Genomic DNA, 144,179 nt, shown 5'->3' on the forward strand with positions numbered 1-144,179 from the left:
GAGGGACGGAGAGGAGAATCAAAAAGAATGCAACTCCCACGGGCTGAGATAAGAACAGTTTAGTAACTAAGGTATAACACAAATCACTACTGCTACCACCAATAATAATAATGCTAAAGGAAATAACAAGGGAAGAGAATACAACACCTCAGCACCAGCCAACAGATAACTCACCCCATTTCCCCCAGCCGAGTACCGACTGATACCTTGTCCATCCCTGCAGTCCCAACCCTTCCGGGTAACTCTCCGTTACATCCTGGGCATGACGTGCTGTGGTATGGAATACCTCTTTGGCTAGTTTGGGTCAGGTGTCCTGTCTCTGCTTCCTCCCGGCCTCCCCTCCTCCCTGGCAGAGCATGAGGCTCAGAAAGTCCTTGGCCAGACCAAACATTTGAGCAGCAACTGAAAATATTGGCATTATCAGCACTGTTCCCAGGCCAAAAGATCAAAACACAGCACTGTACTAGCTCCTAAGAAGGAGAAAAATGACTGCTGCTGCTCAACCCAGGACAATTGCTCACCTTTTCTTTAAAAAAAAAAATCATTCCTATTCTGTAGAAGAGAACATGGCAAAGACTGCAGCAATGTGGAAGATCTGAAAAGACCGTCATGTGCTAAACAGTGAAAAAGGAAATAACCCTGACAATTCAGAGAAGAGAAACAAAGGTAGTAAGCTACTTTTTGACCCTGCCTCTAAAACTTCTGAATTCCTGCTCAAACCTGAAATTTAATCGAAGACTTTCTGAGGTATTTTGCTGGTTTGCATTCCTAGTGGGAAAAAACCTAAGTCACCAAAAATTATGCTCCTGTAAGGCCAAAGCCCATTCTCAGGAAACCAATGAGCTGTGGAAGGAAAGGGTGTATACATCCTTGTTCATTTTACATGATAAAAAGGTTACATGTCACTATCCTACATCTCATATTCTTGCCCTGCTTTTCCCTTGGTCCTTTACTTGAAGAATAAGTCAGAAATCTCTCCTGAACTCAAGAAACAAATCTAAAGAGCTAAATTTGCTGCTGATCAAGTTTGTGAATACAAAAGATTTTATTTAAAAAAAACCCCAAACCCCACAATGTATATTTCTGCAGTGAAAAACATTTTGTGGAAAATTCTCTATATCTCATAGAGCCATTACTTCACAGCTACATGGAAAAAAAATTGAACCTGTCAATGAAGAATGCTGTATTGTAGAGATTAGGCAAAATAAACTAAATATGTACTTACTGTCACTTTTGTTTTATGAGAACTTGAGTCTGAGTTTCAAAGAAGTAGAATATTCACTTTTTATAAGGTAAATAAAATGGAAGCTATGTTATATCTGAACAGTTTACATCAAGATAGTAAAAAAAATATCTGTGTGTTAGTTGGTACTTGAACTGTCTTGTCCTAATTGCTTCTGCTTTGGAATACTTTACCTTCATATTTGTAGCAACATTTCATCCTCCAGTACAGATCATTATAATATCAATCTTGAGTATGAACTGGAGATTTTTTAACTTCTGTTGACTACACATAGTAGGTCCTTATTAAAGCAGATTCATTCATTTGAAAATAAAGTTATGTTACATTTTAAAGGTGGATTAAAATCGTTATATTTCAAATAAGAAGAGGTTAAAAACAGTTAAAGGTAAGTAACTATAATCTCAGAGTTTTTGCCCTTCTTTTAAAAAGCCTTGTTATGCTTGAGCCCCAGGATATGACACAACTATGTCTAAGGATTTATTGCTTTTAAACAAGAATTGTGTCAAGGACCCCCACAAGTTCATGAACTCTTCAGTAGCTGATCGATTACTGTTACACAATAGGTTGATTCTTTGGATATTTCTGGGTTTGAGAGTTATGTAATGTTTATTGTAATGACTGATTCTCATTATTATATTAAGCAGAGGAAAATGTGGAAACTATTCTTTAAAAGGAATTCCATTTGTTGTATTATGCAGAGACACATTGCACAAGTGTTGATCATATGACTTAAATATTGAATAAAGCAAGCTTCTGCCATGCTCTTCATCTATGAAGGAATCCTGAGAACATACGGTCCTACCCCCTTTATAAGGAAGCCTAACTTCAGAACTAGAAAGATTTTATTTATCCTCTTCAACACAGTTTTCTTGAGAGGCCTTTCATATACTATACACAGTTAGCTTTATGTATGTGTATGTGCAGTTAGGCAAAATCTGTGAAAGTTTAAACTTTGAAAGCTTGGGTGGCTCTCCTGTATGCAAGTATTGTGTTCTAGACACTAATGGCAACAGAAAACTAAAAAACATTTTGGTCATAAATAGCACTGTAAATAATATAAAGATGCTCATTTAAATTTGTGGGCATATAAGTTAACACGTAATATTGGTGAAATCATTCTTATGAAGGGACCTGTTAGACCATATTCTTGTAGTAAATTTCCTAGTTTTTGTCATTGCACTTACATCTTATGCATTAAAAAAAGAAGAATCAACTTCATGTCTTTAATATCAAAATAATCCAAATTATTTATAAAATGTCTTCTAAAACATTGTTTCTTATTTAATATACAAAATAAGATGTTTTGGGTTTGATTTTTTTTTACATACAAAGAAATGTATTAGCAGTAATTGAACAGGCTGCCAGGAAGTCAACATATTTTCATGAATAAAACGTAGAAAAATTATGGAATTCTTTACAACGATACTACGTTTATGAACGATTTTCCTAAAAGGCTTGCGTATGTGAGAAAAAAACCAAACAAAAAACCATACTGGGAGTAGAGCATAAAGAATTACTTGCAAAATTATATTTGGTGTTATAAATTATTAGTTAAAGTGGAATTAACTTCTTGGGATGATCAGTACTGAGGTATTGCCTGACAACCCAATGACAACTTTGCATTTATGCTGTCTTCCTTATAGGTTGTCACACTATAATTCAAAAGTACTGAATATTTATATAAACTAGTTTGAAATAAATTAAGTCCTGGAGACTAGGAAAACAAAGACAGATTTTGTCTTTGTTAGGAAATTTAATGACAGAAGTTATAACTCACAGAAAAACAGTAATCTTTTTCAAGCATTCCTGTAATATGAAAGAGCACTTGAGCAATAGAAATTATAGATATTAAACCTAAAACATTGCTTAGGTTGTCATTCAGCTCATTCTGATGAAAAAGTAATTACTTATGGCAGATTAATGCCAAGAGTGGCCATAATTACAATCGGTTAGATTGAGTTTATTAGAAAAATACAAGCCATTTAAATTAACCCAAATGACCAGCATGTCAGTTCAAAAGAAACATGTGCTTTAATTTGTTAAACTGTAACCTTTGCTATATTAGAAAAATACTTTGACACAAACACTTTACAAATGTCAGCAGAAAATCCATACTCCATTTCTTCACATTGGTTTTGTGACACAGTGTTTGCTGATATTCGTCAAGGGATAAGTTACGATTGATTTCCTTCTACCCTTACTCTTTTCTGTTGTATTACAGGGAATTAAAGGGCAAAAATGACCTGGTTTTTATCCCAGACCATTCATATGGATATGTTACAGTAGGTAAACTTAACTGCTGCCTGGAACTTAAAGGTCAACAGAATTTCTCACAAAAACTTTGAATGGTAACAGAGAAGGCCAAAACATCCTAAGGCTGAGAAGCAAAAGTAATGCAGAAAGTGGAAAAGCTGCTGTGAAAGGCATTAGCTTCTGAGTCTTTTCTCTAGTTACTGCCTCTTTGTATTTACATACCAAAATGGGATTGCTGAAAACAGCTTCAGTTTAAGAATCAGTAATATTTCTTGCTTTAGGATAAAAATCTCTTTTTTTTTCCTAACTCTGTTTCTATCTGTCCCTTTCAAACATTTGTCAATGTAAAATGAGAGGTTTGTTCATCTCTTGAAAGAATATTGCCCTTTTGCTAATGCATTTTGAATTGGATGGGAAAGTGTGATAAAGATTGTGAAAGTAATGTTAAAGCTAGGCACGTAAGTTGCTTAATTTTCAAGCCTACAGAAGATATTTCAACCCAGACCCTCACAGACTTAACAAAACTTCAGTGATGGGATAAACCAATGGGTTTCCCACTCCTTGTATGGAATACATTTTCTATGTAGAAATATGTAGAAATAACAGCAAGAATATACAACAAGGGTAATACAGTTTGCAAGGAAGAGATCATCATAGACAGCACACTGGTTCCAGTGACTACCACATTGAATTCACCTGGTTTCATTTCAAAGAAATGTGATCCATTAACTTTCAATAACCATAGAGACAATAACAAAACATCTTAATAAAAGCCAGCATTCTGCACTTTGGCTTTTTGAATGTCATTATTCTCAATGCAAAATGACAAAGGCATTAAAAAAATGAGAAATCCTCACTGAAAGGAAAGAAAAATTTGTTTTGTTCCTTGCAGCAGAAAGTGATGTAATAAGTTCCAGGGCTCTTTTCAAGAGGGTAATGGGCTTTTGTAAAAAGTTTACTTTGGCTAAAAGACCAAGTAGCTTAAGTATTTATTTCCTAAGCTGTATATTACCATATTGCTTAATAGATGTCACTGATGTGGTACTTGAACCTTTTTGATTAAGCTCCTGTTGAACTTTAGATTGCAATAATCAACAGTCTGTACAATTAAAATTTTAGATTATTTAAGAAGTCTTCAGAAGCACAGACATTATAATATGAGATGATTATTGTCGTTCGTATAAAAGAGGCTGCTAAATCCAGTGGGAATGTTCATCAGCATACCGTAATCAGCAGCTACGGAGAATGCTTAATTACAGTTATTTAGGTGACATGTTGATGCAGTAGTAGTAGTGAAAGCAGAAAAGTTGCATGAATTAACACTTGTGGCCATGTGAGAGGATATTAAAAGGCATTAGTATCAATGCAGAATGTCTGATTATGTGGCTGTTTATACTAATTTGTTTTACTATTAAACTACACTGCTCAGTGTAAAAGACCATTGGGTTTACATTTTCTCTTATCTTTGATACTTATTTGAAAGGGAAATTATTACATCGTATGTGATTGTCCAGAATTAAATGTTCATAGTAGATTTAAATAGGCTTAATTAATAAGCTGTACAAAAGAAAATAAAATATATGTGTGGATAATTCCTGTAACTCTCAGATTAAATTTTACTGTAATTTTCCTGATTAGATTAGGTGTTAAAACTAGTCTGTAAGAAATTACAAATGCACATTTTTGTATATTCATTAATTTTAGTAAAAAACTTTGGTTTTTGTTGCTTCTTAATAGCTTCTGGAGCTGTGAACTCTAGAATTAAGAATTAGGCTCATTAGCCAGTAGTAAGTTATGCCTTGATTTAGGAAATTCTCATAACTTATTACATCCATAAATGAACAAATTTCTTTATGTTTCACTTTTCATGTAACCAAAATACATTTTTAGTATGATTATACAAATCCCTTATTATCAAATTTGAGCTCCATAAGAAACCGATGTTAAATATATTACAGTCTAAGAATTTTTGATTTGTACTTTCCACTATTCCATTTCACTATTTTAATCTTTGTATCTTTATAAATTATATCTTCAATTTTATAATAAACTGCGAATATAGTTCAAAAGAAACTGGCAACTAAATCTGAAATTTCCTGGCTGCCATAAATATTAGGGCTATTGATTCATCAGCGTGATTTTATGTGTGCATTATGTGGTATTTTGCAAGAATTCAAAGAATTTACTCTAGAATAAAGAAATTTGAAACACGGAGAATGTCATGACTCTCTCGTGCTTTCCTTTACATTAAGCAATGCAAATGAAAGCACAAGATATCTTACAAGATAACTTATAAGGTACTTACTGAAATCTTAATATTTTTTATGGGAGTTTTTTAAAGCAAATTTTTCAGTTTCATGCAAAGCAAGTTCTGTATTTCTATATTTGCTTATTCAGCTCATTCTCTAGGAAGATTTTTTTTCTCTCCCATCATATGATTAGCTATACAAAGGTCTTGATCTGTCATCTGCATGCAGACTACCTGAGCATCTGTAATGGAGAATGCAAAGTAAGTAACATTTTCTTAAAGGTACCAAGTATATGCAACATATTGTAGGAGAAAAAGGGAAAGCTGAAACCTCTCTCTGCCATTTTGAGTATCTGCCTACTCAGGGATTATAGTTAGAAAAAGTACCTAAGTAGATTAAGAATTTTAACTGTTCAGAACCTTTAACCCTGGTCCTTAAGTAGGCTTTTTTTTTTTGCCATTGAAATGTAAATACATGGTAGCTTACTGATTTTACATTGCAGTTCAAGTTCATAGTTGGCTTGTCTAAAATGAAAATAAAAATGTTTCTTTATGTAGCATTTATACTACATAAATGAAAGGTTGGGAAAGAGGGTGAGGGAAAGGTTTTTCTTTCCTTGCTCTATGTATTCATTCCTTATATGATCTCTGTTGAAGAAAGAACTAGTAAATAAAACTTCAGGACATGGATCGAACAATGAAGGAAGGGTTCATGCATGTAGCAATAAATGTGATTTCTCTGCTTGTTAAAAGTAAGAGAGAAAGCGGTTCTATAAATTACAGATTCACAGAATGATTGAGGTTGAAAAGTACCTCTGGGGATCATCTGTTCCAACCCCTTGCAGAAGCAGGGCCACCTAGAGCCAGTTTCCTGTGACCTTGTCCAGATGGCTTCTGAATAATCCCAAGGATGGGATTCCACAACTCCTCTGAGCGAGCTGTGCTAAGCCCTCAACCACCTTTACAAGTGTTTCCTGATGTTCAGAGGGACCCTCCTGTGTTTCAGTTTGTACCCTTTGCCTCTTGTCCTCTCAGTGGGCACCACTGAAAATAGGTTGATCCCGTCCTCTTTACAGCTTCCCTTCAGGGATTTATATATAAGAGATCCCCCCTGAGCCTCCTTTTCTCCAGGTGGAACAGTCACAGCTCTCTCTGATTCACTGAATTCTCTGCAGCATGTCTGTGTCTGTCTTGTACTGGGGAGCTCAGAACTTGGATACTCCAAGGTGTGGCCTCAACAGTGTGAGTAGACAGGAAGGATCACCTCCCTTGACCTAAACTCTTCTCCTGTTGAAAGCTCAGGACACCATTAGCCTTCTTTGCTGCAACAGCATATTTCTGGCTCAAGTCCAGTTTTGTGTCTACCAGGACCTCCAGCTCCTTTTTTGCCAAGCTGCTTTCAAGCTGGGTGGTCCCCAACATGCATTGGTGTATGAGGGTTTTCCTCCCACATACAGAACTTTGTACTTGCCTTGCAAATTTTATGAGGTTCCTTCCTGTCTGCCCATTCCTCCAGCCTTCTGAGATCCCTCTGAATGGCAATACAACCCTCTGGCATATAAGCCACTCCTTCCAGGTTTGTGTAATTTGTAAACTTGCCCTATCATCCCAATCATTAATGAAGATATTAAATAGGACTAAACCCTCTATCGACCCCTGGGATATGCCACTTGTTACTCTCTTCCAACTAGACTTTTTACCACTGGTAACCACCCATTTTACTATTTTGTAATCCCTTCTTGTCACATCACCTCATGCTCTTAGCTCAGGGACCATATCTGTCACTCCCTCACAAAGCTGCTGGTTACTCTCTTTGTCCTTCACCATTCTTAGTTTAAATCTCTCCTGATGATGTCACATCCTGTTGGCAAGAAAGCTTTTCCCCTCTTTGTGAGGAGGATCCCATCTCATCACCTGAGTTCTCATGCCCCTGACTACCAGTCCCAGGGCTCTGTACTTTTGATATTGTCCAAGGTTTCTATGGAAGTATCATTTGTGTCCACATGGAATAAGAGCATAGGGTAATAGTCAAAGGCTTCAGCAGTTCCTCTACAACATCCTAGATCCTGGCCCCAGTCAGGCAAGAAACCTCTCTAGATATTTGGTTGTGATTCTTTCCTGAGCATGTCTGACTCCTCTTCAACTTTGAGAGCAGTGAATCTTTTTAATGAACCCTAAATAGAGAGATCAAGTATAGTTCAGAATTTTGTGGATAAATAAGTAAACTAAAAGTAAATAAAAGTGGATACAAATATCCCTACAGTGTCTCGAAAATTGCCTTTTTGCCGTGTTATTCTGTTTTCCCTGTGAATTATGACTTTTTAGCAATCTGTAGTGATACAGGGAACATAATAAGCTTTTAAGACCAAACATCCTAATCTTTGGGCCCCCTCTATGGAATTTCTGACTGTGACATCCCTGCTACTTAAGGGTCAGACAACAAAAGCAGTGTGCTGAGGAGGATCTGCCTAAATGTGTGTATAAGGATATAAAAGGACGAGGAAAGTGTTGGAAATTTCTCTTCATGTAGTACCTTTTTTTGAACATAGTACATTTATGTCCCCAAGTAGGCTGAGAATTGAGCTTACTGTCATGAAAAGTGAACATTTGTCCATTTTTACACTTGGGATGAAGGTTTCAAATCACAACCCTCATTTCCTCAGAAGGAAGTGCAGCAGGAGGGCCAGGAGACCTCCTTGGATGGATAAGGAGCTGCTGAGGAAAATTCAAATGAACAAAGAGGCTTATAAAAAGTGGAAGCAAGGACAGGTGGCCTGGGAAGAGTACAGGGATGTTGTCCGGGAAGCTAGGGACCAGGTTAGGAAAGCTAAGGCCCAGTTAGAATTAAACTTGGCTAGGGATGTTAAGGATAACAGGAAGGGATTCTACAGGTACGTAACAAATAAAAAACAGACTAGGGACAACGTAGGCCCCTTCAAGAAGCTCTCGGGAGAACAATCTACACAGGATTTGGAGAAGGCTGAGGTTCTGAATTACTTCTTTGCCTTGGTCTTCACTGGCAAAGGTTCTGATCACACCACCCAAGTCTTGGAAGGCAGAAACAGGGACTGTGAGAATGAAGCCAGCATGGCTTCACTAAGGGGAAATCCTGCCTGACCAATTTGGTGGCTTTCTATGATGGGGCTACAGAACTGATGGACAGGGGTAAAGCAGCTGCCGTCATCTACCTGAACTTGTGCAAAGCGTTTGACACTGTCCCACACGACATCCTTCTCTCTAAATTGGAGAGATATCAATTTGATAGATGGACCACTTGGTGGATAAAGAACTGGCTGGATGGCCACACACAAAGAGTTGTGGTCAATGGCTCAGTGTCCAGCTGGAGACCAGTAACGAGTGGTGTCCCTCAGGGATCGGTGTTGGGACAGGTCTTGTTTAACATCTTTGTCACTGATATGGACAGTGGGATTGAGTGCGCCCTCAGCAAGTTTGCTGATGACACCAAGCTGTGTGGTTCGGTTGATATGCTGGAGGGAAGGAATGCCATTTAGAGGGACCTCAAAAAGCTTGTGAGGTGAGCTGATGCCAACCTCATGAAGTTTAACCATGCCAAGTGCAAGGTCCTACATCTGCGTCGGAGCAATCAGCTCCAGGTTGGGTAGAGAAGAGATTCAGAGCAGCCTGTGGAGAAGGACTTGGGGGTGCTTGTCGATGAGAAAATGAACATGAGCCGGCTTCAGTGTGCGCTCACAGCCCAGAAAGCCAACTGTATCCTGGGCTGCATCAAAAGGAGTGTGATCAGCAGGTCGAAGGAGGTGATCCTGCCCCTCTACTCTGCTCTCGTGAGACCTCACCTGGAGTATTGTGTGCAGTTCTGGTGTCCTCAACTTGAAAAGGGACATGACAGTGTTGGAACAAGTCCAGAGGAGGGCCACGAGAATGATCAGGGGACTGGAGCACCTCCCATATGAAGACAGGCTGAGGAAGTTGGGGCTGTTCAGCCTGGAGAAGAGAAGGCTGGGTGGAGACCTCATAGCAGCCTTCTAGTATCTCAAGCAGAGCTATAGGGATGCTGGGGATGGACTATTCATTAGGGACTGTAGTGATTGGACAAGGGGTAATGGGTTAAAACTTAAACAGGGGAAGTTTAGATTACATATAAGGAAGAAGTTCTTTACTGTATGGGTGATGAGGCACTGGAATGGGTTGCCCAGGGAGGTTGTGAATGCTCTATCCCTGGCAGTGTTCAAGGCCAGGTTGGATGAAGCCTTGGGTGAGATGGTTTAGTGTGAGGTGTTCCTGCCCATGGCAGGGGGGTTGAAACTAAATGATCTTAAGGTCCTTTCCAACCATAACTGTTCTATGATTCTATGATTTCTACTACCTGGTTATGGAACACCCTTCTGGGAGAAGGTATCAATAGAAAGGGAGTCTGTGTTCCAGTTCTTGATTCACTTTTTACCTTTTTTTTCCTTGTTCCTTTTTTTTTTTTTTTTTTTTTTAATTTTTCTAACCAGTGACTATCTCAGCTCACAGATACTGCAAGGAAGGTGAAGCAGAGCCTTCCAGCACTGCAATGGATACAAGGGAACACAAGTTCTGTTCATGAATTTTAGAAGATGTGCATTACATCGGTGGAGACATATGGTGGAAAAACGCCCAATTTTTGATGGGAGTTTTAGAGCTGGTACAGGAGTCTGCCTCTCTAGACCAGTGTGCATCCAAAAGACTTCCAGTCAGACTGAGAAAAACCTGGCAAGTTCCACTAAAGTTAGACAACACTATAGACCTTTCAAATGACATTCTCAGATGGAAGCATTTAAATCTCAATGCTGGGTTCAATTAGATTTTAAAAGCCTTATGCAATTAAAACACAAAGTAGATCACAGAGGTACGGAAAACCCAACTATGCTATGGTTAAGAGTTTAATTCGGGAAGTTGTGTCATTCACCTAGGTTTTAATTGACTTGCAGCTATTTCTTTTACTGTAGCTGATGGTGTAGCCTACATTGGTAAATGTAGGTCCTTTCAGGAGTAATTGATTTCATAATAATATTCTAACTCCTTTATTTCCCCCCCACACACATGCTTTTATTCCGTAGTAGGGATAAAATAGGTTGTTTATTTTTATTCTAAATTATTAAAAAAATATAATTCCATAAATACAGGGCCAATGGAGACCATGAGAGCACTTAGGCTGAATGACATTCTTATTGACATCCAGAGAAAGTACGAAAACTTAAAATAATGGCAGCCCATCACTTCTCTTAGCAGTCTTTCACAATAGTTAACTGGAAATTCTACATTGTACTTTCTGTCTCCACTATGGCTGAATGTTTCCCTGGAGTCTTCTGAACCTTTTTTCTAGAAGCTTCTAAATGACCTTGCTGTATAGTACATTTGTACAGATTTTCTTTCAGTAAATAATAGATAATTTATTTATAATATTAAATTGAGTCTCTGAGAGTTTTCATCACCAATTTTATCCTCTTTCTCTACTGGCATTATTTGGGTCTGAAAATGTAAAAAAGCTGAAATGAACACTGCAGACTAAGTAAGAGACAGTGATCTCTCAGGCACATTTGTTAAGCATCAGCTGTATGAAACATAGTTAAAATATAATGGACTCCATATGCTACACAATCATAATGTATCTACTTTCAAAGCAGAAGACAATCACATGGAGGAAGAGTTCTATTTAAATGTCTTCATTTTTAATTTGTAGAATGACTTTGCTATGTATAATCACCTTTTTGAAGGATGTTAGACATGGTTGCTTATTCTGCCATTATTGACTCAATTGTTCAGAGTGGTTTGTATATCAAATCCATTTTATATCTGTGCTGATCAAATACCTGATCATAACTACAAGTTAATACTTGATTATGATTTCTGATAAGCCAATGTCCATAGTGTGTTAGATTCACATTTTTCAGTACTGAGGCCGGATATTTAAACTCTGTATTAAGGCAGAAATATTCCCCTGAATTCTTCAAAATTAGGTCATCTTTTTAGATTTGTATTTGTGGTTAGGTTCAGATATATTGCTTCTTCTCCAAAGCCATAAATAATGGCTGTTGCCAAAACATATAAATTGTTGCCACAAATCCCGTTAGATATTGTATAGGGTAATCAAATGTTCTGAGACTGCATGTTGTTCATAATTTCCTAGAGCCTAGAGGTTCCTTTGTATATACACACTCTTCAGACATACGACTGGTTTGTAGGTTTATTCTATTTTCATTCTGCTTTACAGATATGGTCAGGATGATTCAGTGATTGCAATGATGTTTGTTGCATTACCATGTCTCTTGGGTTTTTTCATTATATTTTCCAGCCCAAGGGAGACTTTTTATATGCCTGTCAAACATGAGGCAAAATTTGATGCTCATCTTATTACTCTGAAGGGAGGGGTTTTAAGAGAGAACTAACAAACAAAATACCACAAATCCTGAGCTCCTTCTGAGCTTTGGCTGAACCTACAGTCACTAGCACATTTCCACCCCCAAGCTCTTTGACTAGCTCTCTAAGGATATCATTAAAAGTACTGTATAGTGTGTATAGAAAAGTGAAGAAGTATAAGATGTAGTCTGCAATAGTATGTATGTCTTACTTATATAACAAACCAAGTCCAATTACTGTGATGTGACATGTGTTTGGGAGAAAGCACCTGAAGTTACACAAAGAATAAAACTAATTTAGAAGGCCAGTGTTTTAAGAGTAGATGGAAAGTAGATGTCAACATTTTCTAACAGTTTTCTGTACAGTGAAGGCTATTAAAAGTTTTCAGAAAACTCTGACTGTTTTCATCAAGATATATTCTGTAGAAAGTAATGACAAAGTCATGGCACTAGTTAATGGAACAGAGTGATTGCTGATGGCAAGGCAACAAGTGTTGGTACCACAGAGGAACTGGTCCTCTGATGCAAATGTCAAAAGCACTGATGTTAGATAGTAGTAGTTTTAGTTCTTTTAGATAAAATATAGCTTTGTATCCAAACTGAAACAATCCAAATTTTTTTCAAGTTATTTTCAAGGCCAGGTTGGACGAAGCTTTGGATGAGATGGTTTAGTGTGAGGTGTCCCTGCCCATGGCAGGGGGGTTGGAACTAGATGATCTTGAGGTCCTTTCCAACCCTAATTATTCTATGATTCTAAAGTTACAGAAAGACATTCTGTTACCATAGATTAGCTCTAGTTGTAGACATTTTGGGGAAACATGCTGGCCCTGCTGAAATCAATGGTTCAACTCCCCCTTTAAATTACCAGTTCACCAGGCAATGTTTTTTAATGAAGAAAAAAACCCTTCTGTTTGAATTAGAGGCTTGAAAAAATTGCTTGTGCTTACCTTTGTATAGCTATACCATGATCAAATGTTGAATAATACAGATTATGCATTTTGGAAAAAAAAACCCAACAGGTCAGTTGTTTATAAATGCATATCAACGTTACCTGGGAGTTAAGTATTGGTATCATTAAATATTGGTAACATTTTCTAACACTTGTGAATAGTATTTTCTTCAGAACAGTGTTAAGATCAACAGTCTCTTAGATAAAAATTTAATTTGTAACAGTACTTGATGAATATGTTGATTTGCATGCCTAACTTGTCAAATAGTGTGATATTAATGCAGTATTGCTTTAGGCTCCTAGAATGTAAATATCTTAACGTAAATTAGTTGTTTAGGCTGTCCCTGAAATCAGCACAGAAAGATTGAACTCATTTTATGACAAGTATCTAAAAGAAAGATAAGTGGTATTCTCTGGAGAAGGCTCTCTGCCTATGTTAGACCAAACACCTAAAGACAAACTGACCAGAGTTAGTGCAGTTTCATTAAAGTCACCTAATAAATCCTGTCTCTGGCTGCATAACTGTATAGGGCTTGAGCAGCAGTGTGTTGGTAGCAATTGGAGAGAGAAGGGAAAATATGGGAAAGAGATCTGTAGACACCAAGGTCACTGCAGAAGGAGGATGGAGGCAGCCCAGGTGCTGAGCAGAGATTCCTGGGCAGCCTGTGTTACAGACCATAGTGAGGCAGGCTGTCCACCTGCAGCCCCTGGATGTCCACAGTGGAGCAGATATCCACCTTCAGCCCATGGAGATCCATAGTGGAGCAGATATCCACCCAAAGACCATGGAGGACCCCATACCAGAGCAGGGGATGCCTGAAGGAGGTTGTGACCCCATGGGGAGCCCACAGTGGGGCAGGGTCCAGGCAGGACCTGTGGCCTCATGGAGAGAGGAGCCCACACTTGAGCAGGCTTGCTGCAGACTCGTGACCCTATGGAGGACCCATGATGGAGCAGTCTGTTCCTGAAAGACTACACCCTACTGAAGGGACCCACGCTGGAGCCGTTCATGAAGAACTGCAGCCTGTGTGAAGGACTCATGTTGCAGAAGTTTATGGAGGACTGTCCTGTGGGAGGGACCCCACGCTGGAGCAGTAGTAGAGTGTGAGGGGTCCTCCCCTGAGGAGGAAGGAGCAGCAGAGACAATGTGCGATAAATTGACAGTGACCCTCGTTCCCCGTATCATTACATCACTGGAGGGAGTAAAATTAGAGAACTCAGGAGTTAAATTGAGCTCTGGAGAAAGGGAGAGGTGGGGGGAAATGTTTTTACAATTTTGTTTTATTTCTCATTATCCTACCCTGATTTGATTGGTTATAAAATAAATTATTTTTCCACAAGTTGAGCCTGTTTTGCCTGTGGCAGTAGTTGGTAAATGATCTCTCTCTGTCCTTATTTTGACCCACAAACCTTCTGTTATATTTTCTCTCCCCTGTCCTGCTAAGGAGTGGAGCGATAGAGCATGTTTAGTGGGCACCTGGCAGCTAGCCAGGGCAAACCCACGTTTTCCTTCCATTAAAAATAGACAGTTTCCATGCTGTCACATGGAACTGTCAAGTGTGCATCTTTATTTCAATGTTGAGCATGAAATGTGCTCATATGTTGGAACATATGATTTTAGAAATCAGTGTTACCAGAGTGATCTTTTTGTGACAAGCTATTAATCTCTGACTTTCTCCAAATGCAGAGACATATTTCCAGCACACAATTGTTACTCTTAGTTCAAAATCTCACTCAGACAAAAAATAGGACATTGACAGTCATTTAACAGATTTTGCCTAATTCCACAAGCAAAGTTACAGGGCTGGAAAAGACCTTAAGATCATTAAGTTCCAACCCCCTGCCACGGGCAGGGGCACCTCACACTAAACCATCTCACCCAAGGCTTCATTCAACCCTGCCTTGAACACTGCCAGGAACGGAGCATTCACAGCTTCCCTGGGCAACCCATTCCAGTGCCTCATCACCCATACAGTAAAGAACTTCTTCCTTATATGCAATCTAAACTTCCCCTGTTTAAGTTTTAACCCATTACCCCTTGTCCAATCACTACAGTCCCTAATGAATAGTCCATCCCCAGCATCCCTATAGCTCTGCTTGAGATACTAGAAGGCTGCTATGAGGTCTCCACCCAGCCTTCTCTTCTCCAGGCTGAACAGCCCCAACTTTCTCAGCCTGCTTCATATGGGAGGTGCTCCAGTCCCCTGATCATCCTCGTGGCCCTCCTCTGGACTTGTTCCAACACTTCCATGTCCTTCTTGAGGACACCAGAACCACACACAATAGTCCAGGTGAGGTCTCATGAGATTGGAGTAGAGGGGCAGGATCACCTCCCTCGACCTGCTTTTCACTGTCCTTTTGATGCATCCCAGGATACGGCTGGTTTTCTGGGCTGCGAGCGCACACCGCAGCCAGCTCATGTTCATTTTCTCATCGACCAGCACCCCCAAGTCCTTCTCCACAGGCTGCTCTGAATCTCTTCTCTGCCCAGCCTGTAGCTGCCTGGGATTGCTCTGACCCACATGTAGGACCTTGCACTTGTCATGGCTAAACTTCATAAGGCTGGCATCAGTCCACCTCGCAAGCACATCAAGTGTGGCGTTTCACGACACGGACTCAAGTTGATGAGGAGACTCAAATCCAACTTTATTACAACCAAGCCTTTTTTGTCACCCTGTTTGCTATTTTCCCAACATGCACAAGCCTGCCACATTCAATCTCATTGGCCCTTGTGAAAACCTCCAGGTAAATAGTCCAGTTGCAATGCTGCAGACCCTCTCACAACCCCCACATCCTCTGGCCTTCAACTGAGATTCCTGCAACAACTACATCTTGGCCTACCCCCCCAAGGCTTGTTTTTTGACCTTTCCTGTCTTTCAACACCCCAACTCATCACCCCAGGGCTTGTCAAGCACCAAGGCCTCAGAGCTCATTCCCAAACTGTTTTTCATGCACATCTCCCCCTTCTTTGTTTTGTATATCCACTATTAACACCTGCTTAAGGGCTTGATTAATAAGAAACTGTATAAACTAATAAAAACTAACAAAATAAACACTTTTAATACATTTTTTCACTCATTCTCCTAGCCTACCAAATAAACAGCTAAACAACAGTTAATATTCTGCACTAACAATTGGTTTCAAACTACATAATGAAAATACAGATACATATTCATTTTTATAGATCTTAACAAATGAATTTCTTGTGGCTGTAAAAAGCTACTGGTTGTTATATCACCCATCCATCCCCCGTGTCCACAGGATTCAAGGCTGTCATTGCTCGGCCTGCTAAGAAAATCACAGCCATCATCCAGTTATCCAACAGCAGTCTGAAAGAACTCATAGGTGTGGCAACCGACAGGCTCAAGGCGTCTCTTCCTGTCGCATTGGCTAATGTTATCCAGATGTTCTCTTCTGGCTGGGAGGGAAGCTATGGTAGGGCCAGTCCTCTTGCAATGAATAGACAGAAGACAAAGCCGGATGAACTCATCGTTCAGGGACCCAACGAGGTCCTTTATCTGTGAAGACACTAGCATACCCTCGTCCCCAGGTTACATAGATCATCTCTACAATGGCTGATTCCCTCAGAGACTGGATGTCTTTCTCTAGAGTAGTCCACTTGGCCGAACAACTTAAAACATTGTCCTTGAATGAAAACCTTTCTTTTACAGCTGCCAAGAGCTGCTTCCAAAGGCTGAGAGACTGTTTCTCTTTTGCTATTGGTTTGTCAACTCCCCCTTCCCTAACAAGTAATCCCAGCTGCTTAGCTTCCCTATCTTCTAGTTTGTGACCATCGGCCCAATTGTACCAGCACCGGAGCAACCTACTGATGATGTGCTTCCCAGGCATTCTAGAAGTCATCATGGACTGGCCAGAGGGCAAAGTTTTTGGAATGTCACCAGAGGAGGAGGTGATGCATGCTGAAGAGGCCTCACCATATAATAAACTGTCAGAAAGCGAAAAGCAGTATGCCTTGTTTACTGATGGGTCCTGTTGTATTGTGGGAAAGCATCGGAGATGGAAGGCAGCTGTATGGAGTCCTTGACAACAAGTTGCAGAAACTGCTGAAAGAGAGGGTGAATTGAGCCAGTTTGCTGAGGTGAAAGCCATCCAGCTGGCCCTGGACATTGCTGAATGAGAAAAGTTGCCAGTACTTTATATTGACTCATGGATGGTGGCAAATGCCTTGTAGGGGTGGTTGCCTCAAAGGAAGTAGAGCAACTGGCAATGCAGAGGTAAACTCATCTGGGCTGCTGAACTATGGCAGGATACCACTGTCTGGGTGCAGAACCTGGTGGTGAAGTTATGTCATGTAGATGCTCATGTACCCAAGAGTCGGGCCACTGAGGAACACCAGAACAACCAACAAGTGGATAAAGCTGCTAAGATTGAAGTGGCTCAGATGGACTTAGATTGGCAACATAAGGGTGAATTATTTTTGTCCTGGTGAGCCCATGACACTTCAGGCCATCAGGGCAGAGATGCAACATACAGATGGGATCGTGACCAAGGGGTGGATTTAACAATGGACACTGTTGCTCAGGTTATTCATTAGTGTGAAACATGTGCTGCAATTAAGCAAGCCAAACAGTTAAACCATCTTTGGTATGAAGGACGATGGCTGAAATATGGGGAGGCCTGGCAGATTGATTATATCACACTCCCACCACCTTGCCAATGCAAGCACCATGTGTTTGCCATGGTGGAAGCAACCACCGGACGCCTGGAAACATGCACTGTGCCCCATGCCACTGCCTGGAACACTATCCTGGGCCTTGAGAAACAGATTTTGTGGCAACACGGCACCCCAGAGAGAATTCAGTCAGACAATGGGACTCATTTCTGGAACAACCTTGTAGACACTTGGGCCAAAGAGCATGGCATTGAGTGGGTATATCACATCCCCTACCATGCACCAGCCTCTGGGAAAATTGAATGGTTCAACGGGCTGTTAGAAACCATACTGAGAGAAATGGGTGGTGGGACTTTCAAGCATTGGGATACACATTTACCAAAAGCCACCTGCTTGGTCAACACCAGAGGATCTGCCAACAGGGCTGGCCCAGCCCAGTCAGAACTTTTGCATACTGTAGAAGGGGATAAAGTTCCTGTGGTGCACATAAAGAACTGCTGGGGAAGACAGTCTGGGTTATTTCTGCTTCAGGTAAAGGCAAACCCACTCGTGAGATTGCTTTTGCTCAGGGACCCAGATATATTTGGTGGGTAATGCAGCAAGATGGGGAAGTCCGATGTATACCTCAAGGGGATTTAATTTTAGGGGAAAATAGCCAACGAACCCAATTGTATGCTGTTGCGTGCTATGTAGCACTTTCATAGCCCACCAAGTAGATTTCTTCAGGTCACCAGAGACTGTCTCTGACTTCCCTTCGACCATCATCCCAACAAAGAATGAACTTTGATGAAACCAGACGAGTTCCATGGTGTTATCAGCAGGCAACGGTCCAGCACTGCACACAGCCTCTCCTGCTCTGAAAGACTGTTACAAGAGATGGAGCCAGACATCATGGACGGGATGGACTCAGAAACATCATAGGGATTGGTCCATGCACTACGGAACGATCTCTCTCTCTCTTTGTGTGCGTGTGGATGTGTATATATATATGAGATAAGAGTGATGGCATACTGGGATCTGAGCATGACGTGAATGATAGGGAATAAGGGGTGGATACTGTCCTGGGTTCAGCAGTAGCAGTCATTTTTCTCCTTCTTAGTAGCTGATACAGCGCTGCGGTTTCAACTTTCAGCCTGGGAACAGAGCTGATAACACCGATGTTTTTAGTTGCTGCTCAGTAATGTTTACACTGACCAAGGACTTTCTGAGTGTCATGCTCTGCCAGGGAGGAGGGGAAGCTGGGAGGAAGCAGAGACAGGACACCTGACCCAAACTAGCCAAAGAGGTATTCCATACCACAGCACATCATGCCCAGTGTATAAACTGGGGGCAGTTACCCGGAAGGGTGAGATCACTGCTTGGGTCAGGCTGGGTATTGGTCTGTGGGTGGTGAGTGGTTGTATTCTCTTCCCTTGTTATTTCCCTTATCATTATTATTACTGGTGGTAGAAGCAGTGGTTTGTGTTATACCTTAGTTACTGGACTGTTCTTATCTCAACCCGTGGGAGTTACATTCTTTTGATTCTCCTCCCCATCCCTCTGGGAGCAGGGGGAGGAAAGGGGAGGGAGTGAGCGAGTGGCTGCATGGTTCTGAGTTGCCGGTTGGGCTTAAACCACGACAAAAGGGAATGGGCCTTCCCATTCATGAGTTTCAAGATTACATACTTTAACATGAGCTTTCCCCTCTTCAGAATAATTAGAACCCCTGAAATGCAGCTGTATAGGAGGTCCATCCTCCATCCAGTGATTTAAAAAATTCAAAACATAACAAACTTTCACTATACATTCTTGGGGGGTTAACCCTGAACTCCCCCTTTTTTGTTTTATATATCTACTATCAATACCTGCTTTATAACACTACCATCACATCAGAATCTTTCTATTTTTTTCTTTAGCATTTCCTAGCAGCTGCTGCAAATTTGCACGCTCTAGCATCTCTTTTACAAGTGACAATTCCATACAATGCAAGGTGTAGTTTCTTAACAACTGGCTAGTAAATACAGGTGGTTTTATACACAAAATCACAGCCTCTAATAATAGCTATTTTACAAGCACACATATTCAAGTTGTTACTTTTCAGCTGCCCCCACGTGATGTTTTGCAATTATTAATTTTTCTCTTCCTCTGTCTCATTTTGCTCAGGGCATTCATGATCAGCTCCTGTAGCTGAGGCATCAGGTTCTTCCACTTGTCTGTCCAGCTCACTGTAAGGCTTGACAAACTTTGCAGGCAGCTGCCATGGACATGTAGGCAGGAGGACACAAACATAGCACCCTCCCCCAGGTTATCAGTTCTTGAGAAGAAGACAGGTTAAAGCATTTCTTTAAAGCAGAGGCATTCTGATGAAAAAGCAATGTGAAGCAGCTGCAGAAGTAAACAACACAGTGTGAACAATCAAGGAGTTTGTTGTGTCATTACCCACAGTTAAAGGGCCAGGTGGGTTGGAAACATAGGAGATGGGCTAGCTCTTTCCTTTTTTACATCTGCCTCGCCTCAGGTTTTTTTCTTTCTTCTTCTGCCACCCTGATGCTGCTTAGGTGGCGGCTGATAAAGTTTGTGGTCACACTACCCCTCTCGCTTTTTCAGTTAGCAGTTCTTGTTTCAACCGATCTATCATCCTCCAAGTCCTGAATTCACCCCCAGGTTACTTTAAACACACTAAGCAGGGCTCCTCCCATGAGCCCAGCATGTTGCAGGGACTCTTTAGGCTTTGTTTGTGGTGTCTTTACAAACTGCCCCAATATTCCAATAGATAGAGAGGGCATTTTTTTTTTTCCTTCACTCCACGGCTCCCATGTCCATCCTGGCCATTCCACCGGTGGAGCACTGGGAGCCGAATCAGAGGGCAGCTTCTTCTGAACATGGTTATCAAACAACTAAAGGGGCCTCACTACCTTTTCATGCCCCCTGTTAAAAACTTTAAAGCAAACCTGACAACAAAAAATACACAGAACACTGTCTGCCCTCAACACACACATGCACACACGCACAAGGGATCCCACATGCATACTCCACACAATTACAATATTTGAAACACAAAATCCAGACACATGAGTATCACAGAAAGACTGTATCAAATGAGTTGTATATGGGGCCCCAAGTCCATGGTCCGTCACTGTTTGCCTGATATCTTTGATAAGAGCATACGAGATGCCCTCCCACCACGGATCTTGATCCGGCAAATAGCACCACTGGGAAACCACACAGTACATCTGCATCCCCAGCCCACCTTGCTTCTCCCTTTACAGCTGCCCATTTGTTATAAGGATCTGTGGGATATAAATCAGGCTCGTTTTCTGGATCCATAGGCCCCAGGTTAAAAGGACCATCCAGGTCAGCATCAGAATTATCAGGTGGCAGAAGTGCAGGAGCAGCAACAACAGACTGATTTTTTGATCCCACGGCAGAGTTTGGCAAAGGGGGTGGTGGTAAGGGAGCCGAAGGTGCCACTTCTGCCTCCTGTGCTTATGAGCTGAAATGAACTTCTAAAGTTTCAGAGATAGTTTGCCCAGGGCTCAACAAAGTAGCAGCAACTTTCTCATTTTTTGTAGCACCGTCCCACAAATTAAAACCAATTTTGTCCCAAATCTCTGGGGTATAAAAGTAGTAGTATTAATATATGGATCGACTTTTGATGCCCAGAGAAGGATATGTTTCAAGTCTCCCTCATCAACCTTTTTCCCATACTGCATAAGAATTATAGCAAAAACTTCTAGAACATTTCTTTGCTCTTTTGTTAAGGCAGTCCCCAAAGTTCTCAGCTGCTTACCCCCCTCCTGTGAGACGCAACCCACGTGGTTTGAATTCGCTTCCTTTCAACGTACACCCCTGCTTCCCTTCAGCATGTAGTTCGTCTGAGCCACGCCACCGGATTGATGACTAGCCGCTTTTCGAGCCCTGCACTGGGCACCATTTGTGGTGTTTCACGACATGGACTGAAGTTGAGGAGACTCAAAGTCCAACTTTATTACAACCAAGCCTTTTTTATCCCCCTGTTTGGTACTTTTCCAACCTGCACAAGCATGTCACGTTCAATCTCATTGGCCCCTGTCAAAACCTCCAGGTGAATAATCCAATCACAATGCTGCAGACCCTCTCACAACCCCCACATCCTCTGGCCTTCAACTGAGATTCCTGCCACAACTACATGCTGGCTTATCCCCCCAGGGCTTGTTTTTCGACCTCTCCTGTCCTTCAATGCCCCAACTCATCGCCCCAGGGGTGGTCAAGCACCAAAGCCTCAGAGCTCATTCCCAAACTGTTTTTCATGCAAATCTTACCACCTTCACTCCCCACAGTCAAGGTCCCTCTGGATGTCATGCCTTTCCTCCAGTGTATCAACCGAAACACACAGCTTGGTGTCATCAGCAAACTTGCTGAGGGCGCACTCAAATCCCACTGTCCATGTCACCGACACAAATGTTGAACAAGACCGGTCCCAACACCAGTTCCTGAGGGACACCACTCATTACTGGTTTCCAGCAGGACATTGAGCCATTGACTACAATTCTTTGCATGTGGCCATCCATCCAGTTCTTTATCCACCAGGTGGTCCATCTATCAAATTGCTGTCTCCAATTTAGACAGGATGTCGTGTGGGACAGTGTTGAACGCTTTGCACAAGTCCAGGTAGATGACATCAACTGCTCTACCCCTGTCCATCAGTTCCAAAGCCCCATCATAGAAGGCCACCAAATTTGTCAGGCAGGATTTCCCCTTAGTGAAGCCATGCTGGCTGTCACCAACCACTTTGTTGTTTTTCATGTGCTTTAGTATGCCTTCCAGGAAAATCTGTTCCAAGATTTTGCCAGGCACAGAGGTGAGACTGAATGCTCTGCAATTCCCCGGGTCTTCCATTTTCCCCTTCTTGAAAATGGGGGTTATATTTCCCTTTTCCCAGTCATCAGGAACTTCACCTGACTGCCATGATTTTTTAAATATGATGGCCAGTGGCTTAGCAACTTTATTCGTCAGTGCCTTCAGGACCCACAGATGGATTTCATCAGGTCCCATGGACTTATGCATGTTCAGGTTCTTAAGATGGTCTCGAAACAGATTCTCTCCTGCAGTGGGCCTAATTTCTTCATTCTCACAGTCCCTGCTTCTGCCTTCCAAGACTTGAGTGGTGTGGTCAGAGCTTTTGCCAGTGAAGACTGAGGCAAAGAAGTCATTAAGAACCTCAGCGTTCTTGAAATCCTGTGTAGCCAGCTCTCCCAAGAGCTTCCGGAGAGGGCCCACTTTGTCCCTAGTCTGTCTTTTATTTGCAATGTAGCTATAGAATGCCTCCCTGTTATCTTTCACATCCCTAGCCATGTTTAATTCTAACTGGTAATAATACTTAAAGGGGGCTTATAAGAAAGATGAGAACAGACTTTTTATTAGACCCTGCAGTGATAGGACAAGGGGTAGCAGTTTCAAATTTAAAGAGGGTGAATTCAGTCTAGATACTAAAAAGAAATTTTATGATGAGGATGGAACAGGTTGCCTAGAGTGATTGTAGATGCCTCATTCATGTAAACAGTCAAAGTCAGGTTGGACAGCTCTTTAGCAACCTGATCTAGTTGAAGATGTCCCTGCTCACTGCAGGGCGGTTGGACTAGGTGACCTTTGAAAATCCTTTCCAGCCTAAACCATTCTAAGATTTTATGATTCATTCCATGATTAATGAGCTTTAGCCGTTTTCATATTTAATTCAATCTTTAAATCTGGGAAATTCTAGGGAAAGACTTGTATTTGTACTGTAACTAGATACTATTACCAAAAGCTCAACCTGTCTATCTTGGTTGAGCTGAATAAATAGCAAAAGCTGAATATGTAGTATTTTAGCTGGCTAACAGCTTAGCCTAGGCAAGATGAATCACCTTTGGAGGGTTACCTCTCTCTTGATAACAGAAACAGCTGGCTTAGAAGATGCTTGACTTTTAGCTCAATTCGAAATCTCTATGCATTGCCTGAAATGAGCCCTATTGTCCACAGAGCAGGGCTAGAATGTCATCCACAGATGACAAGAATGGGCAACAAAAAAGATGGTGGAGCATTTCCAATACAAGACATTCAAAACTTACAGTCTAATAGTTTAGAACTATGTATGTTGTATAAGTATATAGTGTATAGTATACTGAATAATGGCTCTTTTTGAAATTATTTACCTACTAAGTAAAACAAAATACGCTTAATTGCTAGTTCTGAGAACAAGTGAGTCTGAAATTTTGCCTAAGATTTTTGAAGAAAGAAGAGAAAGGCTTTCATGCCTTTGTCCAAAATTTTTTTCTCAGTCTCATGAGTTACTGCAAGACACATATTTTTCATAATATTCAGGTATAATTGCATTCCAAAGCACAGATTGTACTTAAGTACTCTTAAACTAGATTTGCAGTTAAACCAAGCAGTCAGAATAAGTTCAATTCTTCTGGTCCCCGTGAAGCAGAGCCTTTAACATAAGTTGAAGTGTCTTCTGGAGCAAATGCTTGATTATGGGATTATCCCTTTTCTGTGGTTTAGGATGGACTTGTTTAAATTTTAAATATATTGCATTTTGCCCAACGACAGAGAATTATGGCACATATCATTTGCAGCCCCTGCAAACACTCATATTTCATTCTTGTAAATGGTAGTTATTTCATACATAAAGAATTAAACAAGAAATTCAGATGAACTACAGAGTAAAATTTGAGCCTGTATAGCAACTATGAAATTTTACAGACTAACATCAGCACTATAAAGCACATATTTAACTCCAAACACAATTAATTTAAAACACAACTGAATTGCATGGTCAAAACTCAATTGAAATACTGTTTGATTTTAAATTTTAAGAAGAAATTGATATACTTATATACATAATGTTTTACAGCAAGATGACCATGTATTACCACTAATGTCCACTTGCTACTTTTACAACGGTAATTTCAGTAATATATGTTCTTTAAAATTGCAAGAAAAGAAACTGTAAACATTAAATTATAATTCTCCACAGATTTCAATACTGTGTAGTTGAATGGAAAGTTAAGACTTAAAGAATGGCTAAGATTTTTGGTAGCTTAAAAACAAAGTACTATATTCACTTACACTTTAAGATAATGTTTGCAAGTCTTGCACTATTTTAAGGGAAATGTTTCTCTAATTAGCTGATAAGTTCTATAATATAGCACTAACTTGAGAAAGATAATTTAAGGTCTGCATTTTCATTTAAATAACCAATTATATCCAATTCAGAAGATTTATTTAACTGTGGAAGTTTTTAAATTATGTTTAAAATAATATTTAAGAACAAGATTATTCTTTCTTTGCCATGGGAGAAAAGTTGTGATGGTGAATTAAGAGTGGTGTTTATTTTGATGTCTATAAATAGGGACATTTTTCTGATTTCATACTGCTTTTCCATTAAGGGTGAGCTCAGTAATTCTTAACCTTCAGTTACATCATGGTGAATGGCAGCAGTAATGGAGCAGAAACATAGCAGAATGTGGCATACTTAAGTCCATTAGTTAAAATTTTAATGGTACAAATGCGTAAACAGTTTTAAGCATACAAAATATTTATTAAAAAAAATATAAATATTTAAAACAATGTAAGCTGTAAATTGTCAGTTATGTCTTTCTTCTGTTACTGTACATCTTAGAAGATGAGAATAGAAATGATATGTGTAGGATTGCCCTGTTTTATTCATATCATATCAATCATATACCATATCACATTACATCATATCATACCATATCATCATATAATATCATATTGATAAAATAAGGTCACTAAATTTTGCCTGGATAGTAAAAAGACAATTCAAATCTGATATATACCACAAATCCTGGCCAAAGGATTATTTTAGGCCAATTAAATATATAGCAGATGTCCACTTAGGCAATGCATCTGGGATATGCAAAATCCATCATGCAAGTAAAGAACCTCCATGCAGCATGTGGCCTCTAAGCATCATTTGTATACACTATTTGCATACACCATTTGCACACATACTTCACACAGGGAAATCCTATGAAAAGCTATACCAAGCAGCTCCCAGCATCATTTAGGTGGTGCTACAACTCAGCAACTACTGAAAACTCTGTTTATTACTTACAATCACAATAAAGATGACTCATCCTAACTCAGACATTGTAAAAAGGGTCCAAATTAGCCTAATTTACCCAGTGGTACTTCTAGTTTAGCATCTTTCTTGCTGTCTGTGACTGGCCAAAGGGCTCAGCAGTCATGGAGGTGATACCAGTGTGCAGATCTTCAGTGCCATTTGCAATGACACATGGTTTTGACACAAGGAGGCACAAAAGCACAAAATGTAATCAGTTCTAAGTAAAGTTTGATGGCTTTGTAATGGAAAATAACTGCGGTGCTCAAAGGTAGTTGACATAATTTCGGGTCCTTAGGACCTTAGTACAAAAGGTGTAAGAAAAGCAGAATAGAAAAACAGGACCTGGGGATGGGGAATATCTGGGACTAGCAGATGTCCAGGACAGGCACAGTTAAACTAACTGATAAGTAAAGGACAGGATGATTACCATGTTTGTGGTGTTAATAAACCCATTAAACTGGTGTAAACATCTACTGGGGAGTATCTCAGACTAGCTGATATTCAGAATGGGAGCAGTTAAACTAACCGATAAGTAGAAGATTGCTATGTCTGTAATGTTAATTAAGCTGGTTATGAAGATTGTTGGAAAAAGTAAACGACCCTTAAAGACCACCATCACATTTTTGTATGCATGCAGGAAACTTTCTGCAAAATGATGCAATATGCCCAGTGACCATATAAAGATGGCCTTGCATAGCAACATGGAGACACACGTTAGGAGGAGCTATCCCACATGTCTCCCGGCGCCGCAATAAAGAATGCTTGCTTGTCAACTTTAAACTGTTGGCGAGTTTGTTCCTGGAGTTTTCTCTGAATCGGTTTCCTTATAGATCACTGTCGCGGTTTAAACCCAACCACAAAAGCTCGTTCACTCACCCTCCCCCCCCCCCCCCGACCCTCCCCGCTCCCGGAGGGATGGGGAGGAGAATTGAGAGAATGTAACTCCCACGGGTTGAAATAAGAACAGCCCAGTAACTAAGGTATAACACAAATCACTACTGCTACCACCAATAATAATAATGATAAGGGAAATAACAAGGGAAGAGAATACGATACCACCGCCAAACGAGTTCGACACCCCCCCCCCCCCCGAAGAGAGACTGTGCCCTTCCGAGTAACTCCCAGTTACCCCCTGGGCATGCCGTGCTGTGGTATGGAATACCTCTTTGGCTAGCTTGGGTTAGGTGTGCTGGCTCTGCTTCCTCCCGGCCTCCCCTGGTCCCCGGCAGAGCATGAGACTCACAAAGTCCTTGGCCAGAATAAACATTACTTGACAGCAATTAAAAACAATCGGTGTTATCAGCTCTCTGCCCAGGCTGGAAGTCAAAACACAGAGCTTGCACCAGGTACTAAGAAGGAGCAAACCGGCTACTGGTAAACCCAGGACAATCTCTTTTCTAATTTGCCTCTTAACTTCCATTTCTTTTCCCCAATTTTCAGTAAATTTTTAATGACTCTTTATAGTGAACAGTTTTGAACTCCATTTTAATGTTTCTGCTTATATTGGAAACATAAAAGGAAAGAAATGCTCTCAATTCACCACTTTGTGCTACTGTATTTGACACAGGAACAGATTAGTATGGCTTCAGTATAAAACCTGTACAAAACTGAAAAATCCTACTGAAAATAGGAACTGAGATATTCAGGATCTCAGGATTATATTTTAGACAGCAAAAAGTATCTGGTGCTTGAAAAGTATATGAAATAAATTCAGAAATTATGGGGTAACTGATTTTCATTTTAGGTCTCTTACTTTCTAAGTGGCTCAAATCTGAAACAGGAGGTTAACTCTTATGTTTATTACTTACTGATTTTAGAGAAAGTGAGTCTTCTTGAGAAATCTTAAGTTAGCATTTTCGTTGACTGTTGTGATAGTCAGTAGAAATTCACTGGGGGCTTGTGGAAACTAAAAATGAAATGAGTCTTTAAATCATGGTGAAAGTGTTTTAAGAAAATGTGAATAATTTAATGAAAATTACATGTTTACAGATCCAGTTCCTGTTTATAGCCTGGACTTTAAATTTAGCGGTACACGTTTATAACCCAGGAAACTACTACAAATATTCATCTTCTATCAATTATCCATTTAGTAGAAGCATTGGGAGTTTATTTTGTTGGGTTTTTTTCAGGCAGAATGTTTTTTTTATTTAATTAATTTATTTATTATTTTAACATTATTTATTTAATTTAATATTATTTAATTAGTTGCGATGGTCAAAAGCCGCTTTTTGTGTGTCTCAAAACAACTAAAAAGCTAGGAGGAGCTGAGGGAGGCTGAGCTCCTTTTTGCGGTGAGCAACGCGTTACCGCTTGCACAAATCGGGGCCGGGGGCAGAACAGGGTTTGAGCTCTGTGAAGGTGGGGGATGTTTTCCTGTATTGTCTGCCCCTGAGGCCACAAAGACCAAATGCCCAGGCAACAAGGTGCTCATAAACCGCTGCAAACATTGAGGCACCCGTCAGGTTACAACATGAACTGGGTCTGGGGGCTTATCTGATAGTCCTGAAAATAAGTCTCACCTATGGGAGGGGGTCCAAAACAACCCAACCCTATAAAAAGGTAGCTGGCCAGCAACTGTGTAGTGTGTGTTTCTCTGTTTTAGACTCCAGTAGGATTAGTTACTAGAAGGACTGCATCTGAATGGACTAAAACTGAAAGAATTTCCACTTGCTGCCCGACAAGACATTGCTGGATCCACAAGGTGTTTTCTTTCATTCTTTATTTTCTCTCTGCTTCGGAGCTCTTATAAGAACCGGACAAAATGTTGCTCTTCCTAGCACAGTTTTAAGGAAGTTTACAATAAAATTAATTATTACTTCAGTTTTCAACCTGTGGAGGGCCTGTGGTTTCTCTTGTTGAACCACAGTGTGGTAAAAGATCAGCTCTCCCAGAGCCGCCAGGCGGGGCAGTACAATTACTTATCAGCATTATTCACTGGGTCAGTAGAAGCATGGCGAGCTTTATATGGTGCATTTAAATATGAATGCAAAGCTAAATGCAGAGCTTTTTGTGGCTAATGCAGTGATGCAATCCAAAACTTATTTTTGGCATTACAACTAAAAATGTTGGTTTCACAACCTTTGTACTTTCATAATACTAAAGCTTGTGAGATAGCAAATTTCTAAATATCTTAGAATTAGATCTGAAGCATGGCTGAGAGCTACTAGCCTGCAGAAAAACTGCATTAGAAAGAAATGTATTTTTGTTCATTCAATTTTTTCATGTAAGGTTACTGTCTTTAAATAAACACAACAAAGGATTTCACACAAAAATACTGATTAAAATATGTCAGTACAGTTATTAAGCTGAAAATGCAAAAATATTTTGCATCTCCAAGATGTAATCCCATTTTCATTTCTTATTAAATGAATGGCACAATATTAAGCTTCACTTCCCAATGAGAGATGCTAAAATGACTTTATTGTCAGTGGGGCATAGGAAATGCTGCTTAACGCTGAACTGACATAAAAGGAAATTTCTGGATCAGTTACATTGTCTTTATAGAATTTAACAAATCAGAAGTAAAAGCTTAAGGTTCAGGGTGGTTTAGTTTTAGTCCTTCAGAAAAGGAATACAAAAATATTTATTACCAAAACAAAAGTTCTTGTGAGAACTAACTGTCCTTACAAAAAACACTTGGACCATTAAATCTGTATTCTGACACAGATTCAGGATTTTAATGCCTCCTTAACAGGCTTCTTAAACAGCAGTTGGCCTATTTTGTGTCCCTTACTTGGGTACTGGGGAAGGAATTGGGCCCATTGACTTTAATGGGACTTCTCTCATTTTATTGTCCAGTCAAACCTATAGCCGCGGAATATTCTCCAGCTGCTCTGTTTTGCCTTTAAGATAGCCAGCGGTTAATACACTTTCTTCCTACACCTGTTTTTTTTTTTTTTTTTTTTTTTCTTTTTAAATATCGGAGGCACTTTGAAGGAAATTACAAAGATAAATCAGTGGAAATGCCGTAGCATAATATTGCCAACTTAATGTGGAGGTTTATACACCATTTGACAGGATTTATTGCTTATAAAATTTTGCATCTGAGCAGATATGCATTTCCTCCACTGAGCTGAGATTCTGCTGTCAGCTGCTGTGAATTTGTACCAAGAATGCAATAAAAGTAATGCAAACTTCTGTTTACTTGTGTGGCTATATGATCTTTAAAGTGTAAAAAATTTGAAAGGGTGTTAATGCATCAAAGTGTTTATGCTAGAGGAGATGGCAGAAAGGAGTAAGGAGTAGGAGGCGTATGGTAACTCAGATGAAAACATTTCATGCTAGGAGACATTCCTCTTCTATGGTGTGTTGAATAATTTGGTGTGGGTGTTTTCCTTTGTTTATATGATATCCTAAGAGTGACACAGTTCCTGTGAGGAAATGACCATTTTAAAGAATTTTACAATCTTGCCTGAAACATGTATCTAGCTAAAAAATAGGCAAAGGTAGCCCCAAATGGTGACAGCTTAATTTTTAATGTAGTGTTTATTTTATTAATATTTTAGATAACTCAGTAAAGGTGAGGAGCTGCCACTTGCATGTGTATAGCTATGTATTTTTAACTAACTTATAGTTTCTGTAGGACTTGACTTCAGCTGATGAAAAAACCTTTAAAAACGTAGTGGAATTGTTTTCTGCCTATCTCAAAGTTGTGTGTGTGGGTTTGGGAAAAATGGTGAACTAACAGGATTACAGTTTAAATCTGGCTCAGGTTAAAAGACTTGAGTGTAATGACATGTGGCACACAGCAGCCGCAACCTCAGAGCCTGTTTCTTAAGAGCAGAATTTGCAAAATTAATTTCAGTTTGCAGCAAAGTGTGATTGACTGCTGACAGTACAGTTAAGTGCTGGGATACCCGGACCAATCAATAGGGTATGTGGAAGAGCAGAGCATTTCTGAAATGCTGTCTGCTTCAGGGACTGTACTCCCCAGAGCTGGAAGGCAGAGTTCCGGGTTTTTGCACATTCATCTGATAAATAGCACTCTTGACAAGTGGTGTTCTTGCTCCCTGGGATGTTGATGAAGTTTGTATTTGTTACTTGCTAGATGAAAGAACAAAACCAAACTAAGAACAATTCTGAGAGCAGCCACTCAAGACCGCATCTTTCCCATTGGACAAGCTGAACTGCAAACATCTGCTCTCTTTTGGCCTGTGTGGCTTTTGCACTTCTTGCCCACAGTAGCACAGCTAGCTACAAAAAGGCAGTCGATTCCCATAGCTGTTATTAGCACAATCTGTTGTGATGCACCATCTTCAATCCTAACCTTTTGTCCTTTGTGTAGGGAGTCCCAAAATGGGTCTTCTGGAGCATGTTTCTAAAACCCAAGCCATCAGAAGTAACAGTGTAAGTAAGCTTTGAGTTCTGCAAATCCTGAGCAAAGTGGCTCATTTCATTAGAGATTGGTAGAGGACAGATTTTGAGGAGACAGATACACAGTAATTAGCTTAGCAAACGCCATGCAAAATAAAGTCCTTGTTCAGATGTTTTGAAAAAACACCATTCAAACTATTCAAAACACTATTGTCTCAGACATCCGTGGGTGTTAGTTTTCTTTTCCTCTTGTGTCTCCTTTTCTTTTTCTTTGTTGGTTGTCCAGACTTCAACAGCTCATGTTTGAGTGAGACTCTGAAAGCTCCTTGTGGTGGCGTCTACAGTAAATCCAGGTCCTCCAGCTAACCAGAAAATGACTTGTTACGTCATTTGCCGTTGGTTAAGACATAGGCAAGAATTTTTCACTCCGAAGTGGTTGCAAGGATTTATTTCAGGAAAATTCAGATGTACTACATTTAAACTGGTGATTTTGAAATAAAAGTTTTTCTATCATTTGCCATGTTATGCCACACTCCAAAGGGTCCCCACAAAAGATGTCAACAGGTGTCTCTTACTTAGAGCATAAAAGGGAGACATAATAGAAGCTGCAAAATATTTTCATCTCTATAATAATTCCTTCGCTTAAAACAATGTTAAAATAAACCTCACTGTGTGACAAGTCTAGTGATATCTCCCCCAACAGCAGACCAGTTATTGATTGACGTGTTATATATTAGCTAAAAATAACGGTCTTCACATTTTTCCTCCTACAGAATAGCTGTTAATCTTAGCTGCGATCCAACCTAGGCGCCTGTCATAGAAATATTTCAGAATTATTTAAAAAATTGGGAAACAATCTTCTATTCTGTTGCTAGTAGTAGCAGAATGTCACCTTTTCCCAGTTAACTGCAGAAATACATATTTTTCTCATACAGACAAGTTTGGGTTTTAAATGAAAAGAGGTTACATCCAGAATAAGGCAGAAGCAAGGATGTATTATATTTAGTTGGTAAGCAAACCCATGTAACTTTCAACTTGTATTATGTAAGCACCAGTGTGCTAAAGATACAATAATAACTAATATTTTATTTGCTCTTTGCCTGCGTCAGAATGAAAACTTCAGTTTCAAATTTTATTTAAAATTACAGTGTCCAGGGAGGTAACTTTGTTTATCTGAAACTGTACAGTGTTCATATTTCTTTAGTCTGTCTCTGCTTAGAGTCTGAATCCCTGGTGAGTAGCTTTCTGGTTCAGTAGTGAATATACTGTGAATGCATGGAATAACTTCAGGACACCGCTGATATTTTGTTGATAAGATTTGCATTAAAATATGTTTACAGTCAGCCGGTCTTGCAAATATATATTATGATAGAACATTTGTCAATTTCAGACACATGCCTTTATCATACATAAAATTTAGAAACATTCACCAAGAGCTGTTATCCAAAAAGATGGAGAGAAAGAAGGTAAAACATAAAATTTCACTTCCCTGTTGTGTCAAGATAAGGAATTAAAAGTACAGTAATAAATCTTTGTTTTATTCATCTACATTGATTTCTTTGCAAATGTAGACCATTAACATGCTCTTTCTAGATTCTCCTGGTCATATATCTAGGCGTTTTCTCCCCATGTTTCTATTCCACTTTATTCTGAGCAACTAGCTGCAAAATGTCTTTTGGGGTTTTTTTTTGTTTCTAATCCCTTAAGAGTCAATTGTCTTGTTTTCCAGATTAGGCAAAATGCACCAAAATCTATGGTTCACCATTCTTATTTATAAATTCTGGGCTGTCACTTAGTTTTAAAGAGGGCATACATAATCATGGACAAACTAGCTTGTACAAAGGCAATCATATGGTAGTTTGAGCTTGGATCAAGTCCTGAAGTGATATGGATACATTTCTGAGCTGAGGTGAAGGTCCAAGAGAAATGACTAGCTAGCTCAGGTGAAGAGCCAAATAAAGGAACTCCATATTTTTACCTTTCATCTGCATGTTACATTGACTTTTAGGATCAGGTCAGCCTTGGTTTGGAGATCTCTTCACAGCATGCTGAGATACAGTCTACATGTTGCACAGTGTTACTCCTGCACAGCTGCTTTCCTCAGCATTAGCACTGTCTCTCTCCTAGTAAATGGAGCATTTCTGGGACCACTGGCTGGCGCCGAGGACAGCTGCAGCAGAACTGTTTGCACTGGTATGAAAGAACCCTTGACTTACAGAACAGGGCTGGCTCAGGCAAGTTTCCACTTGGGAACTGGTCCTGACCTAAGCTAACTGCTGAACTATATTCATGAGTTGTATTTGTTGCAGCCTAAAAGCATGCGAGGGACAATTCTAATAAGCTACTAATATAGAGAGCTGAGCTCCTCTGCTCAGAAATGTTTCCTCTCCAAACTATATTTGTACCCCTGTAGCACAGGCTGCACTCCAGCCTAGATTTTTAACCTCAGCCTTCTGCTGCTTTTCAGCTCCTTGCTAGGGGGGAAAAGTGTTTTTTCTTTTTTCTTTCTCCTTTGATTTCAAGACAAGGCATCATACAAAGCTTCAACCAACCCTTTGAGCCTTTCTCCTCTGCCACTCCCTAAATCCCCTGCACCAACAAGATCTTTCTTTCCTGAATATATGTATTGTAGTTTTATGCTAATAACCACAATATCATTGCCTATTTTCAGTGTAAAGAACTTGATGGTCCTGTAGTCCTCCTTTTCTGTGTCTCAAATATACTCCAGGGACTTTTAATTGCTAATTTGCTTGGGTTTTTGGGAGTGGGGTAGGGTGGTGTTGTTATTTATTTTATTTTAACATAAAAGTTTCTGCTTATTAAAAATATAAATGCTATGCCTACAATTTGCAAAAGCTTTGCTAATCATGAAAGGGTCTAAGAAAGCTCAAAAGCAATTATATCTTGTAATTATAAGGAAAATATTCCCAACTACTTCTTAGTGAATCACAACATTTACCAGCTTGGAGCCTGCAGCTATATGGATGAGATTAGTTGCTAATTGGAGGGAGGAAAAAAAGAATGAATACAAAATGAATGTTATGTTTTAAAATTGTGTGGGCTTGTATCTCATTTACAATATGAAAGTCTCTTTTGTTTGGTTTGCTGTCTTTTTCCTTCTCTAGAAAGGAGAAAGGGAGCTGAAATGTGCTGTTATAATAAAATATTTGCAAATCTCTTGAAAAGAAATGGGGAAGGTAGGCTAAGGCCTGGCTGCTGCTTGCAAGGAGTCTGGCATAATAATTCTTCTTTACATATTCTATGTCCTTGCCACTGTTGTAAAAGCAAGGCATCACAGAGACTAGGGCATATCAGAAGGAGGAGGCCTAACAACGTTGAGTGGGTCTTCAATCTTCCACCAGTACAAAGCCCCTTGAAATTCTTTCCTCAGCTATAAAAACTGCTCTCGGGCATCTCCAAAGGTCACATTTATGAAACAGATGGATATTTTCAGGGGTGTGAGTATATCCCTTAGCTCTTAATACAGTTCCAGATCTTGATCCCAACCAAAATTCTCTTACATGCGGTATCAATACAGAAAGCCTATGTAGCTTGTACAGGTTGCAGCTGGTATAGTCAGAGTTGTGCAGTAACCAGAAAACTCAGTTCAAATGCAGAAGGTGATTGAGTCAGGATAGCACCTACCAGTCCAATGTAAAATGGTGTACTTCTCAGGTTAATACCTCCAATGCAGAACCATGCAACTGATAGCTTCCATTCTGGTACTAGTGAAATCTTTACTGAATCAAGGGTGCTGGGGCGGGTGGTGGGTGTTTCTGTACTGATTTTTATTGATCTGCATAGGTGCACTTAAAAGTGTAATTGAACTTCTATGCTGTCTGGCATATGAAAAAATTGTGGGATACAGAATTAAAGCTTTCGTAGAAGGATCTGTCTCTTGTTGCTAATTTGTTTCTTTGTACCATTTTGCAACATAAATTTATTTAACAGACTGTGTGTTTAGATGTTGATAGCTTGAGGTTTGATTTATCAGCCTTTCTTCCTTACAGCAAAAGTAATGCCTAATTAACATTCAGCTGCCATTCTACAAAGTTGATTGAGATGGTGGATGATATTTTAGCTGATTGTCATGCAGTGGAAATGACAGAAATAGCAACTATCTGGTCTTAACTGGAATTTGGAAGTGGGGTTTCTTCCAAGGCTGGCAAATCTTACCTATAACATGCCTAAAGAGAAGTGCAGTAACATATTTCACAGGAGGTAAGATTACGCTCCAGGAGAGGAGCTAAAAAACAGGTGGTCTTGGCAATTGCTGCATTTTAAATTTAAGCCTATGTAGATCTCAGACTGAACTAACAATTTCTTTACAAATAGAAGTAATTTCTCAAATGAATTTACGGAAGTACAAGCCATTTTCTCACCAGAGCTGATAAAGTAACATAAATATAGATGTGTACTACTTTTTCTAATGGATTTGGTGATTGAGTTCTATGATTAAAACACTACCTGAGCATCCAGAATTTCTTTGTGTGCAGCTAGGGAGTACATATGTAAGAGCAATGAAGAATACTTCTTAATGAATAACATCTATGTTGAAAAGTATTTGTGTGCCAAGCTATGAGATTTTAATGTGTTTCAGAATTATGGGGGAGTTTTTTGGCTTTTTGGCTTTTTGGTTGTTTTTTTTTTTTTTTTAACCCTACAGCTTGGCGATATATGTGGCTGTTCCATGCTCTGCAGGCTGTTTGGAAGTGTGCTTGTTAAAGTGAGTCTGCCCTATTTAGTCCAATGCTTTTAGTTTATCTTTGCTTCTTGTTATCCTTGATTATTTCAGTACAGTTTGCACTGTAACAAAACTGCATGAATTTTTACTATGAAAGATTTCTCCAGAAACCTAATTCTGAGTCCTCCAAGCTACATTAGCAAGTATTTTATATACCCTTTGGTCCCAAACCCCTTGATTTTCCCAAATCTCCCCTTGTACCGTTTTGACAGAATACTGTCTCTTCTAAAGTGTGTATGTGGAGTTGTAAACAGCTCAAACGTGAAGAAAACTTGTTCAGAGCAGACATTTCAGTTGCCCACTTATTTGGTGATATGTCTAGTTGAGTAATTTTCAGATAGCCTGTGTCTTTGTATAGTAGAATGAGGTTGATAGTAGATATGCTGGAAATAGTCTACTTTAAAAAGCACCAGAAACACAGCTGAACTTATTTGGCTTCTTTGTCGCATAGATAGAGTCTTCCAAGTGTCTGAAGGACAAATATTTTTCTGCTCTAACAAGTTCCAGGATATAGAATCATAGAATCATAGAATAGTTAGGGTTGGAAAGGACCTCAAGATCATCTAGTTCCAATCCCCCTGCCATGGACAGGGACACCTCTCACTAAACCATGCCACCCAAGGCTTCATCCAAACTGGCCTTAAACACCACCAGGGATGGAGCACTCACAACCTCCCTGGGCAACTTACTCCAGTGCTTCACCACCCTAACAGGAAAGAATTTCCTCCTTATATCTAATCTAAACTTCCCCTGTTTAAGTTTGAACCCATTGCCCCTTGACCTGTCACTACAGTCCCTGACGAAGAGTCCCTCCCCAGCATCCCTATAGGCTCCCTTCAGGTAGTAGAAGGCTGCTATGAGGTCTCCACGCAGCCTTCTCTTCTCTATCTAAGTATGTAGAAAGTTTTGTATCATTATTTACATCATCACCCTGACTGCTAAATCCTGTGTGAAATCTGCCTATCCTTAGGCAAAGGAAGATCATTGGTTTCAGGAAATGACAAAGTTTTGAGAGAAGGAAGAAGCGATATAGGCATCTCATTTCAGAAGTATTCTTGGAATAAGATTTGTTGATCACAGCTGCTTTCTTCAGTACTGATACTAAATTATAATAAAGGAATCAAGAAAAAACTGATTTATCAGAATTGGAATATTGACATTGTAGTTTTCTAGTAAATAATAATTTAATCTATAATCTATATAATATAAATCTATATATCATAATAATCTATATATCATAAAGCTTTAAAAATCAGTCATGATTTTGATTAACAAAATGTTCAGCCAGATCTTGTTTTCTGGTAGATAGTTGTCTCTTTCAATGTATTTTGTTCTTCTTTTGTTCTTGCTCAGTAGAAATCTAGACGGCTACTTTTCAGTACACTCTACAGGACATCAGCAGAGCTACTCTTAGAATCATTCTGTATTGTCCAGATTCTTTTGGTAGATTTCAAATTAATCGACACTGTATGGTGATCATTTTAGTGCTCCTTGTATCACTGTAGCTTAGATCCTATTGCATTGTTCTAGACGTGATCTAAGAGACAGGGCCATGAAGCATCATTCTTAAGTATTGCCTATGTTAAGGTCATGTAAGTGTTCTCTTTTGTCAGATCCTGGAAGATGTATGCATATGCATTTTGACAAAGTGTATTAAGAAATGTCACCAGTGTTAGCTTGTTAGCCATGGTATTTTAAATTTCTGTCCAAAATGAAAATGACAAATCAAGACTTTCTCTAAATCAGGATACACCAGCTAGATTGATTTGTGTCTGTACTTCTCTCAGTGGGAATTCTGGAGGGATGGGGGTGAAATTAATGCAGGGCATGTGGTATTTAAAAGCAGCATAGTTACTCTATTACTACATCAACTAACAGTGAAATCTATGAATTATTTGCAGCTTTTATGAATAGCCACTTGAAATATCTCTTGAGGTTTCTACCATAAGGCTGCCTCTTACTCTTATTTAGCTACTAGAGACAACAATTAAGCTTGATAAAGCAGAAAAAATGAATGTCACATTTGGTATACTTCTGGTTGACTGCATTGATTTTTGGCTTCTGAATAGATTCAATTACGTGGTGTAATTCAAGCTTGTCGTGATTGTAATTTTGTTGGATCTCCTTCTCTAATAACTTTGCCATTTTCTAATTTCCCATGGGAGGTCAAGGGTTATTCTAAGAGCTAAATTTTAAAAATAGCTGGGAATTAGATTTGTCAAAAACACTTGGTAAAAAAGTTTATTAAATGTTCTTACAGTTGTCAGAAATCCGAAAGTATTTTTCAGAATATCTGAAATAGCAGGTCAGCACCTTCGGTGCTGGAGGGTGTTGTCGCTTTAAACACCAATCTCATTATTTTACAGAAATCTGGGTTTGTAATTAATTACCTTCAAGGTCTTATTCTCTTGATGTGCAGATCTGGCTTCATGTGTATTCTGATGACATTCAAGAGTCTTCCTTTATGACCATTTTCCACCTGTATCTTACATTCCAAATTACTCCAGGTACTGTGTATGAAAGATGAAACAAGAAGTGAAATGCAATTTATTTATCTTAAGGTACTTCCACTAAATTCACATGACTCAAGTCATGTTATCTCTGATAGAGAAACACCAACATGATTCCAAGTTCTAATGAGTAATTTCTTGGGTCCCAGAGAAGCCAATAGATTTCTTATTCACCAGCTTCACAGTTCGAATCATAGAATTATATAATCCATTTATTACTGCTGGTGATCATGGTCCTGAGATAAAAGGTATAGGCATGGAGTCAATGATATTTTCTTTTTTTTCCAAGAAGAGCAGTTGACATAATAAAGCTATATGCTTGACAAACAGTTCTCTATTCATAGTTCTGTTTGGTTTTACTGTTAAACAAGTCTTTGGGAGGACAAAGTTCAGAGAGTCATTGTACTGAAGGTTCAATGTCTGCTTTTTGTTTTCTCTTTTCAGCAAAAACTTTGGTTTTTTTTTTTACTTTTTCTTGTTTAAAAAAAAAAAAAAAAACAACCATGATTACCCCCCTTCTAACCCTCCCCCCCCCCCCAAAAAAAAAAGGGGGGCAAAATCAATCTCATTCAGTAGGACTACATTCTTTATTCCTTAATAGCCTAATGTCATGTTAATACCTATTAAATAAATAGACAAACAAGATAATATTTTTCCATACTATGGACTTTCAGTTTAGTTTACTAAGTCACAATGAACTATGTAGTAAATTGTGTTGAAATCAAAGAGAGCACTGAAGAAAACATAGCTTATTTTATTGCAGGGCAAGGGAGGGAGGAAGGAGGAACCATAACAAAAAGCACAGTAGAAGAGTATGTCTGTCTGAACCTTGCAAATGTGAGTGTAATGCCAATTTGATGCAAAAATTTGTATTAACACATCACTTAAGCCCACATCCTCAGCTGTGTTTTGATTGTAATGAAGCAGAATCCTTTGTTCCAATGTGCATCCATTGCCTTCTCATGTTCAGGTAAGGATAGATTTCCAAGTTACCCATGACTGAAGATTTATGTTGGGCAGAAGTGAAAACGGTAGCATGAAGCTTTTAAGGAACCAGCTGGATAGAAAGTGATAAGTTTCTCCTTTGCCAGAGAATTCCCTCCTCTGTTAGAAAATTGAGTTTTGAGCTTTCTGTAGAAACTGAATAGCTTAACCTCATCATCTGGTGAAAGACCTGGCTGCCAAATCTTGTCTGAGGAACAAGTACAGGAGAAGGCGACAGCAAGAAGAAATTGTTCTACCAGAGGGAGTTTGTGCTGGTTAGGACTGTGCATTTCAGAGAAGATGTGTTTTAAGGGGGTTATGAAAACTGAGTGGTGTGAAAAAGGTGAATGCAGATTAGTGCTTTACTACCTTTTCCTTAGAACGACTGTTCAAAATAGCAAAACGATTATTATTTACGCAGTGGACTTGGGTGCTGTGGGGCATAGGATGCATGATGTATTTGTTCTCAGCCACTGTTAAAGGCAAAAAGTCATATTAGATTGTCAGATTACATATCAGTATAACTCATTACAGGGGTTCTTAGGATTGTATGAGCAGGTTTGCTAACTCCAAGACACTGTGTACACCTCAGATAGTCTGCTAAATATGTCTATATTGCTTTTGAGAAAGGCAACTCCATAGTGAAGTCCATGAAGCTGATCAGCTGATAACTCGCATATTGACTTTGGTTGAGTGACAACACTCATTTTTTGCAAGCTGTATGTTCATTGTGAGAACCCTAGACAGCAGCATACCCACATGTGAAAAAGCTTACACAATACTGTGCTCATTCAGGTAAGTTTCTCATCTTACATCCTATAATGCCTTGCAGTAATGTTACATGATTGACATCAGTTAATGGTGTTGCTTCACAGGGAGGTCTTCACAGCCCATTCTGCAAGTCTAATTGAGTCACGACAGCTTCTGAGTTTCTGTAGTACATACCTTGGGGTTAAACCTTCAGCCAAAGCTTGCTCAAAACTGATTGTCAAATGTAGCAGTGAATCATCCATGTGCTTGGGTTGCTGTCTGCCCTTTTCTCATTAAAGTAAATCTTGGATAATAGGGCTATTTTAATTGAAAGTATTTACATAATATGAATTCCACTTACTTAAGAGGCTTTGATGCTGTAAGCTGAGGTTAATGAAGACCATGTTACTCTTGGCGCAGCACAGGTGCCACATTAAACCAGTAGTTGTTTCATATTGTGGTTTTGTGGAGCAAACTTTATGGGATTAAGTGGCAGAAAAAAAAGGTAATGTTTTAGTTTTGAGGTGTAACAATTAATTGTTTTAAATGAAAATAATATAACATTATTAAAGCTAACTAGTTCTTCACCCAGGGAACCTAATTTAGTTCAAGAATGGCATGAAGAAGGGGATGCAGGAACGTTTATTCGCTAGTTCTCATGCTAGAACTAAGGCATCCAATTAAATCAGCCTGCAGTGGGTTTTAAAGAAACAAAGGAATTCTTTCTCATAAAAGACACCATTGAGTAATGGAACGTTTTGCCACAATTTATTTTGGATACTAAAAAATACAAATTGTATTAAAAAAGCGAAGTTCAAGAGAAATGGCTTTAGTAACGGCTGTAACGGCTTTATTAATCCAGCTGCAGCCACAAATTGCAGAAAGATAAACTTTGTTGCAGGGGAGGGTCACTTTATCCTTCTGTTTTCCTCACCTTCCTTAAGTGTTGCTACTGATTTCTGTCATAGACACAATGCCAGTCTAAAACTTTGAGGGTGACTCAACTGACAACTCAATGACAATTTTTTCATCCAAGCATTAATCCGTTATTGCCATGACATTGGCATACAACATGGTCATGCTGTATTTCCCCTACTGACTGAAACACAGTTTCAGGAAGGAATATGAAGAGTCCTTTCATGACTGACAAAAGGACTGGCTTATTGACTCTGCTCCTCCTTTCACCCCTCCCAGATCCTGTACAATTTGTTAATTTCTCCTGGACCAGCTCCCTGGAACTTGCATGGCCACATTGTCGGTCAGGTTACCTTGCCTATTTGACTCAATGCCTCTTCCCTTAATTTTCAGAACAAATAACTGATCTGATTTGCAGTATGGTGACACAAACTTCAGGGGTGAAGAAAAGGGTAATAGGGGCAGGTTCACAGGTTATCAGTTCTTAGATCTTTTCTTTAAAATATATTTTATTGCCACAAATGATAATTCTTGTTCCTGTTTTTTTTAATCTTATCTAGGAAAGAAATACCTCTTAAATTTGAGCTATTACTTAGGTGTACTCTGGCTGGGATTTTCAGAAGTGGGTTTTACAGTTCTGTCAACAGCTGTGGTGTTTGGTGTTTTTTTGTTTGTGTTTTTGTTTGTTTGTTTTTAACACCAGAGATTTTAATTTCTTGTGACTAAATTCTTATACACAGTTTCTGAATCTAGGCTTTGACTGAAGTGCACTTCAAAGTAGCATCTTCAAAGGAATGCTTGCAATCAGCACATCTGACACTAGCATTTAGTATGTGAATCTGATATGATAGTATTGTCAATAAACGATGAACTGTCTGTTACAGCTAATCATGTTGTTTGATCTGATTCTTTGAGTGAAGATGAAATTCCCTACTTTCATTTACTTTAATATTCCAGATACATAAGCCAGTCATTAATTTGACCCTTGTTTTTTTAGCCACAATTTAACAGCTTTTCTTTGGAATCACCAGTGTTCAACTTAAGCTGTGAATTTTTGGTCAAAATAGTTCAAGATTTAGAGCTGCACTACCAAACTCTTCTAGGTTCCTCAAATTACTAATTGATGCTTGCATCTTATATCCATCAGACATCCTCTTATGGTGGCATTCTCAAGTTGCTGATTTAAGCATCTAGATTACTTGCATATATTCTCTGGAAATGTCTGCATTTTAAGGATTCGCTATCCTTATATCTGACATGCAGATAGCTTCAGACAAGTACATAACCAGTGTTAGGCAAACTTCTGCTAGATGTGTCATTTGTATTGTTTGATTAACTTAAGATATGACTCTCTTCTGCAACTTTTCCTCAAATGAAAATATGAATTACCTAGTTTTAGTACTTTTTGTATATTATTAAATATCTATTTTCCTGTGAAACACTGTTTGTGTTCTTAAATTGTGAATTCTGAGCTGTATTTTATAACTTTGAAGCTTTAATGTAAAAACAGATTGATCAACAAATCTTAGGAGAAATTTCCTCAGTAAGAGATGGAAAGAGTCAGAGTGTCATCTTGCAGTCAGTCTGGTGACACTATCTCACTCCTACAATACCCGATCTGTATTAGAATACTCCTTGTGATGTTAAAGTTCAGCCACATGTTTAAATTGCAAGGTAGAGGTACTTCTCTAATCCCAAAGGCAGTTGTGAAGGGTTTTTTATGGTCAGTCAAGAGAAAAGGGTATTTTCTGAAAAGAACTTGTTTGACTTGCTTTAAATTGTCTACGTGAAGATTAATTACTTTGCTCTGCTCCACTGAGCATAAAATATTCCAGGTGATTACTAGTTCAGATGCAGACATCAAAATTAAGGCAAATCCCATCTCAGACTTCTACTGGGATGTTAATTATTTCAGAGTGTAAAACTGTACTATTTAGTTACTTATTCTGTACGTTTGGTATACTTTCTCCTTCTTTAGGTATGGTGTATATTTTGGTTTGTTGTTTTTGGTTGGTTGGTTGGTTGGTTTTCTCCATGGTGATTAGAAAGCACATTCGATATGAAGCTTCTATGTGTTCTGTGATGCTTACAGCAATAGGTACGTCTACCAAGCTCTGACTTGATTATAGCCTCCGTCATCTCTGTACTCATCTGAGAGATTTCTGATGCTTTAGAAATATTCTCAAATTTGACATTATTTTTTTCTCTAATAACTTGACAACACATCATATTATTAGTACCATTTCCAAAGTAATAATAGAAACAGCATTTTTTATAAAATCTTCATATAATTCAATTATCCTTTAGTGTAGATAAAAAGAGTGAAAAGTAGGGTTTTAGTGCATTTACTTCTGATGGAATGCTTCTCTAATATCTTCTCTGTCATTGCTTTGGATTGTGTACTGTTGTCCGTTCTGAAAAGGATAACTATTTCCCCTGCTTTCAGGTTGGTGGTTTCTCTTTTATGACAAAATTCACTACATTTCTGCTATGCAGTCTTCCATCATATTGTCACCATTCTCCTGTAATGGTGTGTATACAGAATTGATATTTCCAGACTCTGAGAAGTGATGTAAGTTACTTTTTCCACCTTGGGTCCCTATTCTGACTTAATGGTCGCAGCTTACACAACTGCCTGTGCATCCTTAGTGACATGCCAGTCAGGCTGCTTTCTGGGCTTCAGTCACTTCATTGGCATGTTTAGCAACTGCTTAAGCACATGATGAATGTCGTAGCTAGGACAGGAGATCTGTCATCCTGCAAGAGCATCTGAAGTCCCAGGTGGGCTATCCTATATGATAGCAAAAGACACTATACACCTATTTGTTGTATATGACATTGTACCTCAGATCTCTACTGACTATAATGAGAATTTAAACTGGTAGGCAATAACCTTGAATTAAATTCACAATTAGGTCTTTGAGATAGTTCTATGAAACTTTACTCAAACTTTAAAGGCTTTTTTTTTTTTTTTCCTCCAGAATGCTTTAAATTCTCACTCAAAACCTTGTTTCTTTCTGTGTCGTACTCCCTTTTGCCAACAAATCATATACTTGCAGATCTGCTTGTGTGTCATCCTGTTAACTTAGTAGTTGCTAAATTCTTCATATGGTTGGCAGAACAAACTTTAACAGATAGAAGTGAGCAGGTGAAAGAGCTGGAAAAAAAGGAAGGGAAGAACAGAAGTCAAGAGTTTTCCTTGTACACCTTCTCTTCCCTTGAAGCGTATTCTGTCCTACCTTTGAGGGGTGCTTACTAGAAGGACTGGAGTTTTAATGTTCTGATTTGCTGGCAGCTGGGTGGCTACCCAGAACACATGGGAAACTAAAATGATTTGTGCATCTAGCCATAAGCGATTTGCTTGAGGTTATTCAAGAACACTGTGGATGGGAGATGAAGCATGCATGACCTTATCTAGTGCACTAGCCACTTGTTTGTTCTTCTCCTGCATGTGTGCTGAAATTACATTTATTAAAAATATTCCTTATTGTCATAACTGCTCAACACTTGGATCCATGTAATATCTCCGTGCAGCAACTTGAAGTTTATAACCTTCTTCTTTTACAAATTCAGCTATAAATTCATGTTGTTTAATCAACACTTTACAAGACTATATTAATACCAAATGTACAGACTGTGCATCTTCTTGATTGCAGTGATATTTTTAAAATTCATAGCAATAATTATGTTAATTAAATCATTCAGTTGCCAGTCTTTTATCGGAAAAGACTGAACAGAGCTGAATAATTGCCTGGAAATCATTCATAAAACAGCTGAGGGTGACCAAACTACTTTAATAATGTTATTTGTAATCTCCATGTATCTTTCACCACCCAGTGTGTGTAGTACATGGTTGCAGTATTTGATAATGTTAAGTCTGTATACTTTTCCATGGGGATTTAAGAATTGGAAACAATGCTTCTGGAATGTGTGGTAAAAAGACAAGCATGTTCAATTTTGTTTCACAGTTGGTCAGAAAATTTACCACAGTAAAAATGTATTAATGTGTTTATTATGCAGTGCCATTCTGATAATGGCATACAGCTGACAGGAGACAGTATTTTCTCCATCTGTTCATCTATCAACTCTTTCTTGGCATAAAACATGAAGGATTTTGTTCTTACATAGCACCACAAAGACAAATGTGGCTTATATTTAGCTTAAAATATGGTTCCCATTTGACCTTGGAACATGGAAACAATATTATGCATATCAACTGTTAATTACCCTAAGTATGTAGACAGTAATCAACACTTCTGTTTCTGTTACTCTTGCTCTGCTCCCACTTGCTTTAGAAATATGGGCTTCAACACTGCTGTTTTTTGAGTGCAGAGACATTGATAAGAAAGGAAAACCAGCAACCTGCCCTCCATGTCAGTAGGGGTTTGTGTGGTTGAGCCTGTTGTGGTATTTTTTGCAAAAGGTGGATAATTCTGGTTGAGAGTTATTTTCTACATGTCACCAGGTGAAAAATGTGATGAATGATCACATCCAAGAATATAACAAAAACTCTGGAGATAAGGGTTAAGTCACTTACTTTCTCTATCAGTTCTCCATTTGTATAAAAGAAGAAATGTTTTCCTTTCTCACAGAAATGTTGCAAGGATAAATGTGATGCAATATGTGAGTCACACAAAGGCAGCAATGAGCACTGTATTAGGGTAGGGATCAGAAAATGTAGCTGGCCTGACAGAATTTTATGAAACGTTCCTTCCTCGTCCTTTTCTTCCCGCTGTTAGAGGATAACTGAGTAAGGGGCACTGAGTAGCTGAAAACATGAATCAAGTGAACCCATGACAGTAAGAGCTGCTGGTGCTTAACACACTGAGGTTACTCTTCTGGGAGAAGCGCAAGAAGCCGTATCCAATTTAATGACCTTTTTAAAGCTGAAATCAAGTGCTGTAGATGGGGAATGAGGAGGAAAAACATTGTTAATTCTTCCTAAACAGAGGGCTCTTTGTGGGGAAAAGTCTCCACCATTTTGCCATGATTCCACAACTAACTCTAAATCCTGTTCAGTTAGGACTGAATGTTTTTCCAGAATAAACAAGTCTGCTTTAAAACAAATTAGTCAGCTAGTCCTGGACAAGTCTCAGTTGCTTGTGGTATTGCAACCATCAGAAAATAAGACAAGAAAAAATGTGTTTATCTAGCATATTGCCTTCACTTCAGAAGAGAAGTGGTCCATATGCAAATGAAAGTACAAAAAATATTTGCAGTCTGAAATCTCATTAATATTTTTCTTTTAGGGAGAGTATCTTATGCAGTGGAGGAATGTATTCTGGAAGTAACTGTTCTGACAAATATTTCTGGTGTAGATGTGAAGATGAACACAAGCTATTTTCAGTTAATTTTCCCTGAGCAAAGTCTGTTTCGTCTGTGACAATAACTGGTGAGAAATCTCATTTTCATCTCAACCCATCAGCTTTGTGTTCCTTGTTGCCCCGTCCCTCTGAAGAGGGAGAGTGAGTGAGCAGCTGGGCAGGCATTTTTCTCTTAGTAAGGGTTAGCACACCACAGGACTGTGTAAGCTTTTGGAGGGTGTTCTTTGGCCTAGCACTTGTTATCTGTTCACTAAATAGGTAGTATAATGAAATAAGGTCCCTGCTATGAAGGAGGTCAGACTAGGTGATATAGTCATCTCCTTGGCTTTAAGCTTTGAAACCATGAATCCTATTAAAACTTTGTGCACAGCCTGAGAGGAAGACAAAGTTTAACCTATGATCTTGACTGTCTCAAAGTTTTATAAGATTAGACATGTTTGTGGTTTAGTAAGAAACTTGTTAAACTTGACAATTTTGTGCAGATTCCCTGAAACAGCTGCCCTTGCTGTGGGTGAAAAAGGCTAAGTGTTTTAAAGGATTAGTCTTAATGATGTGATCAGTATGTGGAAAACCTCCATGGGAAAGGACTTTCTGTTTTGTATTTGTATACTGATTAGGAAAGGAAATCTGACCTGTGGCTGAGGTTTGGACTGCTTTTGCAATGCAAACTACTAGTTCTGTAATCATTGATCTAATCAAGACTGATATTAATAGATTTATATCTCCTGGTTAATTGTGTGCTTCAGTGGAAGGTATAGCTGTGATCAGAACACCAATAAGGCCTTTGTTACAGAACCTCTGGTGTCTAATTTTAGTCTTTCTCTGTAGAAATAATTTTGTGACAACTACTGAGGGAGACATAAGGTCTTTCCAACATCAGCTGCCTATTTTTCAAAAACACCTTATATACTCTAAATTGTCTTTATATTTCACCTCTTCTGTCACATCTGGCTGAAATCAGACAAGGTGTGCAGAAGTTAGTAGAGAAATATTTTTTCTTTCTTATGTATGTCCACAATATCAGTGACTGAGCTGAATCAGGTTTAGTTTCTTTGGAAACTAGGCTAATAAATAGCAACAGTGAAAGGCTGCCCCAGTCAGTGTTTTTGGAGTCTGTGGCGAGTGTAAAGTGTATTTTCACAGCATTCATAGAATCATAGAATAGTTAGGGCTGGAAAGGACCTTAAGATCATCTAGTTCCAACCCCCCTGCCATGGGCAGGGGCACCTCACACTAAACCATCTCACCCAAGGCTCTGTCCAACCTGGCCTTGAACACTGCCAGGGATGGGGCACTCACAACTTCCTTGGGCAGCCCACTCCAGTGCCTCACCGACCTTGCAGCAAAGAACTTCTTCCTTATATCTAATCTAAACATCCCCTGTTTAAGTTTTAACCTGTTCCCCCTTGACCTGTCACTACAGTCCCTAATGAAGAGTCCCTCCCCAGCATCCCTATAGGCCCCCTTCAGGTACTGGAAGGCTGCTATGAGGTCTCCACGCAGCCTTCTCTTCTCCAGGCTTAACAGCCCCAACTTTCTTAGCCTGTCTTCATATGGGAAGTGCTCCAGTCCCCTGATCATCCTTGTGGCCCTCCTCTGGACTTGTTCCAACACTTCCATGTTCTTCCTATGCTGAGGACACTAGAACTGCACACAATAGTCCAGGTGAGGTCTCATGAGATCAGAGTAGAGGGGCAGGATCAGCTCCCTCGACCTGCTTGTCACACTCCTTTTGATGCATCCCATGGTACGATTGGCTTTCTGGGCTGCGAGCACACACTGCCATCTCATGTTCATTTTCTCATCTACCAGCACCCCCAAGTCCTCCTCAGGGCTGCTCTGAATCTTGTCTCTGCCCAGTCTGTAGCTGTGCCTGGGATTGCTCTGACGTAGGTGTAGGACCTTGCACTTGGCGTGGTTTAACTTCACGAGGTTGGCATCGGCCTACCTCACAAGCGTGTCAAGGTCCCTCTGGGTGGTATCTCTTTCCTCCAGCGTATCAACCGAACCACACAGCTTGGTGTCATCAGCAAAATTGCTGAGGGCGCACTCAATCCCACTGTCCATGTCAGTGACGAAGATGCTAAACAAGACCTGTCCCAACACCGATCCCTGAGGGACACCACTCGTTACTGGTCTCCAGCTGGACATTGAGCCATTGACCATAATTCTTTCTGTGCGGCCATCCAGCCAGTTCTTTATCCACCAAGTGGTCCATCTATGAAATTAATGTTTCTTCAATTTAGAGACAAGGATGTCATGCGGGACAGTGTCAAGTGCAAAAAGATATAAATTGTATTACATATAAATATTAAAAAAGATATTACATATACACATGCACAACACTGCAATAGAAACAATTTTGCCACAGATACTCATACTACTCTAGTTGAACCAGGAGAATCTGTCAGCTGTTTGGGGACAGTATGAGAGGAGAAGCAAATATCATGGAGTGCTGTTGAAGGCTCACTCCCTCTTGCTATTGATCAAAGCAGTGCAGATGTGCTCTTGAAAGTCCTATGACGAAGAAAGACAAGGGGCAGGGGGAGAAGGGAGGGCAGGAAGTGAAAATCTTACAGGTCACAGAAACAGCAGAGAAAGTCTGAAAGAACAAGTCTTAGTTACCTGTGCTGGGATTCTATACATATGAAAATATCCTGGCATTTCTGGATCATAAGATCCTGGAAGATATATTATAGTCTTAAAATAGAACACATCTGATTTCTGATATTGGAGGGAAAAATAGGCTTTGAGAAACATGGTGATGTTTTCAGAGGGAGATCTTTTTTATTTTTTTTTTTTCTTCTCAGAACAGCAGTACTCTCTTCTTTATATCCCTAAACCTGAGGATTTTAATTCAGTATGCAGGAGATCAGGTGTACTTGTAGACAGAATAGGCCCTGGGCATTTTAAAAGAAGTGAGAGAACAGCTATTGAAAAAGGAGTTTCCTATTATGTAGTGCAAAACTTACTTTTATCACTTCATTGCAGAATTTTAAGGTAGTCTGTAATCTTTATATATCCTCATTGCAATCTTTATAAGACCTGGAAGTTTCCAGCTAGATCAACCCTTGTGAACACCTAGATCATAGCAAAGATTCTGATGGGTATCACTGTGGTGACATCCCTCAAAAAATTACAGTAGTGTGGACAAATCTGAAGAATAAATGTCTGTAGGAGCATTATCATTCTCAGCTGTTTCAATTATTACAACTTTTTTTTTTCCCTTTCTTTCTTGGAAAACAAAATAATTGTTCTGTCCTAGTTCTGAACCTAATCAAGGCTGAATCTGAAGATCTCAAAATCTGTTGCACAGAAAGCTGAATTAAACACCAGAAAGCATTCACACCTAAGAGCAGGCAAAAAATTTAGCATAAATTAAAATGAGAATTGTACCCCTGTGTTTTTCAATTGTATTTCAGAACTGAAGTGTTTTAAAGGAACACTTTGGAATGTAATTTTTCTAACAGAAACAGATTATTTTTTCCTTTCAGGTACTCAACTGAGACAGATTTCTGTCATCATTTGTTCTACATCAAACTAGATGTAACATGCTACCAAATATAATGAGGCAGCAGTTGGAAGCTGTCGTGGTTTAAGCCCAGCCAAGAACCGAGAACCATGCAGCCTTCGCTCACTCCCCTCTTTGGTCCACCTGCTCCCAGAGGGATGGGGAGGAGAATCAAAAGAATGTAACTCCCATGGGTTGAGATAAGAACAGTCCAGTAACTAAGGTATAACACAAATCACTACTGCTACCACCAATAATAATAATGATAAGGGAAATAACAAGGGAAGAGAATACAACCACTCACCACCCGCCGACCGATACCCAGCCTGACCCAAGCAGTGACCTAGCCCTTCCGGGTAACTGCCCCTAGTTTATACACTGGACATGACGTGCTGTGGTATGGAATCCCTCTTTGGCCAGTTTGGGTCAGGTGTCCTGTCTCTGCTTCCTCCCGGCTTCCTCTCCTCCCTGGCAGAGCATGAGACTGAGAAAGTCCTCGGTCAGGCTAAACATTACTGAGCAACAACTAAAACCATCGGTGTTATCAGAGCTGTTCCCAGGCTGAAAGTCAAAACCAGAGCACTGCATCAGCTACTAAGAAGGAGAAAAATGACTGCTACTGCTGAACCCAGGACAGAAGCTAAAGGAAAATCACATCCAAAACATATATTATAGGACATCTGCTATTCAAGTATTGAAGAATACAGTTGGAATAACACTGAAATAAATGAAATTAAATAAATTAAATGAGTCCATATAAAGTTTAGAATAACTAATATAAGGGTCCTGTTTCCCAACCTGTCCATGGTTTCATGAGTATATTCTCCAAGAAAATATACTGGTGAGACTGTAGCCTATAGGAAAAACCAGCAAAACTTTTTTTAACCTCAATTAGCAGATAAAAAAATTGTTTTACCTGCTATTATGTAACACCCTGTCATGAAAAGTGAACTTCAAAGGTTTGAAAATCTCTAAAATGTCACTCATTTCTAACAGGGACATAGTGAACACAGGCTTGATTGTAGTGACTTGCCAGACTTGATATGTGGTGGAGATATGCTGGAGCCAATAAATGCCTTCATTGCCTCCATTTAAGCCTGCAAAGCTCAGTGCTGCAGAAAAATATATCTCAGTGTATCACAGCAGTGATCCTACAGCTGCAAGATCATGTAAATTCAGTGAAGATGATAATATTCACAGTTGGCTTTGTTCCTTTACATATGGAATTAGGAAAGACCTGATTCTATAAAACCAATTTTAATTAACACATTGATTGATAAATAATGTAGCTAAATGCACTACTGCAGAAAGTTAACAAGCTACTGTATAAGAACTGAATAGTCTATTGCATAGATTTCTTAATTTAGGAAGCTCTAATAGGAGGAAAAATTTTCATACTGTGGTACTGAATAACCTCTAGTCTAGGTTCACCTGTATTTAACCTATGTACTCTACTCATTCAGAAGTGCCACTTCCTGTTTCATGAATAATTTGTTTTCATTAATTTGCAAGACAATTAGTTTGTGGTTATTTCTTCTTTTCTGCAATCTGAATGTTTAAAATAGGACCCTAAATATATTCACAGAAAGGAATACAAGACCAACTGCTATTTAGAGGCAAATCTGAATCTTCTTTTGATCCTTCAATGTAAGAGTTAATAAAAAAAAAAAATTAGTGTCCTTAAAGTGTGAAAAGCTTACTGTGGAGCCTGATTGACAGCTTCAGCTATCAAAATCCTTTACTATTTGTGCCAAATACTGTTTTTATGATTCTTCATGAAAGTAGATAAATATTTTTCTCTAGGAAGGACCTTGCAGTTCAAGTCCAGTTTTTACTATTAAAAACTTATGTCACAGGGAAAAAATGCTCAGTTCACATAGTTTAAGACAAATTATTAGGTAGTTTATGGTTCTATCAATAACACATAATTAACTGGCAATCAGTGACCTCTACTTTTGGGATTAGTATCAGCCATGCAACAGATAAACCATAGCAGTAGAGATTTAGACTGCTAATTTACAACTACAAGGTTCTGCAGATGTCCCCCCTTTAATCCCCAAAAGGGTTATTCCTCATCCACTACCCCCTCCACAGGCCACGTGGTTTACAAAAATGTACACACGGCTGCATTATTTTACTCTCCTTTATAAATTAAGAATAGTTTTTGGCAAAAATTCTACCCACCAGGAGTACAATGGAAAAATTTTGAAAATCAGTGAAGACTTAGATTCATTAGGTTAATGTTTGGTAAACCTCAATTCAGCTCATTCTGAAGAAGACAAAGTTCAATTCATCTGCCCCACAGAATTACCTAGTTCACTTTGAAATGTCTTATGGCATCTGAGAAAATCACATGAATTTCTGGAAGATATGATAGAAGACTTACAGATAGCCTGTGCTTACTTATGTGAGTAGCTGGAGGCCTGGTGGAGTATAGCAAGTGAGTTTTTCTTTCAATCAACTGAATTATACAACTAGATTAGACTTTCACAAGTGTAGGTATGTACACCTAGGTCTTGGTTCTGGAGGTGATGCCTACTCATAACTAAGGTTATTGTAGAGACATGTGACTCAACCAACCTGCAGATATACCATCTCACTAAGTAGAACTCAATTAAATAATGAAATAGGAAAAAATGGCTTCCAGAAGAAAAATGAAAATTGGTTCAGATTCAGAAAAATATATTTCCACTTAGAAGACTAAATAACAGAAAGTTAGAATATGTAAAAATTACTAATTTGATTTCATTCACTCTGAAATATGTTTTTAGTTTTGTCAAAGTTAAATGGAAATAGAAGGTATTTTAAGTTCAATGAAACATTTTGGGTATATGCAGAACAAACCTGTTTTGACATTTTTTTCTTTAGTCCTTTCACTGAAACTTTCCGTTGCTTTTATATTTTGGTGCCACAGCAATGAGTGATTTCTGTGGGCACAAACTCAGATCTCATAATGATGCTCTTGCTGTTCAGTCATTGCCAGAAAACAGAGTCTATGAGTTTGTTCCTAGTGCCACCCTGTTCTTTGTGGTATGTTTGTCATTTTCCAAAAATCCAGAAAGGTTACTCACTAGTTCTCAGAAGAAGCAGGAAAAAATTCTAAGAGGAAACCAAAAGCTTGAGAAAGCTTTAGATAAAACTGGATTTACTATATGGGAGTAAACAATTTTAATAGCCCCATAGAACATAACATACCTCCTCTTTTTTCTTGTGCAGCTTTGCCACTAAAAATATCTCTTTGCTTTTGTGTTATTCTTCTAGGTGGGTACAGAAAACCAGGGGAAAAACTCCTAAAAATCAAGTAATTTTTTGAGAGATTCTGAATATGTTACTTATTCTTTGGATTTCCCTGTGTGTAAGACAGATGTACCACTGGTTTTGTTTTTTTTTGTTTTTTTTTTATATATCTAATTCAACTGGCTGAGTTGCTTGTACAGAAAATTCTCAGTCTGAAATTGGAGACTGGTTTGAAAGGTCAGAGAAATGTGTAGCTATTGGTTTTGAGATTCAGTATTTAGAAGCAAATGCTGTTAGCATTTGGCCAAAATTAATTAGAGAACAGTGAAAGCTCATCAGCAAAGAGGTTTTATGTCATCAGTCATTCATAAGACTGACAGGAATGAGGGAGTCTAGGCACATTTTGCCTTTATTCATTAGACTTTGGAAGGGATCTGGAAACACAGCCCTCTATTACTGTTTTGCTTTTTTTGGTATTACAAGGCACCAGTATGCGGGGCCTATTGTTTCTTGCAGTCTGCCTATGAGACACTGTATGGACTGTTTAACAAACGAGGCAATTCCTTTAAGAAAACTATCATTTTTCATTCCTGTCAGGAATTTGAAAAATCTGATGGTGTCTCGTGATTTGTTGTCCTAGTGAAGGACAACAGTTCTCAGAAAGTCATAGAATCATAGAATCATAGAACAGTCAGGGTTGGATAGAATAGCCCAGCATATCAACCAAACCACACAGCTTGCTGTTGTCAGCAAACTTGCTAAGGGTGCACTCAATCCCACTGTCCACATCACCGACAAAGATGTTCAACAAGACAACTCCCAACACCAATCCCTGAGGGACACCACTCATTACTGGTCTCCAGCTGGACATTGAGCCATTGACCACAACTCTTCGTGCGTGGCCATCCAGCCAGTTCTTTATCCACCGAGTGGTCCATCTATTAAATTGATGTCTCTCCAATTTAGAGACAAGGATGTCATGTGGGACAGTGTCGAACGCTCTGCACAAGTCCAGGTAGATGACATCAACTGCTCTACCCCTGTCCATCAGTTCCATAGCCCCATCATAGAAGGCCACCAAATTTGTCAGGCAGGATTTCCCCTTAGTGAAGCCATGCTGGCTGGCAACAGCCACCTTGTTGTTTTCCATGTGCCTTAGCATGCCTTCCAGGAGAATCTGTTCCAAGATTTTGCCAGGCACAGAGGTGAGACTGAATGCTCTGTAGTTCCCTGGATCATCCATTTTCCCCTTCCAGTCATCAAGAACTTCACCTGACTGCCATAATTTTTCAAATATAATGGACAGTGGCTTAGCAACTTCCATTTCCCAGCTCTTTCAGGACCAGCGGATGGATTTCATCAAGTCCCATGGACCTGTGCACATTCAGGTTCTTAATATTGTCTCAAACCTGATCCTCTCCGGCAGTGGGCCTAAGTTTTTCATTCTCACAGTCCCTGCTTCTGCCTTCCAAGATTTGGGTGGTGTGGTCAGAGCATTTGCCAGTGAAGACTGAGGCAAAAAAGTTGTTAAGAACCTCAGCCTTCTCCAAATCCAGGGTAGCCAGTTCTCCTGATAGCTTCTGGAGAAGGCCCACGTTGTCTCTAGTCTCATCCTTTATTTCCAATGTACCTGTAGAATTGCTTCCTGTTATCTTTCACATTCCTAGCCAAGTTTAATTCTAACTGGGCCTTAGCTTTCCTAACATGGTACCTAGCTTCCTGGACAACATCCCTGTATTCTTCCCAGGCCGCATGTCCTTGCTTCCACCTATTATAAGTCTCTTTTTTCCCTTGAAGCTTCCTCAGCAGCTCCTTATCCATCCAAGGAGGTCTCCTGGCCCTCCTGCTGCACTTACTTCTAGTCAGGATGCAACAGTCCTGAGCTTGCAGTAGGTGATCTTGAGTATCAATCAACAGTCTTGGGCCCCCTGCCCTCTAGGGCTATATCCCATGGAACCTTACTGTAGTGGTTTAAACAAAGTCACCCATAAATCATACAGTCGCTCTCTCACTCCCCCACTTCCTGCCCTCCCCCTACTCCCGGAAGGATGGAGAGGAGAATCGAAAAGACTACAACTCCCACAGGTTGAGATAAGAACAGTCCAGTAACTAAGGTATAACACAAATCACTACTGCTACCACCAGTAATAACAATGGTAAAGGAAATAACAAGAGGAAAGAATACAACACCTCAACACCAGCCGACCAATAACTCACCCCACTCCCCCCAGGCGAGCACCGAGCAATATGTCACTTACTAAGCAGGTTCCTGAAGAGGCCAAAGTCTGCTCTCTGGAAGTCCAGGGCAGTGAACTTGCTGCACCCTCTTCTCACTGTCCTGAGGATCTTGAACTCGACCATGTCATGATCGCTACAGCCAAGACTGCCCTGGAGCATCACATTTCCAAGAAGACCCTCCCTGTTGGTGAACACGAGGTCAAGCGTGGCACCTCTCCTTGTTGGCTCTTCCATTACTTGCAGAAGGAAGTTGTCTGTAACAGATCCCTACAGTAATGTCCCCCATAGCTGTTCTCCCTTTAACCCTGACTCACAAACTCTCTGTTAACTGACAGCAACTCTCAGAAAGTCTTTTTTTCCCCTAGATCCTTGAATTACTGAAAATATTTATTTCCATACACATCTCAGCTATAATATACTCCCCACTTTTTCAGTGTCATGGCCTGTGCTCATTGGCCAATTCTTGAATAACACAAACCAGGATATAGTTCTGCTAGGGAGTACATGCATAAGTAGGTAGCTAGATGCCAAGTAATTGATGAAAGAAGGATAAAGTGAGACATTAAAGAAAGTCGGGGGTGAAAAGGACTGATATTATATTAATCCTTATATTAGTTGTTAGTTACAGTCAGAGGGTATGAGTAACACCCAGTTGGAGGTAATGGGTAACATCCTCTGGTTGTTAACCCAGAGATAGTCTTTGCCTCAGAAATTTCAGTAATATATCAGTAAGTAATGACAGGGTTCAAACAAGGTTTTCTTTGTAGACCTAACTTGTGAATTCAAGCTGTAGTTGTAATGATGAAATCCCTGATTATGTTGGGTTTGGGTTTGTGGGCATGGTGTCCTGAATGCTGGTACAGAATGAACCTGTTTTGACTGGATAAAGACCTGTAGTGTAGAACTACATAGTCCTCTCCAGCCTGGTTTAGAGCAACAGAGAGTGGCCTTTAAGATAACATTAATGGAGCAATGGACCTGAGTATTTTTGTTATAAGGATTTCAGATTGGTCCAATGTTAAATTTTTCTATTATTATTATTTTTAATTTATTTTATTTATTATTATGAGGATCCTCTAATACATCTTTTCTATGCATTGGGTGTATATGGGCAGTCCTTGTCCTCCACAGGTGTACGTTACTCATTTTTTGCTACAAGGTTTTTACTTTCTTCCCTGACGACTTAGCACAATACAGTCTATACAGTATTCAGAAATAATTCTGTTAAAAAGTGAAGGCATGCCACACTATGATCTGCCTACATTAATAATGCTTTTGCACATAAGAAAGAAACTGCTGAATTTGAATGAAAAAATTATGGGCAAAAGCATCAACATAGAAATAGATGTTTTAAAGCTTCAGACACTAACTGTTTCTTTTGTTCTGTTCTTAGTGGGCATTTTTTATTTTTGCCAACCAGCTTTCTCAGATGTGTAAAATAAGAAGGAATACATTAATTTGAGAAATAAGAAACAGCCACAAATGTAAACAAGACATGCCCTTTTGTTTCACATCAGAATACTTTTTTTCCTTTTGACCCTCACTAATATCCTGCAGTTTTCTTGCTAAGGCATGTTTATCACAACAAGACACTTCATCAGATGCAACTGTGGTCTGAGTAAAGGGTTAGGCAGCTGTGTGGCTGCATCCAACATATTCGGCATAAACAAATAATTTACTAGATGCTATAATTATTGGAAACCTTTCTTCTTAATTCCCTTGGAAATACTCACCTGTGCTGATGGATTTAAGACATAAAACAATTATGGAATAGATTTCCACACTTCCTTATGCAGTTTGACTTCTGTAAGTTGGAAGAGTGATGCTTTTCTTTAATGATCAGTCTGCATTCGAATTTACCTGATCAATTTCCATTTCACTTTGAAGATGGGCATTAAATAACCTTTCCTTTGGCTATGACAAAGTTTCCAGATCTGTAGAAAATCACATAGAGATTCTACGTCTTATTACCAGTGTAGCCTGATCCATCTACCCTACCAGTTTTGCCTTTTGGGTCTTCCAAACTCTTTGTCACTTCCAAATGCATGTGACACTGCCAGAAATTTACTAAAACTACGGACTTACCAATCTTTCAAGAAGCATATTTATTTCCATATTACTAGACATTTTTTAATTTTTCTGTTTTTTATGGTATGAAACTACTCATTAATTCCTTATCTTAATTTATCATGTCTTCCATTAGCTAGCAAGAAAAATATAATAAATGCTAAAGCATTAAATCCAAGCTAGAGAAAATGAATCAATAAATTTATTTTCATTTGTTAAATTTTCTTTTGAGTTTTAACCTTCAAGACATAATATTGACATATTTTCTGTCTTTTCTAATTAAGAAGCATAAAAATATTAGGGTGGGATCTTGAGCTCAAACTCACAATATCCAGAACATGAGTCAGTTGCCTCAGTAGTGGTATCCAGAACCATCTGAGACAGCCTAAGTAAGTAGACACATCTTCAGAAGCTGGCAGACATGATGCAGGTGCTAAAAAAAATAATATTCTCTTCTGGTTCTGGGAGGTCTCACAATTTTACTTGATGAAATTCATCTTATTATACTGGGACCTGAATTTCTGATACAGTCAATGGAAAGAGATAAAGATCTTTGAAGGTCTTCAGGCTGAAATGTTATCTACTTGATGAATAGGTCCTAGAAGAATTTGGGGTCATATAGATGTTTCTGGACAATTTGGCAAGTGGACAATATGAAGGCACTGAGTCTTTTTCATTAGAAGATGGTTTCCTTAGCTACTCACAGTGTAGATTCAGGTTACTTCCTAAGCTAACCCATCTGAAACCAGTAATTATTTTAGTAATAAGATAAATAATACTATAATACAAGGAATTCAGACTTCATTAAACCTCATATAATGAGAGATTTACAGGTAAAATAATGAAAATACATGAGAATGAAACAGAGAGATAGATTCTTAGCCCTGTTGTTGAGGTTCTGTGAAGGCAGGCTTTAGCAGACAGCAAATATCACATTAAGAGAAAACCTTAAGGACACAGCTGATTTTGTTAGACAGCAGTATATATCAGAAGTAGTAAAGATCCATTAGCAGCAGGATTAGGTTTCCTGTGGATTAATAAAACATATCTTGAGAAATCAATAAAAGAAGGAGAAGAACTGCATTGTGGGTGAGTAAGAATACATGAATTCTATTAAGTAAAACATGTCAAGGCTTGAAATGAACCCTGTTCACCCCAGGACAGCAACTCACTTGGAAGTGGCCACTAGCTTTAATATTCAGATGATTCAATGCCATTAAATTGCCAGCTGAGCAGAGGCTCAATCTGGCTCTCACATTCTAAACAAACATCACTGACCATTGCTTGTTTTCAACACGAAAAACTCTTAATTACTCTTGCCTTAGTGTTTTGGAAAGTAATTATATTACCATAGGCTTTGATATGTAAGGTTTTCTTGTAGATCTAGACCTTTTTTATTTTTTTTCTCCGAAATGTTTAGACTGCTTTTAACTTGGATGTTGTCAAGGTTTAGCTTTGCTTTTCAGAATCACTGCTTTCTATAACTATAAACCATGTTTTGTATTACAGTGTGAATCAGAAGTAGCTTTCTTAAGATCCTGTTAATTAATAAGTATTAACACTTCTTTGTTAGAATAACATCAGAGTAAAAAAAAATAGAATTTTCTTCTTTTGCTACCTTTTTGTAACTAACTCAAAAAACCAACTTAATTTTCTTTGAACTCCCAAGATCTGTTCTATTTATATTTACTTACTTGAAGTACTGAGCATCTGGGGCTTTTTTCTTCCATTTCTGTCAAATAACTTGTTTTTTCGCTGTCTAGTTCCTAAGCAGTTCTCCCTGACTAGACTTAATTACATTTTATCACCAAAAATATTTGGTGAGCTGATAGGTTTGGTGGTGATATTGAAGAGTTTGTCATGCCTTACATGGAGATGATACATTAACATGTGATAAGATCAGATAATGGAAATAAAAGAGAAAAAAATGGAGAAATAATGATAATGTCTTTTAAAATTTTATTAAATTTCTCTCTGTGTCAGTATTCTACTGGATTACTCTGACCACTAAATGAATATATTTGGCCCATGATAGATTTTTCTTAGAAAAAATGCTCAAGTAACAGTATATGTAACAGCAGTCCATTAATCTGTTGGAGTTATTTTAGGATGCAGGCAATTACAGAAAATGTGAACAATATTATCTGAAAAGACTATATTTAAATGGAATGAGATTCCAGGTTTGGGGCAAATAAAATAAATCAGGAGAAGCTATATTATCCATCAGTTGAAGTGTATTTGAAATGTACTCATGTGGAATGTTTCATAAAGTTATTTCAGAAATTCCAACTATGGGACCGGAAGGACTGGGATCATGAAATCGATTAAGGAAAAATGTATGATTTGCCCAAGTATCAAAGAAGGAATTCTGTTAAATTAGCCTTTTCTATGTCTGTTTCTTAATATATGATACATATATTTGTCAAACTAATTTCCGATTTCCACTGTCCATATTTTACAGCCCATTATACATTCAGCTTGTCTTTTGAGCAGATGATTTCTACTCTTAGCAACAGTACACAGCTGACTAGTGGAGTTCCTCAGGGGTCGGTGCTGGGACCGGTGCTGTTTAATATTTTCATCAATGACCTGGATGAGGGAACTGAGTGCACCCTCAGCAAGTTTGCTGATGACACAAAACTGGGAGGAGTGGCTGACACACCAGAGGACTGTGCTGCCATTCAGCGAGACCTGGACAGGCTGGAGAGTTGGGCGGGGAGAAACTTGATGAAATTTAACAAGGGCAAGTGTAGAGTCTTGCATCTGGGGAAGAACAACCCCATGTACCAGTACAGGTTGGGGGTTGACCTGCTGGAAAGTAGTGAAGGGGAAAGGGACCTGGGGGTCCTGGTGGATAGGAGGATGACCATGAGCCAGCAATGTGCTCTTGTGGCCAAGAAGGCAAATGGCATCTTAGGGTGCATTAGAAAGGGTGTGGTTAGTAGGTCAAGAGAGGTTCTCCTCCCCCTCTACTCAGCCTTGGTGAGGCCGCATCTGGAATATTGCGTCCAGTTCTGGGCCCCTCTGTTCAAGAAGGACAGGGAATTGCTTGAAGGAGTCCAGCGCAGAGCCACAAAGATGATTAAGGGAGTGGAACATCTCCCTTATGAGGAGAGGCTGAGGGAGCTGGGTCTCTTTAGCTTGCAAAAGAGGAGACTGAGGGGTGACCTCATCAATGTTTACAAATATGTGAAGGGTAGGTGTCAGGATGATGGAGCTAGGCTTTTTTCAGTGATATCCAGTGATAGGACAAGGGGCAATGGGTGTAAACTGGAACATAGGAAGTTCCACGTTAACATCAGGAAGAACTTCTTTACTGTAAGAGTGACAGAGCACTGGAACAGGTTGCCCAGGGGGGTTGTGGAGTCTCCTACACTGGAGATATTCAAGGCCCGCCTGGACAAGTTCCTGTGTGATGTACTGTAGGTTACCCTGCTCTTGCAGGGGGGTTGGACTAGATGATCTTTTGAGGTCCCTTCCAACCCTTGGGATTCTGTGATTCTGTGATTCTGTGACTGCAGATTACCTTTGCTAAGTCTAGCTAATCATGATGTATGAGCTGAAAATCAGAAAAAGTCACCTCAACTGTTGCTCTTAGATTTCCGACATATTTCAGATTGACTTATTGATAAATACATAAATCCAACCATTTTTCTTATTGCTTACTACACCGTTGCTTGAGTACCACTCATAACATGGAGATAGAAACTGTGGGGAGTTTGCAGAGTTAAAAAAGCCTTTTTTTTTTCTCTCCTGCATATTAGACCTGAATTTGCATGCCAGAACAATGAATGACTGAAAGCTGTTAGTTGTCACTAGTGACCATCTGTCTCTGCTCATGAAAAGAGGATTTTGGGATCAGATCACTCTTGTTTTGCTTATGAAGAGGAGGAGAAAACATCTGTTAGTATCTCAAAATATAGAGAAAGGCAAACCAACTGAAGTTGACAGTTCTCCAAAGGGAAAGTTGGGGTTTTGGATCAAGGTTAGGCAGTATGGAAGCCCGTCATTGGGGAAAGTTGGAATTTTTCTAATACAGATTTGGCTTTTTTAATTTCATTTTCTTATGCCTATAACAGAAGGATGAGATGTTTATTTTCAGATCTCCAGTTCTGGTTGTATTTTTACACCTATACAATATAATGAAAAAGGCCAGAATTTTGTGAGCACGATTCCTGACAGCCGTTGATAACACAGTTGAAATTCTGACTTTGAGTTTTAGATAAAAAGAACACCTTTGACTCACAGCAAATATGAGTCAAAATGAAGGCAGTGTGTGTGAACAATAGTTTCAGCTTTAATTCAAGACCTGAATTAATACCCTAATGTGAACAAAGATTAAGACAATCTCTGTTAATGCAGATACCAGGAAAAAATGAAACCTGAGAAAGAATAATGGTTTTTGCCTTCCCAAGTCATTAGGCATTCCAAGAGGTACCTCTGCAAGGTCTTTTTTAGCCTTTTTAATGGGGAAGTGCTGGAAATGGTAGGGAAACACAAAAATCTTTTCTGCATTATTGAGGAGGAATTAGAAGAAGCTGAAAACACTGTTGGTCTTTGTGACAAAACTTCTCTGATCTGAACTTCACTCACCATTTCTCAAGCCACAGATTGAAATACTTTTGGGAATACTCAGGAAGAGCAAACCCCAGGGAAAAGCTGTTTTGCTCATTTAACAATTTTTTGCCAGACATTTTCAGTTTGCAGTTTGGATTTTGTCACCATCCCTTAGGAAAGTATTTCTGCTCTCTGGAGAAACACATGAGAGATACAGACTCCACAGGGATATTTAGGATTAAGCTATAAATGATAACTGACTGCTGTACTTGAAAGACCTGCCTTGAGTCTACTCCTGAGCTCACTTTTATCTTCACAGTTTTATTCTAGTAAAGATTTTAAGAAATACCTCACAGACAAAAAGGAACCATTTCTTCCAGTTACTTTCAACAATTTTTGTTGATTGTCTTCCCCTATCATAACATCAACAAATTCTTATAAGTATGTACACACAATTTTTAGTTTCATTTCAGATAGATCAAAGCTTCAGTGACCTAAGTGCTAATGAAGCAAATAAAATTTTAGATTGAGCAATATAGGATAAAAAATGCAGTGTCATACTGACAACATCTTGATTATTTATATTAAAAAGACAACATGATTTTACATATTTTTTCTTTAGTCCATTTTTTACTGTGGAGATAAAATGACCAAAGTTTTTCCACGAAAAATGAAATAGTTATCTATCATTGAATGAACAGAACTCAGCATTATGAATTAGAATAATTGATATTGTAAGAAATTAAAAAATAGATTATTTCATCAATTCTACACTGTTACAATATTTTGATATTTTTGTGAAAAAATTTCAGCTGAGACTTTTTATATACTCTAAAGACAAAAATATACGTTGACAACAGGTGTGAATGAATCTGTCAAATTCTTGGATGCTTCTTTCCTACAGCTCAGGATACAGTTTTTGTGACTGATGTCATGTTTAATGGTCTCGAGACAGGAAGAATTTATGGAAAACTAATGTCATGAACTCTAAAGATATATTCTGTGTCTTAAGGAAATTGTCAATGGCTGTCAGAAATGATAATTTAGTGATGACAAGATGTTCATAATTTACCCTATGAGAAGAATTGACAGCTAAAGCTATGTTTTATTTCTACTTACACTGTTGGGTTTGTATTTTTGGTTTTTTTTTAATAACAGAAAATATTTATGCTTATAACCAGATTTCAGAATATTCAAAAGAGAGCATTATCTCTGCTGATATCTTCCAAATTACTTTTAGTAAGGATTAGTCAATGATCAGACTTCAGCTTCTTTGAAATCAGACTTATTTGAGCACTATTAAGAAAAACAATATGTGGAAATAGAGTTAAGATGATGCAATATGATCAGTACTTTCTATGAAACAGTTTCTTGCTCATTACAGGATAATTATGCTGGAATGGATTTTTGGAAGTCATATATGCTAACCTGTTCATCAAAGCAGGACTACCACTAGAGCTAGATCAGTTTGCTTGGGTTTTAGTCAAGTTGTTAAAGTCTCTAAGGATAAGAATTCCCACAGCTGCTCTGGGCAGCTAGTTCTACTGCTTCAGCACATTTGTTATGCCATGGTCTATAATCTTCCTTCTTCAGGAATGAATAGGTTAATTTCTTTTTTCTTACATTACAGTCTGGATTTTTTTTTTTTTCTCTGTATATTTTCCAGATTGTCACAACAGGAATTTAAAGGGATCCTCTTCCTCTTGTTTTTCTTCTTTTTTTCTTCTTCATCTACAAATGAAATAGTAAATACAGAAGAATGCTTCTCAGTCAACATTTTGGTCTAATGCATGACTAGCACTGACACTGCATATTGCGGAATCAAAATATTCTCCAGTGATTACTGCTGCCTACAAGACACGAAGGAAGAACAAGGAGTTGGGACGGACATCCCCAACAGGATGGTAGTCTACTTTTCCTTATGTACTTACCAATGTATGAACAAAAAAGGGCAAAACAGCTGTAAATTATGTCTGCAGTCCTGGAGCAGGAGGTGGGTTCAGGAGGGGGAGTGGGACTGACTCGGTGTACTTTTTTGGCAGTTTCTTGAAAGTTTAGTAGCTCATGCACTGACTCATATACAGAACAGTGCCCTTAAGGAAATGTCTAAGCAGTTGCCACTATCAAAGGTGCTTGAAGTTTCTAAAATCATTTGTGTTTACTGCTTATGGAACCTGCTGTACGCTAGGAAAGTATATTTAACTAAAATAGTTTAAAAGTGGGTTTATATGGCTAGTATTACACAGGTATTGTGATCAAACCTGAAGTTAGTCTTCATTAAGGAAAAGGAGCAGAGTAATAGTGATCATGCTGGCTTATCGTGCATAGTAATTGTGATAACCAGAGATAGTAATAACTCAGACAGACACTGCTAGTAAGAATGACAGTTTATGTGTAGGACATGCAGAGTCCTGGCCTGTATTCATAGTAGTGAGGAATGCTGAGGAAATGAGGCACAGAATGGCCCATCATTAATAACAAACATTCTTAGATCTGAGCACACAGACTGCCTCCTGGGAATGATCACTCCAGCCACAACTTGAACTGGGACAGGAGAGCTGCTTCGCCTAGCCTGAAACCCATCCATGGACCATTCTAGCAATTTAGCAATACAGACAGCTAAATCCCAGCATCCAGGATTATGTGCCACCACTGTTCAGTTTACTAATATTTTTGTAGCCACAGGTGTTCTTTCAGATGCTGAAACTGCTTTTTTCCCTAAGCAGCTTAGTGGCTGATATATTACAAGTATGTATGTCGGTCAATGTCCTCAATTTTCATTGTATTTAATGAGTTTGAAGAGATTTACTGATGTAAACTTTGGACAGAGTTTCCAATTTTCTATTAATTTATTTCTTTTTCCACCACACCCACCTGCTTCAGCGACGCCCCCCACCCCCTTTGGAAACTGACACTATCTCCAAAGGCACATGGGGTTATTTTGTGTGCTTTTCAGTCAGGGTGTAGCCTCTAAGGTGATGCTGGCTTTACCCAAAAAAGCAGCTAGTCAAACACAAGCTACACTCCAGCTAATTTTATATAAAGTAGCCAATTGAAGCATATGGAAAACATGTGTCCAGGTCAAGGGAAAACACTCAGATCCACTAGAAAACAGATACACAAGGGGTTTGGGTGCTCAGCTGGCCATGCCAGGGTGTTCTTTTAGGGTGATGGTGTCCAAGCAGTGCTGCACAGCGGCAACACAGTACCACAGCTTCAGGGGCTCAAGGCACAACCCTGCTATAAGTTTCTGTGGCTGCCCAGATATGTCCTCCTTGGAAACTGCCACCCTGGATCCCCAGAACAGCACAGCAGGACTTTATGGGCTGTGCTTTCTTTTTTCTTGACTGGGGTATTCAAACCTCTCTTCTGCTGCTCTTTGCTAACTCATTTCAGCCTAGGCCAGTTTTTACTCGTACACTCTCCAAGCTACCAAAATTTAACTCAGCTTGAACAGTAACAATAGAAATCAATTATCTCTGCTAATGTCTATAAACTGCATTTGACTTCCTGTATAGTTCACAGGAAGAAATGGATAATTTCTCTGACTTTGTTAAGTGTACATTACAATGGCTCGACCACAGTTGCCTATGTTCTCTGTGTCTACATGGGATGAGAAGGATCCTCAAGAGCCTTTTCACAATCATCTGCAGTTCGTAGCTTTTCCTGAGTTGTGCTCTAGAATACACAGTATATCAAGAAATAAGTTGAGTCATTCACCACTGGTTATTCTGAGACATTGTCCTCCTGAAATGCATAATTAGAAAGTCCATATAATTGATTTTTGCTTCTACTTTTTTTCTACCTTTTCTCCTTTGGCTGTCTCAACGTTAAAGCTAAAAAAGTCACATTTTTGCAAAGATTATAGACATTAGGAAATTGTGCCCTATGCGATTGATACTTAAACCTGGGTATTTGTAGTATTACTATCTCTCATATCAGGCTACATTCCACAAAAGCAAAGTAAAATAGAAGAGAGTCATACTTGAGCTTCTCAATGTAAAAGCTAAAATTAGGCTTGTTGTGGTCAATGGCTCAACGTCCAGCTGGAGACCAGTAACGAGTGGTGTCCCTCAGGGATCGGTGTTGGGACCGGTCTTGTTCAGCATCTTTGTTGGTGACATGGACAGTGGGATTGAGTGCGCCCTCAGCAAGTTGATACCAAGCTGTGTGGTTTGGTTGATGCGCTGGAGGTAAGGAATGACATCCAGAAGGAGCTTGACACACTTGTGAAGTGGCCTGATGCCAACCTTGTGAAGTTTAACCATGCCAAGTGCAAGGTCCTGTACCTGGGTCAGAGCAGTCCCAGGCACAGGTACAGACTGGGCAAAGAAGAGATTCAGAGCAGCCCTGCAGAGAAGGACTTGGGGGTGCTGGTTAATGAGAAACTTAACATGAGCCGGCAGTGCGCACTCGCAGCCCAGAAAGCCAACCGTATCCTGGGCTGCATCAAAAGGAGTGTGACCAACAGGTTGAAGGAGGTGATCCTGCCCCTCTGCTCTGATCTCATGAGACCTCACTTGAAGTACTGTGTGCAGTTCTGGTATCCTCAACATAAAAAGGACATGGAAGTGTTGGAACAAGTCCAAAGGAGGGCTACGAGGACGATCAGGGGACTGGAGCACCTCCAGTATGAAGATAGGTTGAGAACATTGGGGCTGTTCAGCCTGGAGAAGAGAAGGCTGCATGGAGATCTCATAGCAGCCTTCCAGTATATGAAGTGGGGCTATAGGGATGCTGGGGAGGGACTCTTCATTAGGGACCGTAGTGATAGGACAAGGGGTAATGGGTTAAAACTTAAACAGGGGAAGTTTAGATTGGATATAAGGATGAAATTCTTTACTGTGAGGGTGGTGAGGAGCTGGAATGTATTGCCCAAGGAATCTGTGAATGCTCCATCCCTGGTGGTGTTCAAGGCCAGGTTGGACAGAGCCTTGGATTTAGTGTGAAGTGTCCCTGCCCATGGCAGGAGGGTTGGAATTAGATGATCTTAAGGTCCTTTCCAACCCTAACTATTCTATGATTCTATAATTATGTACTGATTTATCTTTGGGAAGAAAAGAAAGAAAAGTGAAGGGTCACTAAATTTACTTTGTATTTAATTTAATTCTTTTTTTTTTTTTTTTAAGATTTTTTTTTCCACTAGCTGCCATACAAAATAAAGGCCACAGAAGACTGGCTGTAATTCTCATATTTATATGGAGAGAAATAACTTCTCTCTGTGGATTAATTTATTTGAATGACAGATGATAGCATGTAGAAGCTTCATTTTCATAAAGTTGCTTTTGATATTTCTTGTTTATTTTAATGCTCAGTTCTTGTTCTACATCACTGAAATAATAAAAAACCCAAACCAAACCCAAAGCTAAAGACTCAATTTAGAGTGTTTCAGATTTTAAAACAAATGACTAAGTTTGTCCTTATATTGCAATTAATTAAGCATGTCTCTATTTTTGTGAAGTATTTTCAGGGGAATGGTAATTTCTAGACGTTTCTAATGCAGTTCATAGCAAGATCAATAGCATGACTTTCTAATTATGAAGTTCCTGTTATTATTCAAGTCCTCACTATAATTAGTTTAACTCATTTACCAGCAGGGGTCTCATGATTAAAAATTTGGAGGGGTTGAAATGCAAAAGCATGCTGCTGACTCCTTGTTACAGAAACATATTGCTAAGTTGTTGGACATGTTAATACAGTAGGCTAACAGAAAGCATCCAACACCAGTGGTGCTACACCAAAGGCTGTTAAAATGAATTGCTGGATATTCCTGTAGGAGCCTCACTGATCACAGATTTTAAATGATTTCAATTTAAGTATAAATCTAACAGATTTAACTTGCAAAAGAAAAAGCACTGTCACATACAAAATTAACTGATAAACATTTGTGATTATACTGAAAATATAAAAAGCAATGGAAGAAAAGTAGCGTAAAATATAATATTATAAAATACAATATTTTGAGTGTTTATTACAAAAAAAAAAAAAAAAAGGGGGAAATATTAATTCCTTCCAGTGTGTCCTAATTTTGTGATAGGTTATCCTGATTAGAATCATGCCAATATTAGATTATTTCCTCTGTGGAGTGACCCAAGGGCAAACTCGGGTTCAGTCATGCTCACATTACTTTTTGTCTTGGTAATTAAATATGTGTGAGTAATAGGAAATACTGTGGATTTTAAAATACAGTGATTTAAACATGGTTTAGAATTTCTGAAATGTTCCAATAGATATTTAATAAAAGTAAAGGTAATGAAAGAGTAAATCTAGAAATTATAATGGATATTGGAAGTATTTCTTACACTGTACAGTATGGCAGCAGTCAAAATTCAAGCAAGATGTAGAATCCATCTTTATGGATTTCATCTGTTGTGGCGTTTTTTGTTGGTTTCAGTTTGGGGTTTTTTTTGTGTGTGTAAAAAAGGGACAGATTATTATTATTTTTTTTCCACCACAGCCAAGGTGCATTTCCAACATCATGCATTTTAAGACAAACCTTAGTCTCTACTGTTGATACTGTTCTTTGATATATTAAATATTTAGCTGTTCTTTAAAACATCAAGCTATACCTAGCTTCCAAGTCTTATTACAATGGCTATTAAATATTTAGTAAAGGTAGAGCAGAGTCCCTATATGAGACTGACAGCATCCTTTCTCAAAACAGACTAGGGGATCACAGAGTATTATGACTGGATGTCTTGGCTGAGATCCCTGAAGAAAAGCAAAAGAGTTCTGTCATGGACTTGGATGAATGCCTTGATCACTTGGTTATTGGGTAAAGAAATAGTAAGGGCCTGTGTTATAGGGTTGCAACTCATCTCTTCTTGGTTTTCTTCCAGGGACGAGGGTGGCTTTGGTTACAAATCTTTCCAAACCAGAGCAATCCAAAATGGGAAAACAATTAATTTCATTTCTCCAAACTTCTCACTGCTTTGGGATTTTTTTCCAAATAATCGTAGATTAAAAAGACAGAAAATAACATATGATCATGAAACAAGCATCCTGTATGACTCAAATGTAAGTATTTCATATGTTCGTCTTGGTATGAAGAGCAATAATTTGTACCTGGCAAAACTCTTTCACCCGAAGGAGTAGTACTGGATTTTTTCTATTTTTACAATGCAAAATAAAATATATTTTCTATTTATTTTAACAATCATTTCAATACTTAACTCTGAAGGTGCGTTCGAAAGAATAAAAGGAATAAAACTTTACAAAAATTGAGAAACTCTGAAATTTGTTTTATTGCCATTATAGAACAAAATTAAGAGCTTATAAAATCTCCATGGGTATTATAAACAAAATGTGAAAGACTCTGGTTCCTACTCGGACAACGGTCCAGCTGTAAAGGGTCTCATGTTTTAATTTTTTGCTGACAGCCAGACTAGAAACTGAAATTTGGCAAAGATGACATGTACATGCACCAATCTGAGTTCAGGGTTTCCACAAAGAAACATACTGAGTGGGGGGAGAGAAGGGAGATAGAGAAAAAAAGAATATTCTATACTGCTCACTGTCAAGGATAATATTTTATTTTAAATTTGAGTTTCTTTGATATTCTAGCTATGGTAAGCAATCTATGCCTCAGCAGCGCTTTCTTTGCTAAGCTAAATAAAGAGATCTCTTGAAGCTTCTCAGCTGCATTTAGTCTTCTAATTTTTCAGTCCTGTGTTGTTGTGGGTTTTTTTTGTTTTGTACATTTGTGCTTCAATTTGCCAATAGTAGTATTTAAGTGTATCCACACAACTGTCACTTGACATTAAAAATTAAGTTTCCACATGCTAAAAACATTTTTTTCAATCAAAGTGCATCCGTTTTCTATCAGAGCTGTAATGGATACCATCACTAAGTGTTGCTTTTAGCAGTTGCTAGACCTTTTAAAAATCATTAGGTTAAATTTTTCCCTTCCTAAGCTGTGCAGTTGGCCATATTAAAACATATTTTGTGCAAATATGCTTACTTTACTTAGTAGTCTGTATTTCTGTGAATAATTGCCTTCTTTACCATATTTTTTCTTTTTTCCAATCTTCCTCTGTATATTTCATCAACACTGCGTTTATGTTTTTACTGTGGATCACTGCCAAAACATTGAAAACATAAGGCTAATCCTCATGGACCTCAACTAGATACACTGCTACTTGATTGTAATTCCTGTTGGTGGCTGTTACACTACATCTACCAGCAAGCTGACAGAATCACAATTTCAAAAAGAGGTTGAGGTTGGAATGGATCTCTGGAGATCACCTTGTCCAGCTTTTCTGATAAAGCAGGGCCACCTAGAGACAGTTGCCCAGGACTGTGTCCAGATGGTTTTTTAATACCTCCAAGGGTGGAGGCTCCACAGCCTCTCTGGACAAGCTGCCAGGGCTTGATCATCTTCACAATAAGAAATGTCTTTCCTAATGATCAGTCAGAACCTGTGTTTCAGTATGTTTCCATTGCTTTTCATCCTGTGACTGGGCACTTCTGAAAACTGAAAAGATCTTGCATCCAATCTTCTTTACACCCTATCTTTAGATACTTACATACATCAATGAGATTTCCCTGACTTCTCTAGGCTGAACAGTCTCATCTCCCTCAGCCTTTTCTTATAGATGCTCTGGTCCCTGTCTCTCACAACAGCAAAGATGTGCTGCTTAAGCTTTTGCAATTTCTTGCTTAAGATTCTTAATCATCTTAGTAGCTCTTTGCTATGCTCACTAGTTTGTCGATGTTACACTCATAACTGAGGAGCCCCAGACTGGACTAGGTACTCTAGGTGTGGCCTCTGCTGAATGGAGAAGAAGGATCCCCTCCCCTTCCTGCAACCCAGGAAACCATTAACCCTTTTTACTACAAGGACAGATTTGTGACTCATGTTCCACTTGGTGTCTACCTGGACTGCCAAGTCATTTTCTGAAAAGCTGCCTTCCATCTGGCCAGCTTCAAGTATGTACTAGTGCCTGGGACTGTACTTCCCCAAATACAGGACTTCACACTTTTTGTCGAAATTCATGACGCTCCTTCCTGACAGCCCATTTCTCCAGCCTTTTATGGATGGCAGCACAATGCTCAGCCACTCCCCAGTTTTGTGTCATCAGTAAGCTTGTTGAAGGTACACTGCCCCATCTTCCAGACCATTAATGACTTTGTTGACCAGTATTGGACCCAGTATCTTAAAGTTACTGTACAAGTTCATGTCTTCACTAGTAGCATTTGATACTTGTTTTACTATGACATCACGTACACATTATACTCTAGTTGTTTTAACAGATTTACATAGCCCTCTTTGTATGCCAATTCTGTTCTTCCAGTATCTCAAATACATGTTTGCTTGATAGGTCATTTTCTATAAAACCTTCTCCTATTCTTTAATTAAATATCATACAAAACTCATTTTTTGGTGTTGAAGTTAAAAATTTCAGTATTCAGGTAAGCAAATTATGATATTCCATGTCCTGCATAAAACCTACACATCAATAAACCAGGGTTTGGGATTTTGAATAGTGAATACTCAGAATAAACTATTTGTGAAAAGTCTACAGCTTAGTAATTATTCATGTAAATTGAAGAATAGGAGAGATTCAGTATGAATTATTCAGACAGCTGTCTTGGATGAGTGTGTGTGTAATCATTTATTAAAATCTGTATAGTATATTGAACAAGTGAAATGCTATATTTACTTGCTCTAAAAGATGATAGTAAGCTAGGAGTGGAAAATGATCAAATGAATGAAATGAGAAAATGTGTGAATTTAAAATAATCAGAAAGTGCTTTGAGACACAAAGGGAATGATGGAATGATAAGAACATGTGGATACACAAATTCAAATGTTATAAATAATATTTTATGATATGGCTCAAGATTAATGAGTTAGTGACAATTTTGCAGATTACTGAGATGATTAAATACAAAACCAAAGTATTTGAATTCCCCCATTTTTTTATTAAGTTCAGTGAATTAATATCAGAAAATAAATCATGACATTTTAGTTGAAGATTCAAATGAACAAAATATATAACAAATGAACAAAATATATTTTTATCAGGTGCATTTTTTAATTCCTGTGCTGAATGACAACAAACCACCACCACCAACTCTCTCTTTCCATCCATAAATCAAATAATGGAATCCACAAATCATACCAGCTGTTTCTTCAGGTAAGTGAACTCCTTCAACCACCTTTGCTTTGAGTTGACATGTTCAGAAAGAGTTGATGTGTGCCCTGGAAGGCAGAAGATGTGTGAGATGTGTGGTACTAAGGCAGTTAGATTATTTTGAGATATTATTAAACAAGCAGATTTAATTAGTCTGAAAGAAGAGGCACTTCAGAGAGAGGCTGGAATTCCATGCCAGGTGGGTTGAGCATAGAAGAGTATAGGATTAGAGATTCTTCTCTGAAGCTTATCTGTATTTAACAGACCGTTTTAACAATAAACTTCTGAAAGCCTCTAAGTTTTCTCTGGAGAAGATTAGTACCAAAAGAAGGAATGTAAAATATTCTGGAACTGAGATTAAAAATCACTTAAGTTTACTAAGTGGCTACCTAGTCTTAAAAATAATAAAACTCCTGTGCATCCCTCTGTTTAGCTGAAATGTTTCCACATATGCCTGATTAGTCAGCTCCAGCCAAATTATGGAACTTGATTTTTTGCAAACAAGAGAGCCAGACTTTGAGAGAAAACAGAAAGAAAGAAAAAACATAAACACCTTAGATTAAGCTTCTTTTTTTTTCTTTCTTTTTTCTTTTTTTCAAGACCTAAAATTAGAGAAAAAGGACTTGTAGTTCAGTTACTTCAGAAGGAGGGAAACAAATATGGTATGGTGAATAAAGAGTCTTTATTTCAACTGTTGAGGCAAAACCTTGAGCGTGAAAAAATACTATTCCTTTTGAACTGTATTTTCTATTTTGTAAATTAAATCTTAGTTTTAATAATGTATAATGCTGGCTAAAACTTCAAGTTGATAAATATTTGATAATGTGTGCTCCTTTGATTTTATTTCAAATTAGAAACTATATCCAAGTTTTAGTATAACAAACATAAATTAAGAAAAAGGATTGAGTCATATTAAAACCAGCCTCTATAGTCATGACAGTTAGAAATATATATAAATGTTTCTGCGCAATTCCGGAAATCTACTCAGAACCAGTCATCACTAAAAGTCATATATAACTACCTGAACATGTATAGTGTGAACTTTCCACAAACTTTCTCATGACTGTGAACACTGATAGCTAATGGCTTTAGTGCTGAATTTTTCTAATCGTAATTAAAAGGAAAAGTAAATGCCAACTTGTGTAAAGCTACAGATTTCTGATAAAGCAGGAAATCCTTGAGTATATTCCTCAGTACCAGAGATGAAAATAACCTACTTACGAATGACTGGTCTCAATCAATAAAAATTGAATATTTCAGCATCCTCTGAATCTCAGCCCTTTCCATTAAGTTTGCTGCCTGCAATACTATTAATTCTTTACTTTCTTAATATAAGTAAAGATTTTTTACTGTTACTTGTAAAGCAGATAAAAAGCCCCAAAACTCAACTGGTAGTCATTTCATGCTTTACCCAGATTGTATGTATGCTGATTTTGAATGTGAAAGTGTTCCTATTGCAGTCTTTCATTTCCTTCTTTGGAAATGAACATTTATGAATTTATATGCAACAATACTAATTTAAATTTTCTACTGAGGTTAATGACACTTAATGCACTAAATTACACTCCTGCATTTGCGTTTCCATGTCATGCTAAAAATTACTCTTGCATTTTAATGCCTCAGAGTTACCATAAATAAAGGCTAAATAATATATCTCTACACCCAAGCTGTACAGGATGAATAAATGTAAGGAAGTGTTGCTTCAGCAGAATACTTCCCCATACCTGCAGAAAAATCCCTCTGGGCCTGAAGAGGATGGCTGAGGCAAAATACATGATACCTTTGCACTGAGCCGTTTGCTGTTCCTACTATAGCGTTAATCAATAAACTGTGGTTATTCCTCCAATGCAACAGGAAATATAGAGACATCTGGGAACAACAGAAAAACATAAATCCTGCCAGACCCACCTTGGGGGGTTTCCTTGCACTGATAGGGACCAACAGCCTGGTCAAGAAGATGCTGTAGTCACATGCCAAATGAAAAATAAAATGAGAATTTCAGCTGTTTTAGCAGCAGAAACCTCCTCTTTATGTGGGACCAAAAAGGACACATTCACAGTAGTAGACATGAATTTTCCACCTATCCCAATCATTTGTAATCACCACCTGGAAATCTTAAATAATTCTTGTGATGAGAACAAGTATTCAAGATCTCCCCATTCCTAAGTGGCACCACAAAATGATGACCATTGCTTTGTTCTGCTCTTCTTTTACTACTAAACCCTTTTCTTCCAATATAGCACAGAAATCAAGGAAATTAAAAAGACAAATTGTCTACTGTGAAGTTCTGGAGCAGCACTGGTAGAGCTACCTACTTGCTGCTCTGGCCTATAAAACTGTGTTCCTGAGAGAAGGAAAGGATTTAGCACTTCTTAATGAATAAACCTGAACATCTTCCTAACCATCTAATGGTGCCTGATTTCTTTTCTGAAATGCCTGCTACTTCTCACATAGTCTGTGGACAGTATGGGCAGTGAATGCTAACTTTTCATTGGACCAGAACAATCAAAAGCTAAGACATTGCAAATATGATGTCAGTGAGAGCTTTTAATTTACATTTGGGAAGAGCAGTCGATGCCATCCACCTGGACTTGTGCAAAGAGTTCAACACTCTCCCACACGACATCCTTGTCTCTAAATTGGAGAGACAGCAATTTGATAAATGGACCACTTGATGGATAAAGAACTGGCTGGATGGCTGCACAGAGAGTTGCGGTCAATGGCTCAATGTCCACCTGGAGACCAGTAAGGAGTGGAGTCCCTCAGGGATCGGTGTTGGGACCGGTCTTGTTCAGCATCTTTGTTGGTGACATGGACAGTGGGATTGAGTGCGCCCTCAGCAAGTTTGCCGATGATGCCAAGCTTTGTGGTTCGGTAGATACGCTGGAGGGAAGGAATGCCATCCAGAAGGACTTTGACATGCTTGTGGGGTGGTCTGATGCAACCTTATGAAGTTTAACCATGCCAAGGGCAAGGTCCTACACCTGGGTCAGAGCAATCCCAGGCACAGCTACAGGCTGGGCAAAGAAGAGATTCAGAGCAGCCCTGTGGAGAAGGACTTGGGGGTGTTGGTTAATGAGAAACTTAACATGAGCCAGCAGTGCGCACTCACAGCCCAGAAAGCCAACTGTATGCTGGCATGTATCAAAAGGAGTGTGACCAGCAGGTTGAAGGAGGTGATCCTGCCCCTCTCCTCTGCTCTTGTGAGACTTCACTTGGAGTATTTTGTACAGTTCTGGTGTCCTCAACCTAAGAAGAACATGGAAGTGTTGGAACAAGTTCAGAGGAGGGCCACGAGGATGATCAGGGGACTGGAGCACCTCTCGTATAAAGACAGGCTGAGAAAGTTGGGGATGCTCAGCTTGGAGAAGGCTGAGTGGAAACCTCATTGCAGCCTTCCAGTATCTGAAGGGGCCTGTAAGGATGCTTGGGAGGGACTCTTCATTAGGGACTGTAGTGATAGCACAAGGGATAGCAGGTTTCAACTTAAACAGGGGAAGTTTAGATTGGATATAAGGAGGAAATTCTTTCCTGTTAGGGTGGTGAGACACTGGAATGGGTTGCCCAGGGAAGCTGTGTATACTCCACCCCTGGTGGTGTTCAAAGCCAGGTTGGACAGAGCCTTGCGTGACATGGTTTAGTGTGAGGTGTCCCTGCCCATGGCAGGGGGGTTGGAACTAGATGATCTTGAGGTCCTTTCCAACCCTAACTATTCTATGATTCTATGATTTCCGAGATGTTGTTACCTTAGGTCGAAATTCTGCAAATTCTCAGCCATACAAGGGGTGAAAGACATTTTAAGTGCAAATATTCAGACTTAAAAAAAAAGGAAAAAAAAAGAAAAAATTCCTGTTTAACATAGATAATACTTATATATGGCATAATAATGCCTTTTATTCCAAAAGATGTGTTTTATTCCAAAAGTGCCTTTTATCTGAAGTAGTGTTGGAAAAGTAGTGCATTTTTATGCCACGGGGAAGCAAATCCATTGGTTATTTTCAAACAGTAAAAGGGATTGTTTAGGTTGGAGAACTGCAAGCCCAGTTGACTGGTAATGAGACTTGACTATTTTTTTGGTCTGAGTTACATAATTAACATAGAGTGGATGTAGGCAGTACATTCACATCTGTGGTTTAATCCATACAGTTTATGGACATGTTGAAGGGAGACAGTAGAAAATCTGAAATACTACATACCTCATAGAATATAGTGTTGGGTGAATATTACCTAAGTCCTTAAGAGACTACACCAAGGTAGGACAATTTATTAGCTCACATACAAATGTAATCCTTTTCTGTCTCTTTACAGAGTTAGGAATCATGGCTCTGTATAAAAAACAGGAGAAGTGAGGAGAACATGCCCATCTGCTCAGAGGCAAGAGACTTGGAACACCTACAAAAAGCACTAGGTGCTCCCCAAGTAACAGGAATCCTTGGCTGAGATACATGTTCTACTAATGACTCACAAGTATGGCTGAATTCCAGAAAATAAGATGTTTAACCTTACAAGGCTGTACATATGTGTCTGGATCCAGGTGGCCATGGCACCTGCTCACACAGCTACTCAGGAATAATTTTCTCTATCTTTGGTTTAAGTACAACGTTTTTTTTCTGTGGTGCACAGATACTTTTCTTCTGTCCACTTCCCCATAAATCAGCGAGTCAAATTGTATGTTGAAGGAGGTGATCCTGCCCCTCCATTCTGCTCTCATGAGACCCCACTTGGAGTACTGTGTGCAGTTCTGGTATAAAACATGATGCTGTTAGAACAAGTCCAGAGGAGGGCTACAATGATGATAAGGGGACTGGAGCACCTGCCGTATGAAGACAGGCTAGGAAACTTGGGCTGTTCAGCCTGGAGAAGAGGAGGCTGTGTGGAGACCTCGTAGCAGCATAAGAGACTGAAAAGTCTTTGACTGAGGTAAGCATTATTTGGCAACAGCTAAAACATTGGTGTGTGACCAGCATTGTTCTAAGACTAAAGTCAAAAACACAGCACTGCACCAGCTACTAACAAGGAGAACAACAACTGTTACAGCTGAAACCCAGGACACTAGTCCTGTCAGTTTAATTCAAACAATGTGCCCTTTTCTTAGTTTGTCTAGCTCTTACAACCTATGCACTGTCCAACAACTTTCGTGTCTTGTAAACCAGAGGGTATTCTGCCTCCAGTTTCCATTTTTCATGGTTTGTCATTGTCTATAAGAAGGGATTCATTATATGAAAACTTCTACAGGGAAGACTTTTAGGACTTTTTTTTTTTTTTAATTTATTTTTTATTTCTGTTATTAATAATAGGTAAATTGCATTGGTTTACAGAAGTGCCAAATATGAACACATTCTAGCTACTCTATTCTTGGGTATACTTGTGCTCTGAAACAACAAAGCAACTTCTAATTACAGGAAAGTGAATGAAAACACACAGCATTTTGATTTATAGCAGCTTCATGGTATTTCAGAAGTTTGAGGAAGTTATTACCCTGGGGGTTTCAAACACTTCGCTGACAGGTCTTATTTTCTAAGAAAAATAGTAAATATTGGCAACAACTAGATTTAGGAAACACTTTATTCTCTCTCAATTCTCTGAGCTGGGCTGAGCAGACCCTTTTTCCAGATAAGAAGCCAGGTCTCAGGTCAGTTCAAGTTCTTATTATAGCCACGGAGTAAAATTAAAGTTGCTGGGGGAGGAGAACCTCAATCTAACTCATGCCTACCAGTTCGATGACAGTGCCAGAAAGAGATGCACAGAGCCTGGAGAGGGATCACAGTTCAGCAGGACAGCATTTGAAGAGCAGCACAATCCAATTCCAGCCACTCAAGCCAAAGTCAGCCTCATCAGGGGCCCAACACCTAGCATATGGAATAAGCAAGAGGAGTGAAAGATGTTGTCCTGGGTTCAGCAGTAGCAGTCATTTTTCTCCTTCTTAGTAGCCGACGCAGTGCTGTGGTTTTGACTTTCAGCCTGGGAACAGTGCCGATAACACCATTTTTTTTAGTTATTGCTCAGTAATGTTTAGTCTGTCCAAGGGCTTTCTGAGTCTCATGCCAGGGAGGAGAAGAAGCTGGGAGGAAGCAGGGACAGGACACCTGACCCAAACTAGCCGAAGAGATATTCTATACCACAGCACATCATGTCCAGTGTATAAACTGGGGGCAGTTACCCAGAAGGGCTAAGTCACTGCTCGATTGGGCTTGGTATTGGTCAGCAGGTGATGAGTGGTTGTATTCTCTTCCCTTGTTATTTCCCTTATCATTATTTTTATCGGTGGTAGCAGCAGTGGTTTGTGTTATGCCTTAGTTACTGGACTGTTCTTATCTCAACTCACGGGAGTTGCGTTCTTTCGATTCTCCTCCCCATCCCTCCAAGAGCAGGGGGGAAGAAGGGGGAGGAGTGACAGAATGGCTGCATGATTTTGAGTTACGGCTGGGCTTAAACCACAACAGTCCTTTTTGAATGCAACGTGGGGCACAAAGGGATGAGATAACGACATCTGACTGGAGTGTGTCTAATCGTATTTGTGATAAGCATTCATTGTTTCAGATTAATAGTCACTTGTCACAATGCTGATTTATTGGCTCTCAAAGTTGTTGCTCTTGATCTCAGAGTTCCAGCATATCGTACCTTACTTACAGCTTTACTTACATTTGCTGTGCTAGTGTTTATCGGCTGGGGGCCTTGGGCTAAGGTTCTTGTTTCATTGTACTTTATGGTAATGATTTGTAATACAACAGAGTCATTGATCATGAAACTGATCTGGCTTGCGTTCCCAGTGTGGTCACCACCTCTATACTTTGGGAGACATATAATGGAAATGTTTAGCAATTATACATCTTTTTTTCCCCTCCTCAGGTGGTCAGCCTATGAGGGAGACATTCCCACACACCCTACTGACAAGTACAGCAGCTACTCAAACCCTGAGTACAACAGATAATGCAGCTACTCCAGCTGCAAGCACAGCCGCTACACAAACTCCAGCGACAAGTACAGCAGCTACTCAAATTCCAACTGCAGCAGACAGTGCAGTTGACAATGCCTTTGACATTGCCCCACATGACATCCTTGTCTCTAAACTGGAGTGACATGGATCTGATGGATGGACCACTTGGTGGAAAAGGAATTGGCTGGATGGCCTCACTCAAAGAGTTTTGGTCAATGGACCAATGTCCAAGAGCAGATCAATGACAAGTGGTGTTCTTCAGGGACTGGTATTGGAGCTGGTGCTGTTTAACATCTTTGTTGGGGACATGGACAGTGGGATTGAGTGCTCCCTCAGCAGGTTTACTGATGACACCAAGCTATGTGGAATGATAAACACGGCGGAGAGAAAGAATAGCATTCAGAGGGATCTTGACACGCTTGAGAGGTGGGCCAGTGGCAACCTCATGAAGTTCAACAAGGCCAAGCACAAGCTCTGGCAGCTGGGCAGGGACAATCTCAAGCACAAACACAGGCTGGGAGCAGAACGGATTGAGAGCAACCCTGAGGAGAAGGATTTGGGGGCATTGTTTGGTGAGAAGATCAACATAACCTTGGCAATGTGTGCTTGCAGACCAGAAAGCCAACCGTAAACTGGGCTTCATTAAAAGAGTCTTGACTAGCAGGTCATAGAATCATAGAATAGTTAGGGTTGGAAAGAACCTTAAGATCATCTAGTTCCAACCCCCCTGCCATGGGCAGGGACATCTCACACTAAACCATACTGCCCAAGGCTCAGTCCAACCCCGCCTTGAACACCGCCAGGGATGTAGCATTCACAGCTTCCCTGGGCATCCCATTCCAGTGCCTCACCACCCCCATAGTAAAGAACCTTATACCCACACTAAAAAGCTTTAAATCCAATCTAAACTTCCCCTGGTTTAGTTTGAACCCATTACCCCTTGTCCTATCAGCACAGTCACAAATGAAGAGTCCCTCCCCAGCACCCTTATAGGCCCCCTTCAGATACTGGAAGGCTGCAATGAGGTCTCCACGCAGCCTTCTCTTCTCCAGGCTGAACAGCCCCAGCTTTCTCAGCCTGTCTTTATACAAGAGGTGCTCCAGTCCCCTGATCATCCTCGTGGCCCTCCTCTGGACTTGTTCCAGCCGTTCCACGACCTTCTTAGGCTGAGGACACCAGAAATGTACACAATACTCCAAATGAGGTCTCATGAGATCAGAGTAGAGGAGCAGGATTCCCTCCCTCAATCTGCTGGTCATGCTTCTTTTGATGCATCCCAGGGTACAGTTTGCTTTCTGGGCTGTGAGCACACACTGCTGGCTCATATTAAGTTTCTCATCAACTAGCAACCCCAAGTCCTTTTCTTCAGGGCTGCTCTGAATCTCCTCTTTGTCCTACCTGTAGCTGTGCCTGGGATTGTTCCGACCCAGGTGTAGGGCCTTGCACTTGGCTTGGTTGAACTTCAAGAGGTTGGTATTGGCCCACGTCTCAAGAGTGTCAAGGTCCCTCTGGATGGCATCCCTTCCCTCTACCACGTCTACTGAACCACACAGCTTGCTGTTGTCAGCAGACTTGCTGAGGGTGCACTTAATCCCACTGACCACGTCGCCGACAAAGATGTGGTACAGGATGGGCTAACAGTGTTCCAACACTGACCTCTGAGGGACACCACCCATTACTGGTCTCCAGCCGGACATTGAGCTGTCGACCACAACTCTTTGCTTGCAGCCATCTTAGCAAATCCTTTATCCACCAAGTGGTCCATCTATCAAACTGATGTGTCTCCAGTGTAGAGACAAGGATGCCGTGAGGGACCACATTAAACACTTTGCACAACTCCAGGTAGATGAGGTAAACTACTTTGCCCCTATCCATCAGTTCCATAGCCCTATCATAAAAGTCCACCAAATTGGGCAGACAAGATTTCCCCTTAGTGAAGCCATGTTGGCTGTCACCAATCATTTTGTTGGTTTTCATGTGCCTTAGCATGCCTTCCAGGAGAATATGCTCCAAGATTTTGCCAGGCACAGAGGTGAGACTGACTGCTCTGTTGTTCCCTGGGTCTTCCATTTTCCGCTTCTTGAAAATGGGGGTTATATTTCCTTTTTTCCAGTCCTCGGGAACTCCACCTGATTGCCATGATTTTTCGAATATAATGGACAGTGGCTTAGCTACTTCATTTGCCAGCTCCTTCAGGACTCACGGACGGATTTCGTCAGGTCCCAAGGACTTGTGCACATTCAGGTTCTAAAGATGGTCTCGAACTTGACCCATTCCTACAGTGGGCTTAAGGTCTTCATTCTCACAGTTGCTGTGTCTGCCTTCCAAGTCTTGGGCGGTGTGGTCAGAGCATTTGGCAGTAAAGACTGAGGCAAAGAAGTCATCGAGAACCTCAGCCTTCACAAAATCCAAGGTGGCCAGTTCTCCCGACAGCTTCTGGAGAGGGCCCAAATTATCCCTAGTCTGTCTTTTGTTTGAGGCCAAATGCAAACTCAAGTTAAATGGGTTCTCACTATGTTATATATTAAAATAGTATTCCTTCAATAAACACATCTAATTTCAAGGAAAAAAAAAAGTATAATATAAACACAGTTTTTTTTTTTCTTGCTTTTGAAGGTCTACTACTGTGCATTCTAAAGATGATCATATTATCTGGGAGTTTTTCTATAGAATCCTGTTTGGAGAAGCTTTAACTCATATATCTTCATTGCTCAGCTCAGAGTGAGAGCTTTTCCTCATAGGCCCCATAAAAATTCATTCTCATCTTTGAAGATCCTTCAAAGCTTAGTGATGTTCAAATCTGTCCTTCATTTCTGTCCTCTATTATTATCTTCTTGAGTATTTCCTGATGCAAAACATTCTCGTAAGTGGAGAAATATAGTGAAGTTAAAAGAGATTTTCCTTAACAAGTCATTTAAGTACTTGTCTAAAGGTACTCCCATGCTTAAAACTAAAAGCATATGTCTTGGTCTTACAGCATGTCTAAGTGGATTTACGAAAGAAGAGTAAAACATATTCTGAGGTGGCTAGCCTGGGCCAGCTCCAGAGAGTGTGTGGTGTGCCAAAATATGGTTGTTTGCTAGATATTAGAAATTCTAAAAGGATGCTAGAATTTTAAACTCAAGTACAGTGCTGCTAATGTGTATATGTGGACATATGTAGATGTGCTCTGATTCAGAGCACTATTCAAAGCTTCCTTTTCTACAACTGACAGACTTGATACAGCTGGGGCATCTCTTTTCTTGAAGATCTTCATGAGGAACAGTATAAAATCCCTGTAACTTTCTCAATAGACAAGAAAACAAAATTCTTGCTCCATCTCCTGTAATTTCCTCATCAAGTATTTATATTCATTAATCAGTTCCCCCTGAGCCTTTTCTTCTCCAGGGAAGATTATCCCAAACTGTCTATCCTTGTATGTCAGATGTTCCAGCCTCTTTTATCATCTTCTTGCCCCTTTAGAGAACTTCCTCGAGTATAGAATCATAGAATAGTTAGGGTTGGAAAGGACCTCAAGATCATCTAGTTCCAACCCCCCTGCCATGGACAGGGACACCTCACACTAAACCATCCCACACAAGGCGTCATCCAACCTGGCCTTGAACACCGCCAGGGATGGAGCACTCACAACTTCCTTGGGCAACCAATTCCAGTGTCTCACCACCCTAACAGGAAAGAATTTCCTCCTTATATCCAATTTAAACTTCCCCTGTTTAAGTTTTAACCCATTACCCCTTGTCTTGTCACTACAGTCCCTGACGAAGAGTCCCTCCCCAGCATCCCTATAGGCTCCCTTCAGGCACTGGAAGGCTGCTATTAGGTCCCCACGCAGCTTTCTCTTCTCCAGGCTGAACAGCCCCAACTTCCTCAGCCTGTCTTCATACGGGAGGTGCTCCAGTCCCCTGATCATCCTCATGGCCCTCCTCTGGACTTGTTCCAGCAGTTCCATGTCCTTTTTATGTTGAGGACACCAGAAGTGCACACAATACTCCAGGTGAGGTGTCACAAGAGCAGAGTAGAGGGGCAGGATCACCTCCTTCGACCTGTTGGTCACACTCCTTTTGATGCAGCCCAGGATACAGTTGGCTTTCTGGGCTGCGAGCGCACACTGCTGGCTCATGTTCATTTTCTCATCGACCAGCCCCCCCAAGTCCTTCTCTGCAGGGCCGCTCTGAATCTCTTCTTTGCCCAGTCTGTAGCTGTGCCTGGGATTGCTCCGACCCAGGTGTAGGACCTTGCACGTGTCATGGTTGAACTTCATAAGGTTGGCATCAGCCCACCTCACAAGCGTGTCAAGGTCCCTCTGGATGGCATCCATTCCCTCCAGCATATCAACCAGACCACACAGCTTGGTGCCATCGGCAAACTTGCTGAGGGCGCACTCAATCCCACTGTCCATGTCAGCGACGAAGATGTTAAACAAGATGTCTGTGTCACTTGTACTGGGGAGTCCAAAACCTGAACCAGCAATCCAGCTGTCTCTCACCAGGACTGGTCAGAGGGGAAGTCTCATCTTCCTCGATCTGCTGGCAGTGCTGTCTGCTCGTAGTCCACCAGGGTGCTATTGTTCTTCTTAGCTGCAGAGGCAGAGCACTGGCTCATGTTCAATTTGTTGTCCACAGGGATCCTCAAGTCCTTTTCTGAAAAACTGCTTTGGTGCTTCAGCTGGTTGGCCTCCAGCATGTAGTGGTGCATGGAGTTATACCTTCCCAGGTGCATTTCCTTTTGTTGAACTGCATGAGGTTCCTGTTAGCCCATTGCTCCAGCCTGTTGAGGTCCCTTTGTAGAGCAGCACAACCATCTGACTATCAGATTCTTTTCCCAATTTTGTATCATTTGTAAACTTGCTGAGGGTGAACTATGCTCTATCATCCTGATCAGTGGTAAGAAGTTTGTCAGTGTGGGGTTGCAGTCCTCTGCACTGCTAGGTTGTTACCTCTGTCTCTTACATTGGTTAAAACCAGTTGGCACTGTGTCAGTGCTAACCATTGCCTGCCAGTTGTTACTGGCCCTGGAATGGAGTCACATAGCATGGATAAGACTTAGCAGTGTCATTCAGTCACAGTCCTGCAGCAATAGGATGGATGGTGGAAGGCTACACATCTGTCCCTTCCTGCTCTCCTTGCTGTGCCTGAATTGGCCCAGAGCCACTCCTGATATTGTACTATAACTACTTGCCTATAAAAGTGCTGCATTTCAGCCTTCTCATTAGCTTGCAACTGAGGAAACAATAAAGAGATACAAGGTCCTAACAGGGTGACTGTTTGCAAGGAAGAGGAACCAGAAATTAAAGAGATTTATTTGGATTTCTGTATTGGGCATAATTGGTAAGGTTTGGAATGGCAGGGGGCTGCTGGGATACCCTGTGTGGGAGGTGTCTGTGACCTGCCTGTGTCGGGTGCGGCTGGGTCCATCCAGAGATGACACCAATACAGACAGCCAATTGCACCCCAAAACTGCCACAGCTGGGGAATCCCAAAGGACCTCTAGACAGGCAGTGATGAGAGACTGCCAGCGACTGTGGGAGAAGAAATGAAGGAGCTGCCCAACTGAGGTGCCTACAGGGAGCTCGCATTCATGACACCACTGTGAGGCTGCCGATCCTGGTGGACCCTGCAGGTTATCGTTTGCTCATCCTATTCCACGTAGAGTCTAACAACACTGCAACAAGGCAACTCAGAACTATCAAAAGAGACTCTATGCTTCCCTTGGAGCAACATTAAAAGGATCTGGCACACAGGTGGTGTGACAGTCTTCTGTTTGGTCTAGGCTGAGGTGGCAAGATAGCCTGTGACAGAACATGGTGCTTGGCAATACAGTGATAAACAAAAATACCCTCCTGTTTTCAGACTGCGGATGTCTCACCATGTAGCTTCCCACATTTTCTCACACTATATGTTGCAGTGAGCATTCAGATGCCAGATTGCTGCCTTACCATACAAGGCAGGCATTTGAGGTCTGCAGCTGCAGCACCCTCCTATCAGAGGAGTAGCCTAGCACTGCACTGCAGGACTTTTTCCCTAAGTCTGTGCCAAGGGCAGACATTTACACACTGGACACCTACACACAGGACAGACAGAATGGCTGTCCTGCCACTGCTATCATCACTGTCAAGTCCAGGGGCAGAGGGAAGAACTGAGGAGAGATCTAGCTAGTGTAGATTGTATTTATGCTCTTGGCAGAGGAGAGAAGGGGAATCTCAAGCTCAGTGACACTGAGAATGGCATATACAGAGAGGAAAATTGCATGGGGGAGGGTGAACCTGCCATTGCTGCAGCTTGACAGTCTCCCATGACAACTCAGTGGAAGAAAAAGAAAAAAAAAATCATCAGCTGATGTATTATGTCTGCATAGCAACCAGCTGTGCAACAGAGCAGGGTGCCCCCCCAAAGGGTATGTGGTGTGATAAGAGCAGAAACAGTTGCACACTCACATGTCCTGAACAAGACAGGTCCTGTCAGGACTCCACATATGACCACATATGTGAATGTTTCTGATTGTCCTCTGCATAATGAAAAACAAGCCATGCTACCCACAAAAATGACAGTGTACACACTACTTGGACCCAGAAAAAACATACCTCCCACATTACCGAAAGCAATGCATGCAGCTTTTATTACTAAATGTCATTTCCTTTACGAAGCAGGAGGAACTTGCCACCCTTACTCTTTTCTTGCATCTCCTGTCTTCCATAACCCAACTCAGCCTAGGAACGCTCGAAATAAATGCTAAGGCATGCAACTTTGCCCTCCTCCTCCCCCATCCTGGCACAGGTCTATTTTACCTGCTGAGTTTCTCTGAGGTCTTGCAGAAATCTGGAGCATGTCCTATTTCCAAGCCAGCCCTATCAGAGTCTGGCAGAAACCATATTTAGTCTATTACGCTAACAAACACAAAATCTACCTCATCTGACATTCAAGGTAAAAAAGGTCATCTTTTGGCTCCTCTCATAGGACAGGCTCTGAGTCTAGCGAAGCCTGGTTCCAACAGTGGTGCTTCTAGAAAATGACATTACAGCTCCTCTGGGACACTATGTACCCTTTCTGTGCAACTGTTGGCATTACAGGTATAAGTCTGCCAGCTGTGTAACTTGTTGAGATCACTGAAAACCTGCCTGACTACTTTTGTACCTGGCAGGGCAGCAACAAGGCACAAGGAACACATAGCAGACTGGCCAGCACACACACCCCCCCCCCCCCCCATTCTCCTGGAAAGCATCCTTCACTTGCAGCACCATTGGTTAAGTTTTTTCTTTCAGTACCACATGCTCATTCCATGTCCCATCCACAGTAGGCTACAAACAGACAGCAAGGAAGTCTGATTGCTATCTCTCAGCAAACATCACCAAAATCCACACCACCTCTCCTTGCCCGTAACTCCCTCCTGCTGCTATTTCAGGTGTCCTGGTTGTTACACTACAGTCCAAGACACTGCTGTCCCACCACTTCGAACACTGTCACTAGCTTATTAGAGAACTGAGAACTCTTTCCTGTTTTTATCCCAGCTTCTGCTATTGGTTTAACCCAAACATTTCAAACGTGGCTGTGGACCTGACCTTCCAATGAATGAGGTTAAAAGAAAGATCATGTGGGAGACTACACATTATGTCATGTGTTTCCAGCTACTAGGGAGGACTTCACAGAGTCATCTGGCAATAACATCTGCTCGAAAGCATCTACGGAAGCACAGAAACTGCCTTGCATGACAGCATCTGTCAGTACAAGTTTGAAGTCCTTTTATTTAGAACCATAGGCTGACCCAACGCAACCCTCAGCTGGTCTTCTTGCAGAGGACTACTGACCTCACCCACATGCAGGAGTGACTCAAATAACCTGAAGGTCCTCTCTGTTGCTTGACTGTTTAATCTACTTGAATCTAACCCTCTTTTAGGGTGGGACTGTCTCCTGGGACTCCACAGGTTACATTGCATCACAATGCCTGTGGTGGCAAGGGCTTGGAAGCCACACAGTACTTTATTGACATAGTTAGTTGTTAATTAGTTAATTTTTCTGGCCTGTTGCTTTCCCTCTGCTTTTGTATCTACATTTCTTTCCTTTGAAATACATCTTCTGAACACCAAAGTTTAGTACAGTAAACTTTGCAATAGGCATATGTTGTCTGTTAGTGTTGTTTGCTGGAGACTAAAGGATATTTAAGTGCCTGGGTAGACAGAACAAGTACAGAGGACAATGGAGTATTGGGAAAGAATAACTAACAAGGTTATAGGTAACAAACCCATAAGTGTGATCTGACTGACAGGGGAAAGAAAAACATTTTGTGAGAATTTCTGCCTCTGTGGAGCATGGAGAAGAAGAGAACAAAGACATAGGTGAAAAAGAGCAAGGCAAAGAAAGAGCAAAGAGAGAGGATAGTGGAAAACCTGAAGCTGCAGCTCTCAGGAAGAGAAGGAAGCACACATCCTTGCTGCACAAGACAGAGATAGCAGACCAAGGGATGGAGAGAAGAGGGTGGGGATGATTACAGCTGATCAGCAAAGGAGGGGAGATGAAAAGCAGATCTATTTTTAGCTGTTGTTACAGTAAAAGGAAGTGAGCTGTAGTGTTTCTCGCTCTAATGGGTCTGGCCTTGAGGCAAACAGGCACAGATGGTCTGACACATTTCTCTGTCATGAAGTCCTGCGGGGTCAGGAAGGCCAAGCTGAACATGAAGGCACTAGAGGACCTGATTTGGCTCTGGCTGCTCCTGCTGGAGTGGATCACTGCTCTTTGTTCAAGCAAAGGCACATATGTGCCTATAAGGCACATAGGGCAGACATGGCACTGATGGCACTGAGGCTCTGGTGTCAAGCCTGATTGTGCATGTTCACTGCCGAACAGCCAGCTGGCTATCTCCTGTGAGATTCTGCAGGAGGATGGCAGTGCCCAGCTGAAGGGAACATATGGCCCATAGTTGTTACCAAATGTCCGCATCATTCAAGATCGCATCAAGTAAGTGTGATCTGCCAAGATGTGGCACTTCAGCCTCCTTCAGGAGGCCTTTATTTGTAGATTGTATCTTTAAACCACATGAATGTCAAAGCCCTACTAAGAATTTTATACACCATAGTTCCCAGTTATCCTTTGGAGATTTGTGCTAGAAAATCCTTTAGCACAGTCCTATGTTTGTTTAGACCAGCTTTGATGTCTCCTGTTTCAAAGAAGTGGCTAAAGCAGTCCTTTCCAACCTTATTTTATGATTCTATGATTCTTTCAAACCTGGCTGGCACTTTGCTGAGATCTAATTTTAAGTTGCACTCTACATTTTCTCTATTCCTCTTACATATTTTTTTGCTGTGTTCCTATTTGGTGCAGTTATAGAAAAAGCACATTGACAAGACTTCAGCCCCAATCAGGTCTTTCAGTATATAGCACATCTTTTTCCTAAAATATTTCTTCCAAAAAATATTTACTAGAGCAATTTTTCCTCTAGAAAGAATCATGAAGCATGATGCTTCCATACGGCACTCCAAGTAATTAGCTTGCTGATTGTTTTGGTCTATCTAATCTGTCTGCAGTCAGAGACAGAATCTAATAAATTGCATAAATTTGCCAAGGAGATTTTACGTGATGCATCTTCTGTGAAAAGATTGAAGAGTTTTTCCATCAGTACTGTATTTTGTGTTTTCTATTTGGTCATCTGCGTATCCAGATCAATTGCCTTCTCCTGTAATCTTCAAATTAATTTATTTTGAACATTCTTCCATCTTTTCAATTTCAAATATTTATGCCACATGTCAGAATTCCGTCTTCCTTTTTGGACTTAATAGCTTTTCTGCAGAAAACTTGTTTCACATCAATACCTTGCAAGTAATCTTTAATAAGATTCATCTTACTACTACAATTCAGAAGTTGATTGACTAAGATGATGCTAGCTAGGATAACTATCAAAGATGATAGTTTATTTTTCCAATATAAGACACCCCCATTAAGCTGAAGTGAATCAGCAATACTCCTTATTGACTTCAGAAAGACTTCAGAGTGGTGAGCTGAGATTTATATAACTGATGCTCAGACATCCAAACTAGGTAAATTGAATACTAGTATCTTTTGCACTGAGATTTTCATACATGAAAATCATACATGAAAATCTTGTCTAGGATTTCTACTGAGTACACTGGTTTTAATTTTTTTCAGTCCTAAAATTTTTGCTCATAGAATATGTTATAATATAGACCAATCTTACAGCTAACCTTGCCCATACAATTTTTATATCATGTCGTGGTATTAATTTATATATTTGTTCCTGTATTTGTTCCCAAAGATGCTTTTTACTTATAGTCCAGTGTCAGTGCTGAATGTAATGGGATATCTGCCCAGGAGCTAATGAGATAATTACATTTTCACTTTACTTTCCTTTGAATTGTAGGAATAAAATAACAAGCAAAACTAAATCCCAACTAAAACACATAAAAGTCTCCAACTTTCTATGTGGGTTTCTATAGGAAAAAGATTAAGTTGGTAGGTATTGCCCTCCTATAAATCCAGAAGCCTATTTGAAATAGGACAGAATTGCTCAAAAAACATGTACTTACACTGTGGAACTGTTCTTCCTGTTCTTTAATTTACCTCATGTAGGTTATTCTTAATAACTCTTTTGCTTTGGACAATTTGTATATCGAGATTCTCTTTATTCAGAGTGTTGCTTTATTTTGTACTATATGTTACAGTTTGTGTATACTGCAAATGGCCTGTTCTACTTCCTTTGCATCCACTTCTGTTTTGCAGACTGTTTAAATGCCATAAATCCACTGCCTATAAAGAAGGCCAAGCTAGCTCAAAATAAATTATTATGAATACCAGAAGCACACATAACTCTGTAGCATGGCAGTCAGTTCCAGGTTTGCCTGACTTCATGTTTGCTTTACTACCTTTGTACTTCATCATACTGAAGTAAATAGGTACCTCTTGTTGTTTTTTGTAGCTAATGTCACAATTTTGACTTTGTATGAAACTGCCTTTGAAAAAAACATTGGTTTTGAATGACTTAGAGAGTGCTTTGGCATCTTTTTTCACCTGCTTTGCACAACTTGTCATTAGAGAGCATACTTTCAGATAAGAGCCAGATCAGTCATATCCACTAGGTCCTGCACAGATTTGACCCATTTTTTTTTTCTAAACCATGCAGATCTTAGAAATATTTCTGACTTCAGATTTCAGTGGCTGAGTATTTTTGACATTAATCTGTAGGAAAACCCTTCCTGAAAAGTATTTTTCCTCCAATACAATGTTTCAGCTGGTTTACCAAAGCTTTTCACAGACTGTCATATATTCAGCTTACCAAATCTGAGCTGGACTGACCATGGTGTTGCAGTAGAAAATTATTTAACTGTGTCCGAGAATAAAGCATGTTTTTCCATTGTCTATTACAGATTAGGATAATAAACTGTAATGTTGGAGTAGCAAATCTAATTAATTACAGAGCTCAGTAATAATCTTTGCTATATAAAAGACATTAGCCTGATAACATCATTTAGGAGTCTTCCATGGGCTTTTATAAGTTCAGTATCAGATAAAATCTACAGAGACTGATCTAGAGTAAAAAGGAGGTGTCAAATTGTAAAACACCCTTTCACCATGGATACCATATAGTCACTGGACCACCATGTGCCCGGAATAGCAGTGCTAGCAGCATGGAAAAGAGCTGTTCCCACAAAGCCTCTGTACATTTCCAAGGTCTTTAGCAGGAGTGGCTGAGGAACCCAGCCTGGATACTCTGGAAAGTGGTTTTATCAGCCTACTTCTGCTGTGTCTGTTAAGGGTTTACATGTTCCTAGTAGAAGGTGATATGGGATTGTTAGAGCATGAGCCCTCTCACCAGGCTGTCCAATAGACTATGTATCTTTATGGCAGAATTAAGAAACCTGAAATGTTAATTTATATTTTATGCTTATTATAATAGGTGCGGTATGAATTCTTATTTTTAGAATCAGCTGTGACTGTAGAATACACAGCTCCCTCAAATGATGATTCCCTTCATAATCATTATATTTTGTTTGCAGTTCTCAGTTATAATTTTATGTAAAGTCTCTACTCCCTTTTTATTATATCTCAATCCTCAGCCTGGGGATTGTATAGACTTTATTAGATAATATGATTTTGAAGATGATCTTTACTCTTCTCTAATAAAATTACTTCTCCCTGCTGTATGTTTGAAAAAAGAAGGAAGAAAGGAGTTGAGACAACTGCAGCACACCATACTTTTATTTCTTCTCTCTCATTCATATACTTTTATATAATGACACATCTTTAAAAAAACCCCATATACTGAAAACCCCAAACTCAAAAGATAGTAAAATACTATGTTTCATACAAATATCAGTACTTTATCTTTTGTAGAAACCTCCACTGGCCTTACCTATATTCAAAGAAATGAACCAAGGCAATGATCTTTAGTTTAATTTATTACCAATCAAATCAGAGTACGATGATGAGAAATAAGCCAAATCTTAAAAACATCTTCCCTTCTTTCCTTATTCCAGGACTCAGTTTCACTCCAGAATTACCTACCACCCTCTTCCAGTAGAGCAAGGGGATAGGGAACTGGGATTGCCATCAGTTCATCACACATGATGTCTCTGCTGCTCCTTCCTCCCCAGGGGAGGACTCCTCAAACTCTCCCCCTGCTCTAGTGTGGAGTGCCTCCCGCAGGAGACAGTCCTCCACAAACTTCTGCAACGTGAGTCCTTCCCACAGGCTGCAGTTCTTCACAAACTGCTCCAGCGTGGGTCCCTTCCATGGGTGCAGCCCTTCAGGAACAGACTGCTCCAGTGTGGGCCCCTTCCATAGGGTGCAGTCCTTCAGGAACATGCTGCTCCAGCGTGGGTCTGCCACGGAGTCACAAGTCCTGCCAGAAAACCTGCTTCAATGTGGGCTCCTCTCTCCATGGGGCTACAGGTCCTGCCAGAAGCCTGCTCCAGTGGAGGCTTCCCATGGGGTAACAGCATCCTTCAGGCATCCCCCTGCTCTGGCCTAAGGTTCTCTGCAAGCTGCATGTGGCAATCTGCTCTACTATGGACCTCCATGGGCTGCAGGAAGACAGCCTGCCTCACCATGGTCTGTACCAAGGGCTGCAGGGGAATTTTTGCTCTAGTATATCTCTAGTATTAGCATTAAAAACAAGCTAAAAGATCCTTATTTTTAATATTTCTCAAAATGTTCATTAGCTTCTGGGCTCCAAATAATAATGAAATTAAAAATTTAGCTAGGAGCTAAAATTAATGTAAAAATTCTGCATTACAGTGATCAAAAATGTAAATAACCATGTGCTGTGCTACGCTATGCTGTTCATAAGAGAATTATTTTGGCTTCTTCCAAACCCAGTGCTCTCTTCTGATACCAGCACTGTGGTTATGAACAAGAATCAGTAAACCTGTGAGACCTGAAAACTCCACCAAAGAACAATGTATGGCACTAAGTTTAGGTCTTCTGCTTTGAGTGTCTTTATATTAAAAGGACCCTTTTATGTACACCTAGCAATATAGACATTTTTTTCAAGACTAAAAATTGAGCTTAATCACTATGAAGAAAAATTTAAGAAGACTATATGTAACCTGATGGTTTGCCATACAAGCCCAATACTGACAGTTCCTAGAGTACTCTCTTTCATCTTGTCTCATAGGTGCGAATTCTCATCACACTGTGCAATGAATGCTTCCTTAGCTACTTGAACTCATGTTGAATTTCACCCAATTTGAGTTTCACCCACATTTCATTATTTATTCTCAGAGTACTGAAAATTCAGCACTGTGAGCTAAAGAAAAAATGTCAAGAGGTACAATCTGTAGGAAGTGAGTTCATTTCAGCTGTAGCTGAAACCACTCAATAAACTTCTTTTCTCTCAATTAATTTATTTTGGAAACCTATTTGAATTTGAATAAATATTCTAGCACTTAACATACTTAATGTTTTGAAGAGACTGTTGGAATGTTAATACATTCTCTTAGTAATTGTTATGGTAGTCTCCATGACAAAATATGTCTTAACAAAAAGAAGCAAGTATATGAAATAGGATTTTCAACTGTACTGAGTTGACCTAGGAATGTAGGGCCTGTTGAAGATCAGTAGCAGCTATGTTCCTTAGTGTGCTTGGTTCAGCAGTAGCAGTCACTTTTCTCCTTCTTAGTAGCTGATGCAGTGCTGTGTTTTTGACTTTTGGCCTGGAAACAATGCTGATAACACTGATGCTTTTAGTTCTTGCTAAGTAATGCTTACTCAAATCAAGGACTTTCTGAGTTTCATGCTTTGCCAGGGAGGACGGGAAGCCGGGAAGAAGCAGAGACAGGACACCTGACTCAAACTAGCCAAAGAAGTATTCCATACCACAGCATGTCATGCTCAGTATATATACTGGGGGTGAGTTACCCAGAAGATGCAGATCACTGCTCGGGTTGCCCTGGGTATCGGTTGGTGGGTGGTGAGCAACTGTATTCTCTCCCTTTGTTATTTTCCTTATCATTATTATTACTGGTGGAAGCAGCAGCATGTTTGTGTTATACCTTAGTTACTTAGCCGTGTGAGTTAAATTCTTTCAATTCTCCTTCCCATCCCTTCAGGAGCTGGGGGAGGGAGAAGAGGTGGAGTGAGTGATTGACTGCGTGGTTCTGAGTTACCAGCTGGGTTGAAACCACAACGCTTGGACACTTGGCAATACTTGGAGATTCCCTAATGAGCCTCTGTAGATTCAGTAGAAAATGTTACTTAGGTGTTCTGCTTCCTTTCAGGAAGGGTAAAAGTCATGTTGTATTTTTTTACCTGGCTGAATTAAAAGCTTTGAAACTTGTGGTCATAGAATAGTTTGGGTTGGAAGGGACCTTCAAAGGTCATTTAATCCAACCCCATCTTCAACTAGATCAGGTTGCTCAGAACCACATCTAGCCTGGCTTTAAATATCCCCAGGGATGGTACATCTACCACCTCTCTGAGCAACCTGTGCCAGTATTTCACCACCCTCATTGTAAAGAATTTCTTTCTCACATCCAACCTGAATGTCCCCTCTTTTAGTTTATAACTATTACTCCTTGTCCTATTGCAACAGGCTCTGCTAAAAATCCCCCCCCCCCCCCCCGCCCATCTTTCTTATAGGCCCCTTTTAAGAGCTGAAAGGCTGCAACAAGGTCTGGAGTTTTCTCCAGTCTGAACAACCCCAACTCTCTCAGCCTTTCCTCACAGGAGAGGTGTTCCTATAAGAAAAGACTGATGGTGTACTTACCCCATTTCACACAGTCATCTGTCTGTAGAAGGTCAAAGTTAACCTGTAGAAAGTGAAAGGATAAGCTCAGAAAAGCACCTTGGAGGCGTATCCGGCTAATATTTTGCATTTTACTTAGTTCGGAGCATTCTGGTCATAAGTATGAACCTTGTTCAAGGTTCCCAGTAGCTTTGGCTTGTAGAAACACTAGATGCTTTGCTTTTAGTTATTACATGGTGCTTTATATTATGTATCATTTTTTTTTCCTTTCGGATTTTGTCTTCCATTGGGAGACTTCACTTTCAATTGTGTTTTCACTTGAAAGCCCTCAGTGGAAATAAGTTATTGCCCACAAAATGCTATCCACAAAAAAGCTTCATTGTTCACAACCCTGTAAAACTTGCACCAGTTAAGTGGGTTATTATGTCTCTTTCTTGTTAATTTACTGTCTCAGAATGTATACAAAACTTCCTCTAGTCACTGAAGAATTAGACAAAAGGATTCATACTCCTTATACAAAAGGTTTAATGCTTTTTAGATTTAAGTGAAAATGGGTTAGTTTGCACTCTATTTCAAGCATTCTGGCAGAAACTAAACTAGCTTGCTGCTTCACTATTGGTCTTGGAGTGTTTGATCACTGCTTAATCTGTGTGCTTTAGCCCTTGGAGGGATTATACTCCTCTTTCTAGCTACCATACGGAGGATAGTGCTTCCAGGAACCAGGAGGAGTCATTTCCAGTCTTCATCTCCCATAAGACAGATTGCTATGGTCAACCACCCTTGTAAAAATGAAACTACTGTGTACCCAAGAGGCTATCAGTCTGTAAAATTTTCAAACATTTTCAAAAAATGTCTGCTGTTCATTTCCTGTAGTATAAACCAGCTTATAATTGATCCTGGAGATCAACAGCATCACAGTATCATGAAGACATAGTTTGATGTTGTGAATAAAATATGTCATCTCTTCTTTCATAGTGGTTGTAACACACACACCAGGATGAAAGTGTTATTTCAGTTTGATAATGTTAAGATACTTAGAAGAAACAAACAGAAAAGAAACAGATACAATATATGCCACAAAAAAGAAAAAAAAAATCCTGATAGTCATCTCTGTAACTTGTTCTATTTAATGGAATTTAAACAACTTCTGACAAGCATAGTGTAGCTTTTGTCCTTAAAAATAAAAAATGTTAAGCTCCAGAAAAGGACAAATTATAGACCTGCATTATTGCAATGCAAGATGGGAGTTAGTACTAAAGTATTCCTGTTAATTGTATATATTCTTTAATGTTTTAATGTGATTGGTTACTATTAGTATATTTTCTATTGGAACAGACACACAAACAGTGAACGATAGGCCAAACATTTAGTAATATATGGCATTTATGCCCAGTACAATCTAAGTTCAAAGCTGTATTGCATTACAGTATTACAGAACTACAATAATACTTGCTTCATTTAAAGCAGCTCTATGGAGAGAGACCTGGGTAGAGTGGCTGATGAAAGATTTGACATAAACTATCAATGTGTGTTTGCAGCCCAGAGAGCCAGTCATTCTAGACTACATAAGAAGCCGAATGGCCAGTAATTCAAGGGAGTTAATTCTTCCTCTCTAAATCCTTACTTCCAAAACCCTACCGGCAAAACTGCTCCCAGCTCTGGGGTCCCCACTACATGAAAGAGGTGAACCTCTTAGATCAGATCCACAGGAAGTTCATGAGAAAGAGCAGGGGGCTGGAACACCTCTGTTATGAAGAAAGGCTGAGAACTGGGGTTGTTCAGCCATAAGAAGAGAAGACCTCTGTTAAGGTCTTTCAGCTGTTGAGTGGTGTAGCTGACATGGCCGAGGGATGGGATGCCATCCACAGGGATTTGGAAAAGCTTGAGAAGTAAATCTCATGGTGTTCAACAAGGCCAAGTGCAAGGTCCTGCACCCGAGTTGGGGTAACCCTTGGTATCAATACAGGCTGGGGGGATGAAGGTATTTGAGAGCACCCCTGAGGAGAAGGACTTGGGCTACTGGTGGATGAAAGATTGGACATGAGCTGGCAACGTGCGCTTGCAGCACACAAGGCCAATTGTACCTTGTGCTGCATCCAAAAAAGTGTGGCCAGCAGGTCAAGGACACTGAATCTTGCCCTCTACCTGAAGTACTACATTCAGCTATGGATTTCTCTGTACAGGAAAGATAGGGACCTGTTGAAGAGGGCCCAAAGGAGGGCCACAAAAATGATCAGAGGGCTGGAGCACCTTTCCAGTCATTAAAGGCTGAGAGAGTTGGGATTGTTCAGACTGGAGAAGACTCCAGGGAGACCTTGTTGCAGTCTTTCAGTTCTTAAAAGGGGCCTATAAGAAAGATGGAGGGGGGGGGGGGGGGAATTTTTAGCAGAGCCTGTTGTAATAGGACAAGGGGTAATGGTTTTAAACTAAAAGAGGGGACATTCAGGCTAGATGTGAGGAAGAAATTCTTTACAGTGAGGGTGGTGAAATACTGGCACAGGTTGCGAGAGAGGTGGTAGATATACCATCCCTGGGGATATTTAAAGCCAGGCTAGATGTGGTTCTGAGCAATTTGATCTAGTTGAAGTTGTCCCTGCTCATTGCAGAGGGGGTTGGACTAAATGACCTTTGAAGGTCCCTTCTAACCCAAATTAAGCTATGATTCTATGATTCTATGAACATATAAAGGCAGTTTATAAGAAAGAGACTTTTTACCAGGGTCTATAGTGACTGGACAAGGAGCAATGCTTTTAAACTGAAAGAGAGGCAGTTTAGATTGGCAGTAAGGAAGAAATTTTTTACACAGAGAAATTATGGATGCCCCATCCCTGAAATTGTTCAAGGCCTGGCTGGATGGGCTTTGAGTAACCTGCTATAGTGGAAGATGTCCCTGCCCATGGCCAGGGGGGTTGGATGAGATGATCTTCAAAGATCCTTTCCAACCCAAACCATTCTAGGATTCTATGATATTTTTTAATAAAAAGGTGTTATTATTATTGTTGTTGTTATCATTACAAATGTTGACAAATATTCCTTAAAAAATTTATAGTATTTGCACTCCCATACACCTGAGGTGTTGCTAATGAAATCAGTTAGCAGATAAGTTTCTGCTACAGAAACACATTGCAGAAATAAATTACTGAAATTATTTGCAACATAAAAAAGTCATTTCTATATTAACACCTAAGATATTTTCATCAGGAGAAAGCATTTGGTTTTTTTTATTCACTGACTTACAAAGATCTTCCCATTTCCCTTTCCTTTTCCCTTTCCCTTTCTTTTTCCCTTTCCCTTTCCCTTTATTTCCTCCTTCCTTGCTCATGTCAATATAGACTTTGGGTGTGCAAGATACCCTTAACCTAAGAAGCTGTAATACCGTGTCAATCTTAACAGTTAAGTCTCACCCATACTGTGCCTGAAGAAGTGGAAAGGTAGAATATGAAATACAGTGTGCATTAAAAACAATAAATAAAAAAAATTACAATTGTTAGTCGTTCAATAGAAATGCAGACAGATAATTAATCTGACTTTTTCAATTTTAATTTAACAAATTAGTATAGATGATGACCAGCTGTAGCTTTAATTTTTTGTCTTTCTTCCAAAGTGACAATTCAGAATAACATCAGTGCTTTGAAATATTTTTTTTTTTTTGCTAGAGATCTTGTATGTCAAGTCCCAACTCATTGTAAATTAGATTCTTAACCCATGACATATCTTATGAAAACACTTTCACTAAATATCAGCAACAAGAACTCATATTACTGAAATGTTAACAAATTCTTGCAGACAACTGCATATCCATTAATTAGCAAAAAGTACTGTAATATCTTCTTTCTAAACTGTAAATGAGAAACGCTTGTACACCCAAGGGAGTAGAGGAATAACATGTTCATTTAGATTTTCTTTAGTGATTTCCTTAGAGATATCTAGCGAGAAAAGAAGCTAGGATACTCTTTCTGCCTGTCCATGTGTCTGTCTGAAACAGACTTCTGAAAATTTCTAAAACCTAGGTTTCGCTGCAGATATGTATCCATATATGGATACATACTTATACATATACCAATATGTAATCTTTAAAAATAAGAATTGCACATTTGAAAATCTCCTGACTCTATAAGTATGCTAAAATATGACTAGAACGTGTAGTACAAACGTTATACAGCCAGAGCAATTAGAGAATATAATGAATATCCTACTCTCAAGCTTGAACACTCTGAAGATTAACTATAGGCTCAAATGCTTTCCTGAGCCATAGTGAGCATGAGGGAATAATGATACTGTCTTGGGTTTAGCAGTAGCAGTCAAAGTTTGAGTAGCTGCTGTACTTGTTGCTGGGGTAGATGCAGCGATTATCCCTGTGGCTTGAGTTCTTGTGATATATTTAAGCAATGAAGTAACCTGTTCAGTTGATGTAAGGCAAACAGTGGACATTGTCTACCTGGATTTCTTCAAGGCTTTCAATACAGTTTCCCACAGCCTCTGCTTGACATACTCATGGTCTTTACGACTGATCTGTGTTGTGAGTGGGGAACTGGCTGAAAGGCCACACCCAGATGTTGGTGGTAAATCGTGTCTGAATCAGTTTCATGTTCATTATTCATTACAAGAACTAAGTTTACGTTTGTCTCATTTAGTACCGCTGAAGCGTGAAAAAGTAGCTAGAAGGAGGCAAGGAACATATTTAAATCCCCTAGTAAACACAAATATGGTCATGAATTATACCTTATGAATGAATTAATGCTAAAAAGCCTTGGAACAGACTACAGTTTGCTGTAGCCCTTTCAGAAAAACACCATTCCTTAAGCTGTTAATGAAAGACTTCCTGTAACACAGTATGGAAGAGGATAATCCTACTGCCATTGAATCCATCACTGGATATAAATATTTATTTAAAATACCAGTACACTGAAATAGGCTATTACTTTATCCTCCAGAAACATTACATGACATTTTAATTAGGTAGATCTACAGATGGATGAGAGGAAAAATTGATATTTGATTTTATTAAGATTAATTTAACACCATATAATTACCCTCCACATCAAACAGGAATGGGCTATTAATTTGGATAAGAAGACATTTACATAATAGAACTCCTTCCCAAGAAAATAAAACACCATGAAAATGCTCAAGTGAGCTATACAAACTACATAGATATTAATGTGAAACTCTAATCAAATTGAACTTATCATAAATCTGTTACATAATACAGCTTTATTATTACAGTATAAATATAATAATTAAGTAATTAACAAAAGGCTATTGAACAAAAGTGTTTGGGCAACCTGGAGGAAAAGTTTTCACCTGTAGGTGATGTAGAGGTTAGTTTCATCCCAGTTACCGTAATTCAAGTGGTTTCACCTAACATTGTTGGACATGACGAGGTTCCTTAGCACAGTTCTGGTAAAAGTACTAAGAAAAAGCTCATCTTGTTAGCCCTCCAGAAGAGGCATCATTTATCCTACCAACACATCCAGTTTAACATGTGCCTTAGTGACTCATTACATCATAGAAGAAATGCCTATAAGAGTCAGAAATCTTACTGTCAGAAGTTATTAATATTTTTTCCTCTGTGTATTTTATTACATGAAATTTAATTTTTATTCCTTGGCATTTCAAGTAAGGTAAAGCTCTGAATTTGTTAACTGAATTGTAAAGTGTGAACTGATTTTTCTTTTTTTGAAGCTGAATTTCACAATAGTGCTCTGTAAATGCTGTCTCTGTAGAGTGTTCTTGACAAGGGTGAATCTTTCATTTCAAAGGTTCTTGTAAGAAAAGGTGTAATAGCCACCAATATTTCCAGCTTATGAAATTGTGCAGTATAACTCACATTTATAACATACAGAGAAGAAATGGAGAATTACATTTTGAAAATTAGCTGATACTGAGTAATGCATGAAAAGTCAGTCAAAATATAGGAAGTTTATAACTTACATCTAATCTTTAAGGAGTTCAGTGACTGAAAAGATAAGTTAGGAAATATTATCACATTACTTCTACTATGAGGTTGCAAGCTGACTTATAAGCATGTCTGGGATTGTGTATGAAGTAATTGTTTACTTGGCTTGTTTTCAATTGAATGTATCTTATTGATTTGGTCATCATGCACCAATAAATTGCATGCAAAATTTATCATCCAGTTGACATGTCAGTGCAAGAAGAGCTATGAACATAAAGCGCTCCCCGTTTTGTCCATATGTATAGTTTTCATCACCAAATATTTCCCAGAGCATCCATTATAACATGCACTATATGAGGTATTTGGGTGTGAGTGGTGCTTGCCACCTGAAGCATCTGAGGTGCTGAGTGTTATTGAACTGTTAATAGACTTATACTGGTCAATTGGTGTGGCTAGTAATCATCAAAATAAAATTCCCCACTCATTTTCTTTCAGGTGAGTGACTGTAACCGAAACTGCAGATATTGGAGATTTTTGCTTGTGTTCATTCACCAGAATAACATATAATAAAGCTTGATGCTTTAGTTTGAATGCTAAAGTAGTAATGCTAGTAATGCTAAAGTTTGAATTCATCAAACTTGCTTGAATATAGATAGGAATAAATAGGACAGTGAAACTCAGTTTTTAGTAATAAATTAATTAGCTAATTGAAAATTAGTTAAATCCAATACAGTTTCACATGTGAAAAATTGTAATATAAACATAAGTCTGTGGCCACTTGTATGTGGCAGTAAGTCCTAAATATTTTATTGCTGAACCATTAGTCATAGTCCACTAAACTCATGAAAAGTTCATTGCAGAACATTGTCGGAGAAATTTGATTATCAGTAAATGTAAAATTGCAGCTAGAATTTTCAGGTATTTGATACAAATTCACATTATTAGTGAATTAATAGTTTCTCTCTCTCTCCTCTTGAGGGTAATAATATAAACCTAATTTGATTTTATAATTATGTATTTGAGAGAATAGACAATACTCATTAAAAACCACACCCAAATCCAGCACAAATCCACCTAAACCCACAAATATACTTCCTAAAGAAAATTTATTTCTATTACTCACTTTGGCATTACACCTACCAAATATCCTGTTTTATTTAGATGAAAATAAATCTATATATCTTCTTCACAAAAAAAAAAAAAAAACCCAAACAAAAACATAGAAAACAGCTTCTGAAAATATCCAAAGAAGTATGAATATGGCTTTTAAATTCTGTACATTATTTTTCAGTAGACACTCTCTGAAACATGTACTGTACTGTACGTTTTGTTCATTTATTCCTCAAAATGACTGGACATTTGTAAGGACTAGTCATCTATGTTAGCATCTTTAAGATGAAATCCTTACACTATGTTGGTTTCCCACCAACATAGATGTTTAGATACTGATACAAAAGGAAGAAGTTTATGTCTATAGTTTTAATCTTATTTGTTTGTCAGTATATATGTAAATTTTGAAATACAACTCCCTGTATTATGAAAAATGAACATGTTATATCTAAGAACCATAATCTTCTTAATGTAGCTTTGGTGATTTAAACTTCTAACAGACACAGACTTGCTTTGTACTGAGAGAAATAAGCTTATTCTCTTTACTGTTCAGCTGCTTCTTCGAGGGTCCTGAACAGACCTCTTACGTACAACATCCTCAAATTAAGCCTTATTCTTGCTGAATAAGAATTACTTGGATGGACTTTCAAACTCCTGACTGAAAGCAGAATTTAAGGAGGTACAGGAATTCTGATGTGGTGAAAATAATATAACACACTTCCCCTAAAATTAGCAATTTTCCACATCTCAATTCTCCCCATTTTTGCATCAACTGTGGCTCAGATTGGTGTAGCAGATTTTCAAAGTAAATAAAAATCTTTATGAAGGGGAAAAAAAAAGTTGCTACAGATGGTTTCCTAATTAAGGATGGATTTAGTCTATTGCATTTGATGTGAACAATTGCTCGTAAATTGAAAAGGTTTTTGTTTATTCATGTAATTAACAGTGATCCATACTGTTTCTGAGTTTGAAGGTTGAAATTAATTAATAATCCAAACTTTGTTTGTTGGGGTAGCTAAAAGTTTAAATTTGCCCCTAGAAAGAATACGATGCATACAGTTCTATAAGACACTTGAAAATGTTAGGGTAATTCAAGCAAAATACTGAATCATGATGGACAAGTATAAAGAGGTCAGGCACTCTAAAGACTGGAGTTGAAAACAGTAAGTTTAGCATGTTTATACTGGACCAGTCAGTAAATTAACTTAAATTGACTTTATGCAAAAGTGTTTTTCTGAGCCATTTCTAAGTTAGCCTGCTTCCAGATTGCTTTCCAGATATCTGTGGTGGGGTGAACATGGCTGGGCGCCAGGTGCCCACCAAAGCTGCTCTATTGCTCCCATCCTCAGCTGGAAAAGAAAGAGAAAATATTATGAAAGGCTCGTGGGTTAAGATAAGGACAAGGAGATCACTTTGCAATTACAATCACATGCGAAACAGTCTTGATTTGGGGAAATTAGTTTAATTTATTACCAATCAAATCAGATTAAGATGATGAGAAATAAGAGCAAATCTAAAAACACCTTCTCTCACCCTCATCTTCTCCACTGTGACATGGGCTGCTGGGGGACAGCTTGCCTCACCATGGTCATCTCCACAGGCTTCAGGGGAATCTCTGCTCTGGCACCTGCAGCACCTCGTACTCTCCTGCACTGACCCTGGTGTCTGCAGAAGTGTTTCTCTCACATTCTCGCTTCTCTCTGTGGCTGCTGTTGCTGTTATGCAGGGGTTTTCCCCCTTCTTAACTATGTTATTCCAGAGGTGCTACTACCATCACTGATGGGCTCAGCCTTGGCCAGCTGGCTTTAGACCTTTCAGACCTAGTTGGAAGCTTCTAGCAGCACCTCTGTAGCCTCCCTGCTACTAAAACCTTTCCACACAATCTCAGTAGAGGAGTAAAATCAGTCATTTTAAAAAAGTATGTAGTAATGTACTAGTAGTTATGTTTTTCAGATCTCTTTTACATCTACTTCTAGTGTTATCTATCTGAGAGTAATTTTTTTTTTTTTCAATTTCCTGGCATATTGTTCCTTTTTTTTTAAAAAAAAAGTAAGTGGTAAAATGTCTTTCCAAAAGAACTATGTATCTTGCATTGAATTTTTTATGTGACATAAAATCACAATTGTAGAATCATACCCAATTAGCTAATGTGAAATTCCATGGAACGTAAGCATATAATACAAGTGAAATTTTGATTTGTAAAAAAGATAGCATAATGAAGATTGGACTTCCAATAATGAGACGTAAAAAACCCCCCATAAAACAGTACACATCTGGTAGCAATGTTTTAAATTGCATATTGCAGTAATTCAGAAGTTTCTTACTTTATATTGCATAAATGGCTACACTAACCTCAGGGAGATCAATATATACATACTTAATTCATATCCAGCTAAGTCATCCTCAAGAATATTCCAAAGAAATTACATAGAGAGAAATAATATTTTTTTTTTAATTCCATGTTTTGTCTATTTTGCTTTTTACAAAATGAAGGGAGAAGGGGAAGAGGTTGAGTATTAAATGTTTGTATCAGGTTTTATCCAAATAGTCTATGAAATGGCTGAGAAATTAGAAGCTGAAAAATGTGGTTTATAACTGGAAATGTTAAATGAAACTTAGCTTGATCATCATGGTTCTAGTGAGTGCTGCTGCAGCACAGAAAAATTTTCTGTAGGTTGGATCACTATATATGGCAGGCTCCTGTAACCATAACAGAAGGTACATTAGGCCAACTTCAACAGCTTGTTATGTAATGAATTACTAATCCATTACTTATAAAACTTATAATTAGTCACTTCTAAAAAAGACAGATAATCATTAATTTTCATCAAGTAATTTGCTATTGCCTCGCTCAGAATAAAACTATAGTAAAGATAAAAGACAAAATTATTCTCACCTTCCATCATTAAAAAAACCTTTTGTATGAGAAGAAATGATGAAAAATTCATAGTCCATATTCTGACAATGCATAGCGTATGGCACAGGAAATCTAGGCATTTCATTTTGGAAATATTTATGGAAGACAGTTCACATATCACGGAAACAACAGAGCCAATGCAGAAATTCTACACAGAAAAGCTTGTAAACTCCCATACATAGATACTTGTTCATAGACATTCCTATTTTTGTAGAATTACAATTAAACAAAAAGATAAAAATTCTTTAATCCTTTTAAATTGTGTTGGAAAATGACGTTTAGCTAAATGTAAACCAGATACAGAAAACTGTATGAATAGCTCATTTAGAATGTTAAAATCTCTTGTATGGAGATAAATAATTGCTTTCCTTCTTGGTAGATAGGTATACATCTATATATTTTTATACAAAATATTATGTACAGACCTTGCCTACTGCTTCTCACTGCACATACATACCAATGAACTAATTTGTGAATCTTCTCAGAGCTGTCTAGAAGATATGGCATTGATAGATGAACAGAAAAATTGCCATTTTGAGTTGATCCCTTCTAAAACAAGTCTGCTTTAAGGACAGCTAGATGACTGTCCAAATTAGTCTCTGTCAAAATACATCAAGCTATGAGAAGTCTGACTTCAAGCTCCAAGATCCGCATAGGTTACCTTTTTTAAACCTGAGGAATTCAAAATATAATATACTTATTTTTTCATTGTTTTTAACTATCAGAAAGTATTATACTATGTCTGTAAGCTCTGAGTAGTTATATTCCAAGGTTTTATTTCTCTTTTACAAGGAATGTTTTTGGTCTAAAGAAAAAAGAAAACTTTCAAATAGAGAGCTGACTAAATAGACTCTTGTGGACAAACATAAAAGAGCTCTTAATAGCAAAAGAAATCCAGAAATTTCCTTGAATCTCAAAATCCAAACTTTTAATAGGACAAGGAGCCAAATTCTATGTCGATTTTAAATCACTATATTGAATGGAGATTACTATTTACAAATGAATTTGAAATTTTTAAATTTAGACATAGAGAAGTGACTGAAGATTGAATCATAAACATCCCACACGAGTTACTTTAGAAGGTGAATACATCAACATTTTCATGTCTAACCTGGACTTGAACACCGCCAGGGATGGAGCATTCACAACTTCCCTGAGCAACCCACTCCAGTGTCTCACCAGCCTCACAGTAAAGAACTTCTTCCTCAGATCCAATCTAAACTTCCAGTGATTTAGTTTGAACCCATTACACCTTCTTCTATCAGCACAGTCCCAGATGAAGAGTCCCTCCCCAGCATCCTAACAGGCCCCCTTCAGATACTGGAAGGCTGCGATGAGGTCTCCATGCAGCCTTCTCTTCTCCAGGCTGAACAGCCCCAACTTTCTCAGCCTGTCTTCATACAGGAGGTGCTCCAGTCCCCTGATCATCCTCGTGGCCCTCCTCTGGACTTGTTCTAGCAGTTCCATGTCCTTCTTAGGTTGAGGACACCGGAACTGCACACAATACTCCAGGTGAGGTCTCACAAGAGCAGAGGAGAGGGGCAGGAGCACCTCCCTCAACCTGCTGGTCACACTCCTTTTGATGCAGCCCAGGATACGGTTGGCTTTCTGGGCTGCGAGCACACACTGCTGGCTCATGTTCATTTTCTCATCAACCGACACCCCAAAGCCCTTCTCCACAGGGCTGCTTGGAATCTCTTCTCTACCCAACCTGTAGCTGTGCCTGGGATTGCTCCGAACCATGTGTAGGACCTTGCACTTGGCATGGTTAAACTTCATAAGGTTGGCATCAGGACACCTGACAAACGTGTCAAGGTCCCTCTGGATGGCATCCCTTCCTTCCAATGTATCAACCGGACCACACAGCTTGGTGTCATCGGCAAACTTGCTGAGGGTGCACTCAACCTCACTGACAATGTCACGGACAAAGATGTTGAACAGGATCAGTCCCAGCACCAATCCCTGAGGGACACCAGTCATTACTGGTCTCCAGCAGGACATTGAGCCATTGACCCCAACTCTTTGCATACGGCCATCCAGCCAATTCTTTATCCACCGGGTGGTCCATCTATCAGACTGATGTCTCTCCAATTTAGAGACAAGGATGTCATGCGGGACAGTGTCAAATGCTTTGCACAAGTCCAGGTAGATGACGTTAACCGCCCTATCCCTGCCCATAAGTTCCGTATCCCCATCATAGAAGGCCACCAAACTGGTCAGGCAGGATTTCCCCTTAGTGAAGCCGTGCTGGCTGTCACCAATCATTTTGTTGGTTTTCATGTGCCTTAGCATGCCTTCCAGGAGAATCCACTCCAAGATTTTGCCAGGCACAGAGGTGAGACTGACTGCTCTGTAGTTCCCTGGGTCTTCCATTTCCCCCTTCTTGAAAATGGGGGTTATATTTCACTTTTTCCAGTCATTGGGAACTTCACCTGACTGCCATGATTTTTGAAATATAATGGACAGTGGCTCAGCATCTTCATTCATCAGCTCCTTCAGAACCAGCGGATGGATTTCATCAGGTCCCATGGCCTTGTGCACATTCAGGTTCTTAAGATGGTCTCAAACCTGATCCATTCCTACAGTGGGCTTAAGGTCTTCATTCTCACAGTTGCTGTGTCTGCCTTCCAAGGCTTGGGTGGTGTGGTCAGAGCATTTGGCAGTAAAGACTGAGGCAAAGAAGTCACCAAGAACATCAGCCTTCTCCAAATCCAGGGTGGCCAGTTCTTCCAATAGCTTCCGGAGAGGGCCCACATTGTCCCTAGTCTGTCTTTTATTTGCAATGTTCCTATAGAATCCCTTCCTTTTATCTTTCACATCCCTAGCCAAGTTTAATTCTAAGTGGGCCTTAGCTTTCCTAACCTGGTCCCTAGCTTCCCGGACAACAACCCTGTATTCTGCCCAGGCCGCCTGTCCTTGCTTCCACCTTTTATAAGCCTCTTTTTTCCTTCAAAGTTTCCTCATCAGCTCCTTATCCATCCAAGGAGGTCTCCTGGCCCTCTTGCTGCACTTCATTCTAGTTGTGATGCAACACTCCTGAGCTTGTAGCAGGTGATCCTTGAATATAGACCACCAGTCTTGGGCCCCCTTGCTCTCTAGGGCTATATCCCATGGAACCTTACTAAGCAGGTTCTTGAAGAGGCCAAAGTCTGTTCTCTTGAAGTCCAAGGCAGTGTGCCTGCTGCATGCTCTTCTGAGGATCGTGAACATGACCACCTCGTGATCGCTACAGCCAAGACTGCCCTGCAGCATCACATTTCCAACCAGCCCTTCCCTGTTGGTGAGCACGGGATCAGGCATGGCACCTCTCCTTGTCAGTTCCTCTATTACTTGCAGAAGAAAGTTGTCTTTCACATAATTGAGGAATCTCCTGGATTGCTTGTGCCAGGCCATGCCATCCCGCCAACAGATATCAGGGTGGTTGAAGTCCCCAATGAGGACAAGGGCTTAATAAGTATTACCCATTAATGACTAACCTAATGAGTATTAAAATAGTTTAGCAAGCTAAAAAAGGCTAAATAAAGGAACTCATGGACTATTAAAGCTTCTGATTCTCAAAGATAAGAAATCTACATTCATATATATTCAGAGAGACAAAACCAAGTTTGAATAGGACTTTTTCAAGACCTGGCTTGTACTCTCTACTTAAGACAGACACAGCTGTATGGACCAATCACACCTTTTCAACCTTCATGCATACTTGAGGCCTAGCTGTAATATATGTTAATCAGGTTGTCATTCTTCAGTCACTAGAAATGTCCTCATGGTTCGGGCAACTATCCCTAACATGATTCTCCCTTAAGTCAGCCTCAAAGCCTCACTGAAGGAGTAGCCTCTCTGCCTTGCACAGATGTTAGCTTGTGATTTTTCCCAGTCTTCATTTTCCCATACAAACACTTCCACAGTTCTGCTCATTCATCAAGATAGAAAAGTAGACATATAAGAACTAGGTATTTCCAAGATTATAACAATTTTTGACATTTAAAGCTTGGATGTGGTACCTGGAAGTTTTGTTCTGACATCTGTTTCCTAGAATGGCACCTGTATTTCAGTTGATGAATCCAACTCTGTTCTTTGTCAAAATTTAGTCCTCGACTGGACATATATTTTAGGGAAATATTTTTTTATTCTTGTGTAACAAGACCATGTGAGGTAGCTTTTTTTTTTACAAAATGCACTTTAAACCACGTTCTGCATTTTAATATTTAATTTATAAATTAAAATTTTAAAATTTAATTATTATTTAAACCATAAGTAAAATATTTATATTCTAATATGTAAGAAAAATATTTTTAAGGAAAAAAAGGCATAAACCCAAAAATTATGAGAATGGTTTATACAGATGTGCATAGTTAAACTCGGAATTTATAGTTCCTTAGTTAAAAAGAGAATTTGTTATACAGATAGTGTGTATTTCATGTGCATTGTTTAGTGGAGATATTTCTGGCATAGCACAAAGTTGTGTAGCAGGCACATATGAAGTTGGTACATATGAAAGATGAATGAAAATATGTGTGTGAAAAGACAAGAAAAATAAATAGTAGCACAAGGATTAAGAGAATGGCGTATATTGATAATGATGGGTACTATTCTCAGTGCCTTTCCTAAGATATCACTTCTGGCAGTAAAACTGAGGAACATACTCTATGTGTAACGTCCGGGAAGGCCTGTGTTCTCTGTGTTCTGTTAGTACTGCAGCATAAATGACGCATTGGCAGGAAACTCTGTACTGACAAGAAGAGAATGACAACAAATATCTATACCATTCCTTTCCCAGTTTTCAGGAATGCTTCAAATGCAAGGGTATTTCAAACAAAGTAAACCAGGCCACTTGCCTAAGACTTGTAGAAGATGAAGTAAGCAAGATTCTGAGGCAAAGAACCACTCCATGCCAAGTAACGACACTTTAAGGCCATGAAACATTTGTCATCACCTAAGAAGAAGAATCGCAGAGACTTGATGATGACTCAGTACTGGTGTCACTTGACCTCTGCTTTGCATACAATTGTCACATGTGACTCACACTCAGACCATGCAAACTTGAGTGTGGTGCTTGTAAGTATGTGAATAAGTATGAATGGGTAAAATCAACTTCAAGATTTGTAAATAAATACTCATCTCCTCTTTAACAGACATTTAAAATGGGTCAGGTAAGGTGTACTCTGAAAGCATTTTTTTCTCATCTTCGATTAGACTGAAAGTCTCTGCAGACTAGCTCAGATATAAATGTATCTAAAATTAGACAATATGAATCCCACTGTGTCTCATCCAAGGTAAAGCATAGCAACTTCAGGGGAGCATGAAATACAGTTTAGGCTCCCTTCATCCTTGCTTGTCTACTGAGAGTGAGGCCTGTTCCTTCATTGCCTCCTCTCAGATAAACAACCCACCTCTAATTACTTACTTCCTGTCTGTCCCAGAATTTGCTACTTCTGTGCCTAAATTTGGTACTTCTGATACTGCTACCTCATGTTATACCACCTCATTACTGATACGGCATCAAGGCACTGCTGGCCCTCCAAGACTCTGCTCCTGAAAAGGCCCAAATACTCCACTATCTGGGCACTGTGGCTGTCTCTCACATAACTCCCTTTTAACCACCAGTGAAATCCAGCCGCTCTTATGGTACTACGGTTCTATCTGCATCCCACGTCCTTCTACTGGTCTTGCATGATTAAAGGTGAGGTGGCCCAGATGCTTGGCTTAAAAACGCATCTGACTCCTCTTCAACTTTGACTGAGATGAACTAGTTTCACAGCTGTAAGCCTTTAGGTAAAGCAGGAGACCTCTGTTGATCTCAGCAGTCAGCAGTTTTCATTCTTCGCTTTCCGCAGAGGTTGCATTACTGTTTCACTGGCAGTGGACAGTGCCTGTGTTTCCACTGCATCTGGGATCCAGGGCTCTTCAAGCTGTTGTGTCTCAGAGAAGATTCTGTTTATTTCTCTTTCACGTTCCCTGATGATTCTGTATAGCCTGCCCACTTCCTCCTGTAATACTCCACTTAACAATGAAGCTCTTCAAAAACAGCACAAGTCCTGCAGGATAGAGGGACACCTCTCCTGTCATTAAAGAGAGACCCCAGGCACTCCCTGCTGCCTAGGGATAGAGGTCTGCATCCACCATTTGAATCTTCATCTGGGTCAGATCCTCTGGTCTGGCAGTGACATAAGTTCCAGCACCTCCTGGCTATCTATCACGTTTAGGAGTTTTTCCTGTTGTACTCAATAGTTTCTCATGGTCTTGTCAGTTAGCTAAACCTCGGGCCAAGGCCTGGTCATCTGCTTACCTTATCAGCCTAGTGATATTAAGCTGAAAGTATGCTAGATTCATACACTTTTCACTAGAATATTAATGAATGTCCTCAACAATTGAAATTCATATGCTATTTATTTCCGTAGAATTGTTCATTTGGTATTAATGTGAATATCACCTCATGGGCCTTGCAATGGGTTTTTCTTTCATTGCAGTTTAATTTTAACTCAACTTTTAATTTACCTTCAAGGGCTTTCACATTCTTTAAATCATCAGCCTGTATACACGTAATAAAGAAAGAAATTCTATTTAAAACCTGAAATGACCTAAGAAGTCAGTTCCTTGAAAATTGTTTTTGGGGAACTGGAGACGTTGATAAAAAATAATAACTTTGTAGTTTCTAAACTATTGTAGTTGATTTAGTGACCTTTTGGTTAATCTGGAACAGATAATCGGAATGCATAAAGATAATTTTATTTAAACAGGAATTACATTTCTTGGTCTCTAAATTGTAAATGCTGTTGCTTTTAGCCAATAAACATGATAAATGTTACAACTTCTGTTGTAAAGAAAAAATGTTCATCTGGAGTTTTTGGCTTTTGATAAACCATGTAGTATCAGGTTTTCTTAAGCATCAAGCCTCATTATTCTGAATAAATTACAGAAATGTGGTTGGTGAATACATCAGAGTTATATTAGCAGAGATGGCTCCAGGTGTGCCTGAGATTAGCAGCAGCAAAGATGACAGGAGGAGTAGCATGGCTGTGGTATTTGTCCAAACTCAATATGTTTCACACAATCTTGGCCTGCTTACCAAGTTTATCTGGATCATTTCTTTTTCCTCTCTATTAGTGCTTTGGTGCAAAGGGAATACCACGTCTGCACACTTCCCTGAGCTAGGAAATACCGTTCTGTGAATTATAAAGCCTTTAAAATAATATTTCTTCCTCTTTCACTGTTCCTCCAATATCAAGGTGTTATGTAAGAAGTGAGTAAAGATTTGCAGAAGAAAGACTGGGAATTTCCAGAAAATCACTGATGACATGGAAAAGTTATCTCTTTTAACATGTGATTAGTATCTCTTGGATAAGGCTGTGGATCAGCCTCCTTCCTATAGCATAATACTGCATATTCTACAAATACAGCATAATACTGCATATTCTACAAACTAATCCAATTTGTATCTATTAGTGCAGTAGGTTAACCATGGCTGGCCAGATGCCCACCAAAGCCAATCTATCACTCCCCTCGTCAAGTACGCAGGGGACAGAAAGTATAATGAAGGGCTTGTGGATTGAGATAAGGACAGCAGAGCACTCAGCAATTATCACCATTGTCAAAACAGACTTGTCTTGTAAAAATTACCTTATTTTATTACAATCAGAGTAGGATAAAGAAAACATAAAAACTAAACCTTAAAAACACATTCCTCCCACACCTCCCTTCCTCCAGGGCTTAACATTACTTCTGAATTCTTTACCTCCTCAACTTCAGCAGCACAGGGAGGTGGGGAATGGTGGTTGTGCTCAGTTCCTCACACATTGTCTCTGCCTCAGGGGAGGACTCCTCACACTCTTCACCTTGTTCCACTGTGGGGTTCCTCCCATTGGAGACAGTCCTCCACAAACTTCTCCAATGTCTGTCCTTCCCATGGGCTGCAGTTCTTCATGAACTGCTCCAGCATGTGTCCCTTCCATGGGCTGCAGTTCTTCATGAACTGCTCCAGCATGTGTCCCTTCCATGGGCTGCAGTCCTTCAGGAACAGACTGCTGCAGCATGGGTCCCCTGCAGGATCACAATTCTTGCCAGCAAACCTGCTCCAGTGTGGGCACCATAGGCTTCTTCTGTACCTATCTCATCAGGGCCAGTATACTGTTTTAAGGCCAGCCAGTAACTCCAAACCATGTAGCTGCTCACTCCCTCCCTCCCTTTATCCCCCCCAGCTTCCGGTGGGATGAGAAAGAGAATCAAAAGCAAGTAAAGTCCATGGGCTGAAAAAGGAACAGTCCAATAACTATAATACACTAATAATAATAATAATGATAAGGGAAATTACAAGCAGGGAGACTATGAAACTAATAAAGAAAGATTAAAAAAAAAAAGAATAAACACAAGTGATGCACAATACAATTGCTCAACACCCACAGACTGATACCCAGCCTGACCCGAGCAGTAATCAGCCCCTCCTGGCCAACTCCCCCCAGTTTATATACTGGACATGATATGCTGTGATATGGAAAACCCCCTTGGCTAGTTTGGGTCAGATGTCCTGTCTCTGTTTCCTCCCAGTTTTTTGTGCATCTCCTCACTGGCAGAGCATGAAACACTGAAAAGCCCTTGATCAGAATAAGCTCTAGTTAGAAAAAAATAAACATTGACTATTTATCAGCATTGTACTATAACTACAGTTTTGTTTTGTATCACAAAACACAGCACTGGAGCAGATACAAGAGAAGAAGAAAAAAAACCTGCTACGGAAGAACTGAGGGCAGCCAGACATTGTGCTGGGGACGGAGGCCCCTTCAACATGATGACACTTCCATTAGGGCTAGGGTTAGGCTTCAGAGATCCACAAAGCCTACAGTTCCAGGGACACTGGGGCTGCAGAAGACATGCCAAGGGAAGCAAGGCACAGCACTAACCTTACTGCTTTCAAATCTTACTCGTATGGGCCAGCGGGGGTGCTACAGACCGAGTACTCATCATCATAATGCCAAATTAAATTAGAGTTAGGTTTACGTTTAGGATGCAGTGATATGCAAAGCCTACATCTCCAGGAAAAATGGGCCTGCAGAAGGCAGGCCAAGTTGAGAAGGGCACAGCACCAACATTGCTGCTGTTCTCAGGCTGAAAGTCAAAACCACAGCACTGCATCAGCTACTAAGAAGGAATAAAATGACTGCTACTGCTGAACTCAGGACAAGGAGTTCTTGGCCAGCCACCATCGGGCTGCTGAACTTAGTCACTTAGATCACTGGTGACTAGAATATGCTGAAGAAGACAAACATAATTGTCCTGGGTTCAGCAGCAGCAGTAATTTTTCTCCTTAGTAGATGGTGCAGTGCTGTGGTTCTGACTTTCAGCCTGGGAACAATGCTGATAACACAAATGTTTTCAGTTGTTGCTCAGTAATGTTTACTCTGACCAAGGACTTTCTGAGTCTCATGCTCTGCCATGGGGGAGGAGAAGTTGGGAGGAAGCAGAGACAGGACACCTGACCCAAACTAACCAAAGAGGTATTCCATACCACAGCACATCATGCACAGTATATAAACAGGGGCAGTTACCCAGAAGGGTTAGATCACTGCTCAGGTCGGGATGGGTATTGGTCAGTGGGATGTGAGTGGTTGTATTCTCTTCCCTTGTTATTTCCTTTATCATTATTATTATCGGTGGTAGCAGTAGTGGTTTGTGTTATACTTTAGTTACCGACTGTTCTTATCTCAACCCATGGGAGTTACATTCTTTCTATTCTCCTCCCCATACCTCTGGGAGTGGGGGGAAGAAGCTGGGGGAGTGAGCAAGGCTGAGTGGTTCTGGGTTGCCGGCTGGGTTTAAACCATGACAATAATATAATGCAAATTAGAGGAAATTATGAAAATTTCTTACATCCTGAATTTGTTTTGGGGAAATCACATGCGTCATTGTAGCCATTCACTGAAAACATCTGTTTGGAAGAAACTAAAAGCAATTAAGATAGATTTTCAAGTATATTAAAAAGAAGTGGAGATCATCAAGAGTCTGATACTGATGCATAGCTCTTCTTATGATCTGACCTGCAACTATTTCATTTACTCTGGTTTTTACAACAGGTTTAATGGAATGTTACTATCAACCTACTGAGTTAAGAGGTCTTTCTAAGAGAAGTTTTCTATCTGTAGGATTTCTGTTTTCTTAATGAACTCAGTAGATAAACTCATTCAGCATATGATGGTCAGAGTATCAAAATTATGCTTTGTTGACTGCCTCAGTAATTTGATGGTTTTTGTTCCAAACATCAAATGTACACTTCCTGCCTTTTCACCACATTTATCCGTAAGTGCTATATGCCCTGGATTTTACAAATTGTCAGGCATATTTATTGTGGGAGTGTAGCTCTATGCTTCCAATTCCCTTTCCATTTAGAATTGCTAATTACTTATCTCACAGTTTAAGATGATATGCCATAGATTGCAAGTTATTTCAGAGTACTTATAAGCTAGATGAAGAGAAACTGAAAAACAGGTGTCTGCCTTTTGATTGGATGCTGTGCTAGAAATTAAGAAAAAATAATGATCACTGGAGAAAGTTGGATAGAGATCTTTACCTCAATGTGTAAGTACCTCAACGTGTAAGTGCACCCAGTATGCTTGACATTTTAGCAAGAAAGCACAACCACCTCTTTTTTAGACACTCACACTAGAACAGTATGTCAGTGAAAATGTAGGATACCAGCAGACACTTGAGGAGCTGTCTTATACAAGATATCCTTTATACTGTTCAAAATTTGAGCACTGTAGAGGAAGCTGAGGTCTGAATTACACAGTCAATTTTCATCCCAATCTTGAAGATGAACTATGCCCAAATTTGAGGTTATGTCTTTCTATGGTTTTAAAGAGTTAAAAGCATGGTACGCTTAACAGTATGGATTAAAACCCTTGCCTGTAGGACAATCTATACATTGCACCAAGTCAAGAAAAGCCTTAAACATCTGATGTGCAAAATCCTTTTACATCCAATAATTTCACTAAGAATTAGCTCTTTTTAAAGAGCTAACGTATATAGGGCCAGAGAGAATTTGTGTATTTTTTAATGTCATTCCTTTAACTGGAATGACTCCCAGAAGCCTTGTTGGGAAACTTTTCTGAAAAAGACACCTATAAAGCTCTACCCTGCACACGTTCACAGACAAGTTCTTTCCAAAAATAGAGATGATAAGCAAGAACTTTTAACCTTCCTTGAAGCTTTTTAGTCACCTCTGAAGTTAGCCAGCATAATTTTCAAAAGCATAAACCAAATTTTCTCTGTTGTCAATAATCACTCCTTGAAATTTCCCAGAAAAAAATAAGCAAACAAAACAAAAAAAAAAAAAACACTACATAGTAGTTGGAACCTTCTGCCATTTCTCAGTTTTTGTAGGTGCAGAGCACAGAACTGCAGTTTCTGCAGTCTGTAGCTACCGTTCCTGTTCTTACAGAGCATAAGGCTTGAAGTTTAGCTGAAATTGGGACTGATCTGAAAGCCACAGGAGCCCTGGTTTGAAAAGAATGTTTCCATGACATTCATGTCATTTGCATGTTATCCATGGCATTGTAGACACTTGGGCTGTGTGACTCATGCTACCTGGGAAATCAGTTGTCACCAAAGCCAGAAAGAGACAGATCAATCTTTGGGATCCTATGCAATACTGCTGATAGAATTGTTAGCTCTGCAATGTTGTTGTATTCCATCACTGCTAGCAACAAATTCAACTGAAATGTTGGATTAGTTTTACTGCTATTACATAGCATATGTCCAGTGCAATTTTGTTTATTAATACGCATTTTATAATTAAATACTGAGGATTTTCAGTATTGAATTTTTGAGTTTGCCATCTGATTCTGAGTAAGAATATTATTTTTCTAGAAGAAAATCCCATCTCACATAAAATTTCAATTTCCTCATCACTTTTTGAAAGACACATTTAGTACTCTATATCAGAGTGCATTGGTTTAAACCCAGCTAGTATTTTAGTACCACACGGCCACTCAGTCAACTCTCCTTTCTCTTCCCCCCACCCTGGGCAGGTTGTGCTAAGAACAGTTTAATAACTAAAATAAAGTACAATATAGGGAACAGTTGGATGCCCCAAACTAACACATAATAAAAGATGTACGGAAAACTCATGCCTTTTTGAAATGGCAGCTGAAGACCTAGAAGAATGTCTTAGGACATCAGCAATAGTATTAAATCCTCTGTGTGGGCATCTGAATAAATTCCTCAGTGCTATATAAGTTATTGATTTGTGCTGCTTCACAATCACCAGTTAATGTCCGAAAAAGAGACAGAAGAATCTTTTAATGACTTTATTCGAATACAGGGAGAGTCCACAGGGACATCATTCTCCTGCAGTGTCTCTCAATTCAGTCAGAGGATGCAGCCTCTCCTAACCTTATCCGCCTGACCACATGCAGCCCTCTCTTTCTCCATTGGCTAAGGTACTGGGGATATGAAGACTTCCCGATACACCTACTACAAGTTCTTCCTTAGTATGTATCCCCCCTCGCTTCATGGACTTAAACTTTCCAGTTTTGCAACATTTTGCTGTTTGCTGGTAACTCTCTTTTTGTGAAGGCACGGCTGTCTCTGTTCCTGTGTTGTTCGCTGATTACACAATTTCTCTGACCTATGTAAAGACATCCTTATTCCCTGTTTTCCCAGCTTCTCTAATCTATTTGTAAAAACATCCTCATTTCCTGTTTCCATCCCAAATTGATTGTCTTATGGTACGTGCCTAATGCTAACAAATCCTCTCTTCAGTACCCTGACAAATACATGCTAATTTTGTTTATTTTTCACCAAATCTAAACCAGATAATTTTCTCAAAATATGAATTCGGTTTAACATAAGAGGGAAAATTGAGAACATTTGCAAAATGTTTACAGCTTCCACATAAATATCACAGATTATCAGTCTATTTTAAGGTCTGGCCACAGTTTCATAGGGTTTGAGGACATTTCCTCAGTTAAAGCTGCCATTAGTAAGTAAACAAGACATTTGTTGCAGCTTCTTCAATTTTGATAGCATATCAAATTATTTTGGCACAACAAAATAAAATTACAGTGCAACTTTAGCAAGATAGAGTGTCTATAAACATGCAAGCTAAATAGGGATAACAAGAGCATCGTGGTAAACTCTACAAAGATAAGTAATCAAATGATCACTAATACAGCTCATGTACACACTGACACTGGATAGCATGCCTTTATTCAGTGACAACTTATTGCAAGTAATTCTCTCAAAAAAAGCTTCCATTGGGCACGTTTGCAATTAAGTGGGAGTTAATGGCTTTTATCTCTCAGCCATTACCACATTTGGGCAAGATAGTCTTTTTACTACCAATATATATATAATTCCATAGCTGGCTTCTTACAAATGCAAACATACATCTTTGAAAATATATAGTCAGCTTTTTGAAGATCATATTCCACAGCAACAGTTGTCTTAGAAAGGTTACTAAAAGCAGGATTTATCCTCCTTTTTTTGCTTTGCTTTTTATGATCACGTCAGTTTCGTATGGTTAAATTTAGAGGTAAAATAGGTCAAAATTGTTAGAGCGATGGTAGTCACTAAAGAACTGAGTGAAACTGGATTGTTGGATTAAACACTACACAAAATCATTATTACACAAGGGGAATGGGGGTGGGGAAAACCCAACACATAAAAAAACCCCAGACTGACACAGGAGACACTCCATAGATTACTAAAACCAATTAAACACGTGAACAGATCTCCACAAATGGAGCTAATATGAATGGAAATATCAAAGAGAGATTCATTATAAAAGATACTACAGAAAGTCAAAAAGAACCTACAATATCTCTTACAATTTTCATGCTTCTTACAGCAAAGTATTTCCTTGCTACTGGGCTTCAGATTTTGACACTAGAGCTCTTTTAAAAATAACACATCTGAAATTTTACTGTAAGGTATATAATATTTATAAAAACAAACTTTCTAGATTTTATTACAATAAGCTTGCTTTCTTGCATATTTTTATTTTTATTTTCCCTTAACCTAAACATCTTTCTCTGGAGAGCTTGGAGGGACAGATGACAGCAGATATGGAGAAATGCCGGCTGGCACCTAGCTTAATTGACTAGTGCAATGCAATACTGTTGCCAGTTTTTATTTGTCAGAAGTAGCTATGAGGCCTAAAATCCGTTTGTGAGAAAGATGATGAGCTGGCCAAAACAAGTAGAAGACTTTGCAAACAAAATTATTTGAAAACTTTGAGGATTCCTGGGAAAAGGACATGCCCATTATAAGAATATGAGAAACTTTTTGCAGTTGATATGGAAAAATGGTACACCACATGTTCCCAGATATTAAGATCCCTGGCACCTAACTTAGGTCTTGCAGAAGCCAATATTGCACCATCCAGTGAGTCTAGAGTAGCCTATAAACAAGGCTTTTGCACCATTTATGAGAAGGGTTCACTGTCTGTAGACACCATGACCTGAAGCAAGACCAAACCCAGAAAGCATGTACCTACTTCTTCCCCGTCAAACAGATCAAAATTTAGATAATATCAAAGTTCTTGAGAACCAGAATAATTGCAAGAACACGACTGTTTCAACAGCTGTCAGATCACTTTTTCTTCCAGAAAACACGAATTCAAAGGTGAGTAAAACCGCCAGGAGCATATTATATAATATAAATGAACACTCAAAAAAACCCCCAAAAGTCTGCTGTGCCCTTGATTAAGAAGCAAGTTTTCAGGCTATAGTAGTGGAGGCAGAATAATCTAATTGGACTTGGTAAGCTTCAACCTGTAGCTTGTGAAAGGCTGATGAGTCCAAGAGAAGGTATTTGCACTCATTTTCCAGTGAAAGCTTTCCACTTGGTATATTCCATATTTTTTTCCCCCTTTAGTTTCTTCCTAAAATTTTGAAGTTGAACACTCTTCCTACTGTGGAAGACACATACTTCCCTCCCTTTATTTTTTTCTCTTTCAATTTTGTATTAAATATATATATGTTTACTAATAATTCATATTTTCTTAAGCCAGAATGTTTTTTCTCACTACTATAAATGTCCTATCAAACTCAGTGACCACAGAAAGATAACATTTAAAGCTATTTCAGCAAATCATGGGTAGTTTCCTAAGGGATCTTGTTGTCAAGCTTACCAAATCAGCAGAATCTGCAACTTCCCTACACTTATTCTATTTTTAATCTATAGTTATCACATTAATTTAACATTTTTCAGTAATGTCTAAAATGACTAAATGGTAGAAGAGCGTTATCCAAATTACCTCATTGCTCCTTATAGGTAAAGTTCTCCTTTAAGGCAACTGCAAGTTGTACCAGTCTTGGTATAAAAACCAGTGACATACTTTCTGTGTTTCCCATCTTCCACAACTGACTTCACATTAGGATGACAAATAACAGTCCTACTGCTTGAATGCCAGCCATTCTCCGCATGTTCTCAACATGTCTGAAATGAATCATTACATATCACACTACAGAAATTTATCTGTTTTTTTTTTTATATGTCCAATAGTGTTTAAATTAAAGAAACACTAAAGAATGACAAGTTTCTTCTTCACAGAAAGGGCTTTTAATTTCTGTAAGCATAGTATCACCAACTGTGAATGGCAGAATTGCTCACTATGAAATATTGTCTCCTTTAAGCTATTTCCTTAGTTTAAAGAAACTTTTCATAACTTAGTTTCAATAAATCCTGTTATTTATCAGTTTCAGTGAAAAGTTGTATAGAATAAATAAAAAGCAGAACAAAATTACAGTAATGTAATTCTGCTATTAACTTCCATTACAGATGTAAATTTTATTTTATTTATGTGATACTCTGTCTACTATTTCAGATTCTGGTTATTATCTCTCATTTTGGAGGTTGCAAGCACATGGCTGTCTGAGGATTTTCCAACTGCTCTAATTTTAGTTACTGTATTTCACATTGGAAAATGTGTAAATCAGGCAGTCCAATACTGTTCTGCTGACAGGCAGGGTACACAAAAAAACAACCACACACTAGCAGTATAAAATGCACAGTTTATTAAACAAGCACACTAAAACAAATAAGCATGCTAATGCAAATTGGGTACATACCTGTATATATATAGTAAATAAGTATAATAAAGCAAATCATATACATATGTATAAAGTAAAGTATGGAGGAAAATAAGCAACACATCAAATCATTGCTGCGTAGAGAGAATAGTGATTAAGAAGAAATACATAGCCAGTCACCACTGAATCATCGTAGAGGCCCACACTTCAAGCTGGGAAGCTCCGCTGCAGCTGATGCTAGGAGTCTCAGGTAATTGCGAAAATTCCTATGCAGTGCATCCACCCATAGGTGAAGTTTCAGATTCAGTTACAAGAGGGTCCCGCTTTTGTACCCTTAGAAAAACAACCAGCTTTATACCAGATCTGTAATTGTTTACTCATGGGGCTGTGCGGTTTCTCATGATCTCGCTATTGTCTATGCTGAGTGCTTTGGCCAGACGTCCCAGAGTGGCCAAGAATGAAGGTCCTAGAACAGCTGCAACCCTATGTTTTCCTGCTTCTTTCCAACAGTCATAATGAACACACACACATATACTCTACCAAATACACTTTGATAAAAAACCCATAAACTTTGTTATATATCTCAGTCATGAGAGGGAATCAACTCTCAGCTAGGCTCTCATCTGTTACAAATACTGCTAGAGAAGGAAATTGTGGAAGAAGGGAAAAGAGATGGAAAATATATTTCTGATAAACTTGACAAGATGATTTTTCCAAAAAGTTTTATATTCTGTGGAAATTTTTGTCATCTTTATATGGGAAGTGAGTCATCCAAAAGTATTTTGAAGTGTGTTTGTTACTGTTTCAGAGAAAAAAGTCTGACATCTGAGCTCCAATTTATAGATTAGGTGAATGCAACTAAGATTTTTTGAGAGGATTTTCTTTCTAATTCATATATATATATGAAAAAAAATATTCTCATAAATCAGGTTTAAAACTTTGTCACTAACTTTGATCTCAGAACCTTCAGTTCAGTTCTGTTTAAGTAAGAATCCAAAAGTCTGAAATATGTAAAAATCAGAAAACATACAAAAGTACAAACCCCATAAACCTAATATGTGTCTTCTTCAGACTTACCAAGTAATTTCATTCTGTAGATTTTAATCTTCAGTTTTCATGAACATGGAAAACATTGAAACTTAAATAACCAGAAAATTGGTAGATAAATTTAAGTCTAGAAAAAAGTCCATATTATCTGGATGCTCATCTCACGTATTTTTCCAAATAAATTTTGCATTTCAATGAGTTTTTGTATATTCTTTACAATTTCTCAGTGAATTAACACTTTTTAGTCTAATGTAACAGAACAGGGGACAGGGTTGTTTGTTGTTTTTTTTTTCCTAGGAATTCTGGCATTTGTCCAACAAGTTGTGACTTAAATGGGAGATATTTTCAGTAGGTTTTATAAGCACTATGATTATTTACAAAATACTCACATCTGTTGACAAATCAGTTAAAACTAACGTAATCACTTCTTTTGATTGCAACTTTCCATTGTTTGAAACACCTATTCATGTAATTTCTGTATTGAATTCAAAGAGATCATTAATGCAGTTAAAATTTCACATTTTTCTTTGAAAAAATGAGACTACAATTTAGTAATATGTATAATTTTATTAATATTGATTTACCTCATAGCTTTGTTGCTGAGTGTTTTATTGAACTTCCTCTCTTGTACTGCCATTCAGCACAATTTCCATGATCTTGAAGTATGAAAAAATATTACAACAAAACCCCAAATATTGTCTCATTACCTGGGCAACTCTGAAATAAGCCTTCTGCATTCTAGATTATTTTTAGTTTCCTGACATTATATGTTACAGCTGGAGGGTCTAGTTGATTGATTGTCTTGCTGCTGTGGACTAGCTCAAGTCTATTTCTCTCAGTTTGGGGCAATCTATTACAGGTCCTGAATAAAAGAGTAAGCTTTGTACATCCATCCTATGGGAAAGATGATATTTAAAAAAAAAAAAAAAAGTGGCTTTTAGAAGTGTGGTCTTTACCCTGAATAAATTATAACGTATGACTTTTCAGGAGCCAGTGTAGGTAGAAGTGTACTTATATAAAAAAGCTTTATCTTACGTTAATACTTTGGTGAAAGACATATATTAATATGGGGGACAGTCTTATGGTTTTTTTTCTAATTAAAATCCTCTTTTTGCTGTATATAAACATTTAGCAGTATAACAAGAGATTAAATATTATCTAGACTTCATAGGATAGAAAAGAATCAATTTATTTCAAATGTTTTCAGCAACTTTAATTAAATAGGTGGGTCATTTCTTTTGACATGCAAAAACTAAACCAGGTTTTAAAAAAAACCCTGCAATTTTTCTCCTTCTTTAATGACACTATTTAAAACCACTGTAGAATATGACCACATATGATAAATATCAGTATCAAATAATTTGCTGTTGTTTTTCCTAAATTTTTTTAGAACTTGCTACTGTTAACCTATGAGCTTTTGTGCTGACATCTGATTCCACTCTTATAGGCTTATGAAAGTAAACATGACAGGATTTTCTTCTAATGTTGTCTCAAAGATCCAAGGGCATTTAAACCTGTAAAATAGATCAAATGCAATACAGTTTTCTTTATTGGTATACATATATATGTTGCTAAATAAAATGTTATTGGCATTGTCAATTACCCTTCTCCCTAAACAGAATACAGTTTTCTTTGATGTTTGGGAATTATGCATCCCAGCAATGTACTGATGTTGACTTCTCTGTAGAATTACTATATAAATAATAAAGACAGCTTACAGATACAAAACCAGCATACTTTTAAGACCTCTTTATAGTCATAAATATGTTGAGAAAGATTCCATAAACTTTATCTGCTTAAGCATTGATCTGACTTGCATTTTAACATTTTTAGATTTTTTAATTCTTGGCTTAATTTTTTAATCCATTTTTCTCTCACTTTTTTGAGATTGACTGTTTTTTCAGTGGGCAGGACTAAAATCAATCATTGTTCAATATATATGATGCCTTGGGCATAACACCATCCTATCCGGAATATTATACTGATTTATAAGCAAACAATCACAAGAACTAATGTAGTATGCACTTGTATATATATGATATCATGGTAAAAAGCCAATGCAGCTTATACAGGATGTACAGAATATTTATTTTAGACTAGGACTTTTCAGCACAGAAAACAGAAAGATACAAGGTATAGAAGAGAGAGAAAGTAATTGATATAGAAAAAAAACCAAACATATAAAGAAAAGTTGGCTACCATTTCTCATGTTATGTCTTTTATGACAAAAAAACCCAACAAAACCCTCCAAAAAATCCAGTTCAAGACAATACTATATTAAGTATAGTGGTTAGCCCTGAACCCATGGAGAACTACTGAAGTAAAGCCCTACGAACACAACCTGTGGCTCAGTGAGGGCCTACCTTACAGATTGTTGCAAACTGACAGGACATTGAAGTAGTAACAGTATCCAGTGCTCATCCCCTTTCTCAGATTAAAACTGGACAACCAGAGAGTGCTACTTTCTGTTTCTTGTCTCTCATGCTCTGCCGGTGAGGAGGGGCATAAGAAGCTGGGAGGAAGCAGAGACAGGACACCTGACCCAAACTATCCAAAGGGGTATTCCATACCACAGCACGTCATGCCAGTATATAAACTGGGGGCAGTCATCCAGAAGGCCCAGATTGCTGCTCTGGTTGGGCTGCGTTATTGGTCAGCAGGTGGTGAGAAATTGTGTTGTGCATCATTTGTGTTTATTGGTTTTGTTTTCCTCCCCTTTTTAGTTTTATATTCTCTCCCCTTGTTATTTCCCTTATTGTTATTATCATTGGTGGTAGCAGTAGTAGTTTTGTATTATACTTTAGTTACCGGGCTGTTCTTATCTTAACCCTTGGGGTTTACGTTCTTTCAATTCTCCTCCCCATCCCACTGGTAGCAGAGGGGAAAGAAGGGAGAGGGTGAGTAAGCAGCTGTGCCATTCTGAGTTACCAGCAGATCTAAAACCAGGGCAGCCTGAAAGACACAATGTAACCAATGTTTGAAAGATCTTTCAAATCCGGAGTTAAGGTCATCCAAGTTAAAGGAAGCATATATCACTCTCTGGTGTGATTAAGACTATCAACTCAAGTAAGCCTGAGTTTTAGAGAAAACTGCGTAAATTCTGCATTATTTTATACCTGGGGATCTCAAGGACAGTTTTAAAGTTGTCTAGAAAGTATTCGTTTTTACATTCAGATGAAAAATAACATTGAATTCTGAAATTCTGCAACACTTCATCAGCTGGAGAGGAAAATCACTTCCTCAGGTTCCATCTACATGTCTCCCAGTGAAATACTGAAATTCTGGATTAAACCAAGGAATTTGTTTTAGCACTATGTTTCACAGAGGACAGATGAGACTTAACATTAATGCTGCTGCTATCAAAACAATGAAACCGGTTTCTTGTCAGAAACAAGAGGAAATATATACTATAATAAAGAAAAGTTGTCTTTGCAGAGAACCTGCATCTGTACCCCAAGGCAACTTCCATTCACACTCCTCCATCTTCCTCTAACAGATCACATCAGGTATGAGATCACCTGACTTGCAAGACCATATTATTCATGCCTGAAACATGCTGGAACACTTATTCTAAGGGCTCTCATGACCAAGTTTCAGTTATAATTCTTTCTCCCAACAGTCTATAATGTAAGTTGGCTGAGGTAGCACTCTGTGTTTTGGGGTTATACAAAAGACTCAGACTGAGGCTGAGCACATGGGAGAAAGTAAGGGAGAAGGGTGAAGAGAAGCACAAGCCTGACTGTACCCTAGTAATTAAAGAATTCATAGAGAGATTAGTGGTTTCCACACTTTGCTCCTAGAAAAATTTCTTTATTATTTAAAGAGCAGCAGATAAAATACAGAAAGAGTCTTGAAAGTCAGAACTGGAACCCAGGTCTCATTCATAGTCTGCAGGTCTCCGGTCTTTTGCTCAACAGCCATTTGAGAGGTTTTTTTCCATGTAGCTTTATTGGGAAGAATAATGTCTTACTGTTTTAACGTTTACATTCTTTATTGGTTATGGCTTTGTAGCAATGACATGTTACTTGTTCCTTTTCTCACTAGGTTTCAATCACTACTGTGACTCTCTAATCTAAGACTGTAGCTTTTAGTAATGCAGCAGTTCCATTGCCAATGACTATAATTGGAATTATGTCTCTATCTTTTTAATGGTGTTGTTTTCCTTCCCTGATACTCCTTAAATCAGTATTAATGTGAATATTTAAATCTATAAAATCTACACTTAGTCTATTTGAAGTACTAGATGACGCTTGCAAAGTTGTTCTCTTATTCAGTTACTCCTCCCAACCTAGTTAAAACCATAGAAAAGTGTCAGGTTTGTGATTTATTCTGAAAGCTTTTAGCTCTAATAGCCAGTTGCTGTATGTTAAATTACAGCTTTTTGTGAGATAGTGAACATATATGTTCCTGACCTGTGTAGGAAATAAATGCACTATATGAGTGAATGGCAGATTTTTAGATAGAGCAAGAGAAGGGATGAAAGCTGGAAAATGCATTTAGCAGGTCCTTTATGAAGAAGCTCCCCCTCCTACTTTTAATCTCACTCTTCTTTCTGGGAAAAAGAAAAAATAAAAAAATAATAAAAAAGAAGCCTAAGTCTCTAAGGATTCAAAAAGTAAACCCTGCTTTTTCTGAAGCCTCTTTATCATCTTTCTGTTTCCTTTTATTATTTCCAGGAAATACATTTATCTTTTAAACATACAGGTGAGAAAATACCTAAATACATTTCAAAAGCAAAGAGTTTGTTATTTGAAAGGAATCCTGTCCAGCAAGTTTCTCTGGACAAGTTATGCTACACACATATAGTGTTTCCTTTCCTACATTTAGTGATGCAGAGATTGCTACAACAAATGCTATGATCAGAAAATACTTCACTCCTGAGAAAGATCTTAGACTTTTTGAGGAAATTTGTGTTATGCTTATTTAAGCAGCACTTCCCATTAATGTCTTTGAGTTTGTCTTCATGGGTCTTTTACCCATTTACAAGTAATTCTTGGTTGTCAAATAAATCACAGGTAAAGGGTCCACTAAAAATTTGGATTTAGCATACAATTAACCCAAAAGAAATCCAAATCTTTCCTCAGAAGATGACAGGACCAATTCTCTAAAATATTATGTGCACTGCATTCAACCATGAGTTTACTTCCCTTGGGCTGAGCTGGAGGGTTTATGGGCAATGCTGACCATAGATAAAATCTTTGAAGGACCCAGACCTCATTTAAGCGTGAGAATAAGAAAGACAGTGATGTGCAACGACCTATAACCTGAGGCACAATTTTTTGGCTATACCTAAGCTAGCCATCATTAATCTGTCACTTCCAAGTGACATGGTCCTTTTGCACTTAGTATAGTGATTATATTACCGCATGGTAAGGAGACATAAGGAGCTAAATAAGGAGATGATTATTCCTTTGTTCATGCTTCATTGCTGAATTAAATGGTTAGAAGACCACTGGAACTTGCACAAGCAGAGCAGCAGAAGTTTATGGGTAGAAGTGAAAAATAACCAGCTAATTTCAGTTACAGGTCAGATCAGCTCAGTTGTGATACGAATTTGTACTTGAGGTACCAAAGACATTTAAAATACTGAAAATCTCGACACGCAGAGAAGGATCTAATGACAAAATCTCGACTGACTTTGATCAATTCCTAAGGAACATCTGGGATGTATTTTAGGGTACTTCTAACAAAGGCAAATGTTAACTTAGAGAAATTTATTTCTCAAGGCTTCTCTTATACGTAATAGAGGAGAACAAAGATTGCTAATAGTGGATCCTAATAATAGCAAGAGAAAAGCAAACGCTTAGAGACAAGAAAAGCAGTTAAAATATCAGGAGAGTCAAGGTGAAAGAAAAAGGACATTAACAGGGGAAAATAAAATTTGCAGAAAAGATATTGAAAGGAACCCTTAAACAAGAGTGGAATGAGAAAGATTTTGGACATCTAGGAGCTATTGATCAAACCTTGTTTCAAAGATATAAAGAAGCTGAGGCATCAAAATGCCTGTAAGTTTTCTTGGTTTTGCTTACATCTCTACAAAGTTATTTTCTAAGCAAACCCAGCCATGCTCAAACACCTTCAAACACCTTTGTGCTCCATGACGCCTTCACCATAGGCCTTGGAAGATGGAACATGTACCTGTCTCCTCTAGACTAGGATCTTCTCTGGACATTTTGGAGAACACTCAGGAAAACAGAAGATGCTTGAGAAATGTCACAGCACACACTAAACCATGTCACCCAAGACTCCCTCTAACTTGGCTTTGAACGCTACAGGGGATGTAGCATTCACAAATTCCTTGGGCAATCTGTTCTAATGCCTCACCACTCTCACAGTATAGAACTTCTTCCTTATATGTAACCTAAACTTCCCCTGTTTAAGTTTGAACCTATGGAGAGAAGACTTGCCTATTCACCTTTGAGGTTAGCTGCAGTAATTATAATCTAGGTCTTGGATTTTATTTAGTTAAATAATTTTTTTTTCAAATATCAGTTTGTACAAGTGCTATTTTTCATTTGATTTTAAAGAGTATGTTGTATTTCTGAACTGTAATTGAAAGTATATAATTTACATTTGGAGTCTTTTCTATTCCCCCCTGTCCTATTCACAGTCTGTTTTCTATTAGAGTCTTAAGTGCATCACTGCATTTAACTTCTGCTGTTTGTTATAGATAGTAGGATCCGGAAAAAATAGTAGCATACAGGTAGCAGCTGATAAAGTATATAATTAGCTTACTTCCTGATACCCAAATGTTAGTAAACTTGCTTTCTGTTTTCTTAGAGGATGTAAAGTATGTTTCATCTTATTTCAGTTGCTCGGTAACAGTGCCTATCACTTTTATTTTTTTTATCAATATATTCTGGGTTACAATATTTTTAAGTTGCAGGTCCCACACAGCATATCAAAATAGTAGAATGACAACAAATAAAGCTCTGCTTCCCTAGAAGACTATAAAAGCTGTGCATTTATTTGTCCAGATAAGATTAAAAAATAATGTACATCAATCCTTGGGTTTGTAAAATCCGAAATATTTTCAACTGTTCTGTAGGGGGCAGCAGAATCTAAACAAAATAAATATTAAAGTTGGGAGGTAGGGGGAACAGAAACAAAAATTGCTTGCTTTTCACTGTATGTAAGTAGGTAGCAATGTCTCTGAACTGCTACAAAATTAGCAACACCCCCTAATTATTACTCTTTAAATTAACAAACACAGGTTGCTTCATTTCTTTGTATCTAATCTCTTATTTCATATATAGAACTACTGAAGCTGAACAAAACCAGTGAGATAGATAAAATTAATACAGAAATTGTTTTTTCCTCCCTTTGGGCAGAAAACATGTCATTTACAAAGAAAATTTAGTTATATATAAATATTAATGATACTAAAAAGTCAAACAACATCAGTGAGGTTTTGCATACGTGTGAGGTAGCAAAAATAATACTAAACTAGACTATTTGATTAATTATTAACATTTTCACTGCATCCCATTGGGGAACTTATTCTGGAAAGGGAGCAATTTGCTATTTGTTATTGTCCACGATTAATTTTTAAATTGCAAGCTAGAGCGCAAATAAAGGAAATCTAGTTTTTAATTATCCTATAATAAAGATCAGTTCTATGTTTTCTGTCATAAAAACAGTGGAATTGAAGTTACAATACAAAGACATGCCCTTCTTTCCTCCACACTGCACAGTAAGGTTTTGGAAAAAAGAAATTAAGAAAACAATGGTGATATATTATCTTTATTGTATTGTGGGAAGAATCCACTCTAGACATAGGTTTAAATGACATTACTCTAAGGGTAAAATTTTTCATTTAATGAGACATTTGAACCAACTCTATTTAATAATGTGACCTGAAAATTGCAGAACATATTATCTTTCACTCTTACAGCAGTGTGCCTTTGACAAAATATTTTGGCTGTGTAGCTGAAAATGATCAATTGTAAGCAGTCTCTGCAGTTCATATCCTTCTGTTTTAGTTTTCATACAGTGTTTCGCAGAGTTTTTTGCAGAATAATGTATTAGACTTTCATTATTTGAGTTTTCTGGGGTTTATTTATTTATGTCTGCATTACTTAAGTTGATTAAGAGATTTCTGAAAATGCTAAAGAGAAGCTGAAAAAATTAGGATCATAGAATCATAGAATAGTTAGGGTTGGAATTATAAGAATTACCACAATTTAAAAACAACAACAAAAGCAGCAGCAACCACAAACTTGCACACAGTAAAATGATATCAAGATGACACATTATAGCTACAAGACAGCTTACAGATGCTTTTAAAAGCATAGGAATCAGTACATTACAGCAGAGATTTCGGCATTCTAACATAGCACAAACATCACACAATAGTAAATTAAAACAAAAATGTTAAGTAGTGATCTACCTACAAAATGAGAAACAACTCTGAGCATGCAGTGGGAGGCAGCTATAAATGCTTATATCTTAATTTAAGTATCTGATACTGAGATGACTGTGAAATTGCCTTCCTGCACTTATTCCAATATGAAACTATTTGTTTGGAGCCCAAAAGCTTTCTTTTTTTCTCACACTTTTGAGGTTTCAAAAAAAAAAAAATTAAGATGTCTTGAACTGTAGTCATTGTATAGTCCAAGGCAGTGATGGAGAACTTCAGAACATCTGCAGAGTCAGTTAACTTAATCATCACAATGGATTTTAGTTTCCCTCACAATACAGGTATTTATCCAGCCAGAAACGAACTTTGAAAGGAATAAACAGAATGATTTCCACAATGCAAAGATAACATTTTTCTCCCTCCATATCTTACATAAGATCAGGCAGACATAGCCACTGCAAGCCCAAATGAGTTTTCAGTCGGGGTTTGGTGTGGGCAGAGTGGAGTAATGAGTCCTTGGAGCATGCTCTTCATTACTGAGAACAGATACAAATTCTTCTCCTCATTCCCAAAATGTGACATTCCCTGAACTGTCTATTAAGCTGTTAAGTACCTTATACAAGGACAAATCTCTGTCTTAGAGAAAAATATAATTTTCAAGTGTTACCAATCTTTCCAGTACAGAAAAATCTTAATTTTATTTAAATTACTGCATTAGGTACCCAGACATGCTCATGGGAGGAAAAAAAACAAACCCCACCTGAAAAAAAGACTGCTTTTTATTTACACAGAGCATAAATGTTTCTATTCAGAATTTAAAATCAAGATAAATATGCAAATTGGACAAATAAAACTTTTACAATGTCTCAGATGATTACTTTTTAATGTTTTTTTCCCCAGTGCATCATGGATATTGTTGAAGAACTGAGGGCTGGACACCCTATTTAAAAAAACTCAAAGACTGAGTAGAAAAGCGATGATGTTGATGACCTTCTTCAGCTGGACAGGGGAGAGAAAATGTAGCAAAAGTTTTGTCCATTGAGGTAAGTTAGGATAGGGAGAAATCATTCACCAATTACTGTTACAGGTAAAATACACCTGACTTGGGGAAATCAGTTTAATTTATTACCAATCTCTCGTGGTTTAAACCCAACCACAAACCTCGTTCACTCACTCCCCCCACTTCTTGCCCTCCCCCTGCTCCTGGAGGGACAAAGAGGAGAATCGAAAAGAATGCAACTCCCACGGGTTGAGATAAGAACAGTTTAGTAACTAAGGTATAACACAAATCACTACTGCCACCACCAATAATAATAATGATAAAGGAAATAGCAAGAGGAAAGAATACAACACCTCAGCACCAGCTGACTGATAACTCGCCCCACTCCCCCCAGCCGAGCACCAACCGATACAACCCTGCAGTTGTCCAGCCCTGCAGTCTCTAGCCCTTCCAGGTAACTCTCCGGTACATCCTGGGCATGACGTGCTGTGGTATGGAATACCTCTCTGGCTAGCTTGAGACAGGTGTCCTGTCTCTGCTTCCTCCTGGCCTCCCCTCCTCCCTGGCAGAGCATGAGGCTCAGGAAGTCCTTGGCCAGACAAACATTTGAGCAGCAACTGAAAACATCGGCGTTATCAGCACTGTTCCCAGGCCAAAAAATCAAAACACAGCACTGCACTAGCTACTAAGAAGGAGAAAAATGACTGCTACTGCTGAACCCAGGACACAATCAAACCAGAGTAGGATGATGAGAAATAAAAAAGCAAGCAAACAAACAAATAAAAAAAACCCCAACATTAAAACACCTTTCCCTTACCCCTCCCCTTTTCCAGGGCTCAACTCCTAATTTCTCTACTTCTTCCTCCAGCAGCAGTGCAGGGGGACTGGCAAAGAGGGTTGTGGTCAGCTCATCACACTTTGTCTCTGCCACCCCTTCGTCCTCAGGGGAGGACTCCTTACACCCTTTCCCTGCTCCATCGTGCGGGCTCTCCCACAGGAGACAGCCCTCCATGAACTTCTCCAATGTCAGTCTTCCCACAGGGCGCAGTTCTTCATGAACTACTCCAGCGGTGGGCCCCTTCCATGGGGTGCAGTCCTTCAGGAACAGACAGCTCCAGTGTGAATTCCTCAAGGGGTCACAAGCCTCACAGCAAACTTGCTCCAGTGTGGGCTGCTTTCTCCATGGGGCTACAGTTCCTTCCTGAGGCCTGCTCCAGTGTGGGCCCCCATCAGCGTCACAGCCTCCTTTGGGCATCCCCCTGCTTTGGCATGGGGTCCTCCATGGTCTTCAGGTGGATATCTGCTCCATCATGGACCTCCAGGAGCTTCAGGGATACAGCCTGCCTCACCATAGTCCGCACCACAGGCTGTGGGGGTGTCTCTGCTCCAGTGCCTTCAGCATCTCCTTCCTCCTTCTGCACTGACCTTGGCGCCTGCAGAGTTGTTTCTCTCCCACATTCTCATTTCTATCTCTGGCTAAAATTGCTCCAGCAATCTATCAGATACAGCAGAAGCTTCTAGCAGCTTATCGCACAAACCACCACCACTGTAGCCCCCCTGCTACCGAAACCTTGCCATGGAAACCAAATACATTGATTTTTATTTTTCTGAAGCTAGCATATTTGCAGCATGAGGTCTACTGACCTTGAGATCATTATCTCTTTCTTCTCTTGTGCTGTGCTCCAGTAGCTGAGTCAAATGCCCAAACCTCACCATGTGTCCCTGGTTAGCTGATCTTGTACTTTAAGCTAAGCACATGCTTATCTGCCTCACTGCATCAAGGGCAAAGTGCTTAGCTCTAAGCAACTGCTGACATCTTTTGTATGTAATTTAGCACTGAAGCACACAGTATTCTGTTGGACTAGACCTTCCTTCAAACTGTCAAAACAAATAAGCAGGAACAATTTGTTCAAATGTTTTTTTTGTTGTCCACATATATGATACTGCATTAGGTATATGGTTATACAGTATTTTATATGCAATATTTTTTCTGATATAGCACTGAAGGATAAAACAGCTGTTTTGTAATCAAGGTATTTAGACATTTCTTCCAGTTGGATTTGAAAATTAAATCATTAGAAGGCTTGTGTGCATAAGGGTCTGCAAATGCCAATAATAACACACGAGAAGAGGGTAGCAGTGACTTTAGAACAAACCTACATGAGCATCACTGAAAGTATCTTTCTGCCTGTGGAATAAAATATAGTTTAATAAAGTATTAAAAGATTTTTTTTTTTAACATTCAATCTTCTTTCATTTAATATCTTCCTTTTCAGTCAGTACTGAAAGTTCATAAAGCTGTAGAAACCCAAGTTTGCAAGATAGGACTGAAAACAAGCAAAGCGTATTCATGCAGCGACACGTCATTTTATCCTTTTGCCTTTGAAGTCATATTTTGGAGAAAGGTAAATAAATTAAGAAAATGTTCTGACAGAAGTGGAAACTCATATTGAGTTGCAATTGCAGAAACTGAAGGTCTTTTAAAAGGAAACTGAGTTTTGAAAGAATAAAGTTTGATACTTTTTTTTGGTGTCTACTAGCCTGACTCAACATCTATACCTAGTGAGAAGGGCAAGGAGAGTTTAAGTGCTGAAAAGTATTTTTTTCCTTACTCACATATGTATTTCTGTTCAGAGAAGTAACTACCTTATGCCTCTTTTGTTTCTCCCTGCATCTTTCACTTAATTTAAAAGGTTGCAAAGCGATTCTCTGCAGATCAACTGTTCCCTTTCAGGTAGGTTTTGCACAGGGGTTGTTGTTACTATTCTTAGTACTGTTCTTCTGCTTGCACAAGACTAAAATACAACAAAAGGAACACAAATGAGACACATGGGTGCCATGAGAACCATGTTCAGGTCCCTGAAGAGCTATAATTTGAGCACTACTGGCTTCGAAAATCATTATCTGAGGCAATAAGTTTTCTGCATGTTGTTAGAAGGCCAGAGTATGCATTAAACAGTGTTCCGCTTTGTATTTTCACTATGGTATCCACATTCTTGAAAAATAAATTTGTGACTTAGAAATAGAAACAAACAAAAATAAAACCAGTCATGGATACTTAATATTTTCTGAACTTTCAGATAAGTAACTTGGTTTACTGAAAGGTGGGATTTAATTTTGAATTTCTAACACTGGTTGAGGGGATATTTTTTCCAAAATTATTAGAAAACGCACAAGAAGGGAGAAACCACTTTTGCTTAGCCTGCACATAAAGTGTCAACATAAGGACAAGTTCACATTTTCCTTCAGATATCCAAAAGAATTTACTTAAAAGAAATATACTGGTGATTTTAGGTTAATGTTCTTTTTAAGACACTCTTACTTCCCCAAGAAGTAGCAGCATGCTATTTGTTTAAGTAAAATAATATTTATATTTTTAGGTTCTAATAGTGAAAAAAAAAAATTTAATGTAAAACCATGAGAAAAATCCACGTAAATGAATCAGAAAGTTTGTTCTATTTGAGTTTATGAGGCTCAGTGTTCAGTTTTCTAATGTGTTTGACATATGGTCCTGAAATAATGCAATAATGCTTTGTTTTAGTGGGTTTGAAAAGCATAGCTCTGAATCTGGACATTACAGATAGAGAGACTGAATGCTCAAGAAAAATGATATAAGAAATAAAAAATTTCACAAAACTTGTCAAAGTTCGTTGTTATTTTAGGCCACATGGAATTATCCCAAGATCTGGTTTCTCAAAAAAAATAAACTAAGTTGCTTTTTCTGAAATATTTTTGTAAAAAAAATAAATAAATAGTCTGACATAATATATGGTGACATAAGTGTTACATTACACTTCTATATTTGCAGGGAAAAGTGGCTGGGCAAGGCTGTTGCTGGGTATCAGTGATCAGAGTACCTCCCCATATGACTTGGAGCTGTTTTTTGCAGTCAGTCGCTCTCTGTTCCTCAGCATGTTCTGCTTTGCTTTCAGCCTCCTCCCTTGCACTTGCACTTGCATTTCATGGCAGGCACAACAGTGGTGGGCTGTGAGCCCCTCCAGAAGCACTGTGTGAGGGATGGACAGCCCATCACTGCAGTCCATGGGAAGATGCTGGCATCCACAGAGCCTGTGGTTGTTGGTCAATGGTGGTACAGTCTCCCACCCATGGTTACTGCCACATCATGCTCCCTCCTTTCCCCAAATAACTCACCATTGCCAGTTCCACCCCCTCCTACCCTTGGCCTCAAACTCCTGCATGACAATGCGCTTAGTCTTTCTCATTGTAACTCCTACCCTGTGCATCTTAGCTTTTTGCATAAAAAGCAAAATCACTTCTGCACTGATGAAGGTTAATTTTCTCACTAAACTTGATGCCTACTTTTCAGATAAGTAAGAACCAGGTTTTCCAGGTAAAGGAAGCTCTGGAAGCCAGACTGTCTTTTTTTCTGGATGTTACTAACCATTATTTTCCCCATAATTTAATCAGAGAAACTAATCTGAGACAGCTCTTGGAGACAACTTGCACAAAGTAAGAAATCAGGTTTATATTTACATTTGCTTGATATATGCAGTAAAATTCACCTACTTAGTGAACCTCATTTGTGAATACTTAATTCATGCAAGATATATGTAACTCAAGTAGTTAATCCAATTTTGTCTTAATTTGTTATGTGTAAATATCTACTTTATGTCCCACAGGGACTAGATGATCTCTAAAGGTCCCTTACAACCCAAATGATTCTGTAATGCTAAAATTCTATGATTCTATGATTTCTATTAAAGTAAGTAGATGCTCTGATACCACAGGAGCAAGTGATCTACAAACACCTTAGACAGAAAATAGATACCTTAAAATATGTTTAAAAGATATGTTTAAGAAATATGTAAAGCCTTTGCCCATATTTATTATTTTCTGAATTTCAAAATCTATGTTCTTTTTTTTCTCTTAGTCATATAGTTCAAGTAGTCACATGAACTGGATCTCTCCACACCTCTGGATCACTAGGGAAAAAAATCATGTAATGCAGTACATAAAAGGTGTTATTACATTTCTTTTAATGTTATCATACCTAGCTTCTTTGGTTTGGTTTGAGGGGGGAAGGTGTTTCCTCTTTTTGGAAAGAGGTACTGGTGCTGGCACATGAGTATTACATATTCTTTAATTACATAGATATGCACAGATAATGATGCGCTGACATAGAAGTAATTTTTAATAACATAAATTCCACATGATCAAGCAGAAAGAATAGATAATCTTTCCTAAACTTAACTGGTTACACGTTCACTCAGTTTACATGAGGGCAAATAATATAACACTGATAAAAATCAACAGAATCTCTTGTTTATTAATTTCTTTTTTTTTAACATCATGTATAATCAGCAAGCAGAACTTCCAAGCAAGTAGGATATACATCAGACATATTTTCTTTCGCCTTCTTTCTGCTGAATCTTTCCCATTCTTTCATGTCTATTCCACTTATCTGATTATTCTTGCTTTATTATCATTACACATAACTTGAGCTGCAAAAAAATGCTGCCAAATGTTTTCTTTAAATTTTGTTTCAATTTTTAATTGATTATCTTCTTTACCGAGAACTTGGATTACATGAATGTTTGATATAGTTGCAAGAGGAATATTGCCCCAGATAGTCACAATTTGAAAGAATTTTATTGAATATTTATAGAAATAATTTTTTAATCAATTAACATGGGTATTTACATAATACATTTGTTTTTTTCTTATGCAGTCAAGTAAAATTATCTTTTGATGTGATTCATGTGTCCAGTTGAAGAAATTCAGCTTTCTGTGCTGACTGATCATTAAAACAGTTTACTAAGTGAGCTACAAGCAAAAGTTAATAATTTATTATTAAATAGAACAAAATACAGTTGTCCTTATGTTTGGAAATTTTCCCTTGAATGACTGTATTGTTTCTTGAATAATCCATCACAGGTGCATAAACCACACTGCTGCCCTCCCCATGCAGCAGTTTTTCATGTATTTGAAGACTGTCACAGTGTGTTTCCAAAACCTTTTCTAAACTAAACAACCTAAATTCATGTAATCTTTTGTACTGCACATTTCCTAAGATTTCTACTAATTCATAGGTATAAATATATATACATACATATAAACACATACATCATAATTAATAGGAAAAATAATATCTGCAACATTAAAGGATACTTTTAATGTATTTAAATCTTATGGTATCTTACTAAAATACTGCATTTTCCATCTGTTAGCTAAAAAGGAGTGATTGGAAATCCTGTAATATTAAAATGCTAGAAATGTTAAATTATCAGCTTAAAATTAGTGACCTGTACTCTTTAAAATAAATTCATTAAGCAAATATTAATTCCAGTAATGCTGTTTAAATTTATAAACAATTCTTGTACAACAAAAGAAATGAGATCTTGAAATTCTTCTCAAAACTCACAATCTCACTCTCACCTTTACACCTTTCCATTAACTGAGCAAGTCAAAAGATAAACAAATTTAACTCAATTCAATTAACATCGTAGTCATTTACTGCATTTGCTGTCAGAAATCTCACCCACCGATTTTTTAGCATTATTTAAGTCTTGCTTTACTGTAAGGATGGATCCTGAATTGGCTACTGTTTATGGGGAAGCAGGAATGCTGGAAACAGCTCTACTGTAGAATCATGCTGGCCAAGGCAAAAGTCAAGGGGGAAATCTGAGGCTGCACAGCTAAACCCATCCTATTACATGTCTGAAAAATAGCATTTCATGGCCTGGTTATGATGGCAGTTGATCAATAGGTGATACTTTTGCCAAATCCTTTATCTTGAAAAATCTTAATCTGGGGAACAGGGCGTTAAATGAAACCAAAGCAATTTTCCATTTCTAACTGTAACTAGGGTTTACTAAAGTATTATAAAGGAACTGTACTACTTCTTGCGTATCTCTTGTGAGACACCTCTTATACGCTGCATTTAATCCTAACATGACTGGCAAAGACTTAACATGCTTAACATGTAAGAACATCTAATGATCCACTGGTAGTTCAATATTCATCCAGACACACTACTATTAAAAGGAAACAAATTTTCAATAATCACAACACGCATATGCAATTTGCCTTTCACTAAAAATATTTTATTGTCTGGATAGCTGGTACCATGCAAAATAGAAAAGCTGTGCTCTTTGATAAAGAAATAAAAGTTCAAACCAGACTGTTTTAATTATGTCCTTTAAAAGATCCTTTACATTATACTTTGCTTTATCCCAGGATAAATAAATAAATAAACCTTCTATCTATTCTTTAAATGCACTGTTTTCATTATTATATTTTCTCAGTGTGAAATTAATATCTGGAAATTTAGATTCACTCATTCCAAGTGGAATATCTTTGAGTATGGTGTCTGACAGAGGCACATCTGCCTTGTATATTTATGTTACGCTTGCATGCATTCCCTCTATCTTCCAGCGAAGAATAGAGTTGCAGCTGTTGCAGCTTGAAGTCCTTTAAGCAAATTGTGTTGTATAAACCACCTAGTATACCTTCTTTTGCCAAAGGAACATTTTATTGTACTACCACAAACAGATCAAGCACCTCTGGAAACGGCGTAGGTTTTCGTAAATGATTGGAAGAGTTTTTTTCTTACTCTCTGCCTTATTTCCTCCCATTGCCAGCAATATGTTTAAAAGAAACCAACCCAACAACCAAACCAGAATATGACTGGATAATTAGACTGTACAGTAACTCCAGGCTTTTGCAAATTGCACTTCTGTTGTGTTTGTTTTGAATACTATATTTATTAGGGAATTCAACAGAGATATATATCTCTGTGATTTATGCCTAGTGCTCTGATATCTATTTAAGGTACACTTTTAAGTTGTTCTTTAAGGCCATATTCTTAATGACTTCAAGACTGACAAGTCCTAGTAATGAACCCTTTCTTACATAAGCGTGCACTATAGAGTATGTAGGGCACACTTAAAAAAAAAAAAAGAAACAATGAAAAGAGGCATATTTTTATTTATTTTGTTGCTGGGAGCACACATTTATTTCAAAAGCATTAAAAATATCAACCTTCAATTGAAAACAACATTGGAGAAGTGAACATAGCACCTTAGGATATAGATGTATATTCCACAAAAATTCAAAAGTGTGAAGATGAAATTCTGCCCTAACAAAATGAGATCAGTTTTCATTTAAGTCAATAGACACTGTGAGTGAAGATCTAAGGCAAAATTTGCTTCTATATTTGTCTCTGTCTTACCATGACCCACTGAAACACAAGAGCTATTCATGTCTAGATGATCAAAACAAGTACCCCAGGACCTAGAATTAGTCATCTCTATTTCCATCACAGACTACTTTTCCTTAGGGTTAGTCTAATACATTATATATAATACATAGTTCACAAAACTGACAGTGACCTACATAATCAATCATTGCTGTTCCATTTTTGTTACCTTGCTCACAGAAGGAAGAAAGAAGGCTTTGCTTTCTCCTGGCTTTATATGAAGATCATTGAAATCCATGGAAGACTCCTGCTGACTTCAGCTGGAGCTGAATTAGCTCTGAATGAGCAGTATTTGGCATTGGAACAGCTTAATGCTGTACTAAAAAGACACAACCGTGGCTCGTTGATCCCAGTGTTGCTTCTGCGCCAGAATCATTCCCAGTTTAGGCCTGCTGCCAATCATCCCCAATGTAGTAGACATCGAAAGGCAGAGGCAGAGTGTGGGAATGCTTCCTAAGGAGAACCTTCAGTGAATAAGTTGAAGAAGCACCACTGGGCTGGAAATGTCCCCTTGATTCAGAGGAGCTCCAGAGAGCTCAGCAGAACTGGATGAAACAGCGGGTGGGTGGGCAGAAAAAGGAACAGGGGGAAAAAATAAAGATAATGAAAAGAAGAGCTAACTGCTTCTATTGCTTCCATGGCCATGAGCAATAGTGGATGGTGTGCTTTTTGCGGTGTGTGTATTCAAGGTATTAAACTCTCTCTCCAAAAAAAGAAAAAAAATACAGCTTTTTAACTGGCACTTTAGGTTTTAATTTAAAACCATGACATTTATATAAACCTCAATTTATGTGTACCAGTACTTTGTTTATTACTAGTTGACTGTGGGCTTATGGTATGGAATCCAACATTCTAAGATGATTTTGTTTTCTTCCAACTGTTTTTGTATTTATTTTCTGTGCCTCTTGTTCAAATTTTCAGTCCTGAAGAAGTGAATTCTATTAATATTACTCATAGATGCAAAAAAAAAGGCTTATACTTGTGAACAAAGTTAGATTAGAAAACTCCCCACAAAAATAACCTCTGTTTAAAACAGGGGGAAATATTCTACATGCTTTGAAAAAAATTCTTCAAAACTTCTAAGTAATTCACTTTTAATCTTTTCTCTTATTCTGAATAATCTATCTAATTGATATAATTAGATTCTGTTCAAGAAAACTACAGCTTGAATTTGCTCACTAGAGATTTACTGAGTTTCAGAGGAAAATTGAGGAAAATCAAGGAAAATATATTTAATTCTACATATTCCAGATGACAGATGCTATAGATGGATGAAAGGTTTTCAAAATTATAATTTTTGTTGCTTTGGTCTAGAGAGTATCAGATAGGAAAATTAAAACTTTGAATCTATACTTTTAAACATTCCCTTGTGGCCCATCAGCACTAAGACTGTGTTGCACAGGTAACAAAATAAAGCCTTAGGTATATTGAGAAAACTAATATGTGGAACCAGAGGCCTCAGAGAGAGATGGGGCTTGATTCAGTGGGAGCTGAAAGTGAATGAAATTCCAAAATTTGAAGTGAACAAAAGGATTTTAGTTCTTAAGTAAGGAAGCTAGGCCTGAAACAAGGATAACGGGGTAGAAAATGGATTAATTCAGAGTCAGATGAAAGAGAAGGGAAGTGGTTAGTATACCCTGTCCTCCAGGACATAAAATACAGCTCTGGCTTAGTGAGGTACAGTGTCTTACAATCGACATATAGGCTAATACTGTGTGTTTATTCTAGCTTATCTACACAGAAAAACTACTAATGCTATCCACTAGTTCATTAGCTCAAATGCCAAAGGTATGTATTACACATATACAGACTTAAATCTTTTATATGATCCATGCAATCATTAACATTGATGTACTGTATGCCATGCATCTAACCTTCTGGGTTTACAGTTTATTCTTTAAAAGGTTAGAAAATCATAGACAAATAACTTATGTTAAAAGTGTCACATATTAAATAGCCATCATATTTCAATACAGGCTAGCATTATGGATCTTTATTTAGCTCCCTTGTATATGTTTTATGATACAAAATATAACTACAATGATTATTTTTCATCTTTTATGCAGCAGGACCTATTGTTATTTAATATACAGCGTGCTCTTTCAACAGTAATGAAGCGAAGAAAGAGGTCATTATCTTCAAGACCACTCTTCTGTAAAAGCTGGATCAAGTGCACCCTCTTAAGTTTGCAGACAATACCAAGTATTTTATGATTCCATGATTCTATGACCCTAAGATTCCATGAATCTATGATTCTATGATTCTATACTACTACCCTGGAGAACAAGACTTCAACTGCCATGAATTGCCTATGAAATTCTGTGCAGGACTCTCAAGCTAGACTTTTATTTTCCCTTCTTCCTCTCAGTATGCATGCACATGCACACATACACATACACTCTCACACACAGGCACCTTTCGCCTGTTTTCTCACACTTATATGCGTCAGACAAGCAGAGGCAAGAAGAATTGCTCAGGGGCTGAAGGCAGTGAACCCAGAGCAGTGAAACCAATGAGGCAGTACCTGAAAATGTCTATAGCAAAAGTGTTTGCCTATACCCGGATGTAAATATTCAGGATTCAAAAATAAAACTGAAATAAACAATTGCTGTGATCTGAATATAGATGATAATATAGAGCAGATTCATTCTTTAAGCAGAATATGAAAACAATGAAAAACACCTCACATGCTTCTTAAGATTGTGAAATTCCCAAATGTAGTAGTGGAGAACAATGTTAAGAGATTCCGTAACTTCAGAAGAAGGTATTTTTGCTGTATAGAAGGTGAAGCTGTACACTTGATAAAATGACAATGTGAAATCTGAGCAGCTGCACTTAATTGAACACTATTTATAGAGTCCTGTGGAGAGAACAGCATGGCAATGTGCAAATGATTATACAGGCAGTATTTTTTAGTCTAGTACTAATCACAAAGTATAGAAACAGACTGGATTAGTAGAAAAGTTCTCTGTTTCTTACTTTTCTATAGGAAGTCTATCTTTTCTCTTTTGATTGGAGAGTCAAATGTAGCAGCAAAACCCTACAGAAATTGAAGTCTGCTGTGTCTCCTCCCCTCCCCTCCTCTCTCATTCTTGTTATAAAAATCCTGATTGCAAAAAAGTAATTTCTTAAATGAGAATAAATTTTAAAAATCTTTTATGGTCTTCGGTTGCTTATATTTTTCCTTGTTATGTTTGAAATAAGAGACAGTGCAATAACAAGACTGTTGGCTAGTCTAGCTTAAAGATTGTCCTGGGTTTACCAGGAGTCAGTTACCCCCATCATGCTATTGAAGCTAGGTTGACCCAGAAGTTTGTGTACCTACCTCTCAAGCTATTTAGATTAATATGTTAATTAAATCATGAGTCACTTTCAGTGAAATACATCTTTCAGTTAGAGTCCTTAAAGAAAAAAACATTTCCAAGTTACCATGTGATTATAAAACCTTGAATGTTTAACAAAAACCCCAAATATATATTTACGTTTTATGTTTATATTTACTGTCCTAAAATGTTCTACCATGTTATGTCAGAACTTTGTAAAAAACCCCTTACAGAACACCCAAAGTACTGCTGTTAGTAAATAAATTTTAACCTAAGACAAATAAAAAATGATCCCAAATTAGTCTCTTGAGAACTTCTTTTGAGACTTCACAATGAAGCCATTCTGCACCTTTTTTTGAAGTCTATCTTCAATTTTAAAAAAAGAAAATACAATGCAAGATGATTACTTTACACATTTCAACATTTCCTTCACCTGCAGAGGATTTATCTAGCAAGGCTGAATTAGGGGTAAGTTTTTTATAATAAAGTGAACCAAGTTTTCTCACCTTGTTATATGCCTAGTTCTAGTGACTTCAGCATCTCACATAAGATTAATATTATGTAGTTGTTTAATCAGCACTGACTGAAATGTGCTTGAATTTCTCAAACTACATTTTAGGTTTGGGATTTGACATGACAACAATGATTCAGATTAACTTGCATTTTTAAAGAAGAAGATAGGGAGAGAATGGATTTGATATACAGTAGTGTAACTTTTATTTGAAAATTACTGTTCTAATAGTGTTCTTTGGCATAAATTAGCAAGATAAGGACTAAAAAAAAAAGCAATATGGCGAATTGATATACAGTCTTAGAAAAACTTTAAATTTCTATAGTCCAGATATCATAATTTTATTCCACATTTAGCTAATGTTAAGTTCTCTCAGCAAAGATCTAGTGCTATGGCTAAAGAAGAAAAAATCACTTCTAACCCACTGTCTTTTCTTTGTGGAGATGCGGGATCCTCAGGAAAAATGGTTTTGCAATTTTTTCCTTGAATAAGCTGAACTCTGATATCCTGAAGTTTAGGGTTTGTACTCTGCTACTTGCCTTCCTCACTCCCCCAGGATCTTGAACTCCGCTACAGCCAAGGCTTACACTAAACATCTCATTCCCAGTTAGTTATTTCTTATTAGTGAATAGAGAACATAGTTGCGTGTTTGACCAGTTGCTCCCAATACTCTTCCTCTTTTTGACATCTTTTTGAATGCTTGCATCCCACCATGTTGCCCTTCTAACAGATGTCAGAGATTGAAGTCTCTCACAAGAACTGGGCTCTTTGAAGAAGATATTTCTTCAGTTATATGAAGAAGGTATCATCCACTTCCTTACCCTAATCAGGTGACCTGTAACAAGCTCTCACCATGATGCCATCTTTATTAACCAACTCTTTGGTCCTGGCCCACTAGCTCTCAGCAAACCTTTTGTCTATTCTACAAGAGATCTTAGTACATCCAAGCTGATCCTTTTCCTAAAGGGCACACTCACCTCCTCATCTTCCTTACTGTCCTGGTTTCTGCTGGGAAAGAGCTAATTTTCCTCCTAGAGTTAATTTTCCTCCTAGTAGCTGGTACATTGTTTCAGTTTTAGTCTGAGAATAGTGCTGATAACACACCAATGTTTCAGTTGTTCCTAACTAGCCCTAATCAAGTACTTTTCAGTCTCTCATTCTCTGCCAGGGAGGAAGCACGCAAGAAGCTGGGAGGAAACAGAGACAGGACACCTGACTCAAGCCAGCCAAAGTGGTATTCCTCGTCTGTCATATCACCCTAGCCATGTGAACTGTCCCACTGGCTCTTAGTTATTCTGGTGATTTCACAGTTCTGTGACCTTGTAAGGAGTTCTAGTTCCTCCTTTATGTTTTCCAGGCTGCAAGCATTTACATACAGATATTTGAGGTAGTTTTCCTTTCAACTTTTTTAATCATTCTGAGGTGTCTCTTGTTCAGGTATCCCCAGTCTTTGCTTTCCATCTCTGTGCATTGTTTCTTTATTAACTGTCGGCTGTAATCTCTCACCCACATGTTTTAGTTTAACTTAACAGGGAATAAGGATACAAATGTCACTTCTCAGTGCACGAAAATATACAGGGCATATTTTGT

The sequence above is a fragment of the Lathamus discolor genome, chromosome 5, assembly GCF_037157495.1.
Source record: "Lathamus discolor isolate bLatDis1 chromosome 5, bLatDis1.hap1, whole genome shotgun sequence".
Taxonomy (NCBI): Eukaryota; Metazoa; Chordata; class Aves; order Psittaciformes; family Psittacidae; genus Lathamus; species Lathamus discolor.